Source organism: Nelusetta ayraudi, unplaced genomic scaffold (genome assembly GCF_046127955.1).
Source record: "Nelusetta ayraudi isolate G7.1 ecotype Tasmania unplaced genomic scaffold, CSIRO-AGI_Nayr_v1 ptg000070l, whole genome shotgun sequence".
NCBI classification, from domain to species: Eukaryota; Metazoa; Chordata; class Actinopteri; order Tetraodontiformes; family Monacanthidae; genus Nelusetta; species Nelusetta ayraudi.
The window spans coordinates 1,693,629-1,831,228 of NW_027466120.1; the positions used below are offsets into that span (position 1 = coordinate 1,693,629).

Consider the following 137,600-nt stretch of genomic DNA (forward strand, 5'->3'; position numbering starts at 1 on the left):
TCACCCACTTAGCTTCCATCCATCCAGCGGTGAGGTTTTACATCATTTTACATACACGGGCGTTAAAGCTCGAATAAGTGGCTGCATGAAGGAAGCTAATTACACAAAACCTCGGGGGGAAAAATTTTAATTTCTCATTGAATTTACATTTATGTCATTGCAATAAAAATAAAAAAAAATACCCATTTTGTTCTTTTTACTTTAATTCTTGGCCAGTGTAGGAAGACTTCACTTAGAGAAGATCAGTGCGGTTAACAAAATTATAGGATGTAACACCTGTGATTTAAAAAAAAAAAAAAAAAAAAACTACAGGTGTTCTCCAAGGTCTTAATAATGAATAATTATAATTTGTTTTCCACGTTTTCATATAAGAATTCAACTTCCACAGCTCTGTAGTCGTGGCGCATTATCGGGAACTAATTAGTGTTTGTGTTTATCTTATGGAAGATAAAAGTGCATAACGAGAACAGGCAGCTGATCTGATGGTGAAACCAGGTTAGCAGACAAACCCCTAAACCCTCCAAGCTTCACGGTGCGGAAGATGACCCGAAAGCAAGTGCACGGTGAAGTGGGATGCTGCGTGCGTGTCGTAAAGCCGCGCGGTCCTCGCATCACGCACGACGCACGGAGTTCCCCCACGCTCCCACGGTGAAAACGCCCCTCTACTCCCCTCCCGACCGCGATCCGTCCCTGACGGCTGCATCCTTCCTGCTTGTAGCCAGCCTGTAGCGCATCATCTCCGGCGGCAGAGAGAAAAAGGCGCACCGGGGGCGGCGGGCAGGCGGCGGCGGCGGCGGCGTCCGTGCTTCTGACATCCCGCGATCTCAATGATCACAGTCCGGCCCGAAGATCCACACCCCGACCCCCAGTAGGACAGGTACGGTCTTTTTCATTGTCATCGTCACGAATCCGTTCGTTCATGCGATAAGCCGACAGCGGAAACAGGTGCATGCTGCGTCCGCCGGTTGTTGTGGTTTGACATTGTGGGATGAGGGAAGCGGCTGCGTGCCGGTCACACGCGTCGGAATACACACGTACACGCGAACACGGACTCAAAGAGGGGAAGAAAAAAAATAATAATAATCAAATAAATCTCTCTGCTTTGTGCCACGAGTGTCACGGACGGACGGAGAGGGTGTTGCCGCCTAGCTGTGATTTGAACAATATGGTCGGCGGGCTGTAACGTGGAGCGACGACGAATCGGAGCATCCTTTCTCCGGCGCGTTAGCGAGCGAGGCCCAGCAGCAGCAGCAGCAGCAGACAGCAGGCAGCAAGGCGGAGGGAGTCAGCAGGTGCACCGCGCCGGATCGCATCCGAACCGCTCAGCATCCGAACCGCACAAACAATACCGCGCAAATGGTTTGGCAACCTTTTTTTTTTTTTCCTCTTTTTTTTTTTTCTCTCTCTCTCTCCGACAGTGTGATTAAGGGACTGTTGTCTCATCCTTAGGAGCCGCACAGGCTGAGGCCGCCGCTGCTACTACAGCTGCTGCTCTGCATAATGAGCTAATTGAAGCCGGAGGAGTGTTGGTGGCGGGTGTGGCACAGGGTCTCAGCTCAGTGTGTGTGTGTGTGTGTGTGTGTGTGTGTGTGTGTGTGTGGACAAGGAGGGCCGTTGAAGTGAAAATGAAAGTAGTTTCGGATGCATGATGAGCTTTCATTAATTTGTGTGAGAAACTTTAAAGACATGTCAGTAGATACATAAGCCACCATCTGCACCCACAGCTAGTTGTGTTTGTTATTATTATTTGCTGTTTGTTACTATTAAATCCAAATATGCCAGCGGCATATTTAGCCCGCTGGTTAGTGTGTTCAAGTGCTCGGGTTTAGCCTCCTGCTAAAACTGATGCTTTGCCTGGAGGCAGGCAAACACCTTGCTGGGAGAAATAGCATCACCATTTGTGATGTCACGAAGGGCTTAAGAATTGTAATTGCGAACGTAATTTGTGTTTCGAAGGTTTTGCAAGCAGCAACAAAAAAAGCGTTAAATAGGGTTCAATGACAAGCTAGAGGCACACGTTGCTGTAAGAGACATTAGGATTTCACAGAATGAGTGTTTTATATTTGACGATCCCTGTAAACAATAAATTAAACTAAGGTAAGCCTAGGTAAATGTCTGGTTAAATGCGCATGCATCTCTAGATGAGCGGTCTGTCATTATAAAAAACAAAAGAACAAGACAATCCCATTTTCATGGCAGGAACAAAAGCAGCGGCAGGTGAGTCAAAAAGCAAAATAAACTCTGAGTGGTGCTGTGTAGGACAGACAACCAGTTCTTGTGCCAGTCAACAGGTTCCTTCCCAGCACCTCTGACCCAGTCAGATTATACAAGTTCACATTTGCAACATAGCACCCCCCCTCCCCCCCGTGCATCCCTCTTACTGAAACACACTGTGGCCCGTCGTGTGGGTCTGGCTGTTCCATGGTCCCAGGCCTCGGCAGACTTGGTGTCGAGAGCCGAGATGGGGCAAACTAGACTTCAAGAGCCGTCCATCTGTCCCCACTGTGTCCTCACTCTGCTCCACCTCCCAAGTCTCTTTTCCCCCTTTATTTCACCTGCTCTGCTTTCCAGCCTTCCCCCTGGTGTGCCTGTAAGTAGCCGCGCTGCTCTCCTCCGGCGCTCATGTGCTCGTTGCTGGGATGCATGTTAGGGTTTACACCTGCAGGAGAAAATTACAGTATTGACAATCCGGTCTCTGGGCTTTTGTCAAGGTGGTTGGAGGGGGTTTGCCAACCTTAATAAAAACTGCCGTGCTGCTTTTCCCCTGGGGCAATTTTACGATTTAAAATTTCCTGTTAAACCTCCAGCAAGGTTGCATTTGGATTTGGCTCTAAATGCTGGGATTTTTTATTTGGTCTATTCCTTCATCAGCGAATGTGCCTTGAGGGCAAAGGTCAGGCCACGTAGGGCTTCCCTGGCAGCATGAGCTTGTAGGGCTTCCACTTGGAATGTGTGTTTAAGGAAGCACACTAAGGCACAAACCTCCCTCGAGTCTGTTCTCAAGTCATTCTGCGATCGATTTGTAATAGCTCATTGAAGCAGGGCCAGAGGTCCCTTAGTAGCCAAATTGGAATTCTCCATGACATAAACTTGTGGGGGGGGGGGGGGGGGTTCAGAAGACAGAGGAGCTCTAAGAGTCCTATTAAAGCTTTCAGCATGTAAAAACAAACAAACAAATGAATGGAAAAAAAAAAAAAACATTACATATTGCATCATTATTACAAATGAAGTACTGTAGGATTCAATGCCAAACCCAGCAGGACATTCCATTATCTGGCAGTCCTCCCCTCTAATGTCAGGCCAAAATTGCTTTGTTAAATTGAGAAGAAAGTGATGGCTGTCCTCAGTAGATCATTTAGTTGTTGTGTCATGCTGAGTTTATACGACTAAATGAATGAAGTGATGCAAGACTCCAGACTTCACAAAGAGGTTTATTACAAAAACGCTCTCAACGAGAATAAAAATGGAGACAAAAGACACTCTGAAGCGAGGAAAAATGCTAGCAAAACACTCGCAAAGGGGATAAAAAAGGAACCTAAAAGACTCCCATGTTTGAAAAAACAACCTTTTCAAATTTGTCCAAAACTGGAAAACTCTTGGCAATAACCAACTTGGCAGGACTGAACAAGACAAAGAGAAAGGCTGACTATACACGCAGACACACACACACACACACAGACAAGGGAAATGAATAACAGGTGGACAGGAGGGGCAGGGGAGACTAATTAAACAGGCGCGCACACAGAAGGGAAGTCAGGGTCCGTCGAGAGAGGAAGAAGGAAAGTACAAAATAAAACAGGAAGTGGAGACAAGATGACATCAAACACTAAACATGGACGTGACACAAAACTTGACTGCTTTGTAAACAGTAAGTCCCTCCACTGGTTGCTATTGGTCTAAATGACTTACACAGTTAACAGTGGAGAATCAAACACAGACCCAGACTAATGAAACCGTGTACTTAAAGCTGAAAGAACATTTAGAATGTTCTTGGCCAGAACATCCAATGTATAGCACGCTATTCAGGGCGGAGCCAAGAAAACAGCCGTCATCTGAGTGTGTTTTGACTCCCACATTACTGCACCTTGTTTGTCCACGAGAGCTTGGCTTCTTTCTCTCTCGCCATCCACACATCAGCGACAAATAGGCTTCGAGATAAATCGTGCAGCCATAATTTCAGTCTGAGGCGCTACTGTACACCGAGAAGTCCTCTTTTATTCCCCACTCACCACCGCTGGCTCCAGCGTGTCACTTCAAACTGCCCACCTCCACATGAACTGTCTTATACTTGAGTGCCGTGCCAGGCAGTAGTTCACCCCTGTGTGTGTGTGTGTGTGTGTGTGTGTGTGTGTGTGTGTGTGTGTGTGTGTGTGTGTCACCAAGTGACATGAAGGCTCCCTGGGCTGTTTTCTTCTTCTCTGCTCTCCATGTTTGACAGGAAAACGTTTGACACAGGTTTCTATGGTTACCGCATAACAATAAAGCGCAGATGATATTTTGGTGGCGACCAACCTTGTTGTTGCGACTGTTCTTATAATGAAATGAAAGGAAAGTGCGCTGCAGGCATAGCGAGCCTGGTGGCTTATGGTTTTTTTGGACGTTTTTTTTCCTTCCTCTTGAACGGCGAGGCGGCCGCGCTTTGAAAATGTATAGAGGAGGGAGCGAGGAGTGCGCTCAATTTGAGGGAAAATTGCAGGAACAAGGGGAAGATGGTTATCTTCAGCCTAATTGGGTGCGACTCCGGGAGTGAATGATAATCTGCTTCTACGGTTTATCAGCGGAGGGACGGATTGTTCTTGATGGGCTTAGATTTCCAAGTAATTCACCGTCGCGTAGATTCAAAAGCACACCACCAACAGAGCGGCTTCGTCTAGCAGGTGAGTCGCAGCGCTTAATGTGAAAGCTTGTGCGTGTTTGTCTGAAGTCATGGTCGGCAAAACCGCGAAGTCAATGGGTTGAAAATAACCCCCGAGAGAAATGTCTCCACGGCTTTGCTGTCTCACGATATTAGCCGCTATGTAGGTCACATGGCGAGGTGTCCATTCCTCCCTGCAATCAGCGGCAGAGCGTTTTGGTGTGAGATTATATTTAGCGCGCAGGAGGTGATGGCAGGAACTGATAGGCTGCTCACACGGCTCTCTCATGTAACGGTATACACCAAAGATCCGAAGACTCTGGCAGTCCGCGGACTGCGATGCTATCGGTGCAAATCAAATGGCAAGTCTTCCCGTCTCGCTGACCCGACCCGTCCCGCTCAATGAATGCGAGATTTGCTCTCCGCGGTTATCGTGAATGGAAGGGGTCGACCGCCGCAGCCGCGTAAACCGATTAATATTTCAGGTGTTCGCCTCATGAATCAAGTCATGAATTTTGACGGCTCACTTTGCGGGGGGTGCGATTTTAACTCCACCGGATGTCTTTTAATCAGCCGGGATTAGCTTTGCAGCGACGCCACCTTCAACCCCTCGATGCAGACACCCTCTGCTCTTGTGTTACAAAATTGGCCGCAGTGTCTGACTGGCTGTTCTAATGAAGCGGGGAGGGCAAAGTCCTCTGTCTCTTCGTATCAGGTGCTGGGAGGGTTGGACCTCGACCTTCAGATGGCCCTGGAGTGGGAACTTTCCCGACTCCTGACGCACTCAACTGCTAGCGCTGGAGACCCCTCCCATTATAGGAGGTGGAGGTGATTGGCTTCTCCCTCTGAGCCTTAAATTTGAAGCCAAATTGCTTGATAAGTCCTACCGCCCATCTCTGCTGCAGCCTGCACCCAGGAGTGCTGAGGAGACGTGACTGGGACTGCGCGGACGTTGGCTTCCGTACTATCCCTCAACCCCCCCCCACGCCACACACACACACACACACACACACACACACACACACACACACACACACACACACACACACACACACATACTGCCTCCCTCTGCATGGTACCTGTTTCCTCCCGGCCCACTGAGGATTGATGGGCTGGCAGCAGGGGCCATTAGCGGGAAAGCGCTGATTATAAAGCCGGGACTGCGGAGGGAGCTGCGTGATAAGATGGCAGAGGTCCCTGAGGAAGTGTTGGGTGATTGGCTGACACAGAGAGGATGGCGTCTAGATGATGCAGTTTAGCGTGACCTGCCCATTGTATGGGAGACAATTTTTTTTCATTTGTTTGCTTGCATTTTACCAGGACATGTCAGCCAACATGCTTTTCATGAATTGTACCATTGTTTGGTATGCCGGTGGGAGCCACAATAGTCTGAGTCAAGACTTAGGGGCAGATCCTCAATGAAGGGCGCGCAGCGCTAAAATGCGGGGCGTTTTGCGGCGGGATTGCGGCAGCAATTTGCGCCACAGATGCGAGTATCCACAAAGGTTTTTGCACTAATGACATGCAGGCGCAAACACGGCCACAAATGTGGCACTTGAAACAGGTGCGAATGTTGCGGTCTGGCAACCTGAGAGCAGTTTGCGCCAGAGGTTGTTCGTGAGTGCATGTATTTGGTTTGTGTTCATGGATGCACGGAAAAGAAAACAAACGATGGTGAGCTGGTGGCCCTCGCTGCCCCTCTACTGCGATAAACGCTCTCCTGTGCGCGCCTGGCATTGCGATGCCTCCTCCGTCTTACCAAGACTGCTGCCATAAAGAATGGAAAGAAAGTCAAGACGCAAGACGCGTTAGTCATTATAGAAGCAAGACAATCACCAACACCTGAGTACCATTTGTATTTTTCATAGCCTATCTAAAATATTGGCATACATATTGTAGTCTATGCCTATCTATATAGAAGATTTCGGCAGCCATTTATATATTTCAGGCTTTTCAGAGAGGAAAGTTTCACTCAGAAGTAAGAAGCACTTGGACAGGCAGAAGCTGCGCCTGGTTTTGGCTGGCGGCGGTGTTTGCGTCTGTCAAACTGCATGCAGACACGAGCGCAAACTCTTTCTGGATCTGCCACTGTTTGAATGAGGGGGTGTGTCATTTTGCACGTAATGACTCATTTAAATACATTCAAATGAGTCTGGCGCAGCCCTGCCGCTACCTGCGCCTCGGCGCATTTTCCGCCGATTTTCACGTTTGCGTCCCCTCTGTGGATCGGAATCACCGTTTTTGCCGCTGTTTACATGGGTTTTCTGGGGCCAAAGCCGGGCGATCGCTTTGTGGATCTACCCCTTAGTGTTAACCTGTCATAACATTGAAACAAGTGAAATTCCCTCTGGAAATGTTAATTGTCCAGGTGCACCCACCTCTTGTGGCCATGCACACAGGCACATTTCATATTGTCATTAGACTGCCACTGTGAGGTTGTTTTTAAGTCATGTCAGAAGGGGAAAAACCCTTTTGACATGACTTCAAAATAATAACACTCGTCTTTGATCTTGTGATTAACAGCCTCATTACCTCAAAATCAATAAAACTATCAAAATGAATTCAGAATACAGTGAATTTTCCTTTTTGATTCTGCCAGAGCCATTAATTCACCAACATTCTTTGTTGGAAAATCTCATTAATTCAGAAAGAGACGTCGTCCTTTTCTCTCACGATGGCAATATGCTTCCATAGTCCTCCCCTGGGATTTCTGGAGCCTTTACGACTCTTTTTAATCAGGAGGAGCTGGTGTTGTGGTGCGAAAAGCTCCGGCGAACAGGTGATGCTAGGGTCGTGAGCAGATTGCTCTTTTCATTTATTTTTCATCAACTTTGTTTTTGAAGCCGGAGATCCTTTCAGAGTCGGGGACAAAGAGGGGAAGAGGAATGAGACGCAGCTTCTCTTAGAACTCCGACACTGCCGGCTGCTCCTCTCTGTCATTTACCAGGCTGCTGCTTACACAGCCATCCTGTTTTTCGCAGATCAGATGAGGTTGTCGAATAATATGTTTTTTATTTTTATTTTTTAACAATAAGGTTGGGTGTGATTAGTTACAAAAGATGTCGCAACAAATAACCAAGGACATTAACAGTTGTCTTCTAAACATCTAAAGATGTGAGAAGAAAAGCAGTTCTGTACTTTTTCGAGCCTGACTTCAAATCGGCTTGTTCACGAGCACTGTTGGTGTAGTCATCGAGGCACCATGGAGAGCAGAGTTAACCTGGCGACTGCTCCAAAAATCCATTTTCGTGCCCAACCTGTCCAATTAACTTCACAAAGCAGCAATGGCGTCTGGCAGGGAACTAATCTGATTCCTGGGACCTCCCTGGCAAAGGAAGTAGACTGCAGACATCATACAAAGGCCCTCCTCTGCATGTTCCTCTCTGCACTTCACGTGACAGCAGCTTTGACTGGGTGCCGGCCTATTTGTTTCAATAGAAGAAAGAGATAAAGACTTATATCGTAGTCAAATGAAACTATGATAGGTTAAATTGTGGCTTAAAGGTCCAGTGTTGTTCTAAATCTCCTGATAGTATGGGTAGCTGGTGTCTCCAGCCTGACCCTGAGCTGAGGGAAGTTCATCCTTTGATGGATCATTTCAGTCAGTGTCTACAAAAACACAAAGGGTCCAACAATGCAATCATATTATACAGGAAGATAAAGTGCAGTGTTTTTGCAGGAGACTGCAAACAGAGGGCAAACTAACTACATCATTTTGCAGGGATCTGTAGACGTCGTCTTCAAAAGATGTTGCTGGTCAAGTCTCATCGTATAATTATAATCAGGTTTTAATTATGCTTGCAGCTTATCAGCAAAGTGGACAGCATAATGGACTGTTGCTTAGCTCAACTTTGAACATCACAGACATAAACACACATAACATACTGTGTCTCGTGAACAAGCATCTAAAGTGTTTGACCTGCCACTGACAAATCTGATCTTTTATTTCATCCTTGTCGTGCTAAATGTAAATAATTAAAGCAGTCCTTTGATGACGCTAGGGGTAGCTCCCAGTATTAAAACACACTGAATCTGTAAATCAGATGACGAAGCGGAAAGAAGAAATAGCAGCAGTCGGGATTGGGGGAAAAAAAGCGACAACATTATGGGGCGATGACACTCTTTTCTCGCGAAGGAAGCCGTCAGACAGCGAGAAGTACAAGCAGGCGTGTCTGATCTCCAGAGTTAAATGTGGCAGCATGTGAAAGCAGCAATAGAAAACAGGAGCAATCAGCAGCCTCTGCCGTGGTGACGAGGTGCCCGGGGAGGTGCTGATGAGAGCTGTTGAAGCCTTACAAAGACCACTGACAGATAGAAGAACATTATTTATAAGATGTTGCCTTTTTTATTTAGCTGAAATGCAGCTGGTTTAACCCCCCCCCCACAATTTAATTATTTAAAAAGGCCCTATTAAGGCCATTTCCAGATTTAACAAATTCACTGTGGTGGTCTGCTTCAAACTCATTCGTTCATTCATTCATTCATTCATCTCCTATACCCTATTATTCCTATTCAGGATCACGGGGGTCTGCTGGAGCCTATCCCAGCTGTCATAGGGCGAGGGCAGGGTGACACCCTGGACAAGTCGCCAGTTCATCGCAGGGCCACATAGAGACAAACAACCATTCACAGTCACATGCACACCTACGGACAATTTAGAGTGTTCAATTGACCTCACATGCATGTTTTTGAAATGTGGGAGGAAGCCGGAGAACCTGGAGAGAACCCACGCAGACACAGGGAGAACATGCAAACTCCACAGAGAAAGGTCCCAGGCCCGGGCCCCAGAATCGAACCCACGACCTTCTTGCTGTGAGGCGGCATCACTAACCATGGCGCCACCGTTACGTTTTTGTTTCAGTCAGAAAACTCCCAGTTTGAGGTGTACAGGTTTCTCTCACTGTTTTGGCTCTCTTCATCCTCCTGCTCGACTTGCCCCATTCGTGGCTCAGCCTTGGAACTCTCTTATGAATGGCCAGCCGCTCATTGGTACAGCTAGCGGGGGAAGATGGCCACTAGCTAGCAGTGACACCATGCTCACATTTAACACGTGTTGAGGCCTTTTACAATGTGATAATCAGCTAAAATCAGCGAAATACGAATGGCTTGTCTCAGCACTGTAACACAGATTCACTGCATTTTTCATACTTGGTGTGTTAGTTGGCATGATAGTAACGCAAAAACACATGTTGGCTTTTTTTAGAAGTTATTTGAACTTATTTGGCCAAACACAGCCTTGACAACACTTTGTTATTTTATGCTGAACATGCTGAAGACGCAATGGTTTCTGCATGTTGGGCCCTTACTTTTTCTTCTTCGTCTTCTTCTCAGTGGAGAAAAAATTGTAATGAATTTGTGGTTGCAAAAATCTTCTTCTTCTTCTTCTCCTTCTTCTTCTTCTTCTTCTTCTTTTTCTACTTCACCCTCTGTCTGTAGGGGACCAAACACCTTTTACATCTTCCCCTCAGTACCCCTAGACTCTGTCTCACCGCTCTGGCTGTTATTTCCTCAGGACAGTGTTTGACAGATATCTGCAGAGGAACCATCGCTCTGCGCTAGGCTGATGCTTGGCTGCCTGAAGACACATCAATTTTTGCATTCCTAAATTGACAGGCTCTTTGTTTTTGCGAGACGCGTGGAAGACAAGTGGCCGCTGGCAGGGCCCCATTAGAGGCGCGCCGTCGACGTTTCTCTGGCCCAGATGATCAGCCTTCACGTTCCGCTACTATCTGGCAATTTATCTGCGCCGCCACGCCGCCGCCGCAGATGATGAGTCTTCTGGTCTATCACAGTGTGTTTTTTTTTTTGGCATCCCCTTTGTGGAGGCAGCATCTTCAGTCCGTCTCTCCTTAGTTTTCAAGTGAAGCCTGGCTTACATCAGCCCTAATGATTATCAGGCCAGATCGTCTGAACCGTCTCCTTCATAATTTGGAGCAGAGAAGGTCGTCAGATGCGTGCAGGCCGGCCTCCGAGGAGCCGATGCTCCTCTGAGATGGGTGGACAGATAGACAGATAGGGCCGCACGTGCAGCAAGTTTGTGCTTTGCTGTTGCGTAACGGGCCACAAGAAGAGGACAAAATTGCTGTGGTTGGTTTGGAGGAAGTGCATGTGACATGATGGGATGATTGGAGGTTCAGAATGTGGGCACTTTTCACACCCGCAATGCTTTTACACACAGCAGCTGTTTTCGACCTGTAGCATCTTTTGCGTGAGTAATTGCGTGAGATTGGTACATTGATTTGTGCTTTCACTGCAATTTTGGGGGTTACAGGTGCGGCACGGGGGAGCGGCAGGCCACTTTTATTTTTGCTGTGTAAAGAAACATGAACATGATCCTATTACGTGCTGTATGTTTGCGGTGATCATGTGAGGCTCGATGGAAGATGGAAGTTCAGTCAGACTTCCATCTCTGTTTATGCATGAAACAAATTGAAACACATTTACTGGAACAGTCGATTCTACAAGCCAGGAGTTTTAGTAGCATTATGTCCAAACCAATCCATCCATGCTGTAGCACCTCACTCCCTCATAAATTGTTGCTTATAAACAGGGCACGTTGTGAGGCCAGAACACTCTCTCTTGTTGTTGTTCCATTCCACTCAGTTAATTGCTTTGCTTTGATTCTGACAGACATCTGTTAGAAACAATCACCTGCAATGACTCACTCGGCACACAGCTCTGCTTGCTGAAGGGAAGCGCACCAAACTAAAGCACAAGAGGGCAAACGGCAGAGTGTTGCACGTGTGTTTCCCTGACTAATGTCTCCCTGCTCCTGTGGATAAAGCTCGCAGATGAGCCTTGCAGATCCTCCATTTAACGTCAGTCAATACAACATCGACTTCTGCCTCTCGCTGTCTGATAGCATTACTATCGCTCCTAATCCGGGACTGCTGTGACCTTTACTTAGTTGCAGGCGGTTTCTCCGCAGACTGGAGGCAAAAGAGAGGGATGGATTGTGCAGGGCACAGAACTGTTTGACGATGGAAGAAGTCATCTGTTAGTGTTTAGGCGGAACGAGCATCAGGCAGAAGTTGTGCTGCGGTTTTTACCCTCTCAGATTTGCACAAAACCGATGCAGTATTTTTGAGCTGTCCGTAAAAAGCGTTTGTGCAATTGGTGCGTTTTCATTGAGTCATGTTCTGCATCAATGTGTGTCATGGTGTGTATACAGTAACGGTTGGTTGTAAATGGAAAGCAGTGCAGGTTGTGGGATTTGTGGAGAATCCCATCCAATGTGTGAGTGGTTTCAGAGACCCTGTGGTTTCAAAACCTCAGGACGACCCACCCAGTTTTGTGATGCAATAGCGCCTCTAGTGTCAACTGCTACATCTCACCCCACTGATGAACGTTTCAAGTTACGTGTAATTGCAAACTGTTTCCGCAAAAGCAAAGTTGCACTTCAAGCCATTTCTCGCGATAAGCAGCTTTTTTTTTTTTTTCAGAGGCTCATGGCCCACGTGGTGCTCTGAGCCTCACCTCTGTCAGTGCTCGGATAACTTCACAGTGGCGCCGCTTGACATCCACCCTTTGCAGATTATGGACAGATAAGACACAGTCTGTTTGTAGACAGTGGGGAGCGTTGAGGCAACGCAGCTGGGCAACCTCAAACGTCTCAGCCGTCGTCGCCTCCCTCGTGCGCCTCGGCATGCGTGCGGAGAGCAGAAGCCAGTGCTCAAAGTGTGCGGAACTGAAAAGTTACACTTGGATGGAGGAATTTGTTGCCCTCTCGATGACAGCGGGTGTGAAACACACACACACGCTGTGCCATTTTGCAAGAAACTGTCAGGGTTCCGTGTTTGCCTTCAATAACGTCCGCTGACATCTGCCTGCAGTGGATCCTTGTTTGTCTTTAAAGGCCCATTGTGTGATATTTACTGACATCTGGCGGTAAGATGGCACATTGCACACAAACCCATACAGCGTGTCATAAGTAACATGAAGGCCCCGACCATTAGATACTGTACTCAGTACTCAATAAAAGTCCATGAGGGAAAAGTCACCAAATCCCTGTTTTCTTCATCACTCATCTGTCTTATCCCAGCTTTCAGTTTCAGTCAAATGATGACTGCTGCAGGTGCATGGTGGTTCAGTGTGGCCGCCTCCTCACAGCAGGACCCCCTCTTAACGTACGTAAAAAGACACATTTATATCTAAAGCCAAAGCTAAAAGGCCTCAAAGGCCTCTCTTTTCTTTTGTTTTCTTTCCATCTTTGCAAAAAAATCTTTGAATCTTACTTTCCTCTCTCTCTCTCTCTCTCTCTCTCTCTCACACCTCAAGGTGAAAGCAGGCGAAAAGCCTTGGCCTTTATCAGTGGCATTAGTAAGTCCGGCTATAAGCAGTCATATTTCACTCCTAGCTAAGTCGGTGAACTAATGAGCCAATCATGTCACATTTGTAGCGGCTTGCTTTGATTTAACCACGCTGTAATATATGATAATATTAAACACATCCCCTGCCCCATCCCCTGATATCCAAAACTCATGATTCTACGCCGCAGCGGAGGAGGCGCCTCTTCACCTCCCTGCAGCTACTCCTCTCCTCCATACAGCCCAGCACCTATACGTTTATGCAAATTAGCTGTTTACCTTGTCTGACTTTGACGCTGCTGGGCTGCATTAACATGAGCGTTGAGAAAATATGTGAATTTTAATTCATTGCACCTCCACAACAGGCGCCCAGTGTTTTCTTCGGGTACCGCGATCAGAAAGGGTGACGCTGGTGATTCTGCACAAATCGGGCCGTGGTTGAGGAGGACAGCAGCGAGTTTTGGGGCCAATTCCAATTCCTCCCTTAACTCCTCAATCTCAACCCTCGCCCTTAACCCTCAATCTTTGGCCCTCAATCTTTGGCCCTCAATCTTTGGCCCTCAAAAATAAGTGTCAGGGCTTAGAAATGGGACACCCCTTAAGTGCAGTTACGTCTTCAGACTGTGGGGGGCGACCTTACGCCAAAGCTACGTCCAGTCTGTCAAGAAGAAGACGACAACGACGAAGAAGAAGAAGGAGAAAAAAAGTGAAAGACGGCGAAAAAGGAAGAAGTCCTCCTTCGCTACACAACGATGTACGCAAGTAACGTGAAGCCGGGACCGCCGGTCCGGTTGACAAACCTCGTAAGGTAAAACAAACAAACAAAAAAAAATGTTAATGTCATAAAAAAAGTCTTAAACTAAGACAATGAAATGGTTTCGTAATATGTATATCTTTATTAACTAAGAAAATACTTCCATTTGTTGCTCGCTTTTTCATCGCCATCTTTTTCGAAGATGTCTTGGCGAGAATACGCAATGCCTTCTGGGTAGCCCTTACTGCCGAGGGTGGTGCCGGAGAATCTCAATATTGAGGGCGACACGGCCCTTAAACTCCTCCCTCAACTTGACGTTCTTAGAATCGGGACAGCGCTTGCATTTTTTTTTAGATTGAGGGTTAAGGGAGGAATTGGAATTCGCCCTTGGAGTGGGACACCTGCAGTAGCCTCTTTGATCCGGTTGCGTTATGCAGAAGGTGGGCCCACCCATCACCAAGGCACGAGACGTGGAGCGCTGCAGCCTCCCAAACTGTAAACACGGAGGACAGCTGGTGGTGGAAAAAAACAAAACCAAACAAAACAACTGTTAATTAGAGCCTCGTCTTCGGGGGAGGAAACTCCACCACATCTCTTAACGGATTCCGAACACTCGACTGACCGTTATTAGAGCAAATAAAAGCCTCCTGTTTTGCTTCTCCCTAATGATGAATTTCCCTGGTGCGTCCTATCAGAGCGTGACGTGTCTCCACCTCGCTAATCCCAGCCTTCTCGTTAACCTCTTACTTGCCCCTTGCGTTGAGCATGTTTGTTATTTATTCAGGCAATGTGGTTGAAATTGTCTTTGACTTCGCAGTGAGCGCGATCAGATACAAAGTCACGGTGGCAAACAGTGGCCTACAATCGCTGAACAAATTGTTCAAAGCTTGAATCATTTTACTGACTCGTGAGTCATGACGCCTCATCTCTATTGATCCGTGCGTTCATTGTGCCTGCTACCGCTAACTTGCTAACTGCATAGACAATAACAGACAGGTTGATTGATTGTTGAATCAGCCCTGTGGCAAAAGCAACAGGGACCCTTGGAGTGGGCGGGGCTTGTGTGCTCACGTGGTTTTCTTCACACTACTTCTAGGTGACTGACTCAGAGACTCAAAAAACCCAATTCTCTTTAGTTGAGCGGCTCCAAAAGAATCAAGTTCCGCTACAAACAAATATTTAGTTTTCTGATATTGAAATCATCAAGTGGGTCCGACGTTCTGTTGACGTTTCTAACATTTGTTTCCTTTTCTCGCGCCCTTTTGAAGTTGTAACTGGCAGCATATTGTAAACTGGGCTGTTCAGCATATGTTGTATATCTGGCACGCAGGACCTTCTTCCAGGCTGACAAATCGCGGCTATTCTAAAATATACTTGACGCCCGAGGGAGAAGAAGGAGCCTCAGGATTTGGCAACGACAACAAAAATATCTCAGTCAACTGAAGGGGGTAAAGGAGGGTCACTAAATAAAAGATTAGACATCCTTTTGCGATGAGACTACAAACGGCCCGCTCCCTGGCTGGAAAATGTCACATTTCATCCTTTGGAAATTTCATCGCAACGACATACGAGGAACACTCGTGACCCTCTGCTCACTTTATTCTCACCAAAGCCGCGCGCCGCCTCTGGGCTTTATCTCAGCTAATCTGCTCCTCTCAGCGGCGCCGCCTAATCCAAGAGAAATCAGCCATTGTAAGTGCATGTGCGTGTTTGAGAGAGTGTGTGAGAGTGAAAGAGAGAGAGAGAGAGAGAGAGAGAGAGGGAGAGTGAGAGAGAGAGAGAGAGAGAGAGAGAGAGGGGTGTGTGTGTGCTGGGACTCGGCTCCAGCAGCGCGGCCGTGGTCACCTCCAAATGGCAGCTCCCATTTGTCTTCCGGCACCTGCATAATATTCCCAACGTCTCGTCTGCCTGCGCACATCCCCGACGTCTCGTTGCTCATAATCTACTCCTCTCCCGTCCTCAAGTTGTTGTCACATTCCGTCTGCCCTTTCCTTCATTGTTTCCTCCCTTTTTCTCTCCTCCTCCTCCCCCTCCTCCTCCATCTTTGTGTCTTGCACTCAGCTGCTGCCGCTGCTGCTGCTGCAGCCGCTGCAGGGCTCTTTGGCTGATGTGATTTACGCTCCCCCCCCCCCCCTTTTTTTTTTTTTTTTTGCTTCCCCCCAAGTTGACACTCTTCACGCAGAGTGCTCCTGTGGGAAGCCGACTGGCTTACCCTTCCTCCGCAAACGCAATCGCACGGCCGTACGTGTGACAGATACGCTCAATCTGCAAGGCCATCAGCCGCGGAGGCGGTGGGTGGAGGGTGGAGGGGATTTATGGGACGCCGCCGTTTGTGACCGCTCCCGACTGCTCCTGACTGCTCCCGACCGCTCCCGACTCCCGGTTATTAGGGCGGAACGTCAGCGTTTCCGTGCGCAGGTGCGTTTGGCTTAAGCCTCGGGAGTGGGGTCCATCTGGTGTCCGTAGGTGGAGTCGGAGCTGCGGCGGGAGTGAAGGGTCCCCGTAGCGCGTGATCTTAACCGAGTGTGTTTTGTGTGCGCTTGCAGGACTGCAATCCATTTCAATGACAGCGGAGAAGACTGTGGCCGGGGAGATGAGGAGCGCGATGGAGTGTGACTCCAGGAGGACCAATCAGGTGGGAGCGCCGTAAAGCATCAGCAGCTGTACGCGCTCGACTCGGGCCTCTCCATCACTCCGGGGCGCTCCAGCGCTCTGTTTGATATGCAAGGCTGCCAGCCCACCCTCTGTGCAAGAGCAACCCTAATATCCTGAGATCCTGCAGCAGGGCCGTCCGCTCCACCAACACGCATTTTCATCACTCTGCCTTCTAATTGGAGGCTCTAAATCATTTGGCAAGAAGCTTCCACGCTGCCTCCTGAGCCCCAGGACTCAAACATTCAAAGTGGGGGGGGGTGGGTAAAAAACAAAACATATGCGAACATTTAAGAGCTTGATCAGTGAGAGGATGCATGTGTGTCTATGCGTGCAGGTACCGGAGGAGCACGGGGAGGACGACAGCTCCGACAAGACCCCCAGCAAAGCCTCCAAATCCCCCCAGAAAACCACAAAACGGCCCAAGACCGTCCCTGTCAAAGTCAGCCTGCTGGACGGCTCCGTGTACGAGGCCGCAGTGGAGGTACGGCTCCGTCGTCCAGCACTCATTCGAGTTGGGAGTGCATGACAAGCGTTTTTACAAAGAAAGAATAAAAATGAAATGCACGACTTAAACTTGCGTAATAAGACTCTGCTCCTTCTACTTTGCTCATGTTGCAAAAAGACTGGAAATTGTATGAGCTAATTTCTTTAAATGCCTCTAAATCCAGACAAAGAGCACTTAAGACAACCTCCTGATATTGTACTCTTTTTATATATATCATTTTACTGTAACTGTTGATTTTAAATTGCTGTCATTTTAAAGCTTTGCTGCCTTTTGGCCTGGACTCCCTTGGAAAAGAGTGGAAAAATGAAGGTTAAATAATAATAATTTAAAAAAGATATGAACAACAAAACACAACAAAAATGTGCAAGAGCATTTGCAAACTATTGTGACTCTGGCACTTTTGGTAAATTTTGCAGGTGTCTCGTTTCACTCATTCGCATTCTTCCGCTCAAGCAAAACAGTTTTGGACATTTCTTTGCTACAGCTCACGTACACCCAAAGTGCACAGCTTGCTGAAGTGCAGCGGTTGGAAGCTGGTGTGCAGGTTGAGCACAGCTTTTGACTCAGCACATCGCATCGCAGTGGGCCTCATTCTCCTTGGGTAGTACGCACTGAGTCAGGAGGAAGTGCTCTGCTGCTGCTGCTGCTGCTGCCGCTGAGGGAGGTGGGATGGGAGGTGAGGCGGGGGGGAGGGGTGGGGACAAGATGCACACTGTGGGTGTGGGGGTGGTGGGGGGTGGAAGGAAGGCTGAGTTGACCGGCACTGGGCTTCGGTGAGTCGTGACGCCCTTGTCTTTGCGTCGGCGCACCAACCAACGGGGCGAAATGATCCCGGCGCTCAGCGTCGCCGTGTTTCCAGCAGCGGCATCATCGAACAGAAAACATAATTAGTCCTGGACTGAAGTCTCAGGGGAGCGGGGGGGGACCCTGGTGCATGACTTACAGTGATTGGCATCCGCGGGGACTCCGGGACACGATTGGCTGCCGCCGCCGCAGCCGCTGCACTGGTAGAGAGTATTCTCATTGGCCGCTCGACCTCATTACCGTCAGCTACGTTCCCTTTATGGATCCCCGCCTCCTTCTTGACCTCACTCATTTATTCTTTTTTACCCCTCTGAGGCCGACCTGCCCTGGGTTTGTCCTTATTCCTCGTTGCCGGCGTCACTACGTGTCACGTGCGCGGTGATGCAGGAGCTATTGGGTTCGGACAGGAAATCCATGAGGTTGACAGATGAGCGCTGTAATGTTTGAGCGGGTAGAAAACAGAGAGAAAGGAGAGGGAGGAGGGAAGGAGGGTGAAGAGCATGGGGGAGGAGGCGGAGGCGGAGAGGAGGAGGGACCTCTCCCGCACCCGAGGCACAGTCACACACGAGTGTGTGTGTGTGTGTGTGTGTGTGTGTGTGTGCGTGTGTGTGTGCGCGCAATTGCAATGGGCATTATCAACTAAGTGACATCATGAATGTGATCACAGTCACGACGCAGGTTACGGTGCAGATGGGCTCCTGATGGAGCTGCTGCTGCGTATTGACGCCGCTCCGCACGTCGATTAGCTTCAGTGCATTTACGTTGTCCGGTTCTTAACCTCAAGCCACATGCCGCGCCGGCAGCGCCCTCTGGCAAACAACCTGTCACACCTGATGGAGTGTCTCTGAAATGTAATGGATCTATATTATTGCGTATCCATCTGGTGAAGAGCCCCATAGAATGCCCTTAAATGTGGTGGAGGCAAAAGAGCCGTCTAATCAAATTTGTCCCAGTGGTCGCTTGTGTAGTTGCCCGTGTTTACATCTGGTGGTACTTAATAGTCTTCTTCTTGCCTGGATCCAGGAAAAAGACTCTCTGTTGGTGGTATTATCCATTGCCATGAGCCTCTAATGCAGCGCTAGCACACAGCAGCTCTGAGGCTAGCTGCTCTATGTGTGTGGTCCACAGTCAAAGTCAAGTCAAAGTAAGCAAGCTAGTAAGATAGACAGTAAGATTGACTTTACTGTGCAGTGAGATAAGCCTCTAGTAGTGGTTAAGTTTACCTTTCATTGCAAGAATACCATCCTGAACTGGTGGAAGCATCAACGCTAATCTCTTTAGCAGCAGCCGTTGTCTACAATTTCTAGAGGCTTTGCTTGCTTGATATCTTCTGCTTTTTGAAGAGTTTCTCGCCTTTTGTGGAGTTACTCAGGAGCAACGAAAACAAAAACAAAACACGGGTAAGACAATCATCTAACCCTCCACTTTGTATCTGATCCTGACCAGAGTTGCTCCCATCTGAATTAAACATCTGGCCTTTTAATTGGAGATTATTGTTGTGTTTGCTGCTAAAATATCGCCTTGGCAGCTCCAAGACGATGACGTGCTCTTCTGCTTTCTCCTGTTTTCCTTTCCTTTTTGTTGTTACTGGCACACAGCGAGGGCTTTGATTTCATTAGTGAGGCGGGGCCGTGCTCGGCCTGCTGCTCGTGTATTCAAGTCCTTTCTGTGTGGTCCATTTTCTGGGGCTCGTCTGGTAATCACCAAATAATCACCAAGTAACAGGAATAATGAAATAACATGGCTTTCATCTAGTGCAAGTCCTGCCGAGCCCCTCTTCATGTGCACTTCATCTTCATGTTTCATTGGTGTCTCGTCTCGCCAGAGCAGTAGCTGGTCTGATGCATCTAAAAACACGGCACAGGCAAATTTGATAAATGTATGTCTACTCAGTCCAAAATGCTGAAGACTCTAAAAATTAAGAGAGACCCTGCAGAGAAAACGCTCAGCTCGCTACTGAAAGATTTATGTCAGTGCGACCCAGAGAGTTTTTCTCAGAAGAACTCGAAATGACGACAAAATCAGTTTTCTTGCCGAGCTTTCGGCACACTTTACACTCATTTGATCTGCAGTGTTTTTCCCCACAGCATCACCTCCCACCTCCTCCCTGCACACGCCGCTGTAGACCAGAGATTCTGGACGGCAAAATTACATCCACTGCAATTTCCATGGCTGACGGTGGTGTTGTGAGGCATTTTCTCCCCGGCTTACACGCTGCTCGACATCTGGAGAAGCTGTGTGGGTGCAGCTCAGCTCCAGTTTTTCCCAGTTCAGATCTTTTGACAATGCCACGTTTGGGAGGTGGAACAGCAACAATGAAATGGACGGATCACACGCTGCTAGAGATGAGGCTAAAACGCAACAGGAGTAATTAGCTAAACTGTTCTGTGCTGTGGACTTGCGTTAAACAGGCTAAACTGTTCTTCCGCGTCGATCAGTTAACTAAGATGCCTTCTGTCCTTGGAGCGGATGCTAACATGTTCACAAGGCCGCTGCCTCTTCCCATATCCTTTGCGCGGGTGAGCCGATCAGGATCTAAATGGATCTTGGATTACTGCAAATGGGCGCTAACACAATCACGCCCCTGCAGAAGAACTGGTTACAGAAATGTATTTTGGAGCCAATTGTAGCCGTGGCGAAATCTCATCAGAGCCGCCTGAATCGTTTGACGCGCTTGCTGGGAGAGGAGGGGGGCAGAGGAGGCGGAGGGGGGCAGACCACCAGAGGTGCGAGTCGCAATTTCATTTTGTTTAGAAAATTAAATAGATTTACCCCCCCGCCCTCCCTCCCTCGAATAAAAAATAAAAAGCATAGTGAAAGAAACAAAGAAACTGTGCTGCCTGTGACAGCTAATCATCACTGTTCTCCCCCCAGCGCTGCCTGAGCCACAGTCAGCTGTAAAACTGTCATTTGTTTGATTTGAAGCTCCGCTGATGGATTGATTGTTAGCATTAGCCTGTCTTTAAACGGCGCGCTGGCGTGTTGACCGCGCCGGACGAGGCTTTGTGGCGGCCGCGTCGCAACTGGAGATGGAGGGAGCAAAGAGGGCACTCGCACAAACAGAGGGGACCCATTAGATCTGTTTCTATGGTAACCGCTACTTGGTTGCGTTTCCACTATAGGAGCCAGGTTTCCTGAGGAGATGAATCTGGCGTGTGTGTGCATATGTGTGTCTCTCTGTGTGTGTGCGTGCGTGCGTGTGTGTGTGTGTGAGTAGTGCATTGCCAAGGCCCTCCCTGCGAGCCCGCTGAGTCCTTGTTCTCTGCCCCCCTCCGAAGGATCAGATAGGAGTGGGCGTGGCCTATTAATGATGCCAAAGACAAGCGCTGGCCTTATATAGCCGCAGCTCCTCCTCACCATCAGGAGAGACGACAGACTACAAAGCGAGTCTCTCAGACAGCAGAGCGACTGCATCAGTGCGACCCTGATATTTATAATTCCTTTGTCTCGTTTTTATTTCATCAGCCTTTACGTTTCCACCGAGTCCCTCCAGAAACTGCACTCCGTGTTTTCTGATTTATGTCTGTAATTGCCTCGGCTGTCATGCCTCCGGGCTGCTGCGTTGTGTTATCTGGGTGTCACAGTATTAGGCTGCACTCTTTTAGATGTGACCTGGACAAAGAAAATGTGTAAATGCTCAGGGTTCTCAACATCAACTCATTCACTGTATCACCTGGAGCAGTGCTGGAGACTGAAGGGTGTATATATTGTAAATATTACTGTGTGCACAGTCTTGGTAAATGTATTACTGAATATTGTATGTACACCTATTTTTACATTTTTAATTCCTTTCTTTTTGCAGTGCTTGAGCTGCTATTGTATAAGATTTCACTTGACTGGAATCACTGCAGCTGATCTATCGTTAAGTGAAATTAATTTCATTTAAAATTAAAATAAAAATGGCTAACTATGTAAATAAACAGAATGCAAACACCTCAGTGACTAAATCAACTGAGCGAAGACATTAATATTTCATATGAAAGTGAACACTTTGCACCTCATGGTTTAAATTTTTGTTCATTTTCATGCCAGCTTGTGGGGATGCAAAGGAAGGTGTAGGTGAACCTTTGGCTACCATATGGTTTTCTGTCACACAGCAGATTATTGGGAAGCAGACTGTGTAGAAGCGTCCCACTCTGCCATCTGCCTTTTTATTCTACTCCCCATAATGCTGCTGCATCTTGTCACCTTCCCCCTCGCTGCGTGCGCGTGTGTGTTCTCATATATATTCCTCCGTGTGTGTGTGTGTGTGTGTGTGTGTGTGTGTGTGTGTGTGTGTGTGTGTGTGTGTGTGTGTGTGTGTGTGTGTGTGTGTGTGTGTGTGTGTGTGTGTGTGTGTGTGTCTAACAGAAATTTGCCAAGGGCCAGACCCTGCTGGACATGGTGTGTGGCCATCTGAACCTGCTGGAGAGAGACTACTTTGGTCTGACTTTCCAAGACACGGACAACTCCAAGGTCAGGCGTGCATGTGCGCGCATGCACTTACACACACACACACACACACTCAGACACATGCAAAAACTCACATAGAAACATGAGCAAGCTCAACAGTCTCCGTATCCAATAACTCAAGACCATAGAAGACAACTTGCACTTCAGTGCCTTTTCTATTTTCTATTGTTATTCTTCCATGATATCCCAAGTCGATTCCATGCTGTGTCTATCTCACCAAATGACTTGCGCAGTCTCACTTTGTTTTTAGCTATCACAGAACAAACACCGCCATCGCTTTCCTCAGCCAAGCCACTTCCCCCTCCTGACATTTCCCTTCCGCAGGGTGTTTTTAAAGTGCCGAATCTTTGCTTGGCCTTTCGTCAAGTGTCTAAGCATCGGTGCAAAGGTGCCACGCGTGACCTCTAAACTTTAAAAACTGTGATTACAGAGCAGAGCCTTAAAATGCTCGGCTCAAGGCCTGCAACGCGCCATGACACCGCGGTGACATTAAGCGCTTGGGAGCTTCACTCAGCTGCAGTGTGGAGGCTGCCGCTGTGCACAGAGGCCTTCATCTATTTTCCCTTAAGGACAAACACGCTCGGCTTCCAGCGAGGGAGCTGAGGGGCTCAGCAGCAGCTGACAGCGACTCCACTCACTAGTGTACGATGTATAAATGGAGTATTTTGACAGTGACTGTTTCTTTCCCCTGTGTGTCAGAATTGGTTGGATCCCTCCAAGGAGATCAAGAAGCAAATCAGGGGTAAGTGTCACACACACACACACACACACACACACTTGAACAATTTGAACAACTTTGAACATTTCTGATCTATCCTCCCCCTCCTCACGCAGTTGGTTCATGGATTTTTGGATTTGCCGTCAAGTTTTACCCTCCGGATCCGTCGGTGCTCATCGAAGACATCACCAGGTAGGCTTGTTAACTGGTTGACTGTGGGGTTTAGTGGTTAGCTGGTGTGGGGTTCCACTGTCATGGGGAGAAGTGATGGTGGAGTTCAAGCCAATATGTGCATTGAAATGATCAAAACATTTGTGTCAATGTGTGAAGAAAGAAGATAGTCATTTCCAACTGTGAAACCTGGGCCTGTTTAGATGCAGACAGACCTGATGTCATGGGAGGAATTGAAGGAGGGAAAGAGGCTTCCATCCCTTTTTAAAGCACATTCACTCGACAATAGAGTGTTAGTATCTTTTTGGACTAATTAAGTGAAGTTGGATAATTTTCCACAGCTCACCTGACGGCGACTGTGGCTCAGGAGGTAGAGCGGGTTGTCCAATGACTGAAAGGTTGGCAGTTCAAATCCCGCTCAATCCCAGTCTGTCGTTGTGTCCTTGGGCAAGACACTTAACCCTGAATTGCTCCCAATGCAGCTGGCAGCGCCTTGCATGGCAGCAGCCACCCATTGGTGTGTGAATGTGTGAGTGAATGGGTGAATGAGAGGCCATTGTAAAGCGCTTTGGGGTACTGTGAAGGTGCTGGAAAGCGCTATATAGGTGCAGTCCATCTCCCATTTCTTACCATTATCTCATGGTACACGAGTATACATGATATTTTGCAGTTCCACCCACTGATTCTAACTGTGTCACCAGGATTATCACCTTTTTAAGCGCACGGCCGATCAATACCAACTTTACTTTTTACGCTCCAACTTTCGCTGAATCGCAGAGCCCAGCGCGGTTCGACGGTTGCTTCCGACAGCAGCTGCTCAGCCTGCCTCCTCCCTCTGCGCAGGTACTACCTGTGCCTGCAGTTGAGGGACGACATCCTGTCCGGCCGCCTGCCCTGCTCCTTCGTCACTCACGCCCTCCTGGGCTCCTACACCGTGCAGGCCGAGCTGGGCGACTACGATCCCGAGGAGCACGGCCCCGACTACGTAAGCGACTTCCGCTTCGCGCCCAACCAGACGAGGGAGCTGGAGGAGAGGGTGATGGAGCTGCACCACAACTACAGGTCAGAGGGGTGGACTGCGGCGGTGGTGGAAATACAGGGGGGCCCAAAAAAAATGGAACATCATTCCAAAAGCAATTGTCTTGAAATCGACTAAGTCTAGCTCAAGGAAATTGAAGAGTTTAGGTGTTGAACATCCTAAGTTTATTATGGGATCGATTTCATAAGTGTTCAATATGTGGCACGGCACATGTCAACTGGGTGTGCCGTGCCGTGTTTGGCGAGTAATCTTTTACTAAGTAATCCACTACTGTAATCATACTGCTTTTTTAGTAACAGAGTAATGGTTTACTCATCATAATTACTTTATGAAGTAACGAGTCCATTACTTTTCTGAAATATTTTGCAAGCTAAAAAATATCTTATTATCCACAAAATGTCTGAAATTTAGAAAAACAACAGAAAACAATGGCGTCACAGATTGATGATACAGCCGTGCATGCAACGTCATTGATATGCGTTTTGCGATTGCATTTGTAGCTGGAAATACAAACATTATTTTGAGTTCATCTCGTTGTACAGTAGGTGCAGGAAACAAGCCTGTTACCTTATCTTTTTTTTTTTAACTAAAGTAATTAGTAATTAGTAATTGATTACTCATGAAACAAAGTCGTTAAATGAATAATTAGATTACTTTTAAAGGAGTAATCAGTAATCAGTAGTTGGATTACTTTTATGGGGTAATCCCAACAACACTGGTGCCGTGTCACATCTGGGTGACAGTGTGTGAGCGTATTCCAAGGTGCAAAAGGGCTTCTCTCTGGGAGTGAAGGGCATGGCTCAACATGAAAACAAAACAAAAATTAAACATCAAATCTTGATCTGTTTCTATACATTCTGTGAAAATTTAAAGTTACTCCAACAAGAATTGCCAAAATGATTGGCCTGCGAAATAATGTCAAATCTTTTGGGACACCCTGTGTATGGGAAAGTGCAAAGCTGCGGGGTCGACGGAGAGAAGTGATGAGTGTTGTCTGCTGCAGGGGGATGAGTCCGGCAGACGCAGAGGTGAACTTTTTAGAAAATGCCAAGAAGCTCTCCATGTACGGAGTGGACCTGCATCATGCCAAGGTAGGAGAAGCAGGAGGGGAAAAAAAGCCCACATTGTCTTTCAGCCTCGTCTAAGACTGTGCGTTGCTGCTGTGTACCCGGGTGGCAGGACTCGGAGGGGATTGACATCATGCTGGGCGTGAGCGCAAACGGTCTGCTCATCTACCGGGACCGCCTGAGGATCAACCGCTTCGCCTGGCCCAAAATACTCAAGATCTCCTACAAGCGGAGCAACTTCTACATCAAGATCCGACCAGGAGAGGTACGAAGACGCCGCCTCGGTCCTCACACCCACACCGGAGCCCCGAGCTGCTCTGGGAACTGTAGCGCCTCGATGCATTCCTGAAACAGTCCAACAATCACCTCACCGTCACTGGGAGAGAGAGTTTTGTTGTCTTGTGTAACAGGAGTTCACTTGATTGAGGATTATGAAGATTTGTGAGGATTATCTCATCATCTCTAGATAACAGATTCAAAAGCACGGTCAAAATAGCTTCAAACTACTGCCTACACAGTGCCACTTGGACCAAACATGTCAGTCAGAGACAAGTGGAGCAGACCTTCCTCTGGTAAAAAGATACTTTTTACAGTTTCCACAGTTCCAGATCACGAGCCAGCCTGATAAATATGCTGCTTCTGTGATTATTCTATCGCTTTCCACGTGACAGTGAAGGAGGAACTATTCTGGGCTCAGATAGCAGCAAGTTTTTTGGTTGATGGGTCGCAGATCTTTTTCTTTTCTTTTTTTACGTCTCCCTTCCTCGCTTCCTCTTACGACTGTGAAGTATTAGCCAGCCGGGATTTGCACTCTAATCAAGGATTTCACTTGCAAATGTTAAAGCCGCGTCTGGCTCGCTCCGGTCTCCAAGGATACAGTCGAGCCGCAGTTGTTTGGTTCCGTTCCGCCGGCCGTTCCGGTATCTGCCCGGCGTTTTTTTAGAAAACCAGCGCGCTGTGTTTGTCTCTTTGTTTTGTCTGCTTTCAGCGTTGCTCTTTTCTTTTAAAAACCTTTCATGTGTAATGGACTGTCTCAGTGCTGAGGACATGTTATTTTGCTAATAGCCTATTGATTGGAAACCGCCGCTGTGGGTCCGCATGACTGAACATCTCATGTCGGCTGTGCGCACCAGCGGCTAATCGTTGTTTTGGGTGGAGAATGAAAATCAGCCCGACGCGGCAGCAGGAAGCAGAATAGAATATTATCCATCTATATATTCTATCTGTAAACAGACAAAAAAAAAAGCAGTGCTGATAGTATTGATTTTTCTACAATTCACCTTGCCACCCCTCACCGGCTCCCATCACTCCCCTTTTTCTGCCTCTTCACCTTCCCTCCTCCTCCTCCTCCTCCTCCCCCTCCTCCCCCTCCTCCCCCCCCCTCCACCACCACCCACTGCTAAGTATGAACAGTTTGAGAGCACCATAGGCTTCAAGCTGCCCAACCACCGGGCTTCGAAGCGTTTGTGGAAGGTCTGCATTGAGCACCACACCTTCTTCAGGTAGGACCCACAGAAAAAAACATCACCACCCAAATTGCACCTGCATGATCTTTCAGCATTTGTAAAGAGGCACTTCATATGGCACAAATGCACAAGTATTTTACTAGTTTACCACTACCTCCATTAGAAGGCTTTTATTTTGTTGGTGTCACAGAGTTTTAAGTGTTTGTGACAGTTTATGGGGAAGTCAAGTGACCATAATGACTATAACAAGGAAATGACAACAACTTTAGGTCTGTTCTAAGTTAACCTAAGAAGCTGCTCTAAAAATTCACCAAACGAGCTTTATTAAAGTTTTTTTTTAATCTAAATTAACAGCGATACAACATTGCCTGTGACTGAACTTTATGAGGGAAAAAACATGGAGTACTAGCAGTAAATTCAACCTTCAGTCTGTCGGATGTCATCGGGGTTTCATTTTCTGGCAGCTTGACTTAGAAACTTTTCCATAGGTTGGTCTCTCCAGAGCCGCCTCCCAAGGGCTTCCTGGTGATTGGCTCCAAGTTCCGCTACAGTGGGCGGACCCAAGCTCAGACCAGACAGGCCAGCGCCTTGATTGACAGGCCGGCCCCTCAGTTTGAAAGGTCGGTCAGCAAGAGGTACTTGCTGGCCAGAAGCATTGATGGAGGTGAGATTGACCACTTGTTTATTTATTTCACAAAACACACAAAGCAGACACACGCATCAACACGCACATGGCCTTGGATTGGCCGAGATGATGCTGCACAGGTTCAAAGCTGAGTGCTGATTGGTCAGTGACGTCTGCCTCTCCAGCCTCGGCTCTTGGCGACAGCATGGACCAGCTGTCCCAGCGCAGCTCCAGCGATCGAACCCAGTTCATGTCCAGGGACGACCTGGACCAAGAGGGCAGCCTGGACCTGGAGCATGACCAGTACCATTACCACGACCAGGACCAGAACCAGTCCACCGACCACGAGCTGGATCCTCATGATTACGAGGACCAGGATGAAGTTCACAGGGGTGGCGACGTGTCGGCGTTCGGCAGGACTTTAGAGCTGAAGGTACGAGATCAGAGAGGAGAACCTCAGTGAGGACAGTGTGAGCCAAGCTGCCCAGTTAACACTGTCAATCTAGTCACCAGCGCATTACATATTTATATCCAAGCTGAAAATATCAAAATGATATCAATATTTGAACAGAAGGGGAAAGTTCCCTCATCCTTCCTTCTCTCGCATTCCTTTTCATTCTCGACTAACAAACCCAACTTCTTTTTCTTCTTCTTTTCCTTTTTTTAAATCCCTCTTTTCTCAGTACGACTCCTCTCCTTCCAACATTTCACAACACACCTCCCGAGATCTGACTTGACCTCTGGGCTGCGCTATTTTTAATTTTTTAATTTTTTTTTGAAAAACCCAAGCATCCGGCATCTAATAGACCCCGTCTGCCCCCCCGCTGAAATGTTAACTCACTTTGCTGACCGCCGCTCTCCCACCTCTCTGCCCTGTCGTCCTCCTTCTCTCCTGCAGGGTGAGGAGGCAGACTCACCTGCAGACTCCAAACCAGAGGTATTTTTGTTGTTTTTTGTTTGGCCTTAGAACTCCTCGTCTGTCCGTCCGTCCGTCCGTCCGTCCGTCCCTCCGTCTGTGTGGGTTTGTTCTTGCTGCTCGCGCCGCACGGCCCCCAGTGAGGGAAGCGCTAATGTCACCATTTCCAAGATTTTTTTTTTTTTTTTTTTGTACTGCCAACCATTAAACGTGCATGACCGTATGTTAAGATGAATGTAGATGTTTAATATGTATTTATTCAGACTGAGCACAGGAATATCAGAGTTGAATTAGTCACTCTGGTTAAGGAAGCTGTGCAGCAACGTATGATTGCGACGCGTTTCCCGCTTTAGCCCTCATTCTGGGAAAGACGACGCTCCAAATAAGCCGCTTTCGCGCCTAATAAGAGTAAATATGCCACCATTTACATCCCGTAGTGTGAATATACAGACTCCCACTGTATGAAGCGGCATACATTTCTCTCCTTTTCTCTTGATCCTTGGAGAAACTGCAGTCAAGTTGCTCCTGTCGCGCAGTATTTGCATAATAATGTTCTTTCTGCGGCTGTGCATGAGAAGATGTTTTAGTTCGGTGATGAAGAAAACAAAAAAAAAAACAACATAAAAACAGTTGAAAGTCCAGCGCTGTGTGGCAAAACAGCTGTGAAACCCCAGTTTTCCAAGTAACCAAAGAAAACCCACTAATAGGTCGTAAACCTTAAGAGTTTCATTTGTAAAAGCCTTTTAAATCTTGCAAAACGGAGGAATTTGCATGAGGGTGCATGAAACTTTCCACATTAAATTTGACTGATTTGCTTAAACAGTGACAGAGAGAAAACAAACAAATGGCCTGTGAAGCTCTGCTGTTGCTCTCGGGAACCATGGGCTTCCCTCAGCTGAGATGAGACGCGTGACAAGAATTGACTTGTTTTTTTCCACCTGCGCAAAGAGTTTGCTCAAATCACTCCAGCTCGCCTGCTCTTTGGCCGATGCTGCAGAAAGCGCCGCCCGTGCATTAGCATTAGTCGGCTAATTTGGCCGTCGCCGCTGCTGAGATTCCCCCCTCGCCGTCGCTCGGGATGCGGGAATTATCTGTCGTCCGTCGAGTGCTTGAACGACGAGTTGGCCGAGGAATCATCTCTGTCCGTCTCCTCGGCTCAGCGTCAGAACTCCCCGATCATGTTTGTGTGGCCGCCTGCCTGTTTTTTTTTTTGTTTTGTTTGTTTGTTTTGTTTTTTTGGACTCACCTGCAGCACTCTACCTTTCTGTCTCTGCACGCAACCCTTCTCCCTCCCTCCCCCGCCTCCGCCTTGCTCTAAAACTCCCCTCCGCTCCATCTCACCTGCCCTCACCTCCTCGGGGGGACAAGGATGTGGTCGCCGCTCGGCCCAAACAGGAGGTACTGCTGTCCTCTGTTTCTCACGTGTGCTGTGTGTCGCCCATTGGTTGTTCTCTGTTCTTATTTTTTATTATGCATCATTTTTTATCTCGTCTTAGTGCCTGGAAGACAGTTCCAAGCAAACAAGTTTGGATTTTCTTTCTTTGTGTCTATTTTGTTTTTTTTTTAGAAAAAAAAACACAGGAAAAAAACCAGCAGTATTTTTGAGTTTTGCAGTGTCTGCTGCCCGCCAGTCGGAGCGGGAGTCGTCTGTGTGTCTAGATTTGGATCAGCAAATAAGTTTGAATCCCCTCTTTTGTTTTGGTTCTTATTTATTTTTGTACTTTTTTTACTGTGTTTGTGCTGACTGAGGCAGAGTGCTAGCTTCCTTCTCAGAGTCTGGTTGCCTGTGCTTTCATTTCACTTGAAGAGTCTTATCTAGAATCGCCTCAGTGTGAAGGGAAGAAACGGGCGATGCTGCACTTATGTCAAAATTTGGGGATAACAAAGGACAAAATGACACTTTTGCTCTTGCGCTCCACTGTGAAAGCAGCAGTTCTTGGACAAGTCGGAGGACATCCTGCAGAAGCACCAGGCCAGCATCAACGAGCTGAAGAGGGCTCTGAGGCAACCCAACAGCAAGATGGCCCAGAGAGAGAAGCGCCTGTCCTCCGCCACCCCGCCTGGAGGAACCCCGGAGCGCAAACCAGTAAGAACCAGATCCGACCGTCAGGAATTCTTAACTGGACTGGCGTAGCAACAACACGGCTTCCAGGGTCGGCTGTGACGTTGATAGAACTCGAAAGTTGGCTCAGATGAAAGAAAAGCAAAAAGACACAATTTGACATTTTGAAACTAGAAACTCAAAGACGACGTTGGAACCGGTGTTGTTGCCAAACAGGGGGCGTGGTTTACTCTTTTTTTCTTTTTTTTTCTTCCAAATCTACTCCCATTGTCGTAGGTCCCCTGATAGTTCTAAGCAGAGGGCCGGTGTGTGCAGCTATAGGCTAATGTCACTGTCTACTCTATGTCAACATAGGCGGCCGCCGATGCCTGTGAAGGCTCGCTGGACACTTGCTATGAGCCGCGGCACAATAAGAAGTCTTCCGTGGGGGAGCAAACGCTCTCAGTCACAAACTGCCAAAAGCCTCAGGATATTTTAAAACGAAACGGGAAACGGGAAGCAGACGCAGAAGGTCGTTACCGCGTGTCGACAGGCAGCGTTCAGGAGAACGGATACGGGCCTTCGCCAGACAACACGACCGGGGCGAAGCCGGATAAAGATCGCGGGCATTGTCAGTACGAGCGCGGTTCCTGTCCCGAGAGACCAAAGACCTTTGAAGCTCCGCTGGCCGCCGATTTCGTCCCGAAGGGCGCCAGGACGAGAACTGAGAGCGGCACGAGGCCGAGCGAGGCGCGGCAAACAAAAGAGGCCGAGCCCCGCCAGCCAAAAACGGGGAATTTGCACTCAGAAGTCGCCAAAATAGTTCCTCTAAAACCTCAGAGATCAAAGAAGTCTTTGAACAGGGAGGGCAGAGACAGCAATCCCCAGAGCGAGAGCCAGGCGGACGGCGGCTGGCCGCACGTACACGCGGCCGAGTCAAAAGACGGATCCTGCGAGGCGTCGCTTCCAAAACAGCAGCAGCGGCAGCAGGCGGGGAGGGAGCTGATTGGACGGCAGGAGTTGAGGAGGAGTGACGGTGCGCTGGAGGAACGAGACTGGGAGCTGAGAGAGGCTCAGGCCTGCGGCTCCAGGGCGCCGGCGGCTCCGCCCAGGACCCTCCCCCTCAGGGCGCACTGGTCCCGGGACACCAGCCACGTCCACCACTGGCCCCCCGGCCAGGACGCCTCCAAGAGGAAGCAAGCGGTAAAACCATCCGCCCTGCACCGCCCCGATCCTCCCCCACTCCATCATCAGGAAAAAACGTAGCCAACATTGTCAAACATTGCATGAGCTTCGGGCGACGGTCTTGTTTTTGACCATCTAGTTGAGAGACAAACAAACAAACAAACAAACAAACAAACAGCAAAGCAAAACAATCACCCACATAACTCCAGAACTCATGTGGCTGTGTTTGAGAAAGCAAAAGTTCACCGCCTCCCCTACGCATTGCATCATCGGGCCAGAGAGCTTTTTTTGCTTTCCGGTGTCCAACACCACTCTCCCCCCACCCCTCACCCCCCCCACCCCCCACCCCCCCAACACTCTGCAGAGCTTGACATCCGCTTGGCCGTCTCTGAGCTGTTGAAAAAAGGCCTTGAAGCGAAAAGAAAGATGACGAATGTTAAAGCTTCTGGCATCCTTATCCTAACTCACCCCCACCCCCATCCCCCCCCGCCCCACCTCCCTCTTAAACTCGTCACCTTAGCATCTGGCCTCTTCTTCCAGCATCCTCACGGGATCGCACGTGGCTGCTGTTGGAAGGAGCGCAAGGCCTTCTCCGCTGCTTTACTTTGTGCGTCTATAAGTGGCAGTGAGAAGGGCGTCCGTGCCACGTGTTCCGCCTTGGCACCTCTGCAGCAGTGGTGGTGGTGGTGGTGGTGGTGGGGGTGGTGGGGATGATGGGTGGGAGGGGTGAAAAGAAAAGGAAAAAAACGATTAGATGTAATCACTGGCTGCAGAGCTGCCAAACCCTCTTTGGGACTCGGGCATTCATACGCTGCATTGAGGAATATGAATACCTTCCTCCTGAAAGGGATTTGAGAGGGGGGGAAGATCTAAACTCTCAGTGCATGACATCACCACTGCGCTCGCAGTCATCCGCGATGATGATGTCGACCTACGAGTGAACTGAGCGCGCATGCTACTGACGCGTGGCCTTCCGCCACAGAGGAAAGTGTGTTTTATTGGCCTGGCGTGACTCGCAGGGTCCCAAATCGCACACTTGAACTCCAGAGTGCATCAGGAGTGCAGAGTGAGTTCACTTGGGCAAGAAGAAAGAACGAGAGAGAAAAAAAAATGACTGTGGAAGCGGTGGATGCACAGAGTTAGCGTGCTGTGCGCTAGCTAATCTTAGCATCCACAAGTTGATGGCACAGTCTGAACACCCTGCTGTTGGTGTTTGCTTTGTTAAAATGAAAAAATGAATGACAGAGAACTGGTTAAAGAAAAGTTCTTATTTCCTGTGCTCATGTTGAAAAGCAACGCTACGTTTGGGCAACGGAAAAGATGGAAGTCAGAGTCTGTGAGTGTTTGAATTGAATTGGCACTAAAAACTGCACCTGCGACTGTTTGTTTCAGTCTGAGTGTTCAAGAAGGTGACATCACATCCACGCTCTGTTATCTATTGCCTTTTTGCTTGCAGTTTTCCTTTTTCTTTTAAGGGACTTTAATGAGCTGCTGTGTTTGAATACTAAGGTCATTTTGCTGTTTGTTTACCTTCTGCAGGAGACGCCTCCCACTCCAGCCATTCATGAGGAGCCTCTGAGTGAAGCGCAAGTGAGCCACCCTCTTTTAAATTAACACACTCCTACAAACTGCGTAAAAAGGCCACATTTATTTTTATACAGTCTAGTTTTACATGCGATTGGGCCCTTTTGGGGATTATATTGCCTTTTTCCCCCAGTAATTATTGTAGGAAAAACATATAAAAGTAGAAAAACGAATCAATAAAATTCAGAAACGAAGTAGCGTAAATGGTTTAAAGGGTTTCAACGCTGCTTTTCAAAAAGCAAGAAGCTGTCAATGAAAACCAGGCACTGCAACTGAGTAAAGAAACCTGAAATCTGAATGATCTGTTGTGACTGAGACAGGAATACATTTTTCCCGGTTAGCTTCAGGTTGTTTTTAAAGGCTTTCCTTTGTCCAAACACCGTTAGTGGACCGTGGATGCTGACGACTTTAGTCTCTCCAGTTTAAAATTTGGATTCTTCTTCGGATTTCCTGCTGCACAGAGGGAACCCTGGGAGAGACGCCTGGGCTCCGTTTCAGAGGACGACCAGGACCACGACATCCTCTACCTGAAGGAGACCCACCTGGGCATCGAGCGCAAGTGTTCCAGCATCACGGTCAGCTCCACGTCCAGCCTCGAGGCCGAGGTGGACTTCACCGTCCTCACGGACCTGCAGACCGGCATGGAGGAGTTCTCCAGGGGCATGTCGGAGCTGGAGGACCGCAACCTGTCACCCGATGGCGGCCTGTGCTTCAGCATGGACTTCCTCCAGCAGCAGCCGCAGACGCAGCAGCAGCAGCAGCAGCAGGGACCCTCTGAAGTCCCGCCTCCACTGGTTGCAGCTCCACCCTCCAGAGGCGCCAGCAGCAGCAGCAGCAGCCCTCCGGCCAAACACATCCAAGCAGAAGAGGTTCGGCCTGAGGTGAAACGGCCCGACGGGCAGGTATAAACATGCACATTCCTCTGTGTGTGTGTGTGTGTGTGTGTGTGTGTGTGTGTGTGTGTGTGTGTGTGTGTGGGTGTGTGGAGGACTTAAGAGGCTTTTTTCATCTCAAGTTTGACGCGTCTCAGCAGGTAAACAGCCCTCCTGTTTTTAGCCACCCTAAAAATAGCCCCTCCTTCGCCCGAATAAAGAGTTTTATTTTATCCCGGGACACGGAGGGAATTGAAGAAACGGTCGCAGGCAAACGTTTATTTATTTTTTTTGCCAAAATAACAGGAAACAGAGTTAAGACTCTCCCACTCTCCTCCTCTGCATCTCACCTCACTCCTCAGACCGGCGATTATTAGCTCAGGGACGATGACCTCGCAGTGGAAGTTTTCTTGCTGGATTTGAGTCAGATGAACAAATACCGAAGTTCCTGTTGCCAACAGAGATAAGGGAGTCGCTGTGTGGCCACCTGCCGGGAGGGTCCCGACCCACATCTGTCTTTAAGTGCCTGACCTTTAAAGGTCAAAGGTCTTCACTGGTCAGCCTGCAACGCTAATCCTGTCAGTCAGTTATAATATAATTATATTTGTCTTCGGTTTCCCCCTGCAGCAAGGTTAAATGTACTTTCTTTCCTCCGCCTTCCAGCCGTGTGTGCCAAAGGACTCATTTCTGGAAATGATCCCTTTGTGATGCCATAGCAGGTGGTCACAAAAAACCTCCTCTAGTTAGAGGCAACAACCGCAGCCACAGGTGTTGCAGGAGGCTGTAAACAGAGGGCTAAATATGCTGTTATCTTTCTAGAGGAGTATTTGTTTTCATATTTGTTTCCTTTGTTTGAGTTTACAGACTTTGAGATAACAGTGTTTCGATCCAATCAAGTACACAAACTGATGTCACCGGGCTATTGTGGGTTACATTTTTTCTTTTTTGGATTCAGGTAAACAAGGTAAGAGCTTCCGGCCAAATTAAACAAAAACATTCTTCCGCTTCTCAGCCTGTGGTGCCCAAAAAACCAAAGAGGTCGGTCCCCATCTCCTCGTCGGTGGACAGAGAATCTGGCCGCGTCCAACCCGCGGCGCCGCTGAGCCGGGAGGCCAGCGACGTCCGGCCGACGCCGGCGGTGAGGAAGACGGACGTCAGGACGGAGACGCAGCCCAACGGGTCGGAGGTCACCACCACCATTGTGGAGTTCACAGATCAGGTCAGAGAACAAAGCAAGCATGAAAATGGGTTGGGGGTGAGAAGTGAAGTGAGAAGTGAGAAGGTTACAACCCCTAAGGCGATATGGGGTGTGAGCGGGTGCTAAGTGGAAGAAATAATGTGTAGGGTGTACATATATATATATATATATATATACATACATATATATATATATATACATATATATATACATATTTTAACAATTTCAAGGCACCCTACACATGCTGCATGCCACACTCATACATGTTTTGAGTTCACCAACAGTCTCCAGTATACCTGCATGTCCCCTCATTTTTTCTTATTGGATCAACATAATTCACGTAGGTCATCGATTTTCATGCCAGGCAAGAAGTATGAAAGTGTAACGAGCTGAAAGTCTGAACGGGTGTGTTTCAGGATCCTGGTCTCACCGGACTGAGTGACGTCTCCTACTCCAGCAGACAGAGTGTTTCCCCTGTGAGTGCGAAACAATCCGGCTGCTCTCCAGGGCTCAGACCTACTTACCGAGATAGCTTTTTGCTCGTAGAATTTGCATGTATTTGTGAATTTGCAGCAGTTTTTTCTCCTGACTCTTGTTTTTTTTCTTCCTCTCTCTCTCTCCCCCGTCTCCCCCAGGTGCATGTAAGCAGCCTGGGTAGAGAGTCGGCGGGTTCTCCCATCCTCATCGCCGAGAACGTCACCTCCGCAACAACCCACGTCACAAAGGTGGGTCCAAACCTGTGAATAGCTCCTGATTTAATTGCCGCGCTGTTTTGCGTGAAAGAGGGTGTAAAGTGGGTTCTGCGGTGCGAAAAAAAAAAAAAAAGCTGCTGTTGACGGGAGAGTCGTGATGTGTTGCAGACGGTGAAGGGAGGTTATTCTGAAACTAGGATCGAGAAGAGGATCATCATCACGGGAGACGACGACGTGGACCAGGAACAGGTGAGAACACACCGGCACGTTTTCGTACTTCGTTCACGTTTAAGGCCCAGTGAGGGAGATTTAGCAGCATCCAGTGGCCGGGATGAGTATTGCAAACTATGTTCATCTCTTGTCAGGTGTTTCTGACACTAGCAGCTAGCCTTACAATAAGAGCAGGTCAATTTTTTTTTTGTATGTATTTGTTTTAATTTTAGGATATAAAATTTTTACTCACTTAATTTAGTTGATTTCATACCCTTATGACGCAGCATAGAAAAATGTGTCCTTAAAAGTTACCTACAACAAATGCTGTAAAGCTTTCAATTGCAACACATAACCATGCAATTTGAGCAAGAGTTACTTTTTGCATCTATTTTGGTCCTTTTAATATCTAAAATAGACTAATGAGGAAGGAAACAGCCGTGCCAACTTCACAGAGCCAAAAGTACTGAGGCGCTTTCACCTCAGCGAATAAAACCAAACAAAAAAGGGGCGGCAAGATGAAAGTCTGAAAGTGCAGACATTTGGTTTGTCTCGGAAAAAACTTTCACAATTTGGTGTTGTTCAATGCTCAGTTGAGTCAGGAAGAAATCAGCAGATTTTTCCTTTACAGGCTCTGGCCATAGCCATACAGGAAGCCAAGCAGCAGCATCCGGACATGCAGGTCACCAAGGCCGTCGTGGTGAGAGAAACAGAGTCGTCCACCGAGGATCGACACGGCGCCGCCGAGGTAACGAGCCGCCGTCTGCCACGTCAGCTCCTGTCGCACACTCACATCTTCCCGCGGTTCTAATTCTCTCCTCCTCCTCCTCCTCCTCCTCTGTCTCACCCTCAGTCCTGAGTCCCTGAGGCAACAGCGCCCCCGTCTGGATGAGACGCGTCAGTGCCCCTTTACCTGAAAATGACGCGCACACCCCGCATAGACTACAACACACACACACACACACACACACACACACACACACACACACACACACACACACACACACACACACACACACACACACACACACACACACACGACAGACTCCTGCAGTTTTCATACGTTTTATTTTACCAAGTCCTCTGAGTCAAGAAACCGCGCATGCAGCATTGAAATAATAGTAAGGAACGAAGATGATGATAATTGAAAGAACAAAAAAATCCTGACAATTGAAAGACCACCAGAGGTCCAAACATCTGGAGCAACGAAAGTGATTATCCCACCCTGCAAACCTCTCAGTGCCTCTCCAGTCAAACCGCCTGCCTCAAAAAGGTGAAAGGGATTTAAAGGCGAAGGGGTTTTGCTGTGATAATCTGTGCGCTCGGTCACACTGTGGAATAATCCAAGGTCAGCCAGCATCCCTGCGTCCATCCCATGCAAGGCGGCTCCATTGGCGAAAACCATCATTTGACGCCGGAATTCAGACGACTTTTTGAGGAGAAGTCGATGGCAAAAACTCTGTGCGCTTTCACTCTAAAAGCATTTCCTGTTCCCCCAGGGAGTATCTGAAGCAAAGAGTCCCTCCTCTAGTTTCACGCACTTACTAAGCCAACAAAAGACTCCCAGGGACCAGGATCCACAGGGAGTTTTTCACTGTGAAGGTCCACAGTCAGGAGATGATCAGATCACAGTGAAATCGCCATCTCCAGTTGATGCTTTGTCACAAACTTTGGCCTCAACTTCTCTAAGTTCTTGTTGTGGAGACACTTGTTCTCCTCCCCAAAGCCTCCTAGATGGTAGATGTGCTCTCAGAATTCCACCACTTTGTGCAGCGAATCCATAGAGAGGGCAGCGCCTGTTGGAAGAGTCAGCACGGGAGGCCACACCAGTGAGACCTGTAGCCCAGATAATGTTGCATGATAGCTTTAAAATGACTGACTTATAGCATCAATAATCATTTAAAGTAGGTAATGCGGATGAGATGAATTGAGAGTCTTGAAATATTCCCAAAAGAGAATCAGACAGAAAAAAAAAACACAAAAAAAATTGTATTGTGACGTCATGTTTGAACCTCAGAAAGGTATAAAAAGAAATTAGTCCGAATTAGTCCTCCTGATTTAAAATGAAGCATTTGTGTAAAAAAAAAAAAGAAAAGAAAAGAAGAGTAGAAAATGTCTAGAAACCACCTTCATGTTTTTAGTTGAAAAAAAAAAAAAAATCATACAAATTTACATGTGGAGACAAATAAAGTAGTCTTGTCAAGCCTGTGTTGACTTTACACCTCCATGTGTTAACTGGGTGTGGACAGATCCTGCAGAAACACTTCCAGGCGCCTTGGAAAGTCCAGTGTTCTGAACGCAGGCACTTCCTGAACCCGTTAGTTTCGTGTGACTTGGTACATGAATGTTAGATGCTGTAGACATGTGGTGTGTCCATTAATGTCGCCGCCCGACTGAAACAGAAAAAAAAGAAAAAGAAAAAAAAAAAGATTTTGTATGGGATTGCTTTGTATGAGTGACTGAGTGAGTTACTTTTCATTACAAAAGTGCCAAAAAAAAAAAGAAGAAATAAATGAATAAAGAGCTGATGGGGCAACGCTTCCCTTTAATTAAAGTGTCTTGACAAGCGTCAACGTGAATAATGTTGCGTCCCCCCCTGGCAGAGGTTTCTCTCTGAATACACAAACACACCCACACTGTGCATCCGGACTTGAAATTCTTCCGCCCTCGTGAGTTCTGCCCCGCCCCTTTATTCTAATGGATGGTCTCGGACTCACGTGTATGATGGACACAAAGAACGCAGCCATGCCTTTTACCTTGTACTGTATATCTGGTGCCGTCTGGTGGATTGTGAAGATGTGAAGTAGTTAGTGGGCTTCGAGGTACACTAGGGGGCACCGTTTCCTAATGAAAAGAAGAGGAGAAGATTGCGACAGCGCACCCTGCTGGAGTCCTCCTCGCCATCCCCCCCCCACACCCCCCCTCGACATTACCCAGATCACCCTTTGGATGAGCGGTGATGAGGTCAAACTCACCTCCTTCCCCCCCGGAGGAGCTCAGCCTGTGGACGCCTGACAATTAATAAGCAGACTGTGATTAATTGCAGCCATCTGATTGGACGGGCTGCCCCTTTAACCAGACTGTCTCCCTCCCTGTACAGTGCCCCTCCCCCGCCTTCCCCCCTCCCCTCATTAGCTCTGTCTCTCCTGCTCTGCTGCTCTCCATCGCTTGGTGCCGTGTCTTTGTTGTACATTGTACTTGCATTCCCTCGGAATCAATAAAGAGAAAGAGAAAGCAAACACACGAGAACGGGATCCTTTCTGTTTGTAACACAGCAGTCTGGTGGTATTTGCAAGCGTTTGAAGTCTAGGAGGGCCAGAAATCAGAGCTGAGCCAGAATGTTTTAAAAAAAAAAAAACACCCAACAACAAACCAAAACAAAAAAAGAGGGTTCCTTATGGTCCCCATTTTCACATCTTTGTTTTTCCTTCCTGGAACCCAGTGGAGCCTCTTTTTTTTTCATCTGTCTGTTTAGCTGGAACTGGAGCTTTGCTTTGTTGACGCTTGCGCTGTGTTTACAAACACAAGGCACATGCAAGGTGGTCCGAGGGGGGAAACAAAACAAAAGAAGAAAGTAGGGGTGAGGGCTGGGGGTGTCGTCACCAAACAGGGGGATTAGCACACATTTACTGAAAAGTGCAGCAAGAGAAAGAAGCAGATGGACCTCATTCACTTCTGCTGACAGTCTAGAAAAAGAGTCAGGAAGTTGTAAACAGTAAAACGTAGAGGTATTTCCTGAACCCCTGCATGTGATCTCACATTTCTATTTTTTTTGATGAATCTTAAGTGGAACCATACTTGGACTGGTAATTATGGGACCTTTAACTTTTGTTGGAAAATGGGCGAAGAATTATTTCCTTTCGCTAAAGTAGTCGTAACGTTGTACCAGTGGAGGTTGTGAGCATTAGGTGTCCACAGCAACCATGAGTTCCTGGTGCTGAGTGACAGGAAGGAACTGAATGAGAGGAAGTCTTCACGTCTTCAAGTGCTTAACTTGAAACTGAGACACATGCAGGAAAATTGTCATCCTGAACTTTGAGCGCCTCTTGAAACAGGTAAAACAAAACTATTTTAAAAAAAAAATATATATATACCACTTCAGTGAGTTCCATGGAAATATTTATATCAATTGATGTAATCATTGAATGTATCTTTTTATTTGAAATTCACTGAACTATTCAAGTTTCTTAAATGAAAAAAATGAAGCCCTCCCGTCAGAAGCTCTTCCTGTTGAGTGAGACCAGAACATCTAACATGTTAACCCGAGTGAGGCCTCGCGGCGACACCAAGCAGAAGAAAGGGAGGAAAAATGTCACTTTATGTTTATTAAAAGCAGGTTGATCCATTCAGACATCCGAAGCAACGTAAGTGGTGCACACTGACCCATCTCAAGCCAAAGGGCGCAGACATTAAAGAACCATCACTACCGTGAAGAAGCCGTGATTAAAAAGTCATGAGACGGAGGAGGAAAGGCATGTCGTCGCTGAGCGCGAAGCGCTCCAGAAATGTGATCTAAACACCATAAAAAAATAATATTATCGTACAGCCAGGTTGGTTATTTATAAACTACAGCTTGACTGAGCCAGAAACACAGCGTGGATCAAACAGAGGGGGGCGGGGGGGAGAGAAAAATAAATATTAAAACATCTCTGGAATAAAAGCGGCAACGACAACAACGACAATATAACAAAAATAACAACAAATAATCATAAGACTTAAGGCTCATTTGGGACCTGAGGATTTCATCCGTACAGCGAACAACAATGCGGCTCATACTGCTCAGCGTGCCCTATCATGGATGAGAGAGGAAGGTAAGACACCGATAAGTGGACACAGGCCTGGCCGTTCACGATGAAAGCCACACACACACGCACACGCACGCACGCACACACACACACACACACACACACACACACACACACACACACACACACACACACACACACACACACACACACACACACACACACACACACACACACAGCGTTTTCTTTTTTTCTCACGATGAGGAAAAAAAGAACAAAAAAACGGAGAAACGAGGAACTGGACCACGTTGGCTCGACACCTTTGGTAACAGTTTCATGGCAACTCTGGAGGTTTCAGAGCGACGCGGCGTGACGTGACAGCATCAGCAGAGAGTTCAGTCCAGGCGAAGAAGGAAAAAAAAAAAAAAAAAAAAAAATCCAAGGTACAAAGTTCCTCCTATTCTGGCCGTTGGATAAAGAAACCAGAGTGAGCACTCAGCTTCCAGCAGGGGGCAGTTTTTCCCTTCCCGCCTTTTCACACTTTGTACAGTTTATCAAATACAGTCCAAAAAACGGCTAGGGAAGAAAAGTCGACGGGATTTGAACCCACGTACAGTATGTGTGAGCAATGTAACAGAGTCTCAGGTCCTTCCCATAAGAAAAAAAAGAACAATCCAATCATCGCGAAAAGTCCCACCGAGAAAACATGAGCACATCCATCCAGCAGCGCCCCCCCGTGGTCGGAGGGAGAATATCCACCGGGTCAGAGGGAAGGAAATAGTGGGGGGGGGGGGGGAAGCACCTGAAGAGAGGCTGCGACAGTGACAGGGCCAACTCCTTTCAGGCAACAAAAAAAAAAAAAAAAAAAAAAAAAAATTCCCTTTTGATAGAGTAGGAAAAGAGTCGTCCTCGCCAGTACGGCAGCAGAGGGCAGTGTGGGTCACCTGTGTGGTCGCCCGTGACCCGCCGTCCCTCCGCTCAGCAAGCAGCCGGTTCCCTGCGAGATGTTCGTCATAGCGCGCTGCCGGCTGTAAGGATCAGAGCGGCGAGGCCGAGCGCCGGGAGCGCGCAGGGCCGCGGAGCCGCGCCCACCGCCACCGAGCCTGGAACGCACACACGGATCAAAACAAATCAAACAGCTGTTAAAGCAGAGGAAGAAATGCAGCGTGTGTATCACATAAAAGGCGAGGAAAACTACAGCAAAAAATGACAAAAGAGCCTCGAGTGTTCATGCACAGTCGCACCAATAGGTGGCACTGGTGAGCTGCGCTTCACAGACTGGACCGCGGCCCATAGTGGCTGCGGCAACGCAAACGAGTGGCGTTAGTGGAAGTAAATACATTAACCAAAGAAAAAAAAAGGGGAAATTTTTCTCACAAACAGCTGCTGCTAACATTCCTTGCATGTCCGAGCCCATTTAGCTGTTTGATGATATAAAGTTTTCCCTCCGTCTGTGGATAAGAGACCGTATTTCACATGGCAGACAACTGAAGGGACTGGGCTTCAAAGAGAAAAGGCTCATTTGAAGTCCGTTTCTCAACCCGCGTTGAATAGAATAATAATAAGTAATAGCAATAGTAAAATAATAAAAATAATAATGATAAACCAACAACAACAGCCACAGGGTCAGAGATAGCAGTTTTGCGTCTCAAAGGGCGGAGAATGCACAGCAGCCCAGTGAGGTTGGCGTTTATGGTACCAGAGCTTTTATGTATCCGCAACAGTCTGAGGCTAATAATCAGCTGGGAGTATTTTTGAAAAAAAAAAAATATTTAAAGAGAAAAATCAACACATGAATAAGTGAAGTTGAGGGGATGTGGATTTAAACTGATCCCAGAACACCAGAGTGAGTGTGGCAGCAGCAGCAGCAGGCAGATTTTTATTTATTTTTTAGCGCTCCAGTTTCTCTGCATTGCCCCACCTGCTATCTTGGGGATAGTAATCTGGCGGCTGCTGCTGCCCTCCCCTCCCTCGCTGAAGGGTTTAATCTGGATGACGTAGTCCTGGTTGACTGGCAGCGACAGCTCCAAGGAGGTGGTGTTGGTCTCCACCACGCTGGGACGGCTGTGCTTGTCCTGGCTGTACATCACCTGCAGGGAGCAGAGCGGGGAGGAGGGAAGGGGGAGCAGGAGGGGGGCAGGAGGGGTGATAACTGGATGAGGCGCAGCGTGGAAGTCACTCTCTCAGACAGCCGCGGCGAGATACGGCGTTGAGGGAATGTGAAACTGGCAAGAATTAATCTGGCGGTGGAAATCTGCACGGCCGTGTTTGACCCCCGAGAGGAGACGATGCTGCGCGGCAGATAAGGCCGTGTCACTTTGACTTACAAGTGGACTTTGTGCGTCCACAAAGGCACAAATACACATGAAAGCGTGGACGGAGTGGCGTTTCATCTGAGAGCAACCCCGAGAGGAGTCCTCGAGATGAACGGAGCGCTGTGATTGGACGCAGCGACAAGCCGGCAGTTGCTTTCCGACCAGGTAAAGTTCAGAATTTTATCTGATGGCTTGAAAGCCCCGGTGCCAACTGCAGACGCAATGAAAAGACATTCACTGAAATGAAACAAAAGCTTTCAGAAAGATGAACACCCACCACATGCACACATTTGGACACTCGCGCACAGTTCTTAATTAGTTATGTTTACATTTATTTGGTATTTATCTCTTTTTTTCCTTTTCTTTATTATTATTTTTGTTAATATCCCTGATGCAACTCTGCCGTCTGCTTTTGTTCATGCCACAGAAATGTACTTTGTTAACGCTGCTCTCTTGATGCCGCCCCTCGCCCCTCGCCCCAACATTATTTTGTCACACCCTCAGTCTGCTGTTGGCTATGAATAATATCGGTATAATAAAGCCACTTAACAGGTAGTTCCTGAACCGACCCGTGTGATTCGCACTCTCGGTTCACAAGCTCTGCCATTACAATAAATGTGTCAGCCATCATAAAGACATTCAGAGCTGTTCCTGCTTGTCGCTACAGCCGGACTGGATGGAAGCCAAAGGTTAAAGAATTGCTTAAAAAAAAAAAAAAAAAAAAATGATTGAAAAACTAAAACCAAGCAGCTACGGAGCCAAAACAATGAAACAGTGTCTATCTATCAAAGAATTATGAAAAATATTTAGAACAAGAGGATGTTAATTTTCTGTTTGCTGTTGACGGCCTTGGGTTTGTGACACACATCGCACAAAGGCGGCGGCTGCCTCGCGCAGTTTGCTGCCGGCCGTGATGTCGCGGCTCAGCGTGCAGCCGATATGAAGCAGTGGCTTTACCGTTTACAAGGTGCCACTGAGCCAACGCACACGTGTGGCCGTAGCTATAGAAACAGGAGCTTGATCCCATTAAAAAAAAAAAAAGTGTTTCTGAGTTACTGTGTCACTCTCACGCACATATGGACTCAGCGTGAGGGGAGGACAAAGGGCAGGACTTGGTTACGAGGAACTACAGCAACCCACAGACAGCCAAGAAACGCAAAGAATAATAATAATGATGAAAAATCAACTTTCTGCCGGCAGCAGATCGACATCCGCCGTGTGCTAACACCGTCTGCCATGTGACAATCAAGGGAAGGAAGAAGGGAAAGACGCGGTTTCACCTTGTATCCCGTCACCTCTGACTCATTCTCCAGAGCGTGCACCTGGTCCCATTTCAGGATGACCTTGGAGTCGGAGGTGTTCCACATGATTTTGTCCGGGGCCTGACTCGGCGCTGCGCGAGGGGCAGAGGAGGGGGGAGAGAGAGAGAGAGAGAGAGAGAGGGAGAGAGAGAGAGAGAGAGAGAGGGAGAGGGAGAGAGGGAGAAAGGAAGAGGAAGTAAACGGCGGTCAATAACAAGGAGAGCTCGGGAGCAAGTCAGCATGAAGGAGATTTCTTACATTTCCTACATCCTACAGATTGGGGAGGAGGCGGAGGAGTGTGTGTAGGAGTGAGAGCGCTAGGTGTGGATAACAGCGAGGGCGTTTGGATGGAGAGGGCGACATATAATAAATGTCTTTATAACTGCGGGGGTGACGAACAGGAGAAGCTGCGGCTGCCGGGTTAGCGGCTGTTTTAGCCTCAGCAGAGAGTTCAGCACAAACACGGTGATCTCGCAGCGGGAGGGGCGGGGGGTGAGGGTTTGACCTTCGACCTCAAGGACGTTAGATGTCACACAGTGACTGCTATATAAATCCGATGTGACGTCTATGTGTGAAGTGTCAGCTTGACTCCAGGAGTCCAGGACTGAGCTGTGGATTCTTTCATGCAGCGATCAACAATCAATCCTTTGGCTCAGTTATTTTTTATTTATCTATTTTTTGCTAAAAAAAACAACAAAAAAACAACCTAATTGAGTCAGCTTCTTTATTGGTGTCTTATTATATTTGGGCTGTATTATCACCACATCGCTGCTGTGTAGTTCCGGAGTTCCGGAGTTCCGGGGGCGACTCGGCAGTCTGATGCCAAAATTCATTGCGATCGATAATAATAGGATTAACATATAAAAGATGGCTTGCGCCAATCTCATAAGTCTTACACAAGATCTATAAGCAGAATATTTTATCCATTCCATTGAGCCCACAGTGTCAAAAGGTTTTTGGCACTGAAGTCGTGGGGTCCAATGTATTGTTTGTTTGTTTGTTTGTTTGTTTTTTTCCGTGGTGGCACCGTGTGAAATAGGTTCTTGCAGTGAGCCTCAGCAGGAACTTTGACCTCAAAAAGTCTTCAAGGTACCGCCGCGACGCCTCTGACGGAACACAACAGCAGGCAGTTGCCGACACCAGCGTGCGAGCGCATTAGAGCGCCGTTGCCAGATGCTTATTTGCCGTCTCTCACCAGGAAACGGCTATTAATTTTGCAGCGGTGCGTTTCAGACTGCCACCACGTTTGACCGTGATTCCGGCTGACATTAATGCCGAGCGTTTTGACACGCGGGTTATATGACAACTGTGTTCACGAGATTAATTTTGAGCTGGGGAGAGAGAGAGAGAAAGAAAAAAAATAAGCAGACGTCTCCGTGGGAAAAAAATAAAAAAATAAATAAAAGCAAAAAAGCACAGCGCTCGCTGTTGACGCTACGGGAACCAAACGTGGGGGAACCTCTGCAGGATGCCTGCTGCAGAGGAGCAAAACTTCTACTGTAATGGGCGGAATTAAATAAAATACGGGATTGTGCACCTGCATTGCAAGGAGAAAATAATAATAAGCAAACGGCAAGAAGCCTGAGTGAGTCGGCGGCGTCACGTTAATAATAAAAAGCCCTTACGTGGCTTTTTGGTGGTGACATTGACCACGCTGCTGGGCGGGCCCACTCCGGCGCTGTTGTAGGCCCTGAGGGACATGTGATAGGTGCTGCTGCCCTCCAGGTCACGCACCAGCAGGGACGTCTTGTTGCCCACCGTCCTGATGACGCTGGCCGTGTCTTGCCTCTGCTTCACGCCCCAGTACTGCAGCTGAACACAGAGAAAGCAAATAAATGAGTCATAAATAAGACGAGGTTGAGTTCACTCCTGTATTTTAATATATGAGCGGACAGCAACGCACGGACAAATAGGATTGCACTGGTAGGGTACTGTGCGGGCCAACTGCGTATTATTCATGCAGGACGAGCTGTGTGGGTTTTTACGTGTGTGTGTGTGTGTGTCTGTGTGTGTGTGTGTGTGTGTGTGTGTCGTGCTGACCTCGTAGCCCAGGATGCGTCTGCGGCTGTTGCTCCAAGCCAGCGGCTTCCAGGTGACCTCCACCTCGGACGCCGATACGCTCCTCGCTCTCAGCCTCCCTGGAGCTCTGCTGGGCTCTGAGAGGCAAGGCAGCGCGAGTCAGGATGAAGAGAACGACACAGATTCACTACACCCACATTTGCAGGCTGAATTATTGAGCACAGCATCAGCGGCAGCAGCAGCAGCAGCAGCAGCAGCAGCAGCAGCAGCAGCGGTTCAATCTAAAATCCGCCTTGTGAGGAGGCGTTCCGATGGGAAGAACGTATTTCTAATTGACACTCCTAACTATTACATTGTGCAATTTACAACTTTTTTTGTATTGATTTTGCACGGACGTGGTTCTCCTGCGTCGGCAAGTTCATTTGAGGAAGAGATTTGCGTGGCATGACCATCATGCTAACAAATTCCTCTTCCTTGTAGGGAATTTTTCGAACGAGACCAAACTTATAGAGAACAGATCAAATCCTATACACCTGATTGCAGCTGCTCCTCCAACACCTTTCGGTTTTCATCGGGATGCTTCTGCCTCCGGCCTTTTCTTCCTGCAACCTGCCTCCACTTGGAGTGCAGCTGCAGTATTAATGATGAGGTCTGCTGGACATGATCACCGTGTCTGATTGGCCGCCTGTACGTCACTGTTTTTATCGCTTCCCCTTACTGCCTTGGCCTGCAACCAGTATCTGGTATCTGCTTTTTACATTCACAGACGCAGTGTGGACAGCGGCAGCGGCAACCAACCAAACACAAGTAAAAAAAACAATATTTTGCAATCGCTGCAGACATGGGAAAAAAAACTGTACCATGTTTAGGTCAAGCACAATATTACCTTCATTTTAAGGTAGATGAAATAAAGTGAGGCCCATGAACTCATTTCTATCATGGATGGATGTACTGACCAGGTGAAATTAACTTCTACTTGCAGTACCAGGAAAAAAAAAATCCAAATTGTCTGCTTCGACTATAGAGGAACTAGCCGACATCAGAATATGTGACATAGGGCAAGAATGCTGTATGATGATTTTCGATTTCATGCATCTTTGAAAGGCTTACATGTTCATCTTACAGATCAAAAAAACCCTCATAGGGTAAATTTAGACTTTTGCATATTTCCAAAAAGTGTTGACTTTACATGTGGGCCCCCCTCAAGTTGAGTCCTACCGACCTTCCTCAGCCGAGTAGATGGTGGTCACGGGGCTGAACGGACCCTCTCCCATGTTGTTGTAGACCCCGACCTTGACTTGGTAAGGGGAAAACGGAGGGATGCTCTCGTTCTTGAAGACGTATCTGGAGGCGTCGGGCGACGTGACGGCGGCCTGCATCCAACCCGGAGCCCCAAGTGGGCGGAAGGCCACCACGTAGCCGAAGCCCGGGCCGCTCTGCAGCTCCTCGGGAACCGGCTGAGGAGAGAAGAGAGGGGAGGAGGGGTGACTCAGAGTGGATGACTCAACACGATCCTAAAGATATTAATACCCGAAAGGAATGTCGTGGTGCGGAGATTAGCGATGTGGGAGCGTCAGTGAGGTTTACTGCTCCTCAAAAGAAATTACAGATCAAAGTTGGACGGCTGCAAATATCAGACTGCGCAGAATTCTGAGCTCATACGAGCATCAGGAGGCTCCCCGTCAATAATTAATTACGTAAGAGTTTTGATGTCGTGATCAGTACGACAGGTGTTATTTCATACTTTGCTGCCACAGGTGTAGGAAAACGAATCACTGGCGAATCACTCAGCGGCAGGTGAAAATAAGTTTACCTCCCAAGTGATGACGAGCTCCGAACGTCCTCCGCCGCCGCCGTTTACTCTCGCCGGCGCCACCCGGGGGGCTGGGGAGATCGAGCACGAGCGTTTCAACATTAATGCTTCTGACCTTTAAAGTTCATGTGTGAGACAGGTTCTCTTATTATCCTTATTATCCCAGACAGAGCTGTTTAATCGCTAGGAAAATTGAATCCGTCTCTGCGGTGCGTTGCAGTTCATTCACAAGTTGCGCATCCTGCAAATTCCACTGGCAAAGAGTTAAATCGCTCAAATGGACCTGGATCTCTCTAAATAGAGCTTGCATGCAAGGAAAAAAAAAAAATCTGTCTTTGCAAACATCTGCTGGGATTGCCGCTGAGAAAATGTCAGGACCTTCCGATACGTACGCATTTCTTTGGTGCGGGTCTTTTTGGAAGGTTTGCTGGGCTCCCCAGTGCCAATGCTGTTGGTTGCCAGGACTCTGAACTCGTACTCCACCCAGGGACTCAACTTGGTGACGGTGGCTGACAGCTGCTTCCCCCCGAGCAGCTCAGGAACTGAGAGACATCACAGAAATAACCTTTCATCAGCGCCACCTCCCCTCCTTTGCCAGATCAGCTGGCTGAAAGTTAGCCCTACTACTGATGTGTTATTTACTGCCGTTTCCTGCGAGCGACGTTTCAAAAGGGATAACAGCCTGAATCTTTTTCTTCCTCTGCCCGCTCGTGACCTACACAAAGGCCGCATTTTTTTGGGGTGTTTGTGGAATTGGTAAGAGCCCAAAAAAAATAGAAAAAATAAAAATCCCAGCCAGCTGCCTCTTAGTGACTCGCTGCAGTGCCTGTGATAAAGTTCTCCTCCTCCATCACAGCAGGTGGGATGTGGGCCGAAATTAAATCTTACAAACCCAATTTTTTTTTCTTTCTTTCCCCCCACAAAATTCTAACTCTGATGTGTAGAAGAGCGTTTTTTCCAAATGTTTCATTGCTGCATGAAAATGCGAGTAAAATCAGACGAGCCAGCAAGCAGGGGTAACCAGGTGGCCTACTTGGTCTTGATGTTTGCATGATCTGAGGAAGTGGAAGTGAGTGTTCCATATTTTGAAGCCAAGGCGGACAGAAGGGACCCACCCGTGGTGACGGCCTGCCAGCCCAGGAAGAAGAGCGTCCTGGCCTGGATAGTGTAGCTGAGGATGGGGCTGTAGTTCTCCAGCCCAGGGGCCCAGGACACAGAGGCAGTGGTCTCCGTCACCTCCGTCACCTGACAGTCCACCGGAGGGCCGGGGGGGCCTGCCAGGGTTGAAGAAGAAGCCGCAGGCGTATGGAAATGAAATTTTCCTTGCAATTCCTATCTACCCGTTTGCCTGTAAACTCTGATCCATTGTCTATTTAAAAGTGTCTAAAAACAAAATTGCTTATTGAACCTTTGCATGAGAAGGTATTATGACAGATTTTGGGGAAAATGCAAACGTTGCAAAACAGGATTGAAAATGTTTTTGCCCAATTACAGGTCAGTGGGTGGAGGAGGAGAATGAGAAACCGTCGGGTATTGCAAGAAATTGAAGAAATCACTGCAATGTTATTATTACTATTCAGAACCGTAGATAAACGCAGCTGTGCCAATAGTTGCCTGCAGAAAGGAGGGAGATGCAGAGCTTCCAGGAGCCGTGGCAAATAGTACGTTTGGAAATAATGTCAATTCTCAAATAAAAGAAGAAAAGAAAACTCTGCAGAAAGAGTGAGAGCAGAATGGGTGTGGAAATAAACCTGCCAAAAAAACAGAAAAAAAAATCACAGACACGTGTCCTGGAGGGAATTATAATTTTTTTGTTGCAAAACATCACTCAATGGAAACGCTGTCATTTTACAATTGTCTTTATCCTCCGTTTAGAAAATGATTGCTTATGTTTTATGCAAATTTGTAATGGAAGTTCTGCTCCGCTTGTGAAAATACTTTTTGCAGAATTAATGGTTGATAAAGGTTCTGGTAGAACAGGGTTTCATTTCTAACGACCAAAGTCTAAAACAAGAGAAAAAAATTATGATTATTTTTTTGGTGTCCTGATTAATTGCTAGAGGTCATTTTGAACCTGAGGTGTACATGCAGTAACTTTTCTTCACTTGAAAAACAGAAAAAAATGCACTCCACTCACCCCTGACGACCACGTCAGTTGCAATCGACACGCTGTCCACCTTGGTCTGCACGGCGCAGGTGTATTTCCCGGCATGCCTCAGCTGAATGTTGCGAATCATGATGTCGCCTGCCGATCGCTGGGATGTTTGAAAGATGGAAATAAAGTGTCAAAAAGTTGCTAAAAAAAAAAAAAACGGGTCGCAGCGCAGCAGAATTCAGACGCTCTGATTCATTGGGAGGAGTGCACAGACAAGCACAATGCCAAAATGATTTCTGCTCGGAGTGACTTTCTTGCATTATGGAGGAGAAAGGCACATCGCAAGTCCAGGGATGACAGGGGGGAGAATAAAAAAGTTTAAGAAATGGTTTGTAAGGACGTTCTCTTTGTCGTGAGGGACTGAAAAGGCTTTTATTCACTCCCGGCAGACAGCCACTCGCTCCTAAATGTGCTATTAGCTTTGAACTTTAAAGTTAGCGCGAGTATTAAATTGATGTCTTATCTATACAAGTGCAGAAATGCTAAGCAGTGGATGATAATTGCTTTGATGTGTAATCAGGTGTGTTGCATAGGGACGGGAAGGACACAAACTGCACTGCCACTGTGAAATATTTCTCCGGAATGAAAGAAGCGGGGGAAAAAAAATCCACACAACCACAATGATAACAAAGACAACTTGTGTTTTAAAGGCAGACTGGAAGAGCAATTCTGCTAACATGGCTTATGAAACAATTGTTTTTCCCCTTTATGATTAGTAATGGAGTCATTGACAGTCATTATGCTCGTCTCTTCTTACCAACACGTCAATGTGGGGTTAATGAATCAACAATCCACAACTATGGAGTGACAGCAGGAAAAAAAAACAGTCGGAAAAGACCTTGTTACTCCGTCGCACTTGAAGAGAGCTGCATAACTAATAAGGTCGCCTCCGCTTAAAGAACAATGTAGAGATCAACTTGCAACACTGTCTTCTTGCTTCAATAAAAATAAATAAATAAATATTTGTCCGCAACAAACTTTGCATCTGTAAAAATGAATCATCAGTTTGTCCAAAAATAAAGTCGGCCATTGCCTGTCTCTTGCATGTTTAATAACCAGGTCGTTACTGCAGTATGAGGGAAATAAGTCTGGACACGATTAAGTGAGCTTGTATTTTGCTGCCGGAAGATACTTAGTGCTAAAAGGCCCAACACGTTCATGCGGAAACGTGAAGCAGCTGGTCAGATAGATGCAGCAACCCCCCCCCCGCCCCCCCCAGAATAAACACCTCCAGACAGGAAGTGGCACTTTGATCACATTCTGTCATGTGCATCCAGTTTGAAACTTTAAAGTTGTTTTTTTTCTTCCTCTTAAGATTGAAACGTTTGCGCGTTTGTGTGTGTGTGAGTAGTGACGCTGTGAAGTGCTCTCAGATCTAGAAGGGCTTTTTTTTCAGCGACTTCTAATGCTGCAATCTTCTGGGCGGATGTCTTCCGGCCGGTGCGTCACATTTCAAAAAACGGACTCGGTGGCCCAGCTGAAGGACATCGGGCCCACTTACCCCGCCCACTTTCTCAAAGTACGACCAGTGGCTCCCGAAGTGGATGAGCTGCTCGTTGAAGAACCAGGTGAACTTGAGGTCCAGCGTGGCGTCGTGAGACACCTGGCAGGGCAGCACAATGCTCTCGCCCACCGTCACGTCCAGGTGACCCGCCGGGCTGGTGATCAGAGTGGGTTCTGTGGGCGGTGAGAGGTGACATCATTAGTGCGGCGGGGCCCCGTCACCCTGTGTCATTTTAAAACCACGACGGCTATTTTCTTCTTCTTCTTTTTTTTTTTTTTCATTTATCGCACACGATTCCAATTGCAGTTTGTCCCCCGGATGATGTCCGGGGGACAAACTCAATTTTATTGAGGTCCGCCGACCAGACCACGTAATGCACGTCTGTCTTCCCGTTTTCGTACGTCGCGCTGCTATACATCACCAAACAAAGCGGAAGAGAAGCCAGAGAACTAAACAAACAAACAGCAGAGGAGCAGAGAACCATTACGGCGGATCAGATCTCAGCCTATAATTTGCCACAGTTTGTGCCCAGACAAAAAGCCATTATTTCCTTCCATCCTCGCTGTTGCGCCGCAGATCAACATAATCTTTCGCTCCGTCTCAGCCGGGAGTCTGGTTCCGGGGGAGCCGAGGGGTTTGGGGGGGGAGTGGGCCTGGGGTGGGAGGTGACCGTGCAGAGGTCCGCGCCGTGAATTATGCATGCACGTCATAGGCGTCTAATGGACAGGGAAGGCAACGCGGCATGTCAGGGGGCGTATAGCTCTATATTTGGCCCTGTCAAAACAAGCCAGCTTGTTTTCCGCATGTCACCCGCTTACGGAGAGCTGACCGGTCACGGCAGAGTAAACCAGGTGCCTCTCGAGAGGGGGGCGAGGGGTCGGGGGGGGGTGTTTGGGGGCGAGTCCGCAGCACCAGCTGCAACACGAAGAGGTCTAAAAACTTTTCTGCCTCCGCTTGCAGAGCTGTCACACTCATTTCCTGTTATGGCTGCAAGGAAAATCACAAATTGGCTCCCTCATTCCCTTTAGTATGCTCGGCGCACGCCACCGCAGCCTCTAATCTTATGGGATGACAGTGTTCCCCTCAACAGCCCGACAGAGAGTCGTACGCGCCTGACGTAGTGCGCGCGGGCTTTAAATTCGTACGAGTCGCCCGAGAGACGATTTTACGGCAGTTGATTTCAAAGATTTGTTGACTTCAAGGAAAATAAATTAGGCCCCCGCAGAAAAAATTCAGTCAAGTTTAGGAGCAGCAGTGCATTTTGGGTTCATCAGTCACTTTATCGCCCACCTACTGTGGCTGTTCAAGTATATAAAAGAGAAAAACCAGCTGATAACTTTTCAAAAACAGGATGAAAAAAAATCTCCTTTTCTGCTGTAATTTAGAATTTTCTAGTTTCAATCTTTGAAACTATGCAGGTGTCAAGGTTTTGTATCAATCCTTGATATTTGAGGTCGAAGGAGTTTTGCACACATAGAAGGGAAGTGCAAAGGCCAACTGTTGCTATGAAGTGCATCAATCCAATAATTTGCTGAGCCTTGATCAAGTGACAAAGCATGCGTCCATTCTTCTGTCTTTCTTTGTGGCCTGTGCGGAGGCAGCCGCCACAAAAGTTGGTGGCAGGGAATGGGTGAAACAGCACTTTCTGCACTGAACTATTTCTTCCAAAAATCCATATGAGAGACAAAAAAATTTATGCATAAAAGATATTCAGAAGGCACTTTATAAATAAATGCACACGTCTCTATATTGCGCATGCTCCATTTGTAAAAGTAAAAAGTCTTAGCATTGAGAAAAGAACCCCCCCCCCAAAAAAAAAAAAAAAAAAAGATTCTTCTGTGCAACTCTATTTGCAATTCAAAAAAACTTGAAAAAGAGGAATCACCAAAGGGCATTTTAATAGAGCACTGTTGTTGAGTCTGCGCTTTAGAACGGCCTAAAAAATTCATTGTGCTGCAGGAGTGTGTAATTTTAATGGACCGCAGTCTTAAAGGCACAGAGCGTGGCTGTGGGCCATGAGGTGAAGGAGGAGGACAGAGGGGGAAAAAAATAATAATGAATTAAACATTGAAGCGCACAAGTCCCACTTCCTGCAGCCAATCAACTAATTGGATAGTGCAGCCGTCAGCGTGTAATGAACACCATCTTACCTCACACCTGCAGGTTCACCAATAGTGCAGTGGTGGCCGGGGTGGGGAAATCTAGACGCAGCACTATTCAAGAATTAATTTATTGTTTTTTCATGCCTCTTTCAGTCTCTCACCTTTGACCTGCAGGCTGCCGGCACTGCTCGCTACTCCAAACTGGTTCCTGGCGACGCACGTGTACAGGCCCGCGTCTGACTTGGAGACGTTGGAAATCCTCAGGGAGCCGTTGTCCAGCACCATAACCCTGCAGGTCAGAACAGTGGAAAGTGCACCAGCGGTTAGTTGACGTGGTCCGAACTTTGACTGAGGATGCTTTGCATCCTGGCGCAACGGTCCCTCAGGTGGATCTGTGTTAAAATGTCATTTTTCACCCGCATGAGTGGCTTTTCATGGCATAACAGATGGATGCTGAAGTACATCCAGCTGATCCTTCTGTAGGAGGGAACACTGCACAACAAATGCATGTTTATATCCAGAAATCTCAGAAACTCGTTGAGTAAGACAACACAGTAAAATAATATGAAATAGCAATTCTTAAAAAACAAAAACAAAAAGCGCTCGTAAAAAAAAACAATGTTATGTATTTCAGGAGCTAAAGGGAATTAAAGAAAAACATAGGGTGAAAATCCTGGTGGAGGTTGTCATCATTCATCCATGAAAAGATCATTTAAAACAAAAACTACCCTAAATGATGATGAAAGTCCTGCACTCTTTATCAGGACCCAAGTCAGCGCAGTTTAATTGATTTAAGTTTTAAGAGAAGACTGTAGGGTGTGAAAGTGATCACAACGAGCAATAAGCAAAATAGCATATAAAGATAAACTAATCATCTACACTTACTGCACATGTCCCTGCACCAAAACAAGCCAACAACACACTGATGTCATGGCTGCAGCAGTACGGGTCACAAATTTTCCCTCCGCCTAATTGGCTGAGAAAGACTCTTTTAATAAGAAAACCGCCAGATCTCATTACTGGACTCAAGCCAAGGTAAAAGACACAATGTATTCTAAGGGATTCAGAGAACAAGGTACATTGTACCATCATCAAATTGGCTTCAGCAGACAATGGCGCTCAAATAAAATAATTTCTATGCGCCTTGAATGCTGTGACATTTGCTTTTGTCAGACACAAGGTTTTATACGGATCGATCGAGCGCCTCAAGGCGGGGGATCAAATATTTCAATGTTTCAAACACTCGAGAGGTAAACAAAAAGGGTAGTTAAGAGAGGAGGCGCTTGAAATAAGTCAATTAAATCCCAATTTCTGAGAAGCACTGAGATCATTTACTCTTCTATATTGTTTGGTGCTATGCGCAGTAATATGCAATTACTGCCCGCCGCTGTGCAGCCATTCCGTCTCACGAGTGCTTTGGGTGCGGAGACGAGGCGAGAGCGCACGCAGTGGCGTGCACCAGACACTGGTTTTAATCTGGTGGAGATTTTTTTTTTTTTGTATATTTCAGTGACATTTTCTCTAGCAGAGAAACCAATTTGACCTGCGGTGAGAGATAATAAAGGAAGCTGGAACCACTATGACAGATTACACCACTGAGTCCAAATAACAAAGAGTTTCATTGCATCTGTCGGCATCATCAGTCATGCCTGACAGATTTCCTCTGACAGAGAGCGCACCGCCGACACTTCGCCTGTCAACAAGGTGATTTAGTGGCATGAAGTTATATATGAAAAAGGAATCAGCAACAAAGCCCTGCTGTGGAATAAATAAATAAATAAATGAATGAATAAAGTGCAGCCAGTAGTTCTTACTCAGTTTTCACCCTTGCAGGGAGAATTCAATTCATCCCTGAGCTTCTTTCTCCAAATTCTCCCCAACTCAAACAATCAGGAGAAATTTGCTTTTTTTCATTTTGTTTAGACACACTTTTGACACTTTAAGTGCTCACGGTTTTTTTTGTCTTTCAAAGGTAGAAAACCACACTATATAAACGCCGCTGCAGCTGACTTTCTGAGGCCATTTGCAGGTTGGTTGGGCTCTTAAAAGCCCGTCAGTGTCACGGGGACCTGACAACGGGGAAACGTGCGCGGATGCACTTAGGTGAAAAAAAACAAAAACATAATAGTGTTCGTTTGCTAGTGTTTTTAAGTCAATTTTCAATAAGGCTCAAGGATGGATGCAAATGTTTTAAATGGCAAACTTGTTTGGCATGCTGCACTCAGCAATGAGGAAAAACAAAATGTTTGCGGGAAGTCAACTGAATCACAAGGTGACACATAACACAAGAAAGCAAGGGTTTTTTATTATAACTATAAAAGATGTGTTAAAAAGCTACATTTATTTTATTTACTTAATTAAATTCTTTGTTCGAGCATAAAAAGCCCAAAAATCCCGGAAGTACAGTACGTAATGCACTGGTGGAGGGATTATTTGTATTCAGTGTAAAGACAACACATTTCATTTCAAAACTGAATTTCTTTTTAGTTAGTTACAAGTACATCTGAATCATGAACATTAATGTATCACTGAATAATTTATCTGGACTGCTCTTCAGGATTGATCCTTTTGTCTTTCCTGTTATCAAAGTGTTTCATCGGATTTGAAAACACATTTTCCTTCCTCTCTTCCCTCTCATCTCTGCAAGGCACTGCACATGATCCATCGCATCCCTTCAAAGACAGGAAGTCGGGAGGTTTGTGCTGATTTCCTGTGCTCATCCTTTTTTTTAAATAGCCAAGTTTCTTAGCGAGCTTTCCTTGCGGACAGTGATTTTTTTGTTAATTACAGCTGATGTAGAATGATGTAGCAGTCCATAGTATTGTCTGTGTATTGACGAAGCTTTTCTGCCATTTATTTATCTAGAATTAATTTGACTCTGGGGAATCAGACAAGCAGAAACCTTGAGTTTGTTATCCTAACCAGACAGGCTGAAAACCTATCAAACTCTGTTAAGTAACGTTAAGTATATCGCATATTACATGAGCAATGCAACAAGAGCGCAGAATAGGAGGTCCTGGGTTCCATCCTCGGCTACTGTCTCCAAAAAGAGCCTCAGAGGTGTGGTGATCCCAAGGCGTGATATTTGAAAAGTAAAGAGTTGTGTGAGGAAGAGGGGGAAAAAAAACGACTTCATCAAACATGTGAATCAATTCCACATGACTGGCTGTGGGGACCCCTGAAGGAGAAAGCCAGACAGAAGGGAAGAAGAATGCGAGAACTATTAAAGCATCTCCTCGCATTGTGGAAACACAACATAATAATTCTACTTGTGCTGCCTTTCAAAATTCAGCCGACAAAAGTGGGATATTTCTGCGCTATCTCCCTGCGAACCGTTACTGCAAGTATTTTCAAAATGAATGCAACATCCAAGTGGCCACTCACTGTGCAGCCGTGCCTGATGCGAGCAGGCATTAAAATGCCCATGACGTTCTTCAACGGTGTTGTACAGCAACAACCCAGGTAACTGTGTTGGTACGGTGTATATACCACAAAGGAGACAAATTAAAAAAAACAAAACAATAAAAACAGGCAGTTACAGGTTAATTACTATCCCTGATAGTTGGCTGCTATCTGCAGGAGATCTCTGGAGAGCAAAACATAATAATGAAGGCAGACAAGGGGTCCAGTGTTCAGTCAAAAATCCCCCTGGCAACACTGTCTCTGATCTCCCTGGAGGAGGCCATCACGCGTGAAAAAAAATTCCCCACGGGAATCAATAAAATATCAAACTGCTAATAATGAATTCCCTCAAGCCAAGGGGGCAGCTGCTGCTTGTTAAACAAATAATTCACTCAGCCCCAATCACATCAAAGTTGCTGAAAACAAACCGTGAGCACTGGGAAACATTAATATGGCGAGAGTGTGAAAACAGTTTGCCGTCTCAGAACGAAGATGCCGAAGATGACAAAAGGCTGCCAATTACATATTTGTTCAGGCTCCACTTCTGCCTTGTTCAGAGGCATTTAATTTCAACGTTCATCCCACTGCTTTCTTCAATTATTGCTTTTTATTACGTTCCTCAACACTGCAGTGCTGTTTCTTATGGTTTTAGTGGGAGCTTCCTTTCCTGAACTGCAGCAAGAGATCACCATTATTCTCGCTAGCCTTTAAGCTTACGCAGGTTCACGGCTCATTGCCACATATATATTTCCCACATATATTGACCCTCGGTGTGCTCTCCCGGGTGTTCCAAAATCTTGGCTAATGAATACAAAAAAAAACCCACAGTGAGAACACTGTGTTTTTCAAGAAAGGCCAGCTATATGATTTACATCTGTGCGAGAGCTGTATCTTGGGGGGAAAAAAAAGAAAATCACATTTTCAAGTCAAGCTACCACTGCATTGTTTTATTATAGTCAATGTGGTTTTCCTGTGGTTTCATTTGTTTTTGTTTGTGTCTGAGCCACTCTGAGGAAACAATCTATCTCAAGGGTTATGATTTAATCATTGGAGTTTTTTATAGCTATTTTTCAATGTTTTGGACGCCATTTCAACTCGCAATAATTAAAGCTATGCATAAATGCTTTGCCCAGTAGTCAAGCCGTTGTCCGCAAGTTGATCTCACGTGAGAAAAATATGAATTTTTGATTTTTAAGAGGCAGCGTGGCCTTCCGCAAATGATTAGGGTTGAGCTGTCAGGTGGCGCCAACGAGGATTAAAGAGTCAAAGATACATTTGCCTCCCTTTAAAGAGCCCGATCCTTAAAGAGCTGGGAGAGACTCTCCTCTCTGGGCCGCCGAGTGCTTCTTTCGTAATGGACCATAACAAAGAGTTATGGCGATGAGATGCTGCTCTGATAGGCCGGCCCATTAAAGTGTACGGCCTTATATGTGGAGCTCTACCTGCCCACCAAAAAAAGGCTAAAAGGGGACGGTGACAAATGATGATGTTTGGCACGTTAGACGCCTGAAGAGCTTCCACTTTGCAACCTTTCCTCACGACGACTGCCCTGCAGCAATTAAGGTACGGCAGGAGTGGGGGGGTTGGAATTTGTGGTGCGCATTAAACTGGGAGCAGTGCGATATAGCAAACAGGCACTTTATCTCGACCTTATTGGCTGCCGTGTAAGTGAGCTACCGCCTGTAATTTAAAAGTCTCTGCTCGGTGTAGCCGGGGCCTAAAAGGCTGCAAATGAAAAACATTATTTTAACCATCAGTGGGGGGAAAAAAGCAAAGCTCCAGTATGGACAGAAATTGCAGCTATTCCCTCGTCCTGCTTATTTTAATCCCTAGACAGGATGCTGTATAGTGGCACCACCACCACCACCACCACACAGAGAACCTCTTTAGTAGATTAAAGAGTGAATTATGTTTTTGTTATACGCGCATTACAGTTTTATAGTCAAACCACCTTAAAAAAACAAAAACAGGACAAATGCGTCTGTTTCGCAAGTTCCTGCCAGCGGTGAAGTTGAGTTTGAGCGAGGGCGCAGCGGCTAAGCGCTCAGCAGGCTGGCACTGGAGCCATCTTGCTACACTTGCCTGAGACGTGAGCTAATGTGCGCGACACGATGGCGTGATTTCATTAAGTAATCAGATCCTGCCTTGTTTTTAGTTGATTTGTTTCCCCTCCCCTGCGCCGGATCCTTGAAAAACATTATCCCGGGAAGATTAGAAGGAATTATGGGTATTTTAGTTGAGCCAGTGGGATGGATTAGTGTTGTGCCACAGCTGTGAAAAGCGCTGGGTAGCAGCCCCATTTCAATATGGAGGGAGCTAAAATGCCAGCGAGCCGGGGAAACAGGGGGATATCGTGGCGGAGAAATGAAGTGCTAATGTCGGGGCCTAACGTCTCGTATGCGGCTCGGCGCTCCGCTCCGCCGAGAGGCTGTAACGCTAAATCTCAAATAGGAAATCTCACCTTTATGGGTGTTGTCTCTTCCAGCGGATGCATTTTCCCTTCTATCTTAAGAGGATGATAAATCGGCAAGGCCGGGGCTATAATACAGCAGGTAACACACATAATCCTGATGCTATTTCTGCCGCTCGCCGTCAAATAAAACACGGCTCTCCTTCTGCGAGGTGTCTGGCAACCGGCAGCCTGGCACCGGGTAGCAACAATCAGGCCGCAGGTACAGTTTCGCCGAGCCTCCGTCTCTGACAGGAGGAGGCACAAACACGACTAAATCGGACGCACTCCCACCGCGCTGGGGATGGATGTGCCAGAGTCTGTTTGTGTGTGAGGAGGGGAAGAGAGCTGCTGAACATGTTGAAAAATTAATCCCATATCAAATGAGAAACGTGGAGCCCCGCCACGTCGCCGCGTGTGCCAGCGGGTGCGTCTTGCCCCCCCGCTGGCACATTCCAGCGCAGAGCGAAGATGTAATCGAACAGAAGGTGGAGACTTCACGTTAAGTGTCTGTGTGCAGTTCCTTTAAATATAAATATAGCGACACGCTCACAATGGACTGATGATCCACTGTTATTTCGGACGTGGCAGCACGAGCAATTTGAAACCCCTTATGTTAATATTCCACTCTGATTCTATTTAGGCTCATATTAATCTGGTTTGGGAAGCCTCCTTCAGTAATATAAACAGAGCATGCACCTGTTCTTTTGTTTGTTTTTTTGACTGTGAGCAAGCCACCTGTTGGATGAGTCCTGCTAATTGAGATCTTGACTAATTAATTTGCATTGTGTGTATATATACATAGAATTTTACCCGCATCACACGCTTAGCTGGAAAAAAAAGAATGTCTTGAAGGATTTTGTGTGACGTGAAAGAGATGGAACGAAGATACACAATGGGGGCCACCTGCTTGCTGAGGAGCAAGAGGAGAGGAGAGGGCGGTCATTTGAATATCACTCAGCTTCATTGTGCGAGAAGGAATACTAGTGGAATATTGATTTGCATTAACATTGCAAATGGGAAAAAGTCTTAGAATAGAATAGTAGAACAGTATACCAGAATATATGTGAAACATGTAAATATCGTTGTTCAGAAAGCTGGAACAGATAAGTCTTTTTTTAATCGAACCTTGTGAAGACTGGAGTCCTGCAAATATTAACCAGTGGTGATATTTCACAAGACATAGAAGACTAGTTCACATGGAGCAACGTACCAAGGCTGACTGTGTGTCTTACTGAAATACTGAACTGGAAGGAAAAGGAAAGGAAAACATTCTGATGTCTAACCTTTCATTGGCAGACTAAATCTCAAATGAGAACAGGACTGGCTTCTTTGACTTCAGAGATGATTTTCTGCGTCTGTTTGGGTTGTGGTGGAAACTAAGAGCAGTGTTAGTCATATGACTTATCAGCATCACATAGGGCCATATAATTGGGGATAGGGGATTTCTTCACTGGGCTCTGATCCTCTCATTAGACCACAAGAATCTTGTGTTGATTTGAGAAACTCGGATGCTGTCAGCAGACGCGGACCAAACAGCAGCCGTACCCAATTAGACAGACCAACAACCAAACCAAACTGAGGAGGAGGTGACACGAAAACGAGACCATTCCTCAGCAAAAGCATCCGTCTTCTGCAAAGAAGCTTTGGTTTGCAGTCATTTGTTTGTTCTTTGAAATAAATCCTCTGCACAAGATGCTCATCAGGAAGTGTGTCTTTTGTTTGGGTGGGTGAGGAGGGTTGGGGACGGGAAAGGAGACTGTTATGCCTAGGTACACAGACCATGTGAAGTCACCTTCACCTCCAAACACAAACTATGAAGACTGAGGTAGTTAAAGCTGCCTTTGACCAGGTGCCTGCTGGCTGTTGTGTGAGAAAAACAGCACGAGCCCTCATCGCTAACTGGCCACGGCATCGAATTCTCAGAGAGAAACTGTTTTTCCCCCCCGCTTCATCTGATTGACACCTCTTCCTGCGTCTTTCTCTCCTCCTCGGCTGCCTACAAAGGCATTGCGCTGGCCTGCACTTAACCCGATTTCTAATAAAACAAGGCGTCCAGCTAGTTCCCCCTGGTGTCAACGCCGCTATCTCGCAAGAATGCGTGTAGTTCGGCGGCTCGCCGATTGATCGGTCCTTTGGAGGATTCTACCTGCTTCTTCCGTGTCTTGACGGCGGTCTGATTCGCAGTTTGCCTCATGCTCTAATGACCCTCCCAGCCTTACATGCCGCTAATGAGCTGATGGATCAGCACATCGATCCAAACCTGCCGCGGCCCGCGAATGGCCAATTACGTTGAGTAAACAGTGCAGAAACCGTCGCTGAGCGCAGCCAGGAACGGCAGAGTACAATAGTGTTTCCGAGGAAAGAGAGAAATGTAGGGTGCGTGAGGGAGGGCGGAGGAGCGCACAGCGTGTTATGCAATTCAAATTGTATCCAGTTAAAACCGTGGGGCCTCTGTGCTCTGCAGTTCTGTCACCAAGGATATCGAATGGGCAAACATAAAATAACGAGTTGATGCGACGCAAGTAAAGCAGGCAAACCAGTGGGGTGAGGGTGAGGTGGCGCACGCAGACGTACCTGTAGCTCTCTCGCAAGGCCTCCTTCCCCTTCCTCCAGGAAATGACACCTCGAGGAGACATCCTGGGCTTGCATTCGATCAGAACGTCCCCGCCCTGGCGAGCAAGAGTCTGCGTCTTCACCAGGTTCTGGGAGAAGTCTGGGGCAATGGCTGGCAGGGGAGGAAAGACGGTGATTAGGTAGACAAGACATTGGCAGGTTCCAGCGAATCAATAGTTGGCTCACCGTCGGGTAGGTGTAGCCATAAGGTTATGTGCTTCAGAATCCCCCCTTTAAATTTGTAGACATATTTAGAAGCATTGCAGACTTAACTGCAGAATTAAGACTGACTTCCATGTTTGGTTGTAACCCACGAACACACTGCAACTTCAAATCACGCCAGCCATCTGACGCCACTATTTCAACGACACACTACCGATCGTGTGGTAGTTGCTGTCATTTTAATCCCATAAAACACCCCCGCTGCAAAACTGCGGCACAACCAAACAGAATACCATTGTTTTCTTCAGTCAGTCAGACAGAGTGATATTAAAACATAAATACAGGGGACAAGACTATAGCTGCATTAACTTTAAATAGCATTTTCATTGTCAAACATAGTTTTATTTCTAATTCCATTCATTTTCCTTAAGAGGACATTATGCATTAGCAATGAAGCTGTAGCGCTCTGAAACAAAAAAAAAAGAAGAGAGAATGTGTAATGAGTCGAAGGCTTCGGCGCTGCTCCTGAAGGCCTTAATTACCAAGGCGCCGCCGTCTGGGGCTGTTCTGTATGCGAGCTGTATTAGCAGGAAGCTCTTCAAAGTGAACATGCCGCCTGGCGCTGCTGACACGGCTACACGGCTGCCAGAGCACGCAAACACAACAATACATCCAACCCAACATGTCGGCACTTTAGTGAGAGACACAGACGTTCGTTCCTACCGCGGACACAATAGCCCACTGTTTTCCCCATAACAGGTTTTCCTTTTCTTTAAACAATGAATTTACATTTTCGACCCTGGGTTGGAAAATTTATAGCTTCAATAAAGTCTCTCATACAGGGAATGACTTAATGTGAGAGACGTGTTGCATTTTAATTACACGTTTCACAATAGAAGCTTCAAAGCAACATGTATGGACAAAAATAAGAGCGTTGCCACCAACGCGTCACTGTTGTTGCTGTTGATGCAACAGTAAGGAAGGATACAAACAAATATACAAATAATAAAACACATTTTAGTGATAGAAAATAAATATAAACAGTGTGCAGCCTTTGTGCTTTGGTTCACTATGCAGCATGTTGAATAAATGAGTCAACAATGTGATGACTTATACAAAGAAAATGACACATTTTTGGATAGTATATTCTTAATATGAACCTAATATTGAACCATACTTTGACTCTAAAGTAAAGTCTTCACTGTAAAAGTGCAAAGCAAAAATGTCCTCATAAAAATAAAGACAAGTACACGCACACACACACACACACGCGCACGCACACACTCAATTATTGAGTAATGCAACCGTTGCATTAATTAAGAATCAATGTAAAGTTAGCATTAGCCGCAGATTTAAAATCCATTTGGCAGTAGAGAATAAATGATGATTAATTGTGAAAGTATTTCAAGGTTGTGCTGCAATAAAGAGGTGATGCTGTGGTCGAAACAAACAGCAGGTTGACCGATTGGTAGTCTCTTGACACCAGGAGTCAAATATTTAATCAATCCTCAGCATTGCTGCAGGTTTTTACTACTGTGGGTGTCTAATGTCTGGAAGGGCGGGTTCACCAGTTTTTGCTTTTTACACACACTGACCCACTTCACAACCCGCACACTGGCAGAGCGGTAATTCCAACCTGTCCAGCGGCTCCGGAGACGGCTGCAGTTGTCTTTCCAAACAGCAGCATTTAAGGATTTTTTTTTTTTTTTTTAAAGGAACTGAAACGTTTCCTTTTTTTTTTTTTGATGGACGTCTCACCGCGTCGAGCTGTCAGAGCTGAGAGCTTTTACACTGATATAAAGCAATGAGATTTTTATTGCCTGCAGGTATAAAATGCCTAAAACGCACTTTGCACAAGTTAATTGCTTTTGCACTTAGTGGTGTGGGTGTATGTGCAGAAACAATTGTCATAATGAATGGCATGGACTTTATGGCCTCATTTACCTTGATAGCGAGGCCAGTGCAGGAGGTGTTGACTTTCAATAACGGCCTGTCTAAACTACTCCAGCTGCAGTTCCATCAACCATTCAGTGGCATTTGAATATGACAAAATAAAAAAATAGAAATAAACCCAGAAAGGCTGGCTAGGGACTTACATGTCATAGGACATATCAAATTAAAAAAGTGTGATCTTAAAAAGAACCATCTGATATTTTAGGGGATGTTCAGGTTTGCTATTCCAGTTGTAATCCTGCATTAGAGTAAATGCCTAAAAAACCAAACAATTCCAGCATTAGAACAGAAAATTAGGTTAGATGTTATTCAGCCGAAGGACACGGTTAAAGGGCGAAGGGTCCTGACGGGTGAAAGGACCAGCGACAACAAATAATATTCTTAAGTGGCATTGTTTAATACCCACAAAGAGTTGCTCCGCTTCCTTCCTCTCCCTCTGTTTATCCCCCAGCACACCAGTCATCCCCACTTGACCAGCTCGGGGGCCCGAGCAGCATCTAATGTGTTCATGCGCTAACAAGGACATTGCTGGGGTCCACTTGCAGGGAAATTACTGCCAAAAAAAAAAACGCTTCTCGTCTCGACACGGAGGCAAAATGAGGGCAGGGAGGAGGGAAAAAAAGTAATTAAACTCAAGCCTAATTTAAAAAGAGGGGAGAGGTTGAGTTTATCCCTGAGAGTTTGGACACGGTCTCTTGTGCTAAATATTTTCCAGACTCGGAAAACGGGGGGAGGGGAGCAACGATAAGAAAATGAAATGTTCCTGTAAAAAAAATGGTTCTTGGTGAAATAACTGGCAAACTTGCCAACACGAGTAGCAAATGTTCTGCCAATGTGATGGTGGGTGGGAAAGATATGGCCTCCAAACGTTGCACCTTTAGTCAAAGGAACCGCCGCCAGGCTGACTGCTAGCACGTTTATTTTGCCAGTTTTTTTTTATTTATTTATTTTTTTTTTTTGCAGATCCCTCTCAATGCCAAATTTAAGGATTTCAGCGCATTAAAGTTAGATAAAAAAAAAAAAAAAAAAAGTGCGTTTGAAGCGTGCCGGGGCGACTTACCGATGACTCGGAGCTCTGCGTTGGTGAAGATGCGTCCGTGTTTGTTCTCCGCCACGCACTGGTACATGCCGATGTCGGCCAGGTTCAAGTTGCTGATTGTCAGCACGCCGTTATTCGCCTGAACCCTGTCCTGTAGCAGACAGGTGCACAACCACAAACAAACAAACAAAAAAATCAAAACTCAGCTCATCCCATCACATAACGTTAAACAGGCGCACGAGTCACGCGCGGTGCACTGCATGCAGTATGAAACCCCGGGCGGCGGACAGCAAACAGGCTGGGACAGGGTGACCAGTCAGCTGCTACAGTAATAACATCCAATTAGGATTGTGCTTGTGCTGGAAGCATGTCTGCTCCTTCAAGTGCACCGTCGCAGGATTCCTGTGTGAAGCCTGATCAACGCTATATTGCATCCCCTCGCCTTTCAAGCTCGGCCTTGAAGCCGCTGAGGAGGCGGGTGGTGGTGGAGAGGGGTGGGTGGGGGGAGTGAAATATGTATTTAGACACATTAAAGCTATACAACTGCGTCCTGTGCGCGAGCCAAGCCTGAAGCGGCGTCTCGCTATTTCATTCCCCCGCTCGGGTTACAATATTCAGCACCTTCGGTTCAGGGTCAGCAGATTAATCAGCGGCTGCGTCTGTCGGCCGTTGACGTGGATTTGGAGTGCAGCCGGTGGACGCACTCAACATAATGCCTGTCAGTATGAAATTATTGATTGGGAGATTTGAAAGGATCAGTTCAGCGAGTCCTTTAAGGGAGGGAGGGAGGCTGAATCCCTTGCTAAGCAGCGTGCTAACAGGTTACGGTCGCTGCTCTTGTCTCACAGCCACACAAGTGATCAAAACGCTGCGGGCCAGATCTCGGCCAACGACTCTCCACCCGTTCTGACATTAATCCTCCTAAACACTGTTGCCCGACGCGGGGCTTTCCCAGACGTTCAGAGGTGAAGATGATCAGACACATGTGGGGCTATAATTTTGAAAATCAGTTGGAAAATTAGCTCACAGCAGACAGAAAAAAGCCAGAGAGCATTTATCGTGTATTTGTGTTCCTTGTTGACGCTGTGCTCACTTGTTGATTATGATGATCCACAAACAGTTGAATAGTATGAACAGTTAAATCAAGTTATGGATGAGTTGATAATCTCAGCATTACACTTTTACAACAGAGTAATTTATGTACTTACATTGCATGCACCTGTTTTTCGCCCAAATGTTGGGTTTTCACGCTAACACTGCTAACTTTCTGAGGTCGCAGTCATATTAAGACCATGCATATGTTTTTCGCCTCTTCTACACTGCCTCTTTCATGCACGCACAGTTTGACAATTTTTAGATGATGACAGCAATTACACTGGCGATGCACTGGCAGGATTGGATCCCCGGGATGAACAAAACAGCGCCGCCATTGCTGCTCGTCTGGCTTTTACTCGTTGTGGTAATTGACTGTGTTGTCCTGCGTGGAGCTCGCTCTGTTTCTCAGACCGTTTGTCATGTATTTTCGGACATTAAGTGCTACGCTGAGGGTAGCGGCAATTATAATGTTCTTAAAATTGGAATGAAAATGCCTTTATTTTTTTTGGCTGACCACTTGTTCTCCGGTCCAATTAGTGCCCGAACCCATATTGGACACTTTTTGAATGCAAGAACGTTGGAGTAACACCACTTTGTGGTGGGGGGTAATTAGTGCTACACACGGGCAGTTTATGGACCATGATGTTAACTGTGTTCATTCTGATGAATTGCCTGATCTAATTCAAGCTTTAGCCACACTTTTTTTCACCTCGGGGGTCTTGATAATTGAAACACTGCTAATTTTCTGAGGTCTTAATAAGACTCCCTGGGCCAGATATAAGCCTCCCCATCCCCACTCCGCCCTTCTCTCCCTCTCTCTGAGACACTATTTTAAGCAACTTAAACTAAACCTCTGAAGAATTAGGGATAAAATGTGGCACATAGGGCCGAGCTATTGGTGAAAAAGAGACATGGCAGAGTTTAGATCATAAATAAATGAAATTTTCAAGTCGCTGACGGAGAGCACTGACAGTAATAGCACTTGGACAGAGTTCTTCTTTCCCCCCGTTCTTCTTTTGACCTTTAAAAGGTTTGGCACTTCTTTCTGCTCCCTTTTTATAGTTAGTGTCAATTTAAGTGTGGCAGCGCTCGTCCCCTTGCCCTTGATCTTTCCCATTGAGTGTAGCTGGACCTTTTAATGTCACTGACAAAGTAGTCTAGAGGGTCCTGCCACCAGTATGTCTGTCGTCTGGAATCATTACAGCTCGGCCACTTGAAAAGACAAGGACTGTCCCTTAACATCAGTCAGTGACACTGGCGAGAATCTTCAAATGGAGCTCTTTCGGCCATCCGGTCACACAATAGATGCACGGCTGACCTGCCGCTAAACCCGCTGCCAGAGACGCTCCTGGCTGGCTGGGGAGGGGGGGCCCAGCGTGCAGCACGTCTCCAAGTGGAACAAAACAGCTCAGTGGGGTTTTTTGGGGGGCTGGCACTTGATGCTTATAGGAGTACTCAATAGGATGAACAAAAGAAAAAATATATATACATGAAGAGACCAAGGCAGAGAGAGATGGGATGGCCTTTGTGTCTCTGAATAGATGATAGATGGTCCCATTTTAGGGTACATGGAGCAAGGCCCCAGGAGGATGAAAGAGATTTGTGTAAGTGCACAGGCCTGAACCACACTCTGCTCCTCTGTGCCCACTGCCTTGTTGAGGGAAAAAAAACAAAAAAACAAAAAAACAAACAAAAAAAAAGACCCAAACCCCTCAGAGACTGAATTCTGGCGGCATTAAAATCTCTTCAGCGTTACAGACATGTGCGAACAACTGCTCTGTGTCCGTCCCTAATCGCGCTTGATTCCTCTCTGATACAGAGAGGAATGTAGGCCCTGAAATAAATAAATAAAAGAGTGAATGAACTAAGAAAAAAAAAAAAAAAATGGGGAAAAATCTGGGACGTGCTCTTTCATGAGTCACGACTCAGGCATTGGCATGAGAACTTTCACATCAAAGGGCACGTTCCCGGGCTGCGGATGTCACAGGCGGGGGAAGGGAGGCGTCTAAGAGGAGCCACGCGGGCTTATGTGCTAACTAACAGGTGAGGCTGGCGACGGAACGCAGGAATGCCATCGTGACTTGGTGCTTGTTTCACGGGGTTGGGTGGGGGTGGTGGTGGTGACATTTTGAAGTGACAACCCTCCCCTGCGGCTTTTAAAATCCCCTGGAAGGAACCCAAAATGCGGTGGCAGAGAGGCGAGGGAGGAAGAGGAGAAGGGAAGGAGGGAAGGAGGGATGGTAAACTGGGAGGATAAAGGCTTGAAAGGGAGCTAAGAAAGAGAGCGGCGGAGATAAAGAGGCAGAGGAGGACTGATCCATTCTAATGAGGAATAACAAATGGCACCCTTGGCCTTCCCTCTCTCATACCCTCTCTCTCTCTCTCTCTCTCTCTACATCGCTGACCTTTGGGTTTGGAAATTGATTTACTGTTGCTGCTGTTGACGCTGGCATTTTGAGAACGCCAGCACCCTGCCTCGTTAATATAGCCACATGTACAGAGAATATCTTACCGCGGCCACCCACCTCAGGAATTTCTGCAATCTTATTTACAAATCAATATAGGAGACGCACAGCTGGCTATAAAAAAAAAAAAGGAGCTCCGGCAGTTCAGGATGTGAGGTGGACAGGAAGTGTCCTTTTTTCAGGATAATGAGGGGGCCACAAATGAAGATGAGGAGGTGACATCATCGTAAATTGTTCCAGTGTAACCAATCTGCTCAAAAAGATTTTGAGTTTAAAACTCAGTCAGAAATAAGTGGAAGAAAAGTGTTAAAAAAAATTTAACAGCCCCAGAATTTGGTTATTATTTCGACACCCATTGTAAGTCACAGACATTTTAAATCCACCTGCCTCCTTTTAAAGATATGTTCCAAAAAAAAGAAAAAGAAAACAAAATTGGGCTCATTACCCAATCCACACGACTAAGCGCCTGTGATTCACTGGATCCTTTCAGAAAGCACACTCACTGCAGCAGCACAATGGCACAAAGCCCGGCAAAATGCCTAAATGTGAAATGTATTTTGGCTGATGAGGCGTTTTCCCCCCGCCCCAGAGAGAAGACACTTAATGATAAAATTGAGAGAGGCAGATAGGGGAGGTTTAGTCCCAGTTGATGACAGGCAGAGAATGGCATTACTTTGGCTTTGGCACAAAACAAATACAAATCCACTTGTCAGAACCGCACACACACACACACACACACACACACACACACACACACACACACACACACACACACACACACACACACACACACACACACACACACACACACACACACACACACACACACACACACACACACTGACTGCATTTTGATGCCACATTTACTCAGAAGCAAATACAGCCATTACAGACGGAGATCTTCTTTGCTGTAAGCAGCTCCTTTTTTTTTTTTTTTTTTTACCTCAGAGGAAGATTTCATCCTGAATCTATGTGATCTCTTTGCTTGGTGTTTCAGCTACACACCCTGCATTAACCGTTGCGTTACACCCCATATTTTTTCTTACCCTAAACTGATGTTTTCTGAAATCATTTTTACGAGTCATTGACTTGCAATGAGGAGAACGGCAGAGATGCCAAAGGGACTGCAGAGGAAGTTGTTGGAGAAGGTGAGTGAGAGATGTGGTGACATGTGTGTGTGAGATGGTGCAAGGCAGGCAACCAAAAGTTAGCTAGTTCTACACCAGGCCAGCAGGGTGTGCTGTGTCGGTGGCAGGGGTCCCATTTTACCCAATGGGGACCCCAATTAGGTGAGTGAGAGATGTGGTGACGTGTGTGTGTGTGTGTGTGTGTGTGTGTGTGTGTGTGTGTGTGTGTGTGTGTGTGTGTGAGAGGGTGCAAGGCAGGCAACCAAAAGTTAGTTAGTTCTACACCAGGCCAGCAGGGTGTGCTGTATCAGCGTCAGGGGCCCCATTTTACCCAATTCAAAGTCTCGTAAAAAAAAAAAATTGAAACTTTAATCAGGCAAAAACAAAAGTTTCAAAAAGCACAATAACTACATTGTTTTGCTTTAACTGCCAAGGAGGGATAAGAGATTAAAAAAAAAAAAAAGGTGCACAGAGCCTTGATGAGAACACAGGAGTTCTCATTAATGCTTGTAAAAGCCTTCTTATTATGCATTTTCCTGTCTCACACTTACATGAAGGGGAAGGTGGTGAAAGGGGGAAAAGATTGAAATCAACTTGTCACATTAAACACAGGCAGCGCAGGCAGACAGTGCTGCTTGTAGACACAAGCAAATTGTTATTTGCAAAGATGATTGACGTGGCACTGTTTTTGTTTTAATTTCAGAGGGAAGGAGCTGGAAGATGATTGGCACACATACGCCGCGCATCCATACACAAGACAGATGCTCAGGCCTCGATATTGTTTATGTCCTGCAGGGAACGGCGTTGCATAGTAATAAACCAGTCAATAATTTATTTATATTTGTTGTGTTTTTCAGTCATTACTTTTCATGATTAGAAAGCAACACGGTACGTAACAACCTGCACCATACCTCCATGTGGTCCAAGGGCTCCCCGTTCTTCAGCCAGCGGTACGAGGGTTTGGGCTTGGCATTCGCCTTGCATTCCCACACCAGCGTGTCATCGATGGTTGTCTGGACATCCTGAGGCCTCTCGGTCAGCTGAGGTGCGGCTGCGGGCAGACAAACGGCGTGATGTACGGGAACACTTTACACCGCGTGAGTCTGCGAGCCCGCATGCACTCCTGTGCAGCGGTCTCTGAATAAATCAATGAGGCAGCCAAGCGGGCAATTAGTTCATTAAGGGATCATCAAAGGGCATAAATCATAAATCCACTTCCAATTAACCTGCAGCTAACCTCTCCTTGCAACGTATACGTGTATATAAACAACACAGCTATCCCGGGCTTAAGCTTAAACAGCAGTGAGACGTTGCAGTCGTTTGTTCTGAGCTGAAAGCTGTTCGTTTTGCCTCAGACAGCCTCAAGCGGCAACAGTGAAGCTGATTTTTGACAAGAGCGCAGTTTGCAGCGCTCATCCTAGTCTTTGCAAAGCAAAGAAACAGACACGACCACTTTATTTGCGGTGTACCGCAGTCAATAAAACTCTCTCTGCATTGCACTTTTTGTCTTTTCGGGGGGGAAAGTGCCACTTTATTTATGATGGTGGACTTGATGTCACATAAATGACTTGCACCTTATCTCTGGCAACAGAGACGGAAGATTTATGGCCATCATGAATTATCCACGAATCCAGGGTCAATGGGAGACTGCAGTCTGACGTCGCTGTGTGAGCTTTGCGGTTACCTTGATACAGCAACGTTAAAATTCAGGCATAATAGCGTGAAGTATTCTTGTTAAAAAAAAAAGACTTATTAAAATTCTACGGTACAATAATATCCGGTCATTATCAAACCCCGTTTCAGCGGCACAGCTACCATTCATACGCAATTCAAACCCTCATCTCACTGCGTGGGGTAATGTGTCATTGAGAGTAAGATGTTAATCTGTTAAAATAGCCAACTTGAGACAGGCTCAGTGGCGCGATCCAAGGCATTTGTTTTAAATATGACATTCACATTTTTTGTGTGAAAAATCATGCAGCATATATGTCAAGAGAAAAATAGTCTTGCTCTGCAACAAAACGAGACATGTTCTCACTTAAATTCACTTTGTGCCTTCAGTGACAGTGATCCAGCAGTATTTGAAGTGCCTTTCACTTGGTGAGAAGACTCAAACATGTTGTATTGTAAAAACAAACTAAGACGGGAAGTGTTTAACAGCTCCATGTGACTAGTGAGATAATATTGCCTCATAAAAAACAAAATAGTCTGCTCTCTTTATGCTCTATGAAAACAAATTGCACAATATGCTGCGGTGGAAATGAGTTTTATTGAAAACAGTCACAACACTGGAACAGATTCTTTATGTCGCTCTGCTCACGGTTCAAATTAGACCATCAGATATGACATAGTGGAAGAGAAGACATGACGGATGCCATTTCAAGTCGGTGTGATTGCCCATTCAAATACAGTCAACTGCTAAACCATGATCTCATTTCATAAATCCTCCGGAACTACAGAAGGACAATTAAGTGGGAAATCGAAAGCGAGGCCACTCCTTATTGTTCCCGCGCACGTATTGGCTGGGTGTCGCGAGCGCCTCGTCCAGCTATTGATTCCGCTATTCTCCTGCAGAATTGATGAATGTCTCACAAGGTTTCCGTCTACGGGAGTTTAAAATGAGATTACAGATTTTTATCACCTGGCGGCAGGCCAGTCTGCAGAGCAGGGCGAGGCGGGACTTAAATCTTCAAAAGGGAAACCGGCGCTTCTGCAACAACAGCAGTGGGACGTGCGTGGATGTGGCCTTTTCTCTCTGATTGAGCGTTACAATAACGCTTTCTCCGGTGCCTCTTTGTTTCAGGGCCCAATTTTTGCGACGCTATACTGCTGTGCCAACAGGCTGCTCTGTTTAAAGCCAGGCTTTTTTTTCTATTTCTTTTTTTTAACTTACAGGTGCTACGAATACATCATCTTACGCACAGGTTCCACAAAAAAAAAAAAAGAAAAGATCCCCATATTATCATATCAAAGGCATCCTTCCTTCGCGGGAAAGAATAATTCTGATTTGATAATTTCAGTCAAGCACGTCCCTGCAGGGCCGTGTGGGCAGACATCATCAGTGCATAAATGGCAAAATAATGGAGAGCGGAACTATAAAACTCTGTCATCACGGGCCATTAAAAGCTCCACCAGAATATGGGATGTAAGTCCTCTGCTCGGTGAGGGAAGCATTAGATCCCTCTGAATGTGGTGCTCAGGCCCTGTGCGAGCCACTGGCACCGTAAAGAGCTTGTGGGGAGGGCAACACTGGTAATAGGATCGGTTAATTTATCACCACGCTCAGTGCTGCTGTTATATATGGATTCGAATAAAAGTTACATGACGACAAATTCAACTTTTTGAGGCCGCCACACACACACACACACACACACACACACACACACACACACACACACACACACACACACACACACACACACACACACACACACACACACACACACACACACACGCACACCAAATAGTACACTTTTATTTTATTGTTTTTCATTTTTCATTTAGGATCAGTCACGATGACTCAGCGTGGCAATGAATCACAGGGCAAAAGACTTGGCAAAAGTCTATAAATGAACACAATGCCTTTGAGAAGATGGCATTGGGAGACGAGAGGTGTCAACGGAGGACCGTCTCAGATCGAAGGGACCGCTGCACTCACCGTAGAACGACAGCTTCCCCTTCACCGAGTTTCTCCCTCGGCTATTCTCGGCGACGCACTCGTACACGCCTGCGTCCTCCTGCTGGAAGTAGGGGATCTCTAGAACTCCACTGGCTTTATTTATGTCCACTTTCCTGCCAAAAGAAGCTCCATCCGCTCTCTTCCAGCTGATAGTTGGCACGGGGCTAGAGGTATGAAAATATCACAAACATCAGTTCCGCAAAGTTAAACAAGAAAAGAAAAAATCATGCCAGAAACAGGGACTGGTGTGAGTTTATTCTCCATAGTCTGTCTACACAAGACTGGAAAGAACCATCAGGCACGGAGTCTATATGCAATTGGCGTTCTCCTGACAAGTGCGGTGCGTAAACACAAAGTGGGACTTACTTTCCAAGTGCAAAACACTCCAATTTGACCGTCGAACTCTTAGCGACGGGCACAACTTCGGGGAATTGCACTTCAATCTTTGGCTCATATTCGCCCATCACGCCTGCATTCACAGAGAGAGATACAAAGACAACGGCATGTAATTCCGAAGGGAATTCTTTTCAGCTCAAGGCCCGAACCGCTCACGCTGTGTAAAAATAAACACAGAGGTTAGGACACGACTGTAAGCAGTGCATCACCACCGCAGCTCTGGGAAAAACTATCATGCCGTGTTGATTTTTTATTCCCGGCAAAACAATATTATTTGTATATATCAAACGGCCTGCTTACAAATGGTCCAATCGTAGCTTTTTTATTGGCTACTAATTATAATAACAAACTTATTTGAGTAGGAAATGACTGGAATCATTCAACATGTAGCTCCCTCCCGACACTGACTATTCCGGGCTCCGTGCGGCAGATTCCGCGCCATCACTCCATATCTGCGGTGACAACCACGTAGCACTAATTGGTCTGAGCAGAACCGCCTCATTTTGAATGGTGAGTCGTTGACATGATTGACCCGCAGATGATTCAATTTTGACGCTAGTTCAATCAGCGACGTCAGGCTGAAGCCATCGGCTCCAAACAGGTGTTAACTTGTCGGAGTATATCCAATTAAAGTCACTCCATGTGCGTTAGAGTAAATGTACCGCCGCCGTCCTGAATGCGTAATGAGGGTATGGCTCTCCTTACCGTCTACCCGCAGCACCAGAGGGGTCGGGGGCCCCTGAACGCTGGTTCTGGTGACGGTGTTGGTGACCACGCAGGTGTAGTTGCCCACGTCGGACGGCTCCACTTTAGCGATGTAGAGGTTCCCCGTCTTCTGGGACACGAAGCGGCGGGTGTCCGGGGTGACAAACGACGGGTACTCGTTGAAGATCCACGTGAAGGTGAGTTCTGTGAACAAACAACGCCAGCGTCGACAGTCTGTTATAATCAGCACAGCCCTAATCAGCGCGCCCTAATTTGCACTCCAGGCACTTCGGTCTAAGTGGATGCCTTGAGGGATGAGATAGATTGGAATGAGTGTCAGCCTTTCACAATTAAAAATCCCCCGTCTATAATTAAGGCGCAATAACTCAGTCACTGTCAGACGAATGTGCTCACTATGATAAAAGTTTATCTGCGGCTATAAAGGATGAGGCCTTTGATGGAGTGCCTGATGTTTGACAAAAGGCTGGATGAAGACACGAAGATGAGAGCAGCGGGGACGGTGGGGCAGCCCCTGAAAAAAGTTCATTCAGGTGACATCTGCTCCATTGGCACTGCTCAGTGACATTTAGATAATGACATGTTCGCCCGCACAATAAATGCAATGAGGCGGGACAACTGTTTTGCAGAGGTGTGAATTTGTGGCAATGGAGAAATTAAACCGGCTGAACTCCAGCAGACATAAAAAGCGAGGGACCGTTGCCGGCCGGCGGAGAAATGTGTTAAACAATGAGAGGTGTTAATATTTGGGCGGCAGTTGCAATGGGAAATGAATTTGTAAAATAGGTGGCGTTTCAGAGCTTTAAAAGCGTTGCGTCTCTCCCTCTGTGTGTGTATGTTTTTTCTTTTTCCAGACATCAGGTTTACATCACTTTCAACCCACGGATTCATTGTGCACACCAGTCATTTAGTGGTTTTACCTATGAAGCCTCTCATAAAAGGCCTTTAACTAAGGTGGTTGATCAGAAAATAAATCCCTGTCTGTGTCCAGAGAGGAACCTTCAATCTTTAAATCCGACATGCAAACAGACTAAACAAAGTCAGTTGTGGTAAAAATGGATTCACCCCCGTCCACCTTTCATCATCCATTGCAAAAAGGTTTTCGGGACAACCGGCACCATCAACCAAACGGTGTGCAATCTTTACAATCAGTGAGATTATATATTAAAAAAAAGAGAAATATGTTGTTTTGACACGTTGACACGAGGACAGATTGCTGTGGACCATATTGCATCCCTGTCCCAAAAGCAATCTTGGCTGCTGGCAAAAAAACTAAGTGATGACTCGGCACTCCAGTACAGGGGGAATAATTGAGACGTCAGTTGCACACTCATCCACTGACTCAGGATTCTTCAACCCGCAACTCTGCAGGGGGCGTGAGGGACGTGTGAGCTTTGACATGTTCCTGTCATGACATGACGTACTGTAACACTCGGAGAACTTGTGAGGTACACGCAAGGACGCCCCCTTTTATCTGGGACGGACTACAATGGCTGCTTTTATCTGAACGGAACAGGCTGGGGACAACTTGACCTTGCGATGGTCGTGGCAACAGAACTCAGCGCGAGGTTGAAAATCCCACCGTATTGAGTGGTTTAATGCGTCCCTGCCAGAGGGACATGTTTCTGGCTTTTTACAACTGAGAGTAATGAATACGCCGTACATTTTGAGGGGGGTTTAGGCCATTCAATATTAACGCATTTCAGTTTGACAGTTTGAGTTCTTGGTTGTTTTTGGTGAAGAATTGTACAGGAAGAAGTTAGCCTGTCAATAAATGGGTCCTATGATATAAAAACAGACTTTTTCACCTCTTTAACATGTCTTTTTGCGTTAATGGCATACCAAATAACACACCAAGCATGAAAGATGACAACATACACATTTCTCGATGGTCTGGCCCTGTTACTGAGCTGCAACGAGTCGTTTTTCTCGACTTTCTACATCACAAGTCAACAAGTCACACGTGGGTGAGGCATCACTGCATGAGAGCTAGTAGCTACCTTCCCCGCTAGCTGGCATTAGCAGTAAGCACCTGGCCAATCACAAGGGAGTGGGCTGTACCCAGGCGGAGCTACAGATGAAGCAGATAGGGGAGGGAGGAAGGGAGAGGCTGCATGAGAGAAACACTTGTTTTGTAAGACCTGCACAACTCAAACTCGATTTCTGACCAACAGAACCTTGTTAATTGTTAGAAGTGGACCAACAAAATGAATGTATGAATATATTAAATCAAGAAATGGTCATATTAGGACCCTTTAAGATGAAAATAAGATAGATGGATAGATGGATAGATGGCTAGATGTGTACAATGGGAGAGGATGGAGCTCAGTTTCATGGTCAGATCTCACGAGGTTTCTTCCTTTATGAGCTTATTGGCTTGATCCACAGGACCTGCAGTGAGAACAGCTGTAATATCCTCTCCCTTCTAAATAATACATCCCTGCTCTCATCCTGACGAGGTCATGTATTTTTAATGGCTGTTTTTGAGACAATTTACTGTACTTCGGGGTTGCAGGGCATGGCGAGCTGGAACAACAGCAAATAAGAGGTTACTAATTGGTTAGTTAAAGATTCATGTGAGAAACAGGAAGCAGGGGGAAGGAAGTGGAAAGTGCCAACGGTTGTATTTGAGGATTTGGCTTTAGACCTCTGCGGATGGGCGGTAATGGAGTAATGCAATCACGAATGACAGTGAGTGGCAGATTTTCATTGCGGTTCCATTTAGCCCGGCTATAATGAACAGGCAACATCAATTCCCCTGTAATGATCTGAGTGGAAGGAACAGAAATGGAACATGACAGGCCAAGGACACATTGAATCTAGAGTGGCTTTTGTGCCCAAGTCTGCATTCTAGCAAAGAATATATCTAAATATCTATATAATAAACCATTTTTGAGGGGAAATTATTCATGTGGGGACATTAAATATATATATGTATATATATATATGTATATATATATATACATATATATATGTGTGTGTGTGTGTGTATATATATGTGTGTATACATATATATACACACACACACACATATATATATATATATGTATATATATACATATATATACACACACACACATATATATGTATATATATACATATATATACACACACACACATATATACACATATATATACACACACACACATATATACACATATATATATGTGTATATATACACATACATACATACATACATGCATATATATATATACACATATATATGTATATGTTTTTGTTTGTGTGTGTAAAAATACATGCGCGACATGTGTCAAAGTTTGAGTTTGCAAGCCAAGCCTCTTTTTTTAAAAAACCCAACAGTAACAGCCATTAACTGGGACCATCTGTATTCAAAACACACAAGTCCGCTCCATGAAATAGCTGAGGTCACGCACGCGGGGACAAAAAAAGAAGAATCCCTGCGAGCACTGTGTGTGCCACAGCATCAGACTCTGCTTGGGAGTGGATGCAGTGCGCGAAGGGAACAAGTGATTTCAGCCTTGAGTAAATCTAAAAGGCCGTTTCCATTAGCAAAAGGAGGTCAGATGCATTAGGTCCCGGACTTAGCACAGTCATTCAGACCCTCTGAAAGCCAAGCGCGCCTGGCATCGGATGCAAATACATTACAGTGCAGCGGAGCAACGCAGAGCAAAGAGGAGCGGAGCAGCAACCCCCGGATGCAGGACAATATTGTGTTTCTCCCTCCAAGCACAACTTCCAAGTGCCCCGTGCTCGGAACATCCTTGCCGTCCCGGGCTAATTCATGAAGCTGTCCTGGGGGGTTCCAAGGCATCGTTAACGTGTCATAATGGCATCCTGAATCACGCAGGAGATATTGAAATCCTTTACAGGGGAGATGAGGCACATCTTTGTGTTGTGCTGATCATGAATTATGTCCCGTCAACCTTTATGAGAGCACGTCCCCCACTTCACCCCAGACTGAATTTCAGATGTACCAGGACAAAGCCACTGGTTTGAGGATATTTCTTACACCTCTTTTAGGTTTAAATGTTACTTTTTTCTTTTTACAAATTCTTGGAATAAATCCTTTTAAAGAAATAATACCAATAGGGGAAAAAAATCATCAATTTTTCAAGACATTTATCGGGGCATTCGCAGCAGCATTGTATAGAATGAAACAGAAAGAGTTTACATGAGGATACGTGAATGATCCGTGTGTGGGCCTGTGCATGAAGGCTACGCATCAATGTGTGAGTACGTGACTGAAACGAGACTGAGGAGCATCATTACTGTGGCAGATATGGTTAGGCTTGCCTTTCAGCAAAGATGTCTGCAAATTGCGGATGATTCATCCCAGAGCGCATCCTCAACGTCTCTCTCGCTGAGCATAATCTATGATGACTGCCGCTGAAAATATTGTCAGAAAATGGGATCATTGTGAGCTCGGGACCCGTGTCTCGGAGAGCAGCTTTGATTTGTCACATCGCGGAACAGAAGAAAGTCTGCGCGAGCAAATAAGGGTGTTTGGTTCGTTACTGGTCAGCAGAAGCTCTGGGTGCATTTTGTCTGGCAAGAGGAAAGTTAGCTGACCTCAATTTGACGGAAACCGACCAAGACTGGCAGTTACAACACATTGATGCGCCAAAGTTATTACCAATTGATTTTGGATGCAGGACCATCCTGTTTTTGTCTGACTTTTTTTTTTTTCTGTCTTTCAAACAACAGATTTTATTTTAATTTTATTTTTTTTTAAACACAAACATGTCTTGCAGTGAATTACAATGAAGAGATACAGTCAGTTGTCACCAAGCTGTATTTTGCCTTGAATGCATAACTTTGGTGTCCTCGTCAAACCTAAATGGAATTTTATGAATATAAAATGAGAATGGCCTTGTATGAGACATGGGCTAGGTGTAGCTGGCAACGACCCCTCCACAACCAAAGTTCTCACAAAACTTCAGTCTCCCTGAAACAAAAGGGTGTTTGCGGTCTAAATACGGACTGAGCCTTGCTGACAAATGACAGACAAGACAAACATGAATTATTAAACACAATGACTGAATAAATCTATTAACGCTTCCTTGAGGGGAAAAACATCAAGAGGCAGATATTGTGTTTCCAGTGATTTAGTCAAAACCCAAACGCACTCTGGCACACATCTTGGTAAACATCTACGCTGTGAGTCGCTGTCAAATACAGAGGATCACACTCACAACAAAGCATCCCCAAGTTCTTGAGCAAAGTGCAACATCAGAAGGCCGGGGGCGTCTCATGAATGTTGCGAGAAGGAGTTGAAAAGAGAGATGTTACATTTTTAATCCTAATTTGAATAAAATTATATCCTAAAATCCCCCCCATTGTGCGGCAGCGCAGCAGCAACAGATGACAAAGAGTATAGAAACTCCCGCTGGTAAAAACATCTGTTAGTTAAAGAGTAAAATAAGGCACTTAAGCTTGGCAAGTGACAGGGAGAGCCAGGATTTATGGGATTTCAGAGGTGAACATCGGAACAGCCCAGTGACGCTGAAGTTTGAAGGTTTTTCACCTCAGGCAGACGCAACGCAACTGGGTTCATCTTGTAGCTCAAATGAAAGATAATGATAATGCTCCATACCTCTCGACGAGGTCACCCAGGACTTGTTTTGTTCCCAGAATTAAGCAATGGAGCTCTTTGTTCATCTTTCTTCAAGATGTGAGTATATTTAAGTAGCTCAAGACACCAGTTCTAATGCTCTTGTTCTTTTATGTGCGACAGATGTCAAGTCCAGCACTTCACCCTGTTATACATTCTTTCAAATCTGTAAGTACTTAAGTTTGAATGTCTGTCCCTTTGACACCATGCTATCAGTCTCAAATAATTCAATAGAAATCATCAAAAGAAAAAAGCAGGTACGGAATGCGGCGCCTGGTGCATGCTAAACCGTTTTCAACATTATGTGCATTAAAAGAAACGCAAGGACACCAAAATGAACCAGTGAAATATCATAACTGATTTGTGATATTTCGTATTAGTCATGGCAACTTTGGCCAGCTCTGATAATATGAATCACACCCTTCAATAAGACGGAACAAACTATTATTTAGCGACCACGAAAACTGGCAATGCCTCTCTGCAAGTTGGAAGCAACTCTGCAATTCCGGCCAAAAATCCCTTTAATTGGTCCCCAAACTGGTTTCTAGTATTGAATCTGGGACTCAGAATTCAATACTCCACAGGGACTTGCGGATCAAATAAATAAATGAAAAAATTCAATTTTCAAAACACAAAAGGTGACCCAAAGGAAAACTGTTAGACAACGTCGATACGTTTTCAACAGCAAAAGTAATTGGTCGGGTGTTTACTGGACATTTCCTTCCTCTTCTGACTGGCTCGCAACTAGCGCTCGCACCAAGCGCGTTTTAATTTGTGCAAATTGCCAGAAAGGATTAGGCACATGTAATCTATCCGAGGAGACGTCTGTCAGTGTCAACACATGCCCGCCACCAAAACGCTGCCCAAACCAGAAGGTCGTTCAAAAGGGAAGAGACTCCTCCCCTACGTCAATCCACTTATGTAAAAAGGTTTCATGAGGTTGCAGCCTCCCTCTTTTAAAGTGCTGTCGCAGCCCCTCTGATGGCAGCCAATTCATCAAGCTTGATAACGAAACTCCACGGAATTCTTTCACGTGGGACGCCGTCCAGAGAAAACGTGTGCCGTTTCTCCACAAATGATGAATAAACCATCGGATTCAAATCGCTGTGCCAGAATCTTTTCAAACATCTTCTGATGCCGTCGTAGCACTGCTGCGACTGCGGCCCAACACTGCCCAAGATGTTACTGTTTTTGTTTTTTTTTGGTTTGTATTTAAGCAGGATTCTGTCTTTGCCAATTGGACACCTCAGCAGAAGGGAGAAAGTCCAAAAACAGAAGCGGTTGCTGGACAAGGCTGCCAAACATATGCACGTGGCTCATTGTTCCGGCTCCTCTTGTCAGCACAAGGTGAGATGTCTCATTAAGTTGCATCTATGGGATGAAGCGCTACAGTGAAGGTCTGCCGTTTGAGTTACAACTGCTTGCGTGATAGAAAAAAGACAAATCAAGTCCCTGCAGCGAAACGGCACGCTTTCACACCGCCGCAGCGCACTAATTAGTCAACTCAAACCGACGGAAGAAAACTGTCTTTTTTGGAGCAACACACAGCACAAGCTGGTTATTAACAATGAACTTTTTTGATCCCGAAACAAATTCCGATATACTGAGCAGAGTGGCGTATCAGTCCAGGCTGAATGTTCAGCATAATTGGAACTGCTTTAACCCTGACCCAAGGTCTAAATCAATACCACCCCATGAATTATAATATGACCTCAGGTGGCAGAAATGTTTTGGCTTCATCATAAAATTCTAGACATGAAATTGAGCAAACAGTCTGATCAGATTCCTAAATAGCAACATTTTACTGCTTCAGAGCCATTTAACACATGGAATTTTCTTTCACTAGGTTAACACAGTTACAGGTTGATAAATAATCAGTCAAGACCAAACCTGGCCAGCAGGGGACATCAGGTCTACTGCTCGCCCCAAATAAGGTTTTTGTGAAGTGAAATTGTGGAGGTGACAGGACCAGACTTTTGTTTATCGCAGTCAAACAGATCAATTAGCAATAAAACGTTGGGCAGGTGGCTGCAATTCAAGCCTTGCTACATATCACCGCCTTGTGGTTGTCTGCTATGCGTTTGAGAATTTGAGTAGACTCCTCCTAAAGCCAGTCAGAAGTTAAGCACAAATACTATTTGCACAGAAAAAAGGCCATTGAAAGTTTTTTTTTTTTTTGCAGGGTGTGGGGACACATTTAATCTGAAAATGCCATCCTGTTCAGTTGGAAATTAAAAAAAAAAAAAAAATTCTGACAACTGCAACAAAAGCAAATGTCTTTGGCATCATCTAGGCGGGCAGTGGCTTCTTGCATTTCTTGTATTTGTCGTTGTAGTTGTAGAGCAGTTGTTGCACAGTTTCTTAACAACTTTAGGAGGCTGACATGTTGTGAAAAACAAGTTTCCTGTTCGGTTGCATTCACACCAAACATCACAAGCGTGACAAGAATACATACAAAGTCAATGTACACGCATGATATCCCCTCGTGCGATGCCAGGAAACTGGAAAAATTGACTTTTTTGGGCGACATCGCACCGCACCTTAATTAAGATCCTGTAATGATCGAGGGACGTGGCATTTGCGTTTCCTGCAATCACTTCGCGTTTGGTGTGAACGCACGATGAAAGAGGGTGGCAGGGTGTCTGGTGGAATATAGGAGTCAGTAGCCGGGCGATGAGGCTGCTCGTGAAACCCAAGCAGTGAAAACACAAAAATATACACAGTTAAAGAAGGGAGACGAGTTTCTATACAACTCGTGTCTCTGCTTGTCTCGGAATTCTTGCACAATGGAAACAAGTGTGGGTTGAAGCTCGCTGGTGTCCAAGTGGAGCATGACTTCCAGTTCCAATTTGTCCTTTGAAACTGGATTTCATTTAATTCTATAAGAGAAGCTTTATGCAAAATCTTGTGTGCATTACTCTAAAGTTACAGTAGTGAAGAAGGCAGGTCGCTGCCAGTCATTCTACCATGAACATTTGCTGTGAGTTCACTTGACTGCAGGATCTAAATAACACCGCCTCTCATCTCCCTGAAGTGGGCAGAAGTGCGCGAGAGCGCATCTTGATTATCCAACAGTGGAGCATTACAATCAGCAGGGCCGGTGGAGCAAAAAGCCTCATTGGGACCCCTGTGTAGGAGTTAATAACGCCGGATTCGAAGTTCCATTGATAATGTCAGCGGTGCAAAGGGCCCGAGAGAAGCAAACAAAGCACGTCCAGGGAGAGCCGTTATTACTCAGCCTGGCCGGGCCCCAGCCGCAGACATCCTCCTCAGTCTGCATGCCAAAGTTTCGCCCGGTCCCCGACTGGAAATCAAGCTGACAGGCCCCGAGTGTCCCAAAGTAAAAATGACTCACTCCGCTGACCTCCACAGCGCAAACAAACAGTCAGGAGATCTGAGGGAAGCGCACAAACACAGACTTCCAACTGACCAGATAAATATGGGGACGATGACGAATAGGGGAAGTGATACGGCCCGTCGAGCGTCCCGCATTCTGCCGCAAACTGACGGCGTCTCTTCAAAGGGCTCAGGTATGTGGAGCACAAATGAGTAAGGCCGGAGGGGCAGCGACAGGACAAATACACAAACAAGAGAGACAAATAGGAGCAGACCGATTTACCTCCAGAGTGAGGCGGCGGGCCGCACAGCAGCACCACTCCTTGACCTTCGCGGACCCTCACCGCATTTCTTCTCTGCGTCTTGAAGTTCTCCAAGTCTGAAAAGCAAAAAAAACAAAAAACAGTAATGAACTCATTTCCACACAAACTCTATTAGCGCACAGGAAATAGAGGTGGACGTGGACGGTTTTTGCAGTAAACGCTCGACGCGTCCTTGCTGCGGGCGCTTTGTAATTTCCTATCTGGTGGGACAACACGGCTACAACACCCGAGTGTCACGCCGCCATATGATGCAGAGCTTGTTTTCCGTGAGACGCCCATGCGGAGCTGGCGTAAGGCGCGGGCGGATGAGAAAAAAAGAAAGAAGAAAATGCACGGTGGAGTCTTTAACACCTCTGACTGGAGCAGAAAGCAATCCCTCAAGCATAAGTCATGCATGGGTGAATTTAATTGGAAGCACATATTGTTATCACTTCTTGCGTTTCATCCACTGCGCGCGCGGCAACAATTAAATGACTGAGGCTGAAACATCATTTGTATGGAGAGCAATTACTTGTTGACAACCTGCTGAGAGAAAGCAAATAGAGACGGCGATCCCGGAGCGTTTTGCCTTTTTCCTTCCTCTCTGTGGCTCCCGGGAGATATCGCAGGCGGGCGGCACAGCCGAGCGTGCGCCTGCCATTTAATGGCATAATCAAGAATAAATTCGTAAACAGGGTGAAGGAGTGCCAATCTGACCCTTCCTCCGCGCAATCACAACAGGACGAGCCATAAATACAGTATGCGATCTCTGCAGACCTTGGCAGTAATGAAAAAGTGAGTCAAGCAAAAGCGTTGAAAATTACCCCATGCGGCAGCATTTTTGCTGTTGTTCATTTTTTTTTTTTTTTGTGCTTAACTCAATTTCTTGTTATTTCAACGGCACGCATCGGTTTCGGGAGGGGGATGATGTGCCACCGCTTTCGCACCAGCAGCTCAAGGTGTCAAACATTTATAGCTCTCATTAAGGACTGAACTTAAGAGTTAAGGAACCTTATTTAATATTCAGCAAGTGATTGGGTGTCATTTGCAGACTCGACACCTCCAGCGAACATCTGAGGAACTGAGAGCTGTGTCAAAATGAAAAGGGAGCTACATCTGGCTGCTTTGATCTTTTGAAAAACCGTAAACACGCAATACAAAGCGAGTCGGGGGTACTGAGGGGAGCAATAGTTCAATTTGAGTCAATATGTTGTTGAGCAAAAAAATCTGAATGTAATTTATTTTTTGGTACCTGGAGCTTGCAAGGTATACCTATTAAAGTGGCCAGTGGGCGTACTTAAGAACAATAACCGATGGGGAAAAAGCGCTGAAAGCAGACGCTTGCTGTTTGTTGTGAGGGGCTCCTTCACACGTGCTGACACGCCGGGCAACACTGGCATTAAGCCAAAGTACTTCACAAATTAGGGAAACGTCAAAGCAATGACATTTAATATTGAGCCATTAGTGAGCGCCTGTGTCACATGTCGTGACAATCCATCTAATTGCTGCTTGATATTCGAGAGGCGAAAAAAAAAAGAAAAAACAACAGGTGTCAGTAATAACAGTCGAGGTGCCTCACATTAAGTCATTACAGGACAGAACATTTACGCCATTCCTCAAACAGAACTGTCTTGTTTCACCTTCTATATTCTATATTCTCCAGGCAGGAACTGAAAATCAGCAATTAGGTCGGACCTGAAAGCGCATTGTACTTTAATGAAGCTGATGAGATTAACATGATCTCAGGCCTATTGGGGCCATGTGTGACTCCCTGTATGACAGGAGGTGTGGATGAACAGAGATGTCGGCCAGGTTTGCCACATCACACATCATATGCGTGACATGTCCTCCTATATTTAAAACCACCTGCACGCCCGGAGATGACTTGCCTACCAGCCTGAAAGAGGAAATAAGCCTGTGGCCAAGACCGGAATTGAACAACATTTTGCAATTGGACGCAGATAAGAACAAAATCAAAATTAAAGCTTGAGCCCTCTTAAGAATTTTCATGGCTGCGTAGAATACTAATGGCATTTTAAAGTGGAGGAGAAAGAAGGAAGCCTTTATTAAACTCTGGATGTAACCAGCATGTAATGCAAATTAGCAATTCAAGTTATTTATTTGATTAGATTTTTTTTTTTTTTAGTCTTTGGCTCGCAAAGCCAGTCGAATATCAAATTCATATCCAATTTATGTCCACAAATGAACGATTTCTGATTCCTCCCGCTCTTCGTGCCCCTTTTTCCGCTTACACGCTCAGGTGACAGATCCAATCTTGTGTGGGGCGGGAAAATGCAAGTGGGTCACTCGAACCCCATATTTGAAATCCAGCCTTACCCCTTCTCCGAATTTAGATACACAACTTGTTCAAACACCATGCCAGAATCTTTTTGCATTTGATAATTGCTCATTTCTGTGTTCTTGCACATCCAATTTGCCTCCATAAGTTGGAGTCTGTCGAGTCTGCTCATGTCTCTCCATTGGCCTTTTTTATTTATTTATTTTTGACTGGTAGTTCCATCGCGTGACAAATTAAATTTCATTTAACTGCCTGGGAGGCAAACTGATAACATATTGAAGTGCAGCCACTCTGTTCGGGTCACTACCTGCTGAGTCAGGAGGAACATCCCAGCAGCTGCGGGAGCGACATTTCTGTGCGGTTTAATGTTGGGGATCGTTTGGCCTGACTTTATATTCTGCACACTCATCCAAATGCTGATAAGAAGGGGGGTAAAAAAAAACACTCCCACTATCTTCAGTCAGCTGTTTGTGGTGTCAGATGTGCTGCGGGAGAGATTCGGTCCTCAGTTAGAGAACCAATCTCTTCATGTTTACACAACGTGTGTACGGCTCCTCGTGAAAAAGAGAGCCTCCTTGTGTGCTTTAAGACCCTCCTTTCTTCTGACATCAGCCCATAGTCTCTCAAAATATGCCCACTTTCATTTTCTTTCTTTCCCTGGCTGTCACTGTCTGTCAAGACTTTACCTATTTTCTGCTTTCAGCTGAACACACCATACCAACCTCAGCGCTTTGCTCCTTCCTAGTGCTGTTTTCTTCTCAGATATACTGTAGTTCTTCAACTGATTTCAGACCGTTTGTGTGTTGTTTTTTTATTTTCAAAATTCTTTTTCTTCTTTCTTGAACAATTCCACAGCTTTGTGGCATTTACAGGCATTTGCACTGACTGCTGTCCAGCGAAGACACCCCTGCAAGCGTCTAAAACTCCAACATCATATCAAAACATCAAACGGTGGAAATCATGCGAATGTTTCGGTGGAGCAAATGAAGCCCATTCTTCATGTTTGAGATTCAGATCAGGCTGTCTAAATATTCTAATGAGCAGAGTGAGTAGAATGCACGGCCAGTGCGCTAAGGTACAAGCCTTGTTATCAAATTGATGATTTCACAATCATCTCAGAGAAAAAAAAAATACTGACAGCTAATGGATGTATTTCGCACTGTGAACAACAGACCAAATCGAATTTCACTATTTTCCAAAACCAGGCTAAATAATTCACTCACACTGAGACTGAAGCTCCTGATCAATATTCCTTTGGAGTGTGGAGGGGCCTAAATGAGCTAGACACACTAAAAGCCAACAATGCCTGACAACCCAAGCTGTTCCGCACCCTGTGGATCATCTTATCAAGCCTATCACGGCTCTGCAACTGCAACGTGATTCTCCATGGGAGAGTTGAGGCTATTTTGAGTGCTTTCGGATCCATGAAATTGGATGTGAATTTGCATTTTTGCGGCAGCTTTATCAATGTGACCTATTGCAACGAATGGGAGGTGATGTTGGAGAAGGTAAAACGTGAGCTGAGCTCAAGGGCAGTTTCTGATTTGCGTGTATTTGCCCTTTATAAATTACACACATGCTAAAAAAAAAAACCAAAGTAATGCACCTTTATTCATCCATCTATTTGCTGATATCGATTGTATGCGATGGAGGTTTCCAAGCTCAGCAGGCTGAAATGTATTGCTTAAAAGTATGGATTGTTCAGTTCAACAAATCAAATATTGCTGCCTGCTGATCCCATTTAATAGTACAATTTAGGCATCAGTGTAACAATTGTATTCTTTACTGGAGTCGTTACTCTTTTAAAACATTGTGACTGAGAGTCCCTGATTACAACTAAAGTGCAAATATTCTTGTTTGCTTTTATGAAACTGGAGACTAACTACAACTCCAACAACAGTTGTGGCCCCCGGCATAATGAATAAAAGAAATATAAATATGTATGTGAAAGTTTCAAAAGGACTTTTTTAATCTTGCTTCACTTTCTTCTTCCAGACAGTCAAGGCTGCCCGTAGGTTTCCAAGGAGATGCCTCCCACCCAGCTGTTGTTTAAACAAGAAATGGGACGCGCCTTGGAAGCTATTTTAAAGTATGATAGTTGCAGCCCTTTTCTACTTTACCCACCATGGCTGTCCTTTTACTGTGTTTTTCCAAAGAGGCGAAAAGGGATTTCAATCAAATGTAAAATGAGCACTCTAAATAATGATGAAAGTGTTTTGGAAAGGCAACGTTTGTTGTGTCTTACAAGGATGCCTTGCTCGCACTTCATCAAGTTTCTCTGTGCTCAATAAAAATCCATTCCCTTCAGCTTGATCGTCATGTTTTGCTTTCCGCTCTACACATTCACAGATGTCAGGACAAGGCTATATTCTTGTTAGTTGTCTATGTTTTACCACATGAATGTTCTTAAGGGACTCCTTGAGAGCCAAAAAATTTCTCAAGGGTTAATCAGTTTTTCTTTAGCACAAGCAGAGAATGGAGTCTGCAGAATCCTTGAGGAGCATAAAAAATTTAAACAGAATATTTTTACATGTAGGCTTTGAGTATGTTGTATTTTAGACAATATGAGTTTTCAACAAAAACTTCCCAACACCTCTTTACAGAATGGAGTTTTCTGTGTGTGTGTGTGTGTGTGTGTGTGGCCGTAAAAGTCGTGCTTTGGACCATTGCCATTGTGTTTTCATTTTCTCCACTGTCCAACTGGCGTATAGCTTTGTCATACAAGGGTGTTTATAATTCTACTCGCGGCCAGTGCACTGGTACGATTGTGAAGGAAAACTTTAACAGTTATGAGACGACTTGCGATAATATGCGCACCATGAAGTGCAAGAAGTTGTAAAGGCGTAAAAGACTTCAAGGTTTCAGAGAAATATCAACCTTGCTAATAAAAAACTTTTTTTTAATTTTAATTAATGCATGAAATATTAATAAGCATTCAAATGGCAAATGGTGTAATGAAACTGATTAAAACCTCTAAGCTACATATCTACAAATCAAGACATATGCTGCTACTATAAAGGAAAATTAGAAAATTAATGAGCATTTCCACACGCAGTCAGAAGAGAAATGATTCCAGTAATCCTTATCTTCATGTCGCTCCACTCTGCTCTCACAGAAGCAAAACGCTGTGAAGTCCTAATGGTGAGCGACACACGGCGATCAAAGCGGCTTAATTTGCGCGGAGGGCAACTCAAACTGTCTCCAGATATTCACGGAGTCGCTGTGAAGTTTAGCAACGAGTGGACCGCCCTCCCCGTCACGATTTTGAAACGTAGACGGAGCACTTAGCATCAGCGCGCCAAGTGTCGTCGTCCTTTCTCGAGATGCTGTCGAGCTGAAGACGGACTCAATTTTCACCCGAGGCAAAAGCAGTGAATTAGATGTACAGCAGCTGATGAAAACGGCCGAGGCAAGAAGAAAAGAAAAGAGGGGAGCGATCGAAATCTTGCAAAGTAATTACACAGATAAGAGAGTTCGATTGGACTGAAGCCAGCACGAAAAAAGAAAAAGAAAAGAAAAATGCAGATTGGGGAACAATTACGGGCCAAGATTTAACAGAGAAATCATGAGCGCCAAGATACAAGGTGCTTTCTCTGGGGGGGGCGTTGCTCTCATAAATTCAGTTACTTCAACCTTCATTACAGAAGGTGCTGCCGACGCAGCTTTGGAGTCGGCGCCGCATTAGGCCGCCGCTTTCTCCCTCCACTGCACTCAGCCTGCATGCCGCAGCCCTCCAACCCCTCTGCCCCCCCCCCCTACAATCTGCTGCAAAACGTCCCAATGCGCAGCGGCGAAAATCCTTCCACTCACACCGAAAATATCCTTGAGGGATTAGAAAACTCAATCTGGCTTGATAACCAACTAGATTATTCCTTCCGCGGCGGGCGACGCGAACCTTTTAAACATTTAATTCTTCATTGTCAACAGGATCAAGAACCTTTATGCTCCGAGAAGTTTTAAGCCTCGACCAGATGCTAACGGACGCCATGGAGGCAGCCGTCACACGGAGGATTTAAAAAATCTGGGCCGTCTTGTCGATGACTATTTATACATTGTCCACATGCAACACAGTCTCGATAGAACGGCCCATTATTAGCTGGAACATCCATCATGTTTACTGTTATCGGCAGTGAATAAATAACCGCGGTGTAGATCTCATGGAAAAAGAGGATCCAGTGATTTTAATTTAAGAAAAAAAAAAAAAAAGCTGTGCTAAATGTATCCGCTGCTGTTTTATGTTTTTTCTCCTGCATGTGGAATTTCAATGCAGGAACTATATTAAATGGGCCGACCATTATTAGGTTACAAGGCACGTCTCGCTTTCTGATCGGGGGGGTTATGTATTGCAACAGCACGCGGCGCGGTCTTTGTCTTGTGGAGTTATTGCAAGACGGCGAGAGGCTCGAGCCCCCTCGGTGATTGAAAGGACCATATTGAGCCATTCAAAGTCACAGTCTGTTACAAATGACACGACACCGAATTTCATAACAGGCCGCTCCTCTGTGAATTGTTCCCTTGACCCGGGACCTGCTCAATCATACGGCACACTTAATTAAGTTAAACCAAGAGCAATAAATAAGATGTATGACACGTCGGCGCTCCTCCTCGGACAGAACTCTGTGGCGTACCAGGTAGGCAGAGACCAGCGGCAGTCGCAAAGCGTTCCCGTCAAACCCTCGGGGATTAATGGGAGATGTAAATACCGACCAAGAGGCTGGTGGCAACCTGGCAACAATTTTCCAATAAATGCTAAAGATTTAGCGGCACTCCGGGACACAGTGGCACCGAAGGGAGGATGAACGCGGACGCCTCTGGCGCCGCCGCGCGCCAAAGGAGAGCTCCGCGGCGGCGGCGGCGGCGGCACAGAAACAGATATGAGAATTCAATCTAGCCGCGCCATCTGTTCACAGATATCAGGCCTGTCATTTGATGCGGGCTGCCCGTCAGAGGCCGAGGCCTCAAGTTCACCTTGCCATCAGAGACGCCTTCGACTGTGGTCCAATGAAGGGTGATGGATGAGGGCCGTAAAGCAGCGACTATACGGGTTCTGTCAAGGACCACCTCACCGTCACCGCTGACTTGTGGGAACTTGTGGCCCAGCGTCAGGCAGCCAACTTCACAGACGCTGGGGCTTGAGTCAGTGTACACAAGGAAAAAACACGGAAAGATTGCAGCCGTGTGAGATTTTTTTCTGTTGTTTGTTACAAAAAACCAAATTCTTTGAGGATCCTTCTGGGTCATTATGCTTTCGGCGAAGCAGAACGTTGTATCAAAAGTGCATAATGTGATGTATAAGAGAAACTTTTAGTCTCTGAGAGATAAAAAAGACTTGAATCAACATAGTGAAGGTAAAGTTAATTCAACCCGGCGGAGGTGAAACCGTAAAACTGACAAAAACACAACCGCTCATTATTATTACAATGCGTTGTTGTGCGAGAGATTTTTTTTTGTGCTTCTGACTTTTCAGAATGAGGTTATTATCCATCTTCCTGAAGACAAGATAAAGCTTTACTGATGCCGCTCGCACCAGGGAAGTACGCTCGTTACTGCCGCTCGCGAGTCAGAAAATGAGGACAAACAAAAACCACCTGAGTGACAGATAAGAATGAGAAAAGATGAAAAGACGGCAAAAACAATAAAATACAATATGACTGAAGACTATCTACAGTGTGCACCTTCGACGAACAAAAATTATCAGTGGCCCACTGCGCTGAAAACTCCTGCAGGTGGGATGAATATCGGCTCGACGAACAACCTTGAATCGCTGCTCTTGTGTGTATAATGACCCGGCACCTCTTTCGAATCTGTGGAGCCACAGCAACAACACATCTTCACGCTGACAATACAAACCACAAATAACTACTTTTACTGGCATTTACAGTAATTTCATTAAATCCCAGAGTTTGCTTGGCATTGTTGAACTGTAGCAAAAACAAATCAGAACTTTCACCCCCGTTTTTTCTGTTTTTGTTTTTTAGTGCAACATTTGTCTGCATCTGGGGGACAACTTTGTCTTTTCAAGCCCAGTCTTTGGCTGGACTGCGCATATAAAATTGCATTATTAGGCACGTAAACTGTTTACTGTGCTCCGTGGCCACGGCGGCAAATTACTGCACAAATTTGGGACACAGAGGGGGGACAATTTTACGAGCAACAATTAAGGGGAAACAACGTGAAAACAATAAAGGCCAACAGCAATAATGGCAATGAAGCACTTTTAAAAAAGTCCAGGCCAGGGCTCGTACAGGCAGGGGAGCACCACACTGGATTATGGTACTATAAACAGCAGGCTACATTTGAAAGGCACTATATGCAAAATCATTTCATCAGCCAACGCTATCGTTATTGGTTGCCACAACAAAGCAGGTCACCGCCGGCTTCTAGTGCTGTGCCTCATGGCCAATGTCAAGTGATGGAGGAAGTGTGCGATGCATCAAGCCGCAGGGGACAAAAGCTAAGAGGGACCCTCTCGGCTTCTTTTCCAGTTTTCTAGTGTCTATTCGCAGCCAAATTAGGATCAGAATCAGGGTCTCTTTCTCTGGCGTTGTGCTGGTGAGGCGGATGTACAACATATGATTACATCCTGAAGGTTAAGTTAAGGCAAGTGGATTGATTTCTTTCAAAACATCTGAAAGGCTTCTTCTTCTTCTCCTCCTTCTTCTTCTTCCTCTTCCTCTTCTTCAGAAATAAAGAAGCCTTCTGGATAAAAGGCAACTGTCTTCAGGTTAACAAAAACCAGTTCAGTTCCCTTGGCTTATCTTTCAAGAGAACCTTTGCAGACATACGTACATATAGTAAGGTACACTGAAATGCATTGTCCATGTCAGTACTTCCCTTTAAACCAACTGTTGCCACAGTCTCTCCTGATTGACAATAAACCAGTTTATTGTGGCTTGTAGTCGAACCTGAACCAGAGGAATGGGTTTCTTCCTTTGCATCCATGAAGCACGATTCCCTCTAACAGGGGTAACAGTAGTGTTCTTGTTGGCTGCACGATATCGAAATCATTGCAATAAAATTTTTCACCAGGCAACAGCGTCACTGTTCAGCTGAAGGAGCCGTTCTCAAGCCGCCTCGCCGTACCTTATAATCTACAGTGAACTCACCAGGCAGCACCAGTTACCAGCAGTGTGACTGGTTGCAGTCTCAACACCACACTAAGCACAGCCTGCGGTCAATGCATTTATGAAAAACAAGTGGCAACATGTAAAAAAAAAACATACCTGTGGGCACGGATAGAGGAATTGTGGGGAACGTGTCCAGCGACAGGCAGCGTGGTAACTAAAAATAAATCAATTGGTGGCAGATGGTCATTTATTGGTGGCAGGAGGCCAAAAATAAGGGAATGTTTGGCAACACCGAGAGAACTGGCCGATGGTTGTGAAGGAAAGGGAGGAGATTTGCATACACCAACATCAATGTGCAACCGGGTGTCAGGATGCCAATGTTCTGCACGTAGTAAAAATTTTCTTTGAATAGATTCAATAGATTTTTTGATAGAAATACAGCAGCCGAGTACTTACACGCGATGTGGAGGCTCGCCTCCCGGCTGACAATGGTGCCAAAGGAGTTCGACGCCAGGCACTGATAGATTCCCACATCTTCGTCTTTATTCAGGCGGCTGATGTGCAAGTTTCCGCCGTTGAGAGAGAAGCGCGATCCGGGCCGAGCCTGGACGAAGGAGTCGTTGAGCTTCCACCTGCAGGCGTCGGAAAACAACCAAAGAGCTGGTCAGGGAAAAACAGGAGCTTTAGGGAAAGTTTTCCATCCATGAACCAGGCCCGCCGTCACATGTTTGCGCCGCATCAAAAATGTAATCAAAGTGAGATGCAATCTGCAATAGAACTATTCAAAAAAATATGTCCTTCAGTTGTGGCTTTTTGTCCTCCCAAATCAAACGATCTGTATTCTCTCAACATTTCCCTTTTCTTTTCTGTCTGTTTATCCCTCAGACAGCGGCAGCCACATAAAGGGGGCCCTTTGAACCAGCATCAGAAACCGTCCCTGGCAATTTTGATGATCGCCAGACCACAGGGCCAAGGAACAGGGCTGCTGAAGGGAAAAGAAGGAGGCCGAAGAGCCGCAGCGTAATTGCGCATTTTGATTAAACCTCTTGTTTTGAATAAACTGCCAAATGTGCGAGGGGGAAATCGAGGCCTGCGGAATTGCATTAAATCTGAATCCGACTTGTTTTGGAGACAAAAAACCCCTGTAAACGTATTCAGGTGCATTTTATCAGTCGCACCGCTCGATGAAATTGTCTGCATTACAACCAGGGAAACACAGTGCGCGCAAATGGCACTTTCATTCACGAGTTAAACTGCGGTCCAAGAGAACGAGAGTGGGAATAGGAGGAAAAACACGGGACTGCAGCAAAGAAAGAATAACGAGTGGGCAGAAAATGGGAGGAAAACCGATTTGCAGAAGGAGGAATGCGGAGAAATGAGGGAAAATGTCCCGATTACGTTGAATGTTTGCTGCTCGGGCTTGATTAGATTTTCCAGATCCCAAAAAGGAAACTTGGGGATTGTGTTCCCGACTTTCTCCTCCCTTTTGTCAGTTAGAAGGATTTAGATGAGTAGAGTTGGAGGAGGGGTTGATGAAGCCAGGGAATTGGGCATCACAAGCAGCCAAATGGTGCTCGCAGCAGATTGGCTGATTAGATTGATTTAGTGATTGGTGCTGCAGCTGGAGCAGGTCCAGGAGCTCCAGATGAGACAAATTAAGCCGCCGTAGTGACAACTTGTACTGGCGTCGCCATGGCAGCAGTTTTGGTCTTTAGTCTTAAACACATTAATTCGCCAGTGGCACCTCTGACTCCTCTCTGACCGGCGTTTAGTCACCCACCATATGGTGGAGCAAGATGGCTTTCAAAAGTAATTTCCAAATGTGGCCCAAACAATCCCTGGCCAGCCATTGGTCGCAGAAGGACTGTAAGTTCATTCATTCTGAATTATTTGCCACAACTTCGTCCTTACCAAAGTTATGTCAGTCTATGCCAAAACCGAGATAAATGCGCATCACATTTGGGATAACGTCCGAGCCAAGTTATCCGCAGGGGCCAGAATTCACTCTACAACAAACAGCCCCAGTAATTAAGACCTGCACACAAACACCTTTTATCTTAAAAGTGACCAGGAAGGCTGCAAGGCAACAGCTGCCAGCGCTTACTCTCTGTTTGTCCCCGATAGCAGACGCACAACAACTGAAATATTAAAAATCATGGCAATGCATAGTTTCACCTCCCTTACTTCACTGAAGACACACTAAATTATTACAATTATTTTGTGAAGTGTTGCCATATTTCATGATATATTTTGTTGCAACATGCCAAGTTACCAAATCAGAGTACTGTTCAGAAATTGAGGGTGCTTGCATGGGTACAGCAGGAATGCAGCATTTAAGCAATAGCCAAAACCATGTTGAAATTTTCGACTAGCTAAAGACAGCGTACGGCCCCTAAACTCAAAAGCAATATAATTGACAGCTTTGAAGAAAAACATGGCTTCTTAAAGTGGGTGAGTGCCGCGGCACCCATGGTACAGAAAAATCCAAATGAAGAACAAATGAGTGGATGTTTTCAGCTGTGCATTTGAGTGAGATAAAGTACAAGAGATTAGTTTTCAGGTTATGGGCTGTGTTATGTGGTTCTATTATTTATTAAATTGAACAGAGTTTGCATGGATGTTTTTCCATTTGAATAATAATGATGATGATTATTATTATTATTATTATTAATTAAAATCTGATATCTCAATAATCAAACAAATTCAATCAATGTTGTCATTTAATAAAGTTACACAGTTATAGCAGGATGTTAATTGTAAAGATATCGTAAATATAAACTGTGGCGAGTTGAAATTAACGAAGCAATTTTAGGGGTGCCACAGATGAAAGAAAAAAAACATTTACAGGCGTGTCTCAAAAAGAGTTTTAGAACCACTGTTGGTTGGGCACATTTTCTTTTAATGAAAGAGCATATTATAGTAAAATCTGATTTCAAATAGAGCTGCGCACGCTGATAAAAGTTTGACTGAGTGGAGTAAAAAAAAAAAAACAGATTATGCAGATTTGATTTATGAATTGATTTCCATTTCTTTACTGACAAAACTGCAAGTATCCACATACTAATAGAGCAACCAACGGATTGTGAAATAATCCATGCGATCACAGCGACCGGATCTTGTAAGTTCATTTGGATTCGTGTCTGCTGGGCATAACATCAAGGATCTTCAAGCTACATTTATATTTATATGCTGCCGTTATGAGAGATCATTTCAACCCATTACAGAATAAACGCTTGGCTTTCCAATTTGCATTTAATAATGGTGAAAGGCGTGCAAGCGCTACGCGGCCCCATTTCGAAGGACTACGCAAATTTATCGCTTTTGTGCTTGATGTACTTTAGAGCAAATTATCGTTTGTCATTTGTTTTCATTTGTCATCCTGTTAGCGGCGGAGGCATCAATTTGTTTCAAACACAATTTTCCATGGGACTACTCAACCTCGCAGGACCGGCGCGGCGAACACGGGCGACAAATAGAGGCAGCCTTTACTGCACCTGAGTCCACAGGGTTGATTCCAGTCGTGTTTATCACGCGGTATTAGCCTCTGAATCGGCTGCCCTGCAGCAGGCCCCGCCCAGCCCTCGGCACTCATAAAACTCTAGCAGGAACCATAAAGAGGCAACTCTGGCATCTTCTGACATCATTTCGGATAGTTTGCGCCGGTGTTTTTCCGCAGTTTCCCTGACCGCGACACTGGTTACTTGATCCTCGCATGTCGCTACCGACGCTACTGAGAGAAAAGAGACGAGAGCAGCAGCACAGCTGATCAATGTTCACTGGCCAATGTAAACAGATCGACGAGCTGTGGCTTTGGGATTTTGAGGATTTTTTCCGCGCTATCTCTCCCTAACTTTTACGGCTCAGGCTGGACTCCAAGACTGTGTGAAATGAGTCACATGAGATGGCAGAAACCATGAGAAGTCATGTCGGCCGGCGTCACCTGTAGAAGGGCGTCGGGTGTCCTTGGGCCTCGCAGCTGAACACCACCTCTCTTCGATTCTCTCCAGGATGAAGTGGGAACACCACACTGCCGGGCTGTTTGGTGAACGTGGGCCTCAGCAGGACTCCACTTCCTGCACGGACAAGCAACAAAATGGCATCAGCTTTGATGTTGCGGTAGGCCTGGAAACCAATTTCCACTTTTTCTTTTTTTTTTTTCCGCCACTGTTCAGTAGATTTCCAAGGCTTCCGGGGAGGAGAGTGTGGAAGAGGAAGCCAAGTGTAAAACTGAACAAATGAAAAGAAAGTTTAGACGCCATAAAAATCAATGTTTGGCACATATCCATCAGTGAAGCCCACATTACTCATACGAGTTGTGAAAGTTGCTGCATCCCTCGGAGGCTGTATAATCAGGCTGGTAACCTTGAAAAACTTGAATGCAAACACTGCAACGTACACATAGCGTGCGCACATACACACACAGAAATAGACACAGTTTAGTTTCAGGAAAAAATCATCAAACATTCAAGACCTATCGCATAATGCCAAGACATCAGCGACAAAATGCGTGGGGAAAAAAACGGAAAAAATAGCAAAAGTAATGTCTACTTGTTTTACCCTTTCCATCATCCCAAAACACATACCAACAAGTAAACTGCATGGGAGAAACTAAATCAAAATAATGTAAAAAAATAAATTAAAAAAATTTACTGCGACAACAAATAACAGAGTAAGACTAAATTACCCAAGGGCACCGTCTGATTGTCTTTTGCAAGGGAAAAAATAAACAAGAAAGCGCTGGCAAAGAGACTGCAGTGTGTGTTGTGTCACCGCTTTCCTCGTAAATTATGAGTGAGCGCTTGCTGTGAAGGTAGAGCCCTCTGTAAGGCTGACCCACGGGGCAGTCATCACCTCAGTGATGGAAGCAGATTTAATTTGGATTTGTCAGAATCCATTTGCATTTGTGAAATGGCACAGGGGTGGCCGAGCTCGGCTGGTTCGGCTCGAAGTCATTTTGTACAAGAGGCGAGGTATCCTTTGCAGGTCTTGAAGGCACAGTGAAAGTGCGGGTTTATCCCAAAGATTTAGAGTAGCTCTCAAGAGGGGCGGAGCTGCTTGACAAGGGACCTTGTAAACTGATTGTTCCTCTCCACAAGGATGAAAACCCTCTCAGCAAGCTACACAAAATAGCGAGCCGGCTAATTATAATCTCTGTTAGATGGAGCATGTCCCACACGACGATGATGATTGATTACCAGAAAACACATTTTATACACTTCACATTTTTTAAAAAAAGAAAAAACTCAAGCCTGATGCACAGGATAAATAATGAAGTCTGGTGAACAACTGCGATGAATATGTGTAGCTTATAAAATTGATGAACGATTCCAGTTATCAAGCCACAAACGTTTAAATTCACTGTCATATTGAAAAATTCTCAAAATGAGGCTGAACCTCGTCCTTTCCTCATTATTATTCATAGGCACTTTAATTCAATGCAATTTAAAGGTCGGAGTTACAATGCTGTTAAATCCAGAAATAGCTAAAGTATAAAAGTCAGAACAGGACAATTTTTATGGACATTTTCATAGCATTTTTTTTTTGGATAACGTGGAGAGTAAAGTGAAGAAACCTTGATCGAAAGGGGATCTTGTGCGCTCTGCTGTACTGGCTGAGTGCTGCTGAGCAGTCAAGGCTTCATTTATCATTTACTGTGTTTTAGAAAAGAACACAGGAATAATGCCGCGTATACCATCGCTGGTGTCATGCCGTCACGTCCACAAGGCCTCCTGCCCCATCAAAATGCAGCAGTATATTTAAGTGTTGTCTCCAAGGATAAAGAAGTTCAACTGAACAGATTTCCTTTCATGATAAACTTATCAGCAAGTGATACAACACAATAGCATTCCGTAAACAAAAGTATTTTCAAAATAAGACATTTTTGTGTCATTGCTCTTTTTATTTTTACATTCGATACAAATAAAACAACACCCCTCATCCCAACCACCTTACGAATCAAAACATTGTTGGCATGCAGCGAGTGATTTATATTGTGTATTCAGAATTGCACCTCATGCTTTCCCACTTTGCATCCCGGCTGTTTCAAAGCTTAGGTGCAAACACCACCGCTTGCGTTGCCCCAACAGCACCCGCACCAAACCGCATCAACTAGAACAGAACATTTTTGCATAAGCCTGCCATGTGCTGCATTCGTAAACCAGCCAAAGTGGACTGCGAGAGCTCAAGTCCGACTCAATATTCAATTAACGGGGAATTAATCAGCAGCAGTATTTCCTTGAGGTGGTTATTCGTAGTTATTGCACTGCTGAACCTGGCCTGATCTTTGCCACTACCATGGCAACTGTTATTATAATGTTGGGTATGTGTCAGAATAATAAGAAGGGGTTGAGCTCCGGGGGCTGGTACCTTGGGGCTCGGTTCAAACTGATGCAAATGCTCTGAAACTCTTTCATAGCCATAACAGGGAATTAATGCTAAAAATGGAAGGCGGTGGAGGTTATCGTTGCAAGGCCTGCTTTTCTGTAAGAAAACACTTACATAGAACCTACAGCGACCACAATAAAATACAGCAAAATTCAAGACTTTTCCGAATGTTGTTGTTGGGTGTATGTCGGGAGTGCCCGTGGAGGCAGAAGTGGTGAATTATTTTCCTTCAGAGCGCTAGATCTGCTGATATATTGCCCGGGATAGAGTCGTGTTGAAAGAGCAAGTCAGAATGTGTTGGCGGTCCAACTTTGTGCAGCCGCCAGAGCGCCGCCGGAGCAGAGCGATGAAAAAAAAGGGCTCTATCTGAGAAGTGCACTGATGGAGAATCCTAACGGGAAGTTGCCTGCACAATGCCAGTGGACAGAGATGGAGGTCATTATGAAAGAGTCCTTTGGAAAAGAAATGGGCCGCCTCCACTCGTATCCATCACCTGGTGCCAGATGGTGATTCGCGCAGTCGCGTTGGAAGGCTCCGCAGACAAAAGCAACACGAGGGGAAGGCAGAGGGAGCTGTTTAGGAGGCTGAAATAAAAACTAATCTCGAATTCAATACTAGCTGACAGCAAATGAATTCGTCCAGCTTACCTCAGCATGAATAAACAGGCGGATGGGGAGTCGACTTGCGGGGGAGGTATCGGCCGTTTGTGAGGTCCCAAATCCATTCGTTTCAGCTTAAGGTTTTATGCATCAAAAAAAAAAAAAAAGCCAATCTTGCTTTCTAAAGCATCTTTCCCCTCTGCCCGGCCTGATAAGCTATACCTTTAAGGTCTCTCATTCAGAGGCAGCAAATGTTCCTCCAGAGCCTTGCAAACTTTGGGTTGTTTAAGGCGTCTTATAGATTTGTTCACATCTAAGGCTGAAAATTATCTGTGTTTCTAACACGGGCATATTGAAATGCTATAATAATAATTAAGTAAAACACGTATATTACTCTGATGAGAAAACAAACAAACGAAAAACATTAATCAAGGAGGCTTCCCCTTTAATTGCACTGATCGAATTGCAAGTGACAGTCGGTAAGAAGACCAATGTGCCTGGTGTATTCCCAGGCAATATCCCAGCATGTCACACCATTCTCCAACTAATCAAAGCTTATGCTTCTGAAATTCAATACTCTTGTGTCCAGGGTATTCAAAGCCATGTTCACTGGGAAAACACGCAATTGATCAGCTCCAACTCCATGTGTGGGGAATGGCAAATTAAAGCTATCCTTTGTTGTTCTATACACGTCTGCATTAACTCGGGAGCGCGCTGCTTCCCAGAGTGCAATTTGTCACCTAATGGTAGCAATATTCCCACCTTTTCTTCCTCAGGTTCAAATGTTGTTTGTCATTTACCAGATGCTATGGTCACAGCTAATGGAAACATTCATCATGCCTTAAAAACATGCGGTAATGTTTTCCGACCGTAATAACGACTGAAAAGAAAAATGATTTGACCAGAGGTTAGCGGTTTGACTTTCGGCGCAATGCAGAACGAGGACCTCGTAAACATGTCTGACAAAATGTGACTTCTAATCTCCTAAATGCTCTTAATGAGTTGTGAAAGAAATATATCTCCTCTGGTTGTTCTAGTCCTGTGAAAGTAAGCACTTTCTAATTCAACTCGGGTTAATGTCCGGGATTAATGTGGCACTAGATTCCAAATGACTTGGTGGCAACTACTTATCTTGTAATAATTGCATAATTACTTCAATGTCTTTTCCTCACACAAGTCTGTGGAGCATAGATCTAAAGGTCTATAATGTCAACATTAGCTGAGAAATTCTATAAAAGATAACGGCCGAGACATCAGTATAGATTACTATTTAATTAATATGGATATTTTTAGTACACAGTATTTACTGTATGTCAATTTCTGTAACCACGTGTTCATTCAATGATTTTTCACCCCAATGCCAAAAGGCATTGGGAAAGAACAATCATTTTGGAATATTTCTCATCTTTATATAAGTTCATAAAAGGGATAAGCATGTTCACAAACTGGGCTGCAGTCATCGCTGCTTTTAACATGGGGGAAGGGTCGCACGACATAGGAAATGTACTTTCACCAGCTGGTCAGAATTTACATTTACATTTACACCTGCTCCAAATAAACATTGGCTCAAGCGTCGACCTGGCTGGGAGTATTTCATTGTGAATACTTAACAGGACACATTAACATTTTCTTAAGCCTGTCTTTGAACGGCTGCTGCGTTCACATTCATACTTGATCCGCTGCTTGTGTTCACCACCAGAAGGAGAGGTATTTGTGAAAAATGCATGGGTTCAGGAGGATTAACCTTGAATATTCTCTTGCTCAGCAAGAACACATTGTCTAACATTTTGTGCGGATTTCAAAGACACGTTTCAGCTTGGCCTCACTTTGATTGCTAAAGCTTACAAAAGCTTCACAAGAGCTGAAAAAGTTTAGCGTGCACGCGCAAGTCTGGATGAACCCATTTGAATGAAAGGGAGGACATTTACATATGGATCTATTGTGTTGTGTTTTATGAGTCATGATTGCAGAAAGTTGCACAGCAAGACATTTATCATTCAGTGAAAGCTTTACCAAAGCAAACTGTCACAGTCACGTCATAGCTTTGGTGAAAACACAATTCCAACATGTCATTCAGCACAGTCAGGGGTCAATCACTCCACTTGCTGTTGGAGGTGGGGGTTTTTTTTGTTTTTTTTTGTTTTTTATTCCTTAGCGAAGCACAAAAACGCAGGCCTATTCCTTAAAGGGACTTTTTTGTTCCTAGTGTACGGCATTAAAAGCGGCAACTGTGGATTTGTTTACATTTCTTGTGGAGCTGCTGCTAAATATAGACCCACTATACCAACTGCAGGTGTTTTGAGAATGCACCTGCCAAATATCTTCAAGGCAGGTGCTTATAAATTCCTGAAATCAACATCTTCTGTGAAATTATTCATGTTGGTGTGCAGTAATGGGGAATGCGCACTGTGAGCGACACAACAGGGTCTTCATTTCTGTCACAGAGGCTGCACCCCCCCAATGCTGAAATGCTGAATATAATGGTATGTACATATTTATTTAGTATTTTGTGTTCCATCAGATATTCCTCCGTCCATGGTGGGCGATATTACAAGGCAACATTTGTAATAAATGGAATTTTCTTCCCTGCAGGAAAATGGGAGGGTGGATTTAGCAGTCGGTGCAACGAAGGTGAAACCAAACCACTCCTTGAAGATGGAGACTGTTGATCCGAACCCAGAGGAGGCCTGCTGCGAGACGGCATGCGTGCAGGTCAAACTACAACCGGCTGAGCGTTCTTTGTTGCTACGCTCTCGCTCTCTTTCACACATTCAGTCACTCCCTTGCACGCCCTTGCTTCAGGCTGTTTAGAGCCATCGGGGGGGTTAGGGAGGGGGGCTGGTTAACTTTGGATGAACTCACTCAGGGAATTATTTCCTCTTTGGCCCCGTTGCTCTTCCAATCGAGCTGATACCTACAGCTGAGGGTCCAGATACGCCACCTGACCCCTCAGTCCAACTCGCTTGCTTTGTCTGGCCACTGGTGCACATCAGCACACTAAAGGTCCCTATCACGTCTAGTGAGAAAGCAGAATCTTTGGAGGTCTGCCGTAATATTGTGCCTTTCTTGTCCTTCGAAGCAAAGCATGTGTAATGCAGCCCCACACTGAATATTAATGCCTGGTGATTTTGTATTACCGACGGTGAGTGTGTGCCTCAGGAGTGAGGCAATGGTAGTGCAACACCACCGTGCTTTTAAGAAACGATCTGCCCTTTGCTCCTCTTCCTTAAGCACAGCCTTTCTCCCAGCCGATACCTCTGAATGTGATTTATCTAATGTGTCACGCTGACCTCGGCCCTGAATTGTCCAACTGAACCTGACCGTCTGAGGTCAAATCTGCATCCAAAGGGTCGTGGAACTATCTGCAGCGTCCACCGCTCTCAACATTTTTGCATTTTTGAGTACTTGAGGGGGTTGCGTTGCTTTGGGAGCGTGGTGTGTTTTTCATTCCATGGGGAGATGCAATTCCCCCAGGGAAAGCCTCATTAGGTATTCATTGATGTGCTTTGGATTGAGAGATAATTGGTGCTAATTGTCTCGCACGCAAATGTGGGCGCCAATGTTCTGCCATGCTTTTTAAAAGAGATATGCATGCACGAACAAACAGCGGCAGACGCAATCACAAAACACACCAACACGCATGCATGCGCACTAATTATTTTAGGTCCCGGCACAGAGGAGAAGCTGTTGATTTGAAGCGCCGCAACAAGAAAGATTACTCATTCTGGAGATACGCTGCTGCTTTAGGAGACAAAGCCTCCATTCATCTCGGCCTCAATCTCAGACATTCAGCGGAGAAATAACGTTCCACCAAGAGCATTTTGTAAAGTCAGAAAAAAAGAATGGCTACTGTTAATTAGGGGCAAGATCACTGACAAAATTTCTATTCGATTACCAGCAGAATCCAAGTTTCATGGCCCAACTGGCCATGAAACTGTCAGACAGAGGGAGAGTCCTTTGAAGAAAACTGGCATGATATTTTAATAGGTTTTAGTGGTGGGAAAAGAACAGAGGAACACATTCCCGCCATTAGTGAAGGATTCATTTACCTGACAATTACAGACATGGACTGCTATCTTTTGTGGGGGGGAAAAAAAAAAAAAAAAAAAAAGAATTCAATTGTGCCAAAAGCTGTTGGGCACATTTGAACTGCAAAGTTGATCATTTTTTATATTTTTAACAAGTACAATAGATTAGACTAAAACGTGGCTTCTCGTTTACGTTATCATAGTTAACATTTATAGCTGACCAGCCGTTTACAAAGTCATAATTCTAATGTTGTTACCAATCATTTGGTAACACTCAATCAAACTAAGCTCTATGAATGTGTAAAACTGCCAGATACTGAATTATTTTAAAATGGCTTCATATGAGCTGGTCTTATTCTGTCATGAGTGAGTCCGGTATAATGAGTCTGTACCATTATCTCAACTGTGGACTCTGCTTTCAAGTTGAACCACTCTCCACGGTCTCATTGTGAACAAATCCTGGGCACCAATTTATAGCCATATCAACACAAAAAAAAGTACATATTTGTGGAAAAAGGGGGGTGCTTACCTGCCACACACTCCACCAATGATAGCAGCACTATAAGTTTCCATGGCAACTCCATTTTAATGGTCTGAGGTCAACACGAGCTCACATCCAATCACAGGTGTGTAGAATCCCGGCTTTGTCCTTTTCAGCAGGTTCTTCTGTCAAATGAAAAGGATGCCATTAGAGTTTCACAGCATCCCGCCTCAACAGCTCTTTTACAAAGGCTGTCCGTGACTCCCAATTAACTGCTTTCATCAGGATTTTTTTTAAGACCACAGAATATTTGTTTGGAAAACTTAATCTTTGCAAAAAAGAAAAAAACTGTATGTAGCAGCTAAGGCAGATAGTCAGATAATGCAGCTTTCATGCATGTGCGTCTGCCGAGACAAAACATTGTGGAAACTGGTTGTCAGAGTCTCTCACATGCAATAAAGCCTTCTTTGAAATCCCAGTTTAATATTCAGAGAGTGGCGTTTTCATGAATGGGCCCCAATGACAGAGAAAGTTTGCATGCCTTAAAAAAAGCCCCAATTGTCATTGGGCTTTACTCAAATTATGTAAATCCAGTTAACATCTCCAACACAGCGTATTCATCAAATGTGTTTTGTTTTCCAATTTCCCAATTAACTATTTTTCTGACAGAAGGATTCTTCAGTTTGGCTACTAACTAGCAGCCTTGTTCAAATAAATAAGGAGAAAAGAAAATTACAGAGAAAACACTCTATCAAGAAATAATACATTTCAAAGAGAAATGAAAGATTATGCACCCACAGTTTCTCAGTTATCTGCTCACCTCTTATCTTTGCCGCACTGAAAAACATGACAGAGCATACTGATGCTTATGTGAACGTATCAACAACATCCCTGAGACAGTCGCCTACACTGCTTTTCTCCCTCTCTCTTTCCCTCTCCCTTTCCGCAGGCGCTAAACCATTAAAGGCAACACTTCTTTCGCCAATAAATCTCATTATGGAGATTGGGACTGTGGTGTCATCTTAGTTCCAATTCATCTTGCAGTTATTAGGATGCAAATGTCATGAGCAAATGTTGGCTTTTAATAATAAATCAGAACACTTTGAATCCCTTCTTATGCTCCTGGATATTTTTAGATAGATCCATCCCTTTGAGGGAACAATTGTCAGAAATGCGCTGAATGCATTACTCAGGCAACTTTCAAAGACAAAGAGAGGAGCCCAGAAAAATCCGGCAAAACTTTTCTTTCACTGTCACCTGAGCAGCAATTACCAAATTCCTCCCACCTAATGGGGGCGAGTTTTTCGTCCGTCTAGGAAACACAGTTAGGTTGTTATCAAAACTGGTGGTTATCTGTTCTGAATGGAACTTCTTCAAAAAAGAACAATCTTCAGTGTTTTGCTGTTGCTAATCTGTGTGCTATTTTCTGTCTTTTCAGCTCTCTTCGGATCTTAAAAAATAAAAAAAAGCACATCAACTCGTCCGCCCTGTCCGATAACGATGGTGAGAATCACGTATCTTTCGCATGCAGGAATCGGGAGCGTGAGCAGTTCTCCAGTGAAAATGCAAATCAATGCCGCATTGACTTAATAAGGGCTTGTTTCTTCCCCCTCCACCTTAAAATGTGAATTGTTTCATTCTGCTCTGCTCTTCTCAAGGTCTACGCAATAAGGGAAGAATTTCTACCTCTTCACAGACTGAATTGAACTTTTCAGACTTTTCAGTCGAATCAGCTTTATCAAAGTCGTGCTATACCTGCTCAGTGGCCAAGCTGTATTGCAAGACAAATACATTCTTAACATCAGTAAAAATGTTTTGAAAACGTATATCTTCACGATTTCATTTTCTGTTGCATCTACTGCAAAGTGTTCTGTGGTTCAGCACCTGCTGCTTTCCTTTTTCTGGAAAGGCAGCCAAAATGAGTCGATGTCCGCATGTGTACAACTCTAACAGATGTAAAGACAATTAAACAAATCTATTATAGGCAACATTCTGGAATTGAGCTGCCACTAGTATCCTACACAGTTATACAGTCTGCACAAATGGTCACATCAAGCTTTTCAGGAACCCAATCAATAGCTGCCATAACAAGTAAAAGCACTCTTTTAAATCTTTATGGTGCTTAGTGACAGTTACAGTTGCGAGTGCTAAGGTAAGATTGGACATGTTGTGGGGAGGGCCGTGGAGAAAGTTCAGTTAGGACTCATGACCTGTAGTGTAAAAGCAGCCTTTGCATCTCTTTCTGTTGTTGTGAAAACTGCCCCCCCCCCCTACTTACACGCTGAATTAGTTATTCTGTTATCCGTGTAAGTGTCTGGCACTCTGGTCATCTAAAATTAATTCATCTTGTTCTGACAGTAGCACAGCGTGTGAACTGGCGAGAGACCCCATTTATAAAAGGTGTCTGTTGGCCCCTGACAGCTGTCTCTTGATCTCCATTACACAGTGAGCCCGAGAACACGGGACATCAGACAGCGGGGATAGTGGGGGGGATAAAAGACAACCTTTTGATCCAGAGAAGCTCATCGGGGGAGGAGGGACGGACGGGTCCGGGGCTGTGTTTGACTTCCGCTTCAAATTGAAAACTGCAAATGAATTACCCTAGTGACCCTAAGTGGTAGCGACAAGGCCAATGACTTACTTTCATCCCAAATGGAGTCTCTCATTTGTTTGCTGGATGAAATTAAAGATAATGACGGGGACGGCTTTCAAACTCTGCTTTTCAACTCCAAACCTTTCATGCCTCTGGGGGAAGCTGGTAAGTGAAAGGATGAATGCGATCGGCGGCTGAATGCCAGTTGCGACCTCACCATTAAGTGGCACCTTTAGCACTCACCCAACTGCTTTTAAAGTATAAAGCCGTCAATATATAAATGTTGGCAAAGCATAAAATAACCAATTTAATGCTGAGAATGACATATTAGGAAAAACTCTGATAAGTGAGCACTGTACAATGGGAATTAGTCCCTAATTTCCATTTTTTTTTAGCAAATTATGATACTGACTGCTTTGCCGAAGTTCTGGCTAGTCATTCTCAGACCAAGTTTGCTTTCATGCAGTGCACACGATTATAAAAGCCTTGCCTGGAGTCAGCTCACAGAACTGCCAATTTATGTGAGGTAATTTTCAGCATTTAATTACAGGCAACTCGTGATGATGAGAGGAGACCTTCAAAATATCACATTCAGCTGTGTGTATTTGTTTCGTGATCTGTGCAACAAAATAAATATTTCCAATCCCAAGAAAAAAAAAATGAACACAATGCTCGAATGTCACATTATGATAATGACCTACATGACAAATAACTCCTGCTTCAAGGCTTAGAAGACAAAACAACGAAAAAATTCTGTGGATAATTGACTTGTGAAACCATCAAAACTGAGTGGAAGCCCAGCACAATTTCATTTAATGTAAATCAATAAATAATCTCACCACAAAAGCTGGTATTTATTCAAAAGAAAAAGAAAATAAATATGATTGATTGCTGCTACACCAGCATTGCTGTTATTACATCCATATGATCACTGGGATTGCTTTAAAAAACAGTGAATTTGAAAATCATTCTGCACTATTTTGTTTTTAATATGGACCTAAGTCTGGAAAATTTTTATCTGTATCTGTATGCAAACATGAAATGGGAGCGAGTTCAACCCCTCCCACTCATTTATGTCTACACGATTTTACACTCACATATGACACTACTCATTTTGAATGATTAATTTACTGATTTGTCATGAGTGTCATGAGAAGACTTTTATTGTGATGTGCATTATACAGTATATGTATATAATAGTATATACATATATGTACAAAGCATTTTTTATTGATATTAATTTCAATCAAACACCTGGCAAAATTGTAATAATAATGATTTGTGGGGGCGGGGTTTCTGCTGGTTCCAATACCTAATGCTTTGCATAGATTTCAAAATATGAGAACTGAGACAACAGCCAGTCTTCACCCTAATTAAACTTATTTGGTTCAAATAAAAAATGAAATATTTGAGTTCGAATAAATATGTTGTTGCTTCTGGGGGATAAAACAGGTGTAAGGTTTTAATTGACGAGTTTGAGGTCAGGGAAGAAGTTAGCAGGAAGAAGGAAACCATGAGGCTGAGATCAGTGAACTGTCCAAGGTCCTTAACTCAGTCCTCCTCTCATAGATTAAAGGATTTTAGTTTCAGTCATTCCTAGATGGAAAAAAAAACATATTCAAGAAAAACAAGCAGCTCGAGTAGTTCTATTAATTCAGCTTGTTTTGAATTTGTTTTTGGTTTTTAATTTTGTTGATGCCGTCTTTGAGGTTAAATGCCGACTACTGCAACATGATGCTTCATTACAAAACTGAATTTTCACTCCCCCTCCCCCTAACCCCCCTGAGAAAAATGCTGCTTTGTCGGGGAGCCTCGCATTTGCTCAGACAAAGTCGTCAAAAATTTCGGTGCAGTCAAAGTGACGCGTCTTTTCCTCCTCCCTGACAGCTGCAGCTGGAGCTGATAAACCGCAGCCTGTAGTTCAGTCAGCCAGCGACGCCGAGAGTGACGGCTGATTTCGACCCTCTCCGCTGCACCCAATCGTGCCGCTGCCATCAATTTTTCAGCGCTAAAATAGTGTATTAATAGAAGGGCACTCCAGATCCCATTGAGTAGGCCAGATGAAGATAAAATTCACACTAACATGCATGAGCACCCTACACACACTCGCGGCCCCCGAGTTTTAAATCATGAATGAGTCCAGACTCCCACACTCGGCAGGCACGAGACGGAACCTGGGAAAATGGCATACATCGCTGCATCTTTAATCACCGGAGCTGTGACTTCACTTGATCTGCAGACACCAGCTCGATCAGTGTTTTCCTGCATGTCGAGCTCATCTCAGGTCTCCGAGAGCCCCCTGTCATTTACAATTCATTTTCCGGTGGTGCTCCAGCCGAGGTGAGTCGCGGGGAACGTGAAATTTCTGCTTAATCCTGCACACTTTGGTTTACCTCTCCCATGAATCAAAGATCCGAGGGGTGAGGTGGTGGGGGTGAAGAGTGGCAGTTATAATGATATCAAGTCCTAATAAGATCAGAGTGTTTTATGGTCGGGATGATCTTTTTAATATTACATCAAATACGAAGGCCCGCAGATACATTTTCTTGCATTAGTGTTTCTTTGCATATGGGGGCCATTTATGCAGTGGCGGCTTTACACTAATTTCATTCACCGCCATTGATGTCTGCCCATGCCACCCAGCATGTCTGTAGTCCTTTGAGTCAACAACAGCCGGGAAAAAGTGGCCTAATTCCAACGTTAGGACTCTAAACCCTGGACCCGGGAGTTTTAATTTGCAAATTTCCTTCTGCCAATTCCACGTCTTGAAATGTGGGCACATACAACCAGAAATCTTAAAACTTTTCCAGGGTTTAAAGCCTTGCGTGTGCCACCCAATTTCTTTTTTTCTTTTTGCCTTTTCTCACAAATGGCCCTCCACAGGAGCAAAAGGATTGCCAGCGTGTTATTCAGCCAAGATTGCACCTCAAACAGTGGCACCAGATAAAGAAACTAATAGTCTTTTGATCCGAGCACACAGGCCGCAGGCTTGACTCAACACAAGCCAGCTTCCTCATTCCTCCGGACCGCACCCGGGGATGGCCACGAAAGAGCCCATCACTAAGTCCCATGTGATGGGAGCTTGCAAGGGTTCCTTCTGCTTTTTGAGTAATGACCACAAGATATGGTGATATGTTACACATTGAGACCCACTGGACAGAGCAGAAATCTGAGGAATTAATCATTGCTTATTAAATCAATGTGAGCCGAGGCGCTGCGCGTGTTTGTCAATGGACGCAAATATTGGAGCAAATTACCTCTGAGTAATTTGCCAGATGTTCCTCGGTTGTTTGCGGTTTGGATGATGCCTTTGATGAACCTGCAGTCAACGTTCTCTTTGTTTGCCTGTCAGCAGACGCCCGCTCCGCCTGAGTGTTTTTTCGGCCTAAGCGGTTGACAATACAACTGCACCTGCCATTACTGAGGAACTCATTAAGTATCCCATTAGAATTTTAAAAGACAGACAATTAATACCTCTTTAAACGCGCTGGTTAAGTCTTTCACATCTGAAACATCCTTGTGGAGTCGGTTGTACTGTTAGACTTCTAAGACTTCTGAGAGACTCCTTTGCTGAGGAAAACAAAAGATCCGCACTTGTCTGGAGAAATTAAGGCAACCAAAAATATCAAATTCCCTCTTACAAAAACCTGAAGACAGCACTGCATTGTTGCTGTGCTGGCTGAAAACCTGAGGTACAGTATTTCAACCGCCTCAGCAAACAAACATGCAGTTTATTGTTGGAATACATGTCGGCAATGTTCGCAAAACATTTTCCCGTTCAAAGCAGCCTAGCAACCATTTAATACAGAATTCCAACAGCGACTTGTATATTGATATAACAACCCCTTAATAGCTCAATAAACATAGCAAAGAGGAGTACTACATGACTGCCTTCCACTCTAATACGCTGAATGATACTTGTCGCAACTACTCATTAAATCAAATAAATTATTTTCCTGAAAACCATCTGACCAATGTTTTGCTACTTTTCCATTCGATTTCATTGAATGGGTTTGAGTGAATGCAGAGGATTTTGCCTCTAGAGGAACAAAGTGGCTGTGTGGCTTCCCTTCTTGGTACTCTATAATTTCATCGTATCCATGTAAAAACATCTAATCCTGAAACTCTAACGTCGCTGCAGGTATACATACAAGCTCCACATGCTGTCAACACTTTTCCTTCCCCTTGCTGCGTAGATCAAGACCAGCTCTTTGAGTGACCTTGATCATAAAACTCAACATCACTTCATTTAGATTCAGTTTACTTTGCTCACTGTTTACTTAACATTCCATCTGTGGGTTTTTTTCCCCCCCATTTAAATATTTGATCCAACCGAAAGGCACAAATTCCTTTCAAGCTACAAACACAGATTTTTTTTTTTACTGGGGCGCAGCAAATCCTCATGTGACCACCATAATTTTACTCCGCCAGCAGAAAATTATGTTTATGGATGCACATGTCTCTGAAGATTGCCTAAAAAAGCAGGGGGAGGAGGTTGGATGAGCAACTTTAGTGTCCCTCCGAGAAGCTGCGAGGAACGGAAAAACAACACACGCACCAAATGTCTGAGGTATTCTTAATGATTGGGGAGGGCAAAGCTGAAATTTCACAGCTCTGAATCAGTGCACTTTGGTTTAAAATCAGCTCAATTTGATGCAAACTGCCTTAACCAGTAAATAAAAGGTTAGGAGGGACGTCTACTGAGACTGGAGTGCCGTATTTCAATAAGACGAGAACGGTGCACAGAGGGCTGCTATACAGCTCCTCTCAATGGGAGAGAAAAAAAACACACTCGTCCTCATCTTTCAAAAACTACAACTGTACATGATTTTCGAGACGGAAATCATGTATAGCTTTGCAAGCATCTAGTTAAATGGCAACCGCTGGAGATTTCTAAAGAACCCATGCAAATTGCACATTTCGCTGCAAAAACAACCCCTACATGGACCACACGCCCATTGACTGGCTGGCAGCCTTCTTTACTCAGTCTGCTGTTTCCCCCTCCACTTCTTATGCAGATCAGGCTCCGCTCAGCGAGGTACTATGAACTTGGTGTTCCTCCCCCTTTCCTCCTCCTCCTCTTTGCAAGCCAGTGACATCATCAGAAACGTGTCCAGCCATAAGCGCACTTCCCTGAGGATATCTGTAGTGCTAGTACTCTAACCACTTAAATATTGAAAGGTAACAAGAGAAACTGCCTGCCATCAAAAGGCAGCGGTGGCATAGGTAATTAGAGCCAGCAGTGGGTCCAACACATGCTGCAATCAGTCTGCTGCAGAGGGTTTAATGGTCAGGGGGAACCCTATCCTGCCTCCACCTCTCTGGGTGTTTTTAATAGAGAATCATGATGTGCAAGTCAGCTCCCAATCAAACATATGGACACTTGATTTGCCATCCAGCGGAACCGCACGCTAAAGGACTTCAGACAGTCTGAGCGGCAATCAAGCACAGTGCAATCAAAGGGAGCCAGAGATGATGAGGCTGGACTGAGTCCAATCCCCTGTTGATCACTGACGACAAATGAGTTCTGCCAGAGGATTTAAATGAGGGGGAATTTATTGGTGGATTTATTCCCTCTCACTGCAAAGATGCGTGAGATAAATGAGGAGCAGGGCAATTAAGTGATGCCACTCATTCTGGGGGGCTGTAAAAAAAAAAAAAAAAAAAAAAATCTTTTCTTTTCTTTTTTTTAATTGACATGCACACGGAGCTGTGTGTACATGTGCAACTGCATACAATGGTCTCATAATTGTATTAAGACATGATGGCACTGCTGCTGAAGAAGAAAAGAAGAATATAGCCCTATGTGTACAATGAACAAGAAAATATACAGAGAAAATCCACTAGGTCGACACGTTCTTTCCAGTATGCCGACGTGTTTTCTAGTAAAAGTTGTAACTGCAGAATACCAACGAGGAACAAAGCAGACCGTAATTTTAACACTACATTAATCTCAATCGAAATGTCAGCAATTATTTGCCTTTATTATTTTTTTTATTGCATGTCCTCTTACCTGAGCGCGTCCCCTGTGGTGTGTGCAGATGGTGATTATCCCTTCTCGAGTATCCATGTTACCCCGCGCATCTCCTCGTCGATCACTCGGTCAGCCCGCGTCGAGTGGACGGCTCGACACAAGTTTGCCTCCTTCCCAAAGTGCGGGCGGACGCGTCCTCCCCGCCCGCCGCCCAGCTGGACTGAAGTGGAACTCTGCTCCGCTCCCTCGGCGTCGCCTTGCTCGTCGGGGGCTCGCCGGTTCCCCTCGAAGGAAGGCGGTCGACGCTCAGTCGCCGCACTCGCGTGAGCGCCCTCGGTGTGTTTCCGAGTCAGAGTGCGGTACTTCTCGCGGAGCCCCGCGCTCCCCTGGCCGACTCGTGCACCGCCGCCACGAGGCTAACGCAAAAAAACTCAGCGCTACGGCGCCGTTTGTTTGTTGGTTAGTTAGTTTTAAAAACCCCGGGAACGGCAGGTCTTCGGTGTGAGGGGCTTCGTCGGCCGGCTAGCTGCTTCCCGGAGAGCACAAAGTGCGGACTGTCTGGGTGAGAGTCCGCGCTGTGTGCGTGGCGTCGCGAGCGTCCGGCTCGTTCACAAGCACGAGGACTGAGCGCGCGGCGGCACTGTGACATTGGACACGATATTTCTGTATTTCGTTTGTTTGTTTGTTTTTAAAGGCTGCAGGTTCACTCACCTTAATCCATGTAGTTTCTTATGTCTGGTGTTTTAGTTTTGGTTTTTGCTTTTCGCATGCATTCATTACAAACAAATATGTTTAATTAATAAATTACTTAAAGATCAGCTTGTCTCTGTGTTTGACTAAAACGTGCCTGAATAAAAAGACGAAAAAGCTTCATCAATGTGAAAAGCTATAGAAAGACCTTAACAAGAGATCAAGTCACAAGTCACCTTATAGATTCAGACGAGTGTCATGTCTATGTCCTTTAAAAAAAAAAAAAAAAAAGCTGCAGGTTTATGACAGTGTTTGCTTTATTACATTGTGTTCAGCAATGGAGAACAACAATGCAAGGAAATTACCAGTGAAGTTAGTAAACACGTGGCAGACAGGTCAGTGCAATAGCTGTGACATTACAAAGGGCTAATTTGTAGACTTGTATGTTTTAGCGCATAGAAGTAGGTCAATTTACAACAACCGTACAACCCAGTGTAGCAAGGCACAGAGGGCCCGGGCGGGCTTCGAACCCCAGACTCCCCAATATTAGTGGTTTAATACAGATTTTTATTTGTTTGTTGAATAATTAGTAATGGGTCAGGCAACACAAGGTCACATATAAATGGGAGTGATACCCAAGTCAAATGTTTTAGCAGTAGCTACCATCCATATCAGCACAACACATGAATCGCATGCTGCCCAGTGAAACAACTCAGTTTGTCCTAAGTGTTGTATATCATGCTGTCGCTGCAGTTTCACGCTGCACTTTTGTTCCTCCAAGTCATAATTTTGAGTAGCATATAGCATTAAGTAACATTTAATTAATTTAGTGATCTGTCTGCATCTCTGCCAGACTGGGAAAGATATTTTTGCCTTTAAAAAAAAAAAAACATGCATTGATTGACAGGTACTGTGAAAGTCACACAACAGAGTGATGAGCACAGCTCTGCAACTTCGCACATGAAACTGTGCAAGATCTATCAACAGTTTTAGATGTTCACATTTTTTTTTACCTCCTTCAGTACATGAACATTAAATTTCAGCTCAAGGAGATCTTTTTAGATGGCTGGGTTCTAAATAGTTTTTAGCTCTTTTTTTAGTTAGTGTTTTTAGTTTGAGTTTTTTTTTTTTTTTCCCCTTTTCGCTCATAAGTCAAAAGTCTATGAGCTCATTATGATTTTTCTCATAATCCCCTCAACTTTAAGGGGCGGTTTGGGAGAATCTACTTCTTTTCAACAGAAGAATGATAATTATAGCTGGAATTACAAAATGCCCCAGTGAGCCCTGAAAGACCTAAGAGAAAGAAGGAAAATATGGATTAACCTACTAAGTGAACATTAAGTATTCCTGAGCCGACCGGCACAGCTGATCACAGTACATCAGAGAAATGAGGACCTCTTGTTAATATTGCCATCCTAATCAAAAACATGTGTCTTATTTACCATCTAAAGTGTGAGGGAAGTGTCTTATCTTTTTATGGCGACAATTTCTCCCAATTTAAAAATTAACTGGAATTTCGCCTCTCACACCTTTACTAGCCCACCTCCACCACCCCGCACGCTCCTCTGTTTATCCAAGGGCAGATAAAATGCTTCACACATCCATCCCAGAGCACCTGTGAGCCTCTCAGTGTTGTTCGCAAGGTGGCATTTGGAATACATGAATGCAGTTTGTCCTGAGGCTCTAAACGAGACAACCGAGATGAGCAAGTCGTCAATGCCGCCAGGAGCGGGACCGACGAGTGTTTCAGGGCCGCCTTTCAGAGAGCAACAACAAATGGCAGATTCATCAATGTAGGTGTCACACGCTCTACCCGCGAGACGCACTCAAGACAATGGCATTAAATAAAACATTGTCTTTAATTTCCAAACGGCTTAACTGTCTGTGTACATGTCATACTGTCGACTCCATCTTTACTTGTTTCTTTTATCGCCCGAGAACAATTCATTAGTCTTTTTCAAATATTAATCACAACATAGAGCTAAATTGGAGTTAATGGCACGATGATTATGTGACAGTGGCAGTCCTGTCACTACGCCTCCAATTGATCATGCGCCCTGGCTACTTGGCCAAGGGGAAATCCCTTTGGCCGATTTGGTTAGCGCGCATGACTATTAGAGTCTGGCATTTGAAGGCCACCTGGGCCCTCTGCGTCTTGCCACAATTAGGAAAGAGAAGAAGCAGATACCTGCATAATAGGTACTTGTATTGTTTTCATATATTTAGATAAATCTAGCAGCAGCAACACACAAAGATTACAGTTGTTTATAGAGATGGAGTAAAATACATGTTTTTATAGTGCCAAACCAATTGTTCTGCATGACTACGTTTTGCCTGGGTAATGGGCACACATAATGTAATCATTTCATCTGGTGAGAAGTGATGATGCATTTAAATATATAAATATATATAAATATATATATATATATATATATATATATATATATATATATATATATATATATATGTATATATATATATATATATATATATATATATATATATATATGTATATGTAAACATGTTGAATACCGAACACATTAATTTATTCCTCTTCTTCTCATTTTTCATTGTGTGATGTCGTGCTTGCAAGAACTCCTGTGTATTTATTTTTTGCTGCGGGACCTGCTCTCTCTTGCTCTCTTCAAGGTAGTTTTTGGCACAGATGGTAGCAAGGGTGTGCACAGGCAGAGTCAGGGCGCTCCTCTCTGCCCTTGTCTCTGCATGATGTCATTCATTTTTAATCAAATGAAGGCCAGTCAACAGTTCTGGCACCTGCTCCGCACTGCAGACAAACATGGCTGGATCCCCTTCCCCTTGACACGAGGACACGGGCTGAAGGCAGGCAATGATGTCGAATGCTACGCAGACGGACTAATGACAAACTGAAGATTGATGTCGAGATATGCGGCAGGACGGAGATCGACTTGTACTTGACCTATCCATTTGTATTTGCGAGATTACAAATCAGCAGCTCGCCGCGTAAATTCATCTCCATGGTCAGTATGTAGGAGTTACCCGTCGCAAGGTTATCTTTTAATTGATTTTTACGCAGCGCGCAGCCCATAGAAATGAAAAATCTTTATGCAAAAGTTGGAGCGCGCGAACGTGTCAGAGAGGTGGGAGCACGCATCCCTCCGGTGCACCTGGGCTCGCTCCCTGAGGTTTGACAAGCAGCTGCCTTTTGATCTGCCAGGGAGTCTGATATCCACCCACTCGTTTATGAAAGCCACGTATAAGTGCAACACGTCGGCGCTGCGCAGGTTCCTGCGTAATTGTTTTGAGAGCGGAGGTGAGGTCGACAAATTGAATCCTGGCACAGACACAAATGGTTAATATAGGGCTGGCGTGAGTTCACTTTATTTTCCACGAGGCAACGTTGGCAAAACTAGGAGAGTCTCAGAAAATTGGTTTGCTGTAGACGAAGACCAATGCCTGGAGCCTGAAGTCTGAGAAAGAGAGTCTGTCTGCATCACTGCTGAGTGTCTTTGTTGTCGTCGTTGTTGATGATGATGATGAGGATGATGATGATGAGGATGATGAGGATGATGATATTGTAGGACTCGCATTATGCATTAATCAATAAAACACAAACATAAATGTTCAAATGTATTATGTTCTTTGAGGCCATTTCAGCACAGCACAAAGCAAACTGTCTGCTTTCAGTTTGAATAGAACACTGGCACCAGGTTTGAAGAGAATTCAAAATAAATATAACCAAGTCGGGTAGTCGAAATGATTACAGTAAGAATTATATTGTGTTTTTTCTTATACGAAACGCAACAAGTTCTAAGGCGTTACATCATAAACTAGGTATTGCACAGAAATCGGCTTTAGTTGTTTCAAAAGATCATTGGGCTGTTTACTGCAATTGCTTCCTTGTTATTCTGACGTGGAACGTGGTCGTCTAAGAATAAATTACCCTTGGTATTTGTCAGCCGTTCTCCTCCCTTTTCCATTAGTGTGTAATTTAGATACATGGCAGTAATTGGCAAGTATATAACTTATCACAAACGGTACGTCTAATCAAAAATTTCTTTGCCTCTATGGTGCCTGAACTCGATTACCGAAGAGTCACATTGTCCTAGAGAAGTGCTTAACTTGAATCCAGGATGGAATATTGTTTCTCCTAATGGCTCTACGCTGATGACAGCTGTCGCCAGAGGCAATGTTTGTGCATTGTCTGCCTGTCCCTGTCCTTTTTTTCCCCCCTCCCATGAACACTATTTTCAGGAAAGCCTTGAGGGAGTTTCGTGAAATTTGGCACAAATGTCCTCACATATTCAAGGATGGATGGACACGACGTTGACCCCGAAAACTCAATTGTCTTAAAATGCTGAAGAACATTTTGAGCTAATTTGGTGACAAAACTGAAAAGTTTGACGCAGGTGTGACACATTTGGTCAGACAGTGAACCGTTGACGTTTGCCTCCAAACTAAGCCGGCTGTTAGAAAAATGTGAAATGTGGTTAAATTTACCTGCTACTTGACATCACAATTTATTGGCTGACCATGTGCACACGACTCATAGAGATTGATAATCTTGTTTTCAGTTTTCTTCTTTGCCTTGATAAATGAATGCGAGACCAAACACACAAAAGAAAATAACAACAGAAGCGTGTCAAATTAAAAGGGAAACAGAATACATTTCAAAAGAAACACTTTAATAGAACACTCATGTCTTCTACACACATTCCTTTCACCACACTGACCACAACAACTACTTAGAGTCGTCCACTACAGACTGTTAATGAGCCATCATCTGGCATCCTCATATAATCAAAAAACTCATGAAAATTCTTTGAAAATAAATTACACATAAAGACGTGAAGGTCTGTGTCCATTAAAGAATTTGTATGTCACAGTATGTGCAAAAAAGTGCTCCAGGTGTGAATTAGCTCTAATCCGGCTGTGTTTTTGTGTTGTTTTATTTCCTGTAACCCACCTTTTTCTATGTCCGCGCGTCTTGACACGAGAAAACCAAAATGCTTTTATGCGACAGCTTTAAAACTCACTGAAGCATCTACAGATTGGCCCACTGAGTTGACCTATGCACTTTTTGCTCTGCTATTAGAACACGGACCGATGGTAACAACAAGTTGCCACTTTCTGCTTTGCTGCCGCCGAAAGAAAAGAAAAGGTTTTTGCTTGGAAAGCCAATCCTTTGAAACCATCATATGGCTCTGATGGTGTTAACAAAACACTTTTGTCATTAGAATATTGTTTGTATGGTTCTATTCATATTGGACCAAACATCCACTTTGTTTTTTTTTTTTACAAATGCTGCGACTTAATCCTATCTCATGCTGTATGAGTAAGTTCTTTGAATAAATAAATAAATAAATGAAAAACACAACAACCAACACAAATCAAAATTTGAACAGCTTCTTTGAATTGGACTCAAAAATTCTCGCTTGTCAGAATCATGTTTTGACTTCAGTATTGAATAAAAATGCAAGTATTGAGTATCGTGTCTGTGCAAGTGTAAATCATGCAACCAAAAAAGGGCCATTCTATTTCATCACCAGTGGCTGAAATGAATTATGTCAAAAATGGCTGAATTCCCACCTGAAATCATCACAAGTCATTACATCTATTGCAACTTAAAGTAGCCCAACGAGTTTTCAGAATAAAAAGAATATCGCATCAGATTACGTTGCTGTGCTTTAAGGGTTTCAATATTTCTGGGAAGATGTGACTTTTTTTCTTCTTCCTTTTCTTATAATTAACTGTGAAAGTGTGAAGGAGTCCTCCACGAGGCCCTGGCATTGGTGTTGCGCCTCCAGAGCTCGCAGGCCAAATGGTCTGTTTGGTTGGATATCTCAGGGAAAATCAGGAGTTCAAGTCTTTCTCTCGCTACTGCCTTCACTGGCTGCACACTAATGAGTGTCTTGCCAAAGCATTTAACCTTCAGCCAAACTGTCTTCGCACTCAGAGGGGCCAAGTTGTTGAACCATGAAATAGTGGTAGTGGTCCAGTGAAAGGAGGTTGCAACCCAGTCTACTTCAGGGTGATCGGTTATAATCATTTTACGGTTTGTTGAGCATGGACTCATTGTCACTGTGCTGTTTTGACACTTTTTATTGTGTTTTTCTTTTTCATTTCCAGTTGAACATTAAACTGATATGAATTTAAAAAAAGCCAAAAAAGAAACTGTTAAAATGCTAAGCAACCAAGGTCAGTGACAGCAGATTGTGCATTTGCCCTTTGACAATTAAAGCGGTGATAATTAAATAGCTTAAAGCGTACACTGAACCAATGGCCTCAGCCGTCAAACTTGAAAATAAAGTATTTATTATGGTAAGTATTGGTGCCGAACTCGATACTCACGTCGAGTAAATGCAGAAATGAACTCCAGATTTTGATTGTGTGCATGTGTGATTGCAATATAAATTGAAGCCCTGAGAGGGTCATCTGAAGTCCAGTGAAAACTACATAGAAAATCTCCTTCCACTTTGAGATCTCAGTGAGAAAAGTAGACATAAACAACTCTTGCGCAGGTCTGTACTGACAGCTCCCGCTTGAAGGAGTAAACTTTGCAGTCTTTTCAGTTCAGAAGCCCTTGTGTGTATGTGGGTGAAGGGGGGCCCTGAGGGCGTTTTTCCACTCATGTCTACGTCCTTTTATTCACTGTGCATAACTTGAGTGTGGATGCAACATAATCTCTGAGCAAACAAAATCAGCACATGCTGACTGGAAATGTGTTGGAGTTGCTTGGCCAATATGTTTCCATCTTTCAACTAAAGCTTTTGATTGTTATGAAATTACCAAAACTCATTAAGTAAACTTAACATTTGCTGAAGCTTTAGCAACTTTCGACTGGGTTCCTTCACTCTGAGCTTGAGAATAAGAGATTAAGTTTAATGGCTGGAAGAGAAAATTAGATATTGCTTCTAAGAGCCTTGTTTCCTGTAAGAAAAAAAAAAGAACTGCCTTGGGACCTAAGATTGAGAACAAATATTTTACAAGTTGTCCCCTGAGTCACGCTAACGTTGTGTTTGCCTGCTGCAGTGAAATTTTATTCACTTAAAAGAAAAAAAAAACCATAACGGCTAAGCACATTCTCTTTGTTAGTAGCACTAAAGAAAGGTCATTGTGTATTCCTGAAATGTGCTGTTCTTTTATGTAGAGAATAAAGTTTTTGTTGGCCAAAAAAATTCTAGAAATGCAGCTCTTCTTTTTTTTTTTTTTTTTAAATTACATTTAGTTACTGACAACATGGAAACGTCAAGCATTGAGGAACAACATACAGGGTTAACAAAGAGTTAAAACTGCTGAGATTTGAGTTCAATCTGTATTATTTTACTATTTTGGAACAACAACAATAACAGCAACACTTGAAGCAAATTTACTTTCAGTGAATTTTTGAGGTAATTTTGAATGCACTATCAAGCTAGCCCCCTAGCTAGCAGTGTCCCATGCCAATGTACTTTCTGTGAATCTTTTGAGCATCTACATGAATTTAAAATCAAGCTAACGGCTATGCCTGGAAATTGTAATAGCATTGCACTTTCTTAGTGTTTTCTTTGAACACTGACGATAATTCATATTGACTTTACCCTTGAAGCTTCATGTCAGCAAAGCCTTCGGGTCTGTTGAAGGAATGTCCTTGCCCTGGGTTTGACTTTAAACTTTTATGACACTGTCAGCGGTCAGTCTGCACCCGGCCCGATGGTACATGGGAGTGAGGGAGCTAAAGACCAGAAATTGCAACACGCCTGACATTTAGGGAGTGATGGGGTAAAGACCTTAGCCATACTAATTTTCTCTAGGACACCTCGTCAGTGGCAGCGCATGTTACTCTGTCTCCCCTGTCTGATGAATAATGCACTCTAAGACATCCTGAGTTATCCAAACCAAGTCCCTCTCATCCCTCTTTGAGTGCATTGATTTCTGAGCACTCACCAGCATCTTCTGAGGCTCAAAGGCTGAACTTGTGTGTGCGTGTGTGTGTGTTGGTGAGGGGGATAAAAAGAACAACAACCACAACATGCCGTGCTTTCAGCTTTGTAGCGCACCGACTGAAGTTGGCAGCACAGATGAAGGCTGAGGTCACGTCGTCACTGTGCTCATCATACCTAAAAATCGAAATTTATTGAAACCTGCACTGTGATGATAACTTTGTGACAACGTTGCTTGTGATCGACCGCCGAGTCGGGAGCCGCCGCCGCCGCTGCTCGGCCCAGGTCGGCCTGACCTATATTACACTTGTGGGTTTGCTCAGTGAATTCTTTCTAATTATGGACTGGCACAAAAGGAGAGGTTTCTCATGAGCCGCAGACCGAGGTGGCGCTGGGACCCATTCCCATTTTTCACAATCAGTGGCATTGCTTACCCAGGAGAAATTATTACATGCAACACTGGTTGTACGAACAGCACCACACTAGTGAGGGTAGTTAGCAACTTAACTTTTGCTGAAACATTGAATTTCTACTTGGTTTACAAGAAAGCGTTTGGTGAATACCACGCAAGTTTAAAAGTCAGATTTGTGGTGAAAAAAAAACAAAACACTTTTCAATCAGGAGGCGAAAGTTTCAAAATTCAGTCCGTCTCTTGCTGACGTGCAGCCCTAAACGAGAACATTTTCAAAGCCTGCCAATGCTCGGAGTGTTCGGAGAAGGTACCAAAGAGAACAAATGTATAATGCAGACAAGTGTTTTCTGAATCCAAGGTCTTTCTTATTTCAGCTTTGTCCCATATTTAACAATTTCAGATGAAATCAAAATGAATCTTCCACTGACCAAAAGTGACTTCCCTTCTATTCAAATCGACTGAACCAATTTGATTAGAGCTGCACTATTTGGATAAGCGCAGCGAGGAATTCCGCCCGAGAAGCTCCCTCTCCTCCTGCTTGATTGCTTTAAGTTCTTGCTGCGACAGGGAGAAAGTTTGGGGAAAGTTTTCAACCCCTGCTAGCGAGGCATCCTTTAGCCGGGGCTCATATTTCCCTCAAATATTGAGAGACCACAGGAGCAAAGGCTATAATGTTAACTCTCGAGTCAAAAGTGGAGGAATCAGAAAAAATGATGAGGGGCGCCAGGAACGCCCCGCATAATCCCGCTCCGGCGAACATTTTTCACTGCGGTCCAAAATGTATAGAAATCAATATTTAATCTGCGGTGGATATTTCACGTTGCACAAAAAAAAAAAAGAAAGAACCTGAGATACGAAAATGTCAGCCGGTTATGACGGTGCGCTTTTCCCAGGAGTGTCTCGGCTTTGGAGAGGATAAGAATGAAGCCGGAAGAGGCTCTTTTGCATTAAATGGATTCCACAATGACACACTTTGTGTTTAGCTCCGATCTCTCAAACGCCTCGGAACAATAAGTCATCCTTGACTGTCTGGATTCTTCGCCCGCTGCCTGATGGATAAGCGTTTTTTTGCGGGTTACAAGAAATACGGCCGCCGCCAGGCTGCGAGCCGACAGCACAGCAGCGGCGCCACCAAGGTGACCCCGCCTTCCGCAGGACGCACCAATAAGTTCAAATGACATCATGGCTGCTCTCCTCAGATGGTTTATTCATGCCTGCGCTGCCGCGCACCGTCTGCCTTGAATGAGCTTGTGTATGTGTGTGTGTGTGTATGAGTGTGTGTGTGTGTGGTTGTGGGATGCAGTACACCTGTAAGCTCTGCACCCACTGGAGTACAGCCTATTAAAACAAGACATATACCTCAGACTGTGAACTGCAAGACACTCACACATACAGACACGCGCGGAACAACCGCACACAACACACCCACGGTGTAATATTAGATTTCGGGACTCATCTTACCTCCACCCCTCCACCGGCACGCTGTTAAGTCGCACCCCCAGGGGAGAGGCTGCCTTCACACTGCTAATCAGACCGCACCGTGTTTTCCCAAACACACATATTTTTTTCCAGGAACTTGTAATTGTTTAAACTTTTTCGCGGTTATAATTAAACGGTTTGAAACAGAATTAGATTTTTTTTTTTTTTTTTTTTTTAAACACCCACTTGAAAGCAGCCCAAGGGAAATTGGAAAGAGGAGCATTAAAAAAAACACAAAAAAAACAGGCAAAGCTTCTGTTGCCGCTTGCTCATTTTGGTTGATTAAGGTAGGCGTGGGGCACTTTCATGGGCCGAGTGAGTGCTTGAAAAACAATGTATGAGACATCTGGACACCTGGTGGCCCACCTGTCTGCAAATGGGCCACACATGTTAGACTTGGAGGCAGAGCGGAGGCAGAGTTCATTAGTTCGACATCTCCCGTTTTAATGTAATGACGTGTGTGTCCTGATTGATTCGTTCCATATGTGAGTCATTTTAACGAATCGTATGTTACAATTCAAAGTTTGTGGTCAACTCGTACACTCGCTAATTACAAAGAAGAGACCAGACAGTGTGTCACTATTCTATGCTGGCCGGTGGGAAAAAGCTGCAGCTCTGGTTTCTGGTCGTGACTCAGCTCCCAGTTTGCCTCCAGGATACGAGGCTGATCCGTGAACGAACAAATCAATCAGTCGCTCATCGTCGCCCGGACCCACGCGCAAGGTGAGCAAATCATGCTGTTGCTCTGGGAGTGGGCGTGGCTTGCGTGCACATATGGATTTCTCGCACGCTCTCTGTAGCCGAATGACTCAGCGACTCAAAGATCCAATTCTCCTTGGTGAGTGGCTCATATACACTTGTTTAAAACTTGTTAAATGCGCATAAAACACCGAGTAGTGGGGGGGAAATGGGGGAGAGGGGAAGGGAAGCAACATCAGCATAAGCAGGATTATGTTTCTGCACAGTCATGTCTTGCTGGGGGGGGCTGAAAAAAAAAAAAAGAGAGCTCAAGCATTTTTAAGCACATGCAACTCGACGCCTTTGGGTGCTTCCTCCCTATTTTTGCTTTCAGATCCGCATGGGCAGTTTTATTGTAATAAAATAAAATGGCTCTGCAAACAGCGTGAAAGACATCTTGAGCCGGAGCACATAAAAGCCCGGCCGCCGACTGAGACACCTGGCAGTCCACCTGTCACGAGTGTTCTGGAGCTGAAGAGAGGGCAGCGTGACACAGGAAGCGCGGTACATCCCTCCACCGACAGCATGTATGTTCGCTCCTCAAGATTTAGCGTGACACAAACACAGGCCGGAGGGGAAAAGGGGGGGGAGAGGGAGGGCAACATCAGCACAAACAGGTTTATCTTTCTGCACAGTCACTCGACGAGGCCTTAAACTCCCCCTGATTATGAAACGCTGATTGAAAACAAACAAGCAAACAAACAAAACAAAAAAAGATGCTATCGCAACTCCATTGTCCGCCCGGCACTTTTAGACTTGCACCGTCAGTGAAAAAAGAAAAGACGGAGGAATGCCTTGGCTGCATTTCCAGGCCTGTCACTTAAGGAGAAGGGCTGCAGTGAGAGACGGACAGCCGGCCTCACAGTTGGTCACAGCCTGCTCTTGCCAAGGTTAGGGAAAGGTCTAAGGCACCACATGCTGCCCGAGCAGAGCCATATCACTGATCCCCCGAAATAAACTTGCATCAGATGCGTAGAGAAAGAAAAAAAAAGAAACAGATTTTTAATTTAAGGCGAACACGCCGTGCTCTTTGTTTTTGTTTTTCTTAAAGGCCAAATGTAAAAATGATACAATCTGGATCGGAGCATCGCCGACGGCGGCGTCAAAACAATCCCGTGGAAGATCACACGTGCGTTGCAGTCTCGTAAAAAAAAAATAAATTGCTGAGCGACGTTCCCGGGCCATTGGAACGAAGCTGCTCAGAGCCATGTCTGCCTCTAATTGGGAGCCAAGTTTTATGACAAATTCACGGAGGATCCTCAGCGTTAATACTTGAAACGGTCGGCGGGAGAGTCACTCCGAGCTCGGCTCCCTCGTAATGAACACTTAAGCCCCCAACAGACTCTGTGACAGTGCGCCTCCAATAGACCAAACGGATTAATATTTCATGCATATTAAGATCCCTCAATTATCAAGTAACCGCAATTTACACTAAGCAGGACACCGATGTATGAGGGCGCGTTCGTAATTCCTTGGTGACCGGGTCAACCTCGTGGCACTCTGCACAAGGTTACAAGCCCCCCCCCTCTCTCCGTATTAAAACGGCCTGGAAACACTCAGTGTTCACGTCCTTCATTTCATTCGAGTCGTCGGAAATAAAGATTGTTCCTGCACTCGTCTATATTATCGAAAAATTTCCATATTGGTGCGTGATGAATTTGAAGAAACTGGCTGGAAATTGGAGCAAAGAAGAAAGAAAATGCATGTTCTCAATTATGCTGATAGCATTAAAATTAAACTTTAAAGTTATAAGAAAAAGTAACATTTACCATTTACCATAGACCAGTCAGATTGTGACAGTGGGTTCATTCCATTAACTTCCTCCTCCTGCCCTGTCTTTTTAACGGGTTTTTCTATTGACACAGATTAGAGACAGACCACAGACACTGTTCAGGGCATCTACATTCTTTGATTTAATGTGATTTCAATCCACAGTCAAACCAGAGAACTCTTATTGGTGGCAACTGCCACCCATAATACTGATCTGATGTTGACAATAAGCATTCAAATGGTTTATGCACTGCACATTGCAGTCAAAAGCAAAGGATTTGGGAAACACTCCGACTGCCATGCTTTGAGTGTTTTTACTTTCTACCCTTGGAAATGTTTTTGTTTTTTTGCAGAAATATGACCTCTTTCACCAAATTCCCATCATTAGTCGCAAAGTCACCACGCTGTCCTATAATGAAGATGCGACAAAATGTCAGTCAGCCCCCGCTGGAGTTGTCCCCCTGCCGTGATGGCACGAGACTCTGGCTGGGGCTACAGGGAAGTGACTTGGGTGTGTGATTCACTGGAGTGGACGTTCCAACGGCGGGCACGCCAACACGGGTCGGCACACAGATCCCGCTCAGGAGCGAAGAGCCCCCCCGCGGGCTACGACATGCAGCTAAAGGTGGAGTGCTCATTGAGGAACATTATAATGATGTTTGTCACCGCCGATGATTCCGCTCGAGCGGATGACAAGAGGGGCGCGAGTGACTTTCGGAGCCAATGGAGCAGAAGGGGAAATGGCTCAGAGAGGAGGTGGTGACGGTGGCGGTGGTGGGGAGAGAGGTGGGTGGGGGGGTGTGGGTCTGATTAGTGCAGTGAACAACTCCCTGGGTCAGCGAGTGTAGGGAAGGTGTGTTGTCGGAAGGTAAGAACCCCTTCCTCCATCCCACACGCTGTGCAAACATCAGCTGAAGCTGAGGAACCATCGGGCCCTTGGCAGATACCTGTTTGTGATTGGCTGCCATGTCAATGGGGCTGTGGATACAGGGTTTATCTGCCTAGCAACAGGAATTGTCAACACGACCAAGATGGGTTTTTTTTTGCGCTATTATTTCCTGTTTGTTCGCGGCCACCACAAGTGCCCATAGCTCCGGTGGCAACAAAAGACCAGCGCTTCACTTTTATTTTGATTTTTATCCCAACAGACTCGCCATTTGACCCCATTCAGTCTCGGGGCCCAGAAAAGAGTCGCCTCGAGCCTCCGTCGGATCTGTGTCTTGACCTGACAACATCATGGTTGGCGGTTGCACTTGTTTACGGCTTCAAATCCCTCCAGCCACCTATTATGCTGCATTCACGACTGGTTGGGAGGAGGTGGAGTCTCACTCAATTAGCAAAACCTCACCTACTGTGTGATGTCAAGTTATGGGATTGCGATAGAGTTAGAGAGAGAGCCCAAGCCTTCGTCTTTATCAATGTTGTATTCCGGTACAATAGTTGAAATCTGACTTGGCTTCATTGTCTGTCCATGACCTCCCTCTGGGCTGTGTAGTTGTTGTTGCCTTGTCGAATAACGTGCCATTTTGTCTATTTTTCAAGCTTCTGAGAAGGTGAGAGGTTATACTGTATCTCCACCTTGTTCGGTAATGGCAATTGAAAACCTGAAAACTGTTTTACCATTTAACTGACGACTGTTCCCGGCAATACTGCAAGTAACCACAGCACGACAGTGAATGACAGAAATCCTCTTCTCACAGACAGCCTGCACCAGCACACTGCTTCACATCATTTCTTTTTTTATATCAGACTATGAGGAGGTTATGTCCATCTCCCATTCAGGTCACTCACCCTGTTATTTTCACTTCCTCGCGGCCACTCTTCCCGCATGTTGTCCTTTGACCTCTGAAGCGTGTCCACAAGGCTTACCCACAATGCAACGTGTGTCTGACTCAAGGCTTGAATCTCATTCAGGCTACGATTTGTAGCCTCATGTAACGAGACGATACCGTAATGTTCCCCCTGCACTCACAGGTCACTTCATGAGGTATTTGTGTGACGAAGTTCAGCTGCTTTGTAGCGCAAATAGCAAATCAGCCAATCACATGCAGTGTTTTCATGCATTGACAGATGTAGACGCAGTGAAGACAACCAGCTAGTTCAGTGAATGTTGTGTATTAGCTATCCTGAATCTAAAAGGCCTTTTTCCATTAAAAAAAAAAAACACAATCATAGAATGCAATGCACTACAATGCTAAGGGGAGGTTATTTGTATTTAGGTTGTATTAGTCGTGGTTTGCCATTAAGTTTGGTCTGCCTCACTCGCCGAGAATAGTTTGCCCTCATGGGCCAAAAACGATGCAATGGGAGCCGTGAGAGTAAATCAGAGCATAACGAGTCGCCGGCTGCACAGATAAATGAAACACTTCGTAAAGTTAATGAAGGCTGCAAATTTTCAGCTGAACAAAATCTGCAGTGGGATGTATGCAAAATTCTTCCCGGAAAAAAGTTCCTTCACAGCTTCATTAAATTTTTCACGCTGGAGCTGAGCACATTAGGTAGATTAAAATGAAAAAAAAAAAAAGTTGCAGTTGTGCATTGAATTAATTTAAACCATCCCTTCATCTGACACAGGAGGAAGTGGCGCAGCGAGATATCTTCTGAGAGAGAAGCAGGAGGAAAGTCTCCCCCGAGTGTCAGTTCAGCTGCTGAAGCCGGCTGCAAAAAAAAATCAAAGGAGGGGGCAAAAAAAAAAAATAAAAAGCAGGGTAGCTGATTTAATATTTTCAGTCCAGGAGTGTAAAAAAGCAAGAATAATTTGCTTCATGTATGATAGTGGTGTTGGCAAGGACATGGTGACTGGAGGGCTGTTGTGTCAGCGTCTTGGGAGAAGCTGCAGTTGGTCACTGGAATTGGTTGAGCCGGAGAGGCGGACATACCGGGAATAAGAGCAGGATCAAACACAGAGTGGAGGGGTGGGAGAGGGAAAAAAATAGAATGATCACAGAGAGTTGTGGCAGTGCTTGCTCAGGAGGCAATTGAGGCAAGGACAAGAAGTGCTCATTTCACCGGCTGTTTGGATTAACACAGAAATGGTAACTTTAAATCGAAATAGCAGAAATAAAAAATGGAGTCCTCTCTGTTAACTTTTCCAAATAAAAACTTGGGGATGCATTCACATCTGTCTGTGTTGTAGGTTCTCACCAGCTACTCCGACTTCCTCCTCTGCTCTGAAGACATGCACATGAGACCGATTGGTGAATGTGAGTGCGGATGCTAGTGTGTCGGCCCTGTGATAAACCTCTCCAGGGTGTAACCCCTCCCTGGCTCCTGGGGAGCTGGGCTAGACTCCAGCGCCACAGAAAACCCCAAAGTGCTGGACTGGCAGTGCTAATAAATGGACGGATCGGTGGAACCTAATCTCTTCATTAGCTTCGAAATGAAAAGCTGTTGGCCACAAGCCTAGTACAGCCAGAAACATAAATTTCACTTTGCTCCCCAGATTGGTCTCGTGTCAAATCCGTTTTACGGCGTGATTTTTGGTTGGCCTACCGCCAGTTGCAGCTGTGTATCTCTGTGTTTTCAATGGGCTTTGGGTGATTTCTGGGAGACTGCCCGCACGACTCCCATCACTTGTACGGTTGCAACGGCTGCTTTGTTATACGCCAGTTGGCGTCGGCAACCTGAAGCCTTGTCGCAAAGACACCAGCGCCAGTTTGGAGTCGGGATCTTTGCGAGGCTCGCCGGACAATGTCGCCTCAGAGATTTGCCGCCTCTGTCGACTCAACGCTCCGCCGGTAGTTGTAGTGGTGCGGTTCAACACGGCCGCTCCTCGTTCCTCGGCAACGTTGAAAGTGCTGAAGTGAGCCACTTGACTTTGCATCCGCTCTCCTGCAAGTGCTAATTAATTGTGGGTGGAACAGAGACCGTGAGGGGTGATGCTCCGTTATTAAGGTGAGCGTGTTATTGGATCGCGAGTGAGAATAAAGTCACGGTTCTCATGGGAAAGTCAGCCAGGTAGGAGCAGTATGGCGAGCAGATTTCACCCTGCAGACAAAGCAGAGAACAGAAGCCAAGGATGTACAGGAAGGGTCCTTTACGTTGCTCTTTCATCAAGAAAAATATATATACTTCCAACGAAGGGCCTCACAATAGGGTTCTTCCTCTGCTCTCCTTTAACAATCTGTGGCATAAAATTTTTATAGGCTGCGCCACTGCACGAAAATGGAAAGAAAAACAGTGGCTGAAACATTGTGCTGGGGAATTATTTTTGTAAATGCACACAGGCCCAACAGTAGCGGTGCAGACATATTTATTACCCTGCACTCCTGTTTCTCTTTTAATGGACTCAGCTGGAGGAAGTGTATAAATAAAGGGAGTGTAAATCACAGCTACCCAGTCCTTAAGTGGTCACATAATGTCTTTTATTCCAAGGTGATTATTTTATTAGCAGCCTATATACGATGAGATTTAATCACCTTAATGCTCAAAAGGTAATACCTTTAATGCTATTCATTTTAACAGCGGCCCCATAAGGGCTCATTACGCAATAACTGCCCTACCAGTGTTTATTACACAATAACACGAGTTCATCCTTTACTTCCTTTAGTAGCTGCTGTGTGTCCTAAGACTCGCAGTTCTGAAAATCAGCCATTTGTGACATCATAAATGGTGCTGTCATCGTGTTTCCCTGCAAACATGTGGAGGGTCCTGCTAATTATCAGCCAAAATATCTGAAACATTAATTGTTTTGTTTTTTTTCCCCGGAGGCTCTAAACAGAAGGCTAAATGTGCAGTTTTCAATTTTCAACAATAAACAATCAACCTGCTGCTGCTCTGAAGATCAAAAACAAACACCAGAAAGTTGCTTTTCTTTGTCCTTGGTCAGTTGTTCAAAGCAGAGGTGACACTTCTATATCAGTTGTGTTTGTGAGCAACTGCAGATAACACATGTAACTTGTGTGGACAATCTGCAGATGTCAAGGTTCATCTCAGCTGTATGTGTGAAAGACTGAACACAGAACACTAAGGGATCGTTTTTTTTTCTCAGTCACGTTTGTGCAAGTTAATGTGAGTTTCTTGTTTATGGGGAATGAATGCATAACTGAAGGCAGCAGGGCATCTCGCGCAGGGATGAAGGTCTGGCAAATAAAAATAACTCCCCAGTCTCTGACAAATCTGCTCCGGAGACGACGAAGCAGCTTTGCTCGCCTCATGGATGGCTGAGGCAGATGGCCCGAACAAGATGACAAGGAAAACATCTGTCTGCAGGGACAGAAGGGATGCACTAAGGACTCGCAGAAAGTAAGAAAAAAAAAAGTGATGTAAGGCATGCGTTCAGTGGCACCAGACCGCAGATGAACGGCAGGTGCATGTCGGCAACACGGGGTGTCTTTTTGCGCAACAAAAAGGAAACCGCGCGCAAAAATAGCAATTCCAAGCCCTAGTGCCATTCCGAACCTCGCAAAAACATGAAATTGTGAGGCACCAGAGGGATGACGTGCTCCTTCCTCAATCTAGAAGCAGTTCACTGGTGGCTGGTTCACTCAGGTTTCAATTGTATCACCGGTGATGTTTTCAACGTGCTCGCCTCCTACCGACACCTTTTCAGTCGATGCAACCCGGTGCCAACCAGAAAGCAGCCGCTGCAAGGTACCCTTGGAGGAAGGAGGTAGCTGCTGCTGAAAAGATTCACCCGTGTCTCAGTTACCAGTTGACTGGATTTTTTTTCATCCGCAGAAATCTTTAGACAAACTCAGAGTCCCACCATGAGCTCTGAGTTTCGACAGCGGCTGATGTGATTGTTGCTTCAATCAGCCCTGAGCAGGTTCACTCTGGGTCAAGCTCCTGCACCTCTGAAGGCCACGGTTCAATACAGCAACCACACTTTGACTGGCGTGGCAACCCATCAACAACAACAAGAAAAAAAAACCCACGCAAGACGTATATGATTAGAAATAGTTATGTGTACATCTAGTAAATGTGAACATATTTTCAGGAGAAAAAGCGAGACAGCTCCAGTTGTTCATTTAATAGGCTGTCTGCTGTAATTATAGTTACAGCAGCCTGTTGCAGGCTAGTTCAATTTTCATCTTGTGTGTTCACAGCTCGCCACAAAGGAGTTGTACAAAATGTACCCAACCTTGACAGAGAAATCACATACCTCCAAACAAAGGAGGCACGTATGGAAATGATCACTCTGAAAGGTACAAGTGGGTGTGAGTCTCGCGGTGGACTCGGTTAATTACAGGAACAATGTAAACAGCCTGCTTCTGAATTTTTTGCAAGACAAAACAAACAAACAAAAAAAAAACATAAAAAGGAACAATTTGATTGAACATTCTCCTCCTGCTTCTGCTGGCACTGACAGTTGTTTCTTCAACTGCTACTCTGTTTTACTCTGTCACTGATGGCTCGAGTTCCAAGCATTCCTTCATACCCCAAAATGTATAAATGAAGAATAAAATAACTTTCTGACACATACAGTATGTCATTTCCTGTAGTGTAGCTATCGCATCCTCCTCATGCAGAGGAGCAAAGGCCAGATTATCACACCATGGTGAGAATTTCATTTTTCAGTCATTTGAAATATGTATGCGCACTCTGACTCCAACTCCCAGGGCTTCTGGGTGATTCATTCATTTGTCGCTGCTAGAGTTTCCTTTCTTCTTGTGACCGTCTGTCTCTACAACTCATCACTTCCATCAACACAATCTTTTTGCTCTGGCCATTTACCCACACCACCATCTTGCACACTAGAACACCTGATTTGACTGATTTGCACTGATTGGGTACTGTCAATAGTTTGATGTTGTCATTCTATAAAGATGGCGCAATAATGTTGAAGTAGAGCAGGGGTCACCAACGTGGTGCCCGTGGGCACCAGGCAGCCTCCAAGGACCTCATGAGTAGCCCGCAGACCCGTTCCAAAAATTGCACAGCTAGTTGAATTCAATTTTCTCCAACCTTGTTAAGTCATTTTTGATAATTATTGAGAACTCATGAGCTTGATAAGTGTCTTCACATAGATAAGTATCACTAATAATAATATATAACTCAGAGAGTTTGTTATTTCAGGAGAATCTAGCAAACTGGTAGCCCTTCATAAGGCTCAGGACCCATGAAGTAGCTCTCAGTGGCAAAAAAGTTGGTGACCCCTGAAGTAGAGGCTGAGTATGCGTACATATCGTTTATTTTTATATATTTATATATTTATATTCATGGATAACTGTATAGGTGGCGCAGTGGTTAGTGCTGCCGCCTCACAGCAAGAAGGTCGTGGGTTCGATTCCAGGCCTGAGCCTGGGACCTTTCTGTGTGGAGTTTGCATGTTCTCCCTGTGTCTGTGTGGGTTCTCTCCGGGTTCTCCGGCTTCCTCCCACAGTCCAAAAACATGCATGTGAGGTCAATTGAACATTCTAAATTGTCCGTCGGTGTGTAAGTGAGTGTGAATGGTTGTTTATTTCTATGTGGCCCTGCGATGAACTGGCGACTTGTCCAGGGTTCATGAACCCTGCCTTTGCCCTATGACAGCTGGGCTAGGCTCCAGCAGACCCCCGTGACCCTGAGCTCAGGTGTAGGCGGGTATGGAAGATGAATGATAACTGCATATAATGAAGGTACGTCATATACATTTGCATTGTTCATACCTGTAGGTATCCATTACATATCTATACTGTAAATATCAGACATAACTATACCTGTTATAGTTTTCTGTCTATGTATTTTTTTCCTTTTTATTTCTAATTGTATTCCTTTTTATTTCTTATTGCTGATGAATAAGAGTAAGGCTGCCTCTGTTGCAGGAGTATGCCTGTATCTGTTGTATATATATCTATCTATCCATCGATTATAGTAAAATGAGCATGGCTGTATCTATATATCTATCCATTTATTACGCTTTTATTTTTCTGATATCGTATATATATGATATAGCCTTAGAATTATTCATATATTTGAGCCCAGGGGCAGGACTGGATAAGTTTGTGCTTCTTCCTACCCCCGTTCGAACATGAGGAACATGGCTGTTTCTTTCTGTGTTTGCTCAACTTTTATTTAATTTTCTATTCATTTTGTCTTTTTGTATTTTTTATGGTTTAAATGTTCAAAATAAATAGATAAATACTCTCGTCAATTTTAACTTTTCTTCTCTTGGCGCTTTTCTTGAAAGAAGTGCTGTGATGTAGGTCATTTCCTCAAGGAAATGATAAAGTATTCTGAATCTGAATCTGTTTTTGCTGTGGCTACTGTGATCAATCCATTGATTTTTTTTTTTTTTTTTTTCGTTCACCGAGCCGAGCTGTTGCTTAGCCACACTACCAATACATCGGTTAACTTAATATTTATGCAAAGACGATCAGAGGTGCAGTTTCTAGCAGCTTTCGGAATCCGAATGTTTTGAGCTGTTTTTCAAAGGCAGCCGTTCTCAAAGTTTGCCCGACATTCCCGCACACACAACTGCGATCTGCCTCACAGAAGTCAAAGAGAGTCAACAGCATACCGTTGTTTATACCCACACATCAATAAACTCACACATCGTATATGCGTATACATTTCAGAGGGCTCTCAGATCCGTCTCATACGGCGGCGTGGCGCAGACTTCAGCGCGGTCCCAGCACAGCTCGGGCGGAGGAAGCCTTGTCATGTGTCAGGTTTCTGACGTGTTGCACTGATACCGATAGAACCTCACGGGTGTCACCAGAGGAGCGCTGCAGAAGCACAAACACACTCACACGCACAAAAGCCCGGCGAGTGTCAGAAGTGGCATAATGAGAACAATGAGAGTCGTCTTCACACAGCAAAGGATGGTGAAGGTTGTCTGTGGTCGCCAGGAAAACTGGTTTTTATTTTATAACCTGGCCTCCACCAGTGATGAAAAAAAAGAGAGAACAGACTTGTATCTTGTCTCAGATCTTTCAGTGCAATCATATGAAGAGCAACTTGGCCTTGGAGAACTATTGAGGTTTTGCTTTTTTTGAGGCGCAGCGACTGAACACTTGAGCAGCGACACTTGAGGCGTCTTATTGAGTCCCAGCAAATACACGAGGGACGATCTCACGTCAGCCAAGGAAACAAACACGTCGCACGTTTGCAAGCTAATGGAAGCAGGCCGGATGAGCGACCTGTTGCACCGGATGGCAATGTGAGTCGTCCTGGTGAGACCCAGAGGAAGGGAAAATGGATGAAGCGTCAGTGAGGAAGCCTATGTGTTCCTCTTAATGGCAGAGTGAGGGCATAGTTAGAAACAGTTAGATGTGTCTTTGTTGTAGTCACCAGGATAATGGCCTGTCTCACTGGAAGGATGTAATGATTAAAAAAAGACTTTAAACCATTCATTCCAGATATTTTTTCTTGTTTCCAATCATCAAAGACTGTTTTACTTACTGGCATACTGTAACATTTGATAACTATGATTTAGTATGAACTGTACCATAATAACTACAATTATTGTTTGTTTTTTTAAGTAACCTTCCAACTTTATGATTTTACATGATACTAAAGTGTTTTTGTGCTTTCTTTAAACTTTTGGGGCCATCTCTGCAAAGTAGGGGGAGGAAGTCACTCTAGGAGACGAGCTTCTAGAGGATAAAGATAAGCCTAAATCTTACACATCAATCAGGCTCAAGCTAACCATGAACTTGCAGCTGTTGTGGAGGCAGCTAACAAAAGCTGCTGGAGCTGTAAAAAGCATTTGAAGCTGCTGACAGTTCAGGTGTCTTGACAAAGGACTCAGAGGTGAATCGACCACAACTTGGGTTCATCAAGGTGGCTAGTGCTATTTCCAGGAGGGGGAGATAGTGAAATATTCACGATTGTTGTCATGTTCAAAATGGGTGTCACCCATTGAAGTGTCATTGAAGATGTAGCAGCGAAGCCTTGCACATGACACGTGACAATGAAACGGGATGTGCAAATAGAAGGAAGCTAATTACTGCTAACTAACCTTAGCTGACTGCCCAGATTAGCGATCCAACCGAATTAACCAACAAGCTAACTGCTCACACTGAATAAGAGCCACTCACTATGACTGACTGTCTGTCCTGACTGCTGACTGACGGCAGTCAAGAGCAGAAATGTCGGCTTCTTTCACACCATGTGAAATGCCTTTGTTAACAAAATGAAGCCTCTCGTGAAGGAAACTCTCTCTTCTTCCGCAACCTTATCTATTACAGTCGCGCTGACCTTTCAAACAGTCGGATGAGAAAGGCTTAGTGTAAATCTAAAGGAAAAGGAGAGGGAAAAAAGAAGTAGCACATTTTTATTGAAACCAACCTTTCCGTGAGAGTTTTGGTGAGCGGCTGACTGGCAGAAGCGTCCTGGAAATACGAGAAATTAAACGCCCGTCCAACCGTGGCTCGCTCCCTCCAAACTTATTGCTCTGCACCCTGCGTTTAAGGTTCACGGGCTTATGAATTGAGGGGATTTAAGGAGGCGGAGCGGGCGGCGGAGGAAAACACGCTTTGTTTGGGTTAAAGCTTGATAAGGCGACATTTCATGCGGGGTTACAGGATGGAGGCGGGGTGGGGGTGGAGGGTCGGGGGGGGGGGGGGGCAGGAGGAGGAGGAGCGGCAGTGAGAAAGTTATGTTGTCAGTGGGGGAGAACAATTGGAGAAGACAGGGGAGGCGCAACAGATAAGAAGCACAACAAAACGCATCGTCTGTTTGTCAGAATGCCTCGCCGTAAGCTCCGCCAAACCCTATTGGTTTTTGCCTCATGCTGTATATCTGCGAGCGGAGGTGAGCTGAGGCGGCAGACAGAGCGAGTGCCTCCTCTTTTATTTTGCTTGCAGCCCACGAGAACTGCCTCCTTTGTCTTATTAATCCAACTCTGCCAGGAG

At 45.3% G+C, this 137,600-nt stretch overlaps 2 protein-coding genes across 10 annotated transcripts; one reads left to right on the forward strand and one right to left on the reverse strand.

Annotated features, from left to right (window-relative positions):
- The first annotated feature begins 542 nt into the window (after positions 1-542).
- LOC142898984 (band 4.1-like protein 1) lies at positions 543-37,151 on the forward strand. Of its 9 annotated transcripts, none has more exons than XM_076042317.1 (24): positions 543-877; positions 16,462-16,550; positions 16,905-17,051; positions 22,230-22,334; positions 23,031-23,073; positions 23,166-23,241; positions 24,064-24,282; positions 25,263-25,350; positions 25,439-25,591; positions 26,740-26,828; positions 27,281-27,456; positions 27,603-27,850; positions 28,316-28,354; positions 29,702-29,731; positions 30,261-30,419; positions 30,750-31,577; positions 33,099-33,149; positions 33,605-34,045; positions 35,028-35,234; positions 35,630-35,689; positions 35,849-35,938; positions 36,074-36,154; positions 36,747-36,863; positions 36,969-37,151. In XM_076042317.1, the coding sequence occupies exons 2-24, from the start codon at positions 16,479-16,481 to the stop codon at positions 36,972-36,974; spliced, it is 3,525 nt and encodes a 1,174-aa protein (XP_075898432.1). In that variant the 5' UTR covers positions 543-877; positions 16,462-16,478; the 3' UTR covers positions 36,975-37,151. The 9 variants fall into 9 exon arrangements, with proteins under 9 accessions (XP_075898432.1, XP_075898429.1, XP_075898431.1 ...); XM_076042314.1 differs by having other exon boundaries at positions 549-877; positions 26,731-26,828; XM_076042316.1 differs by having other exon boundaries at positions 550-877; positions 26,731-26,828; positions 30,264-30,419.
- A 4,334-nt stretch (positions 37,152-41,485) lies between these two features.
- cntn3a.1 (contactin 3a, tandem duplicate 1) lies at positions 41,486-114,481 on the reverse strand. The gene is made up of 23 exons (XM_076042118.1): positions 113,872-114,481; positions 105,314-105,450; positions 97,714-97,846; positions 94,230-94,405; positions 84,389-84,484; positions 75,158-75,361; positions 74,423-74,525; positions 74,036-74,220; positions 71,289-71,428; positions 65,712-65,841; positions 62,498-62,648; positions 54,231-54,358; positions 51,965-52,140; positions 50,446-50,563; positions 49,424-49,582; positions 48,701-48,850; positions 48,309-48,379; positions 47,718-47,952; positions 46,517-46,632; positions 46,102-46,288; positions 44,456-44,568; positions 42,782-42,950; positions 41,486-41,963 (listed from the first exon to the last, which is right to left on the reverse strand). Exons 2-23 carry the CDS (start codon positions 105,366-105,368, stop codon positions 41,872-41,874), a joined length of 3,087 nt encoding a protein of 1,028 aa, XP_075898233.1. The 5' UTR covers positions 105,369-105,450; positions 113,872-114,481; the 3' UTR covers positions 41,486-41,871.
- Positions 114,482-137,600: the final 23,119 nt, after the last annotated feature.

What these genes read in the sequence shown, in the direction of transcription:
- LOC142898984 (XM_076042314.1), top strand. Translation starts at nt 16,479, where the DNA reads ATGACAGCGGAGAAGACTGTGGCCGGGGAGATGAGGAGCGCGATGGAG. An exon ending in CTCATCGAAGACATCACCAG is followed by an intron (nt 23,242 to 24,063) that starts GTAGGCTTGTTA and finishes CCCTCTGCGCAG; the next exon opens with GTACTACCTGTGCCTGCAGT. An exon ending in AGCCTCTGAGTGAAGCGCAA is followed by an intron (nt 33,150 to 33,604) that starts GTGAGCCACCCT and finishes CCTGCTGCACAG; the next exon opens with AGGGAACCCTGGGAGAGACG.
- cntn3a.1 (XM_076042118.1), bottom strand. Translation starts at nt 105,368, where the DNA reads ATGGAGTTGCCATGGAAACTTATAGTGCTGCTATCATTGGTGGAGTGT. An exon ending in CACCCGACGCCCTTCTACAG is followed by an intron (nt 94,406 to 97,713) that starts GTGACGCCGGCC and finishes CGACGCCTGCAG; the next exon opens with GTGGAAGCTCAACGACTCCT. An exon ending in GGGGAAGCTGTCGTTCTACG is followed by an intron (nt 71,429 to 74,035) that starts GTGAGTGCAGCG and finishes GTCTGCCCGCAG; the next exon opens with CCGCACCTCAGCTGACCGAG.